General features: G+C 52.4%; 3 protein-coding genes and 1 long non-coding RNA gene across 8 annotated transcripts; 2 read left to right on the top strand and 2 right to left on the bottom strand.

Annotated features, from left to right (window-relative positions):
- The first annotated feature begins 25,218 nt into the window (after positions 1-25,218).
- LOC140203993 (nucleolar protein 9) lies at positions 25,219-43,975 on the top strand. The gene is made up of 11 exons (XM_072270211.1): positions 25,219-25,374; positions 27,520-27,915; positions 28,119-28,610; positions 30,167-30,286; positions 30,381-30,522; positions 36,325-36,514; positions 36,738-36,878; positions 37,374-37,493; positions 39,070-39,300; positions 41,683-41,788; positions 42,425-43,975. Exons 1-11 carry the CDS (start codon positions 25,227-25,229, stop codon positions 42,604-42,606), a joined length of 2,268 nt encoding a protein of 755 aa, XP_072126312.1. The 5' UTR covers positions 25,219-25,226; the 3' UTR covers positions 42,607-43,975.
- Positions 43,976-47,823: 3,848 nt separating this feature from the next.
- cideb (cell death inducing DFFA like effector b) lies at positions 47,824-64,961 on the bottom strand. Its single transcript, XM_072271207.1, has 5 exons — positions 64,736-64,961; positions 59,774-59,915; positions 58,673-58,819; positions 54,005-54,192; positions 47,824-48,150 (listed from the first exon to the last, which is right to left on the bottom strand). Exons 1-5 carry the CDS (start codon positions 64,849-64,851, stop codon positions 48,030-48,032), a joined length of 714 nt encoding a protein of 237 aa, XP_072127308.1. The 5' UTR covers positions 64,852-64,961; the 3' UTR covers positions 47,824-48,029.
- A 722-nt stretch (positions 64,962-65,683) lies between these two features.
- LOC140203992 (uncharacterized) lies at positions 65,684-102,957 on the bottom strand. Of its 5 annotated transcripts, XR_011887481.1 has the most exons (5): positions 97,506-97,999; positions 95,139-95,309; positions 85,505-86,950; positions 83,742-83,931; positions 65,684-65,917 (listed from the first exon to the last, which is right to left on the bottom strand). It is a non-coding gene; the product is annotated as an uncharacterized lncRNA (long non-coding RNA). The 5 variants fall into 5 exon arrangements; XR_011887484.1 differs by lacking the exons at positions 65,684-65,917; positions 97,506-97,999 and adding an exon at positions 102,907-102,957 and having other exon boundaries at positions 75,850-83,931; XR_011887480.1 differs by lacking the exon at positions 65,684-65,917 and having other exon boundaries at positions 75,850-83,931.
- On the top strand, positions 72,585-125,211 carry LOC140203991 (FH1/FH2 domain-containing protein 3). The gene is made up of 9 exons (XM_072270210.1): positions 72,585-73,148; positions 87,215-87,370; positions 87,569-87,751; positions 94,425-94,544; positions 97,835-97,996; positions 103,597-103,787; positions 108,517-108,691; positions 117,376-117,556; positions 124,431-125,211. The coding sequence occupies exons 1-9, from the start codon at positions 72,678-72,680 to the stop codon at positions 124,442-124,444; spliced, it is 1,653 nt and encodes a 550-aa protein (XP_072126311.1). The 5' UTR covers positions 72,585-72,677; the 3' UTR covers positions 124,445-125,211.
- The last annotated feature ends 16,442 nt before the right edge of the window (positions 125,212-141,653 follow it).

Here is a 141,653-nt window from a genome sequence, read left to right as displayed (position 1 = left end):
TATCTCCCATTACAATTTCTCCAGCATCATTTTCTATCCGTCCTGCATCTACTCTCACCTGTCTTTTACTCTTTATATACTTGAAAAAGCTTTTGGTATCCTCTTTGATATTATTTGCTAGCTTCCTTTCATAGTTAATCTTTTCCCTCTTAATGACCTTCTCGGTTTCCTTTTGTAAGGTTTTAAAAACTTCCCAATCCTCTGTCTTCCCACTAATTTTTTCTTCCTTGTATGCCCTCTCCTTTGCTTTAACTTTGGCTTTGACTTCTCTTGTCAACCACGGTTGCATCCTTTTTCCACTCGAAAATTTCTTCTTTTTTGGAGTATACCTGTCTTACACCTTCCTCATTTCTCGCATAAACTCCAGCCACTGCTGCTCTGCTGTCTTTCCCGCCAGTGTCCCTTTCCAGTCAACTTTGGCCAGTTCCTCTCTCATGCCACTGTAATTTCCTTTACTCCACTGAAATACCGACACATCAGATTTCGGCTTCTCTTTTTCAAATTTCACAGTGAACTCAATCATGTTATGATCACTGCCTCCTAAGGGTTCGTTCACCTCAATCTCTCCAATCACCTCCGGTTCATTACACAATACCCAATCCAGTACAGCCGATCCCCTAGTGGGCTCAACAACAAGCTGTTCTAGAAAGCCATCTCGCAGACATTCTACAAATTTTCTCTCTTGAGATCCAGTGCCAACCTGATTTTCCCAATCCACACGCATGTTAAAATCCCCCACAATTATCATAACACTGCCCTTCTGACAAGCTTTTTCTATTTCCTGTTGTAATTTGTAGTCCACATCACTGCAGCTGTTTGGAGGCCTATAAATAACTGCCATCAGGGTCCTTTTACCCCTGCTATTCCTTAGCTCAACCCATAAAGATTCTGCACCTTCCGATCCTATATCACCTCTTTCTAATGATTTAATATCATTTCTTACCAATAAAGCCATGCCTTCCCCTCTGCCTACCTTCCTATCCTTCCGATACACCGTGTATCCTTGGACATTCAGCTCCCAGAGACATGCATCCTTTAGCCAGGTCTCAGTGATGGCCACGATATCATACCTGCCAATCTGTAGCTGTACAACAAGATCATCCACCTTATTCCTTATGCTGCGTGCATTTAAGTACAACACCTTAAGACTAGTATTTGATACTTTTTGCTTTGATTTCACTGCAACTTTATTGCACTGCAACTCATCCCAATGGCTACAAATTTTCCCCATCACCTGCCTGTCTATCCTGACATCTTCACTGCTCACTATCTTAGATTTATTTCTGTTTTCCCCTTCCTCCGCTCTGTCATTCCGATTCCCATCCCCCTGCCAAATTAGTTTAAACCCTCCCTAACAGCTGTATTAAACCTTCCCACCAGGATATTGGTCCCCTTCGGGTTCAGGTGTAACCTGTCCTTTTTGAACAGGTCATACTTCCCCCAGAAGAGATCCCAATTATCCAAGAATCTGAAGCCCTGCCCCCTGCACCAGTCTCTCAGCCACGCATTCATCATTAAAAGACAGGTTATTCTCTGAGCACCAGCTCACTAAGTTCTGTACCCCCGCTCTGTACACTGATTCGTCTCTGCTGGAGATCAACCTGATCACGGTTGTGTCATTTGATGATGGTATTGCTGTTAAATGCAGGTACACAGTTGTAAGTGAGGAGGGAGTAGATACACAATACACAACCTTGTGGTGCACCAGTGTTCAGGATAGTAGTGGAGGACAGGTGAGGGCCCAGTCTCACTGTCTGCGAACGCTCTGACAAGAAATTCAGGACCCAGTTGCAGAGTGATGAGCTGAGGCCTAGCAGGTGGAGTTTGGAGATGAGCTTGCTGGGGATGACAGTACTAAAAGCAGAGCTATAATCAACAAACAACACCCTCATGTATGTGCCCTTTCCCTCCACGTGCGTCAGGACAGTGTGAAGAGCTAATGAGATGGTATCCTCCGCGGACCTGTTTGCTTTATAGGCAAACTGGTGTGAGTCCAGTGTAGCAGGGATAGTGACTTTAATGTGGGAGAGGACCCAAACAGGAGGAAATAATCTGAAGGCAATATAACACAACCACGGCTAACAAGAGAAGTCAAGCTGACACAAGAGCTAAAGTGAGGGCATATAATAGAGCAAAAATTAGCAGGAAGTTAGAGGATTGGGAAACTTTTAAAACAGCAGAAGGCAACTAAAAAATTTATGAAGCAAGTAAAGAAGGAATACAAAAGTAAGCTAGCCAGGAGTATTAAAGAGGATACCAAACATTTCTTCAGATACATAAAGTGTAAAAGAGAGGTGAGAGTGGGTATCAGACCACTGGAAAACGATGCTGGAGAGATAGTAATGGGGGACAAGGGAATGGCAGATGAACTGAATAAGTATTTTGCATCAGTCTTCACTGTGGAGGACACGAGCAGTATGGTAGAAGTTCCACATGACAGGGGGCATGAAGTGTGTGGAGTTACCATTACTAGGGTGAAGTAATCTTGGGAAACTGAAAGGTCTGAAGGTAGATAATTCACCTGGACCAGATGGTGTACACCCCAGGGTTCTGAAGGAGGTGGCTGAAGAGATTGTGGAGACATTGGTAATGATCTTTCAAGAATCACTAGATTCTGGACTGGTTCCAGGAGACTGGAAAATTCCAAATGTCACCCAATCTTCAAGAAGGGAGAGAGGCAGAAGAAAGGAAATTATAGACCAGTTAGTCTGTCTTCAGTGGTTGGAAAGAAGTTGGAGTTGATTATTAAAGATGAGGTGTCAGGGTACTTGGAGGCACATGATAAAATAGGCCATAGTCGGCATAGTTTCCTCAAGGGAAAATCGTGCCTGACAAATCTGTCTGAATTCTTTGAAGAAATAGCAAGCAGGATAGACAAAGTGAATGTTGTGCACTTGAATTTTCAGAAGGCCTTTGACAAGGTGCCACACATGAGGCTGCTTAACAAGCTATGAGCCCACGGTATAACAGGGAAGATTCTAGCATGGATAAAGTTGTGGCTGATTAGCAGGAGGCAAAGAGTGGGAAGAAACAGATCCTTTTCTGGTTGGCTACTTGTGTTCCACAGGGGTCTGTGCTGGGACCAATTCTTTTAATGTTATATATCAATGATCTGGATGATGGAATCGATGGCTTTGTTGCAAAGTTTGTAGACGATAAAAAGATAGGTGGAGAGGCAGGTAGTTTTGAGGAAGTAGAGAGTCTACAGATAGGAGAATGGGCAAAGAAGTGACATATGGAATACACTGTTGGGAAGTGTTTGGTTATGTACTTTGGTAGAAGAAATGAAAGGGTTGACTATTTTCTAAATGGAGACAATACAAAAAACTGAAGCACAAGGGGACTTGGGAGTTCTTGTGCAGGATTTCCTAGAGGTCACTTTGCAGGTTGAGACAATGGTGAGGAAGGCAAATGCAATGTTCGCATTCATTTCAAGAGGACTAAAATATGAAAGCAAAGTTGTAATATTGAGACTTTATAAAGCACTGGTGAGGCTTCCTTTAGAGTATTGTGAACAGGTTTGCGTCCCTTATCTTAGAAAGGATGTGTTGAAACTGGAGAAAGTTCAAAAGAGGTTCACAAAATAACTCCAGGATTGAATGGCTTGTCATATGAAGAACACTTGATGGCTGAGGGCTTATATTCACTGGAATTCAGAAGAATGAGGGGTGAGCTCATTGAAATCTATCAAATGGTGAAAGGCCTTGATAGAGTGGATGTGGAGAGGATGTTTCTTATGATGGAAGAGTCTGAGACTGAAGGACACAGCCTCAGAATAGAAGGGCGTCCTTTTAGAATGGAGATGAGGAGGAATTTTTTTAGCAAGAGAGTGTCATGGTCCGGTCCGTGGACTCAGGACTCCGGGTCTTCTGGCTGTCCCTTGTTTTGATTGAGTTAATCATAGGCACCAGATTCTCATCTTGGGGCTTGGAATTGTTATGTACCCCGTAACTGGGTTGCCAAACCAGCAGAAATGGATCACTCAGTTGGAGTCTGGATTACTAGAACTAAGAAAGTTTTATTAAAGAAACAAGCAACACAGTACTCTAATCAAAAGGATAATGAATGCAACAGTTCAGCAATGATAAACACACGTGCACAGAATTAAGATAACAGGATCAATCAAGCTCTATCGTTGTCTAGGGGCAAATGACCAGTTTCAAAGTGATGCAAAGTTCAGTTCAGTTCGCAGTAATCACTGCCGTGGGAGATGGTGTGGGGGAAGGAGAGAGAGAGCAAAAACGAATGAATATTCAAACGGCTTCCACACAGACCTTCGCAGTCAGCTGTCGGGCGAGTCCTTTGTGATGTCATCTGAGGTCACCGACCGTGACCCCCTCCGTTTCCAGATACGATCGTTTCCCTGCGCTGAGCCTGGCACCCAGGCAAGGGTGGACACACACCAGGTTCCCGCCGATCGTGCCTTTCCACCCTGTGTGTTTATGGCCCAGTACTTCCCACTGACTTGTGAGAGATGCACCGCTTCCAGGGTCTAGTTACCTCGGGTGTCGTGTGTGTGTCCTGCCTTAGCGAACCTGTCCCTTTCTATCCCCCTGCTGGGGTATCGCCTGTCCATCACTTCAAACAGTTCAGGGTTCAAAGGGGGAGCCGTTCTTGACAGCTCCCTCCTTCTGTTACTCTCTCTCCCGTCCCTTCATTACACATCTCCAAATGCTGCTCCATTGTTTTCCTTATCTCTCTCTCTCCTGAAGACAGGTGCAGACCAACTGCTGATCACACAGGACAGCTAACATCTTAATCTATGTGTATCCTTGTCACAGAATATAAGTAGCCTTGGGGTTGAGTGTGAGCTGCTGGTTTGTTTTGTCAAGATCCCCTGGGAGCAACCTGCCGGTGGAAGGCTAGAGCAGCCTTTTGTCATCTTTAGGCCATATTGGAGAACCATGCCCTCATGGAGCCTTGCTGTCGGTAGTTGGAGCTGTCTTTGCGGTATGGATTCGGCTGTTTCCCAGGCCAGCTGAGTGGCTGCCAGCCACTCCGAGCTAGGTAGGGATCTGGCTGTTTCTGTAGCCAGCTGAGGTTGCTGGCTGAACTGAGACTCGGAGCTACCCCGGAGCAGAGATGGAACTGTCTGTTGTTCTTTGATGTTTGTCTCTTCTTGTCCTCACCTCCGTGGGGTAAGCCAGGCCGTTTTTCCATTGCCCTGTGGGGGGATCGGTCTTGTCCTGTTTCCCCCCCTCCATGGGGTAAGTCAGGATGTTTTGCCTTTGCCCTGCAGGGGGTCCTGTCTTGTCTTGTCCTTGCCTCCATGGGGTAAGTCAGGCCATTTTGCCATTGCTTTGTGGGGGATCTGTCTTGTCTTGTCCTCGCCTCTGTTGGGTAAGTCCGGCCGTTCTGCCGTTACCCAACAGGTGGACCTGTCCCACCTTGATGTGGAGATAAAGTTGAGTCCCAGCTTGTCTATGGATGAGTCCCAGCTCTGTGTCTGTGTTCTGTCCTGTCTCATGTTGATGTCGTGTTAAAGATGAGTCCTGGCTTTTCTAAGGATAAGTCCCGGCTCTATGTTGATGTGCAGTTCCCAGTCTGTCTCCGAGCTCTAGCCTCCAAGTTATCAGCCTCCGCAGCCTCAAAACCCAAGACCCCAGCCTGTCTCCAAGTTCAAGAGCCAAGACTCCAGCCACGTCCTGTCCGGTAGCCATGTCATGTCCATGCCTGGTTCTGGGGACCGAGCCAGAGGCAAGACCCAGGTTCTGGGTCCTTGTCCAGTCTCTGGATCGGGATCCAAGCACAAGTCTGCGTTCTTGTCCCTGCTCCTTGCCTGAATCCTGTCACGTCCCTACTCTAGTCAAGTCTTGTTCCTTGTACTTCAGTGTCTGTGTCTTGCGTTTGGGTCCGTTCCCAGCACCCCATTGTGACAGAGAGTCATGAATCTGTGGCATTCTTTGCCACAGGCAGCTGTGGAGACCAAGTCTTTATGTATATTTAAGGCAGAGGTTGATAGATTCTTGATTCGTCAGGGCATGAAGGGATTCGGGGATGGGTGGGGGGAATTGGGAGATTGGAGCTGAGAGGAAAATTGGATCAGCCATGATGAAATGGCGGAGCAGACTCGATGGGCCAAATTCTTCTATATCTTATAGAAACATAGAAAATAGGTGCAGGAGTAGGCCATTCGGCCCTTTGAGCCTGCACCGCCATTTATTATGATCATGGCTGATCATCCAACTCAGAACCCCGCCCCAGCCTTCCATCCATACCCCCTGATCCCCGTAGCCACAAGGGCCATATCTAACTCCCTCTTAAATATAGCCAATGTACTGGCCTCAACTGCTTCCTGTGGCAGAGAATTCCACAGATTCACCTCTCTCTGAGTGAAGAAGTTTTTCCTAATCTCGGTCCCAAAAGGCTTCCCCTTTATCCTCAAACTGTGACCCCTCGTTCTGGACTTCCCCAACATCGGGAACAATCTTCCTGCATCTAGCCTGTCCAATCCCTTTAGGATTTTATATGTTTCAATCAGATCCCCCCTCAATCTTCTAAATTCCAACGAGTACAAGCCCAGTTCATCCAGTCTTTCTTCATATGAAAGTCCTGCCATCCCAGGAATTAATCTGGTGAACCTTCTTTGTACTCCCTCTATGGCAAGGATGTCTTTCCTCAGATTACGGGACCAAAACTGCACACAATACTCCAGGTGTGGTCTCACCAAGGCCTTGTACAACTGCAGTAGTACCTCCCTACTCCTGTACTCAAATCCTCTCGCTATAAATGCCAGCATATCATTCGCCTTTTTCACCGCCTGCTGTACCTGCATGCCCACTTTCAATGACTGGTGTATAATGACACCCAGGTCTCGTTGCACCTCCCCTTTTCCTAATCCTAATTCCATTCCTAATCCTAATCCTATTCCTAATCGGCCACCATTCAGATAATAATCTGTTTTCCTATTTTTGCTATCAAAGTGGATAACTTCACATTTATCCACATTAAATTGCATCTGCCATGAATTTGCCCACTCACCCAACCTATCCAAGTCACTCTGCATCCTCTTAGCAACCTCCTCACAGCTAACACTGCCACCCAGCTTCGTGTCATCCTTATGGTCTTATTGAATATAATGTATATAATTGTATTGTGGCGCTGATGCTTTGCAATAGTTCAACTAAGCTAAAGATATTTTGTTGATGACTTTCATTTATACTCAGTGTCTGAGGCTTATCGCTTAAGTGTCCAACAGTAATCAGTCAACATTGATGGATTCCAGTTGCCCTGATACCATTTCTCCATGACCACAATGGCCCAGCGAAACCTTTCACTGTGCTCGTCATTGACGGATTTACAGGGAGGAAGTCTAAATGGGAATGCTGAAAATGAATCTTTAGTGACATGGTGCACTTCATGGTTTTGTATGCTTGAAGCATATTGTCAACCTGGTGCTCTGCAGTTGCCAAGAAAATTTTCAACAACATCCTTGAATGCCTTCCATGCGATTTTCTCCAGTCCCACTAGAAGTTCTTTCAATTGCCTATCATTGATTTGTGGACCAACAAAAATACCTTGATCTTGGCATCGGTTATTCTGGCAACATCTGCCTCAAAAATGGTAGTAATGAGGAGGACATATCCTGATGAGAAGAGCTCCTGATGAAGGGTCTCGGCCCGAAATGTTGACTGTTCACTCTTTCCCATGGATGCTGCCTGTCCTGCTGAGTTCCTCCGGCATTCTGTGGGTGTTGCACAGGACATATCCTGAATGGTGAGTGTCCTTCGTGAGAGATGCCTTCTTCTTGATGCATCACCTTTTGAAGATATCCTCAATGGTGGGCAGGCTACTGCCCTGATGGAGCTCTAAAACAAAAATTATTTAAAAATTCATGAGCAAGAGAAAGTCTGCAGATGCTGGAAACCCGAGCAACAAACACAAAGTGCTGGAGGGGCTCTGCCGGCCGGGCAGCATCCATGGGAAAAAAGTAGACTTGGCGTTTCGGGCCGAGACCCTGCGGCAGGATTGGAGAAATCTGCGGATGCGCTCAGAAGCAAAGGAGACGGCACATGTGTCCAAGGCCACAAGAAAACACTTCATTACAACCAACACAAAAGGGAAAGCAAATCTCTACAGCAATGAGTACTACCAGCACAGATATCAAAAGAACACTGATCTGTGGGATGTGGACACACTTTCACACAGCCTCCCCTCTCTCTCCAAGTCTCACTCTCTCGACATACTCTGACTGTCTCAACACTAGCCACCAGCTGTGACCTAGCCTAGGACAAAACTCTCTCCCCCTTGCCCCAAGAAGGTGCCCCTTTTAAGGCAGTAGACCTGTACTCCCTTAACTTTCTGAAAGCATTGCAGTGAGCTGGTTCACTTGTGCTTTCTCCTAATAATCCCACTCCAAGCTAACACCTTTTTTGCCTTACGGACTTCCATTTTATTTGGTTGAGGGGTGATAACTGTTCCTGAACCGGGTGGTGTGAGTCCTGGGTCTCCCGTACCTTCTTCCTGATGGTTGAGGGGTGATAACTGTTCCTGAACCGGGTGGTGTGAGTCCTGGGTCTCCCGTACCTTCTTCCTGATGGTTGAAGGGTGATAACTGTTCCTGAACCGGGTGGTGTGAGTCCTGGATCTCCCGTACCTTCTTCCTGATGGTTGAGGGGTGATAACTGTTCCTGAACCGGGTGGTGTGAGTCCTGGATCTCCCGTACCTTCTTCCTGATGGTTGAGGGGTGATAACTGTTCCTGAACCGGGTGGTGTGAGTCCTGGATCTCCCGTACCTTCTTCCTGATGGTTGAGGGGTGATAACTGTTCCTGAACCGGGTGGTGTGAGTCCTGGGTCTCCCGTACCCTCTTCCTGATGGTTGAGGGGTGATAACTGTTCCTGAACCGGGTGGTGTGAGTCCTGGGTCTCCCGTACCTTCTTCCTGATGGTTGAAGGGTGATAACTGTTTCTGAACCGGGTGGTGTGAGTCCTGGGTCTCCCGTACCTTCTTCCTGATGGCATATACCAAGGAGGAATCACATTCAACTTTCTTCTTTCCGGGAGCTGGCTGAGACTACAATCCTCTGTAGCTTTTTCTGATCCCGTTCACGGAGCCTCCGCACCAGGCGGGGGTGAAACCAGTCGGAACGCTTTCCATATGTAGGAATATGCAACAGCCTTTGGAGACCTAACAAAAGTTTCGTCAAACTTCTAATGAAGTATAGCCACTGGTGATCCTTGTTCCTAAATGAATCAACGTGTTTGTCCCAGGAAGTGGCCTTCAGAGATGTTGACACCCAGGTAGTTGATGCTGCTGACCCTTTCTACTAGTGACCCCTCGATGAGAACTGTTGTGCATTCTCCCAATTTCCACTCTGAGTCCACGAAGAGAATTTGGATTTATTTATCAGATGTGCTTCCAAACATACAGTGAAAAGTGTGATTTTTGTCTTAGTCTGGGCTTTGCACATCTACACTCACATCATTCTATGGAGGCACAGCGGAGAGCATCCTAACAAGCTGCATCACTGCCCGGCACGGAAACTGTACCGCACTGTACAGGCTCCGCAATGGGTAGGCTCAACTGGCCAACGAATCAAACCTACCCACCCTGCTCATGGACTGTCTGTCCACACCCGCCAGGGAGGAGGCTACGTAGCACCCACGCCAGGACCACCGGACTCAAAAAAACAATTGGTTTCTCCAAGCTGATCAACAACTCCATCCCGCCCCCACCACCCCCAAGCCCCGAACCGCCACTACTTTCTCATCAGTACCGTAGTGACCAGCACGACGCCTTACAGTACAGGCAACAGGGGTTCAGTTCCTGATGCTGCCTGTAAGGAGTTTGTACGTTCTCCCCGTGACCACTTGGGTTTCCTCCGGGTGCTCCAGTTTCCTCCCACAGTCCAAAGACCTACCGGTTAGTAGGTCAATTGTCATTGTAAATTGTCCCACAATTAGGCTGGGGTTAAATGGGGGGTTGCTGGGCAGCGGGGCTTGAAGGGTCAGAAGGGTCTGTTCCATGCTGTATCTCAATAAAGAAATAGAGAAAGGAATAAATGAATGAACAAATTAATTGATTAATTATTTTCCTGACTTATGTACAGACACTCCTGTACCAAGTGTCACTTTATGGACATACAATTAATCTATGTATATGAGCTATCTTATATACTTACAAACAAGAGAAAATCTGCAGATGCTGGAAATCTGAGCAACACACACGAGATGCTGGAGGAACTCAGCAGGCCAGACAGCATCTATGGAAAAGAGTAAACAGGCGACGTTTGGTCCTGCTGAACGGCCAATTTATTAGATTAAATTAGATTATGAGGACACGGAGTCCTCTTTTATTGTCATTTAGTAATGCATGCATTAAGAAATGATACGATGTTTCTCCAGAATGATATCACAGAAACACATGACAAACCGACTGAAAGACTGACAAAAACCACATAATTATAACATATAGTTACAACAGTGCAAAGCAATACTGTAATTTGATGAAGAACAGACCATGGCATGGTAAAAGTCTCAAAGTCTCTCGAAAGTCCCATCATCTCACGCAGACGGTGAACCTCCAGCGCCGCAAACTTGCCGATGCAGCATCCCAGAAGCATCTGAACACAGTCCGACTACGAGTCCGTCCGAAAACTCCGAGCCTCCGACCAGCTCTCCGACACTGAGCACCGAGCACCATCTCTGCCGAGCGCTTCGATCCCAGCCCCGGAAACAGGCAATAGGCAAAGCCGAGGATTTGGGGCCTTCATGTCGGGAGATTCTCGATCGCACAGTAGCAGCGGCAGCGAAGCAGGCATTTCAGAAGTTTCTCCAGACATTCCTCTGTGCTTCTCACAGCTGTCTCCATCAAATCTGGATTGTGCATGGCCCCTAGTTAACACACATCGATATCATTCACAATGGCCGCGCGCGCTGCGTCGCGCCGCCATGTTCTATTGTTTCCTTTCTGATATTGTGTATTTTTTTGTGCTGCATTGAATCTGGGCTGACAATTATTTGTCCTCCTTTACACTTCTGTACTGGAAGTAACGTTGAACAATCTTAAATCTGACATTAATTAACCGACACAGGCAAGGGTGAGCTGGTGATAGCCCACAAGTGCCACCACACATTCCGGTGCCAACGTACCATGCCCACAAGGTTCAGCTGAACACCACAATCGGCTAAAACTGCAGATCAAGACAAAAACAGGAAAGCAAGCCTCTTTCCTACCCAGCGGACCATTCACATACACAGACAAGCTGCTTCCGGCCTCCAGTCCTTGGCTCTGGAATCTCAGATTTGCAGACGTCAGGCCTCCAACTTTGGACTCGCTGCTCACAGGTTTTACCTTTGGGCCTCGGGTCCCAGACTCGCACGGACCTTTGACACCTGGGCCATTGTGACCTTCAGCCTGTGACCTTTAGCCTCCTACCTCAGGGCTCTCTGTGCTCTGGACTTTGCCGAAATCTGGGCACTCGACCCCCAGGAGCACTCTGACCTGGACTTGAAATCCTTCCCATTCTCTTCATTTACTGCCCTCTCCCCCTTGTCCTGTCCCTAAAACATAACCTGTCCCATAGCTACCCGTGCTGTCCCCAAAACTTTCCCTGCAAACCTACAAATCAAAGGACACTGAGCCACAACATCGGCACCTTCTTGACCGTCCCTGGTCTTGCTGACGTTGTGGGTTGTTGTTGCTACACCACTCAACCAGCTGATCCATCTCACTCCTGTACGCCTCCTTGTCACCCCTCTCAGGTTCTGCCAACAACATGTTTGAGTTTATGACATGTTCATCTTGGAGAAAAAGATGATCTAACCTATTGACAGTACTGTGGCCAAGTCTTAGGCACACATAAGCAACTTATAGCCAGGGTATCTAAGACTATGGTACAGTACAGTATATAACCCTCTCACCGGGACTCATATACAAACTCAGCTCATTAGCTAACTCAATTATCAGCTACATGATTCAGCAGTGAGAAGGCCACCTTTCATAAACAATATACGTCTCGGGTCGGTATGATTTGGGGTTCAATCAAACAGGGACATCGTGATGTTCCAATTAAAGGAACCTCAATTTCAGTGAATGCTGTGTAAATACAGCCCAGACACAGTCATCGTTAGCCCAGAAATGACAGATGGTGTACCGCATAAAATCAGAAAGGAAGTATATTTGCCAAATTTTCAACTGTAACAAAAAGAGGAGAAAAGAAAAGAGCCCATTACTGTTAAACCAGTCCAACATGCACGTAAACGTTGGAGCTCATTTCTGGAGTAGATGGGAGTATCGATTTACTCCCACGCTGGACCCACTGCCACATTCCAAACTCCCCGCGAAGACCATCTCGAACAAACTGGCTCTCTCAGGAGTATTGGCCCTTCCTCAGTATCTCCCAGTTTCAGGAGATTGGTCAGTATGACGTTGTGGGCATCACTGAGCCGTGGCTGAAAGACGGCCATAGTTGGGAGTTTGATTTACTTTGTATCGAAAGGACAAGCAGGAAGGTATAGGTGATGATGTGGCTCTGTGGGTAGGAGATGGATTTAGATCTTTAGAAAGAGGTAACATAGGGTCAGAAAATGTTGAATCTTTGTGGGTGGAGTTAAGAATCTGCAAGGGTAAAAAAAACATTATGTGAATCATATATAGGCCTCCAAATAGTAGCCAAGATGTGGGGTTGAGATTGCAAAGGGAGCTGGAAAAGGCATGTAATAAGGGTAATGACACAACTGTCCTGGGGGGCATCAATATACAAGGGGATTGGGTAAATCAGGTTGGTGTTGGATCACAAGAGAGGGAATTTGCTGAATGCCTACAAGATGGCTTTTTAGAGCAGCTTGTGCTTGAGCCCACTCAGGGAAAGGATATCTCAGATTGGGTGTCGTATAATAACCCAGATCTTATTCAGGAGCTTAATGTAAAGAAACCCCTAGGAGGCAGTGATGATAATATGATTGAATTCATACTTCAGTTTGAGAGGGAGAAGCATAAGTCACTTGTATCAGTATTGCAATGGAATAAGGGGAATTATAGAGGCATGAGAGAGGAGCTCGCCCAGGTGGATTGGAAGAGGAACACACACAAGATTCTGGAGGAACTCAGCAGGCCAGGCAGCATCTATGGAAGAAGTACAGTTGATGTTTTGGGCTGAGACCTTTCAGGCAGAGCAAAGGTGGCTGAAGTTTCTGGGAAAAGTTCACAAGGTGCAGGATAGATATGTCCCACAGAAGAAGTTGTTCTCAAATGGCAGGGCTAGGCAACTGTAGCTGACAAGGGAAGTTAAGGACTGCATAAAAGCCAAGGAAAGGGCATATGAGCGAAAGCTGGATGATTGGGAAACTTTTAAAATCCAACAAAAGGCAACTAAAAAGCTATAAGAAGGGAAAAGATGAAATACGAAGGCAGACCAGCCAATAATACAAAGCAGGATACCAAAAGTTGTTTCAGTTATATAAAGAGTAAAAAGGAGGTGAGAGTTGATGTTGGACCACTGGAAAATGATGCTGGTGAGGTCATAATGGGGGAACAAATAAATGGCAGATGAATTTAATGGGTACTTTGCATCAGTTTTCACCATGGAAGTCACTAGCAGTGTGCCGGAGGTCTGTGAATGTCAGGGAGCAGGAGTGAGTGTCATTGCTATTACAAAGGAAAAGGTGCTAGGCAAACACAAAGATCTTAAGGTGGATACGTCACCTGGACCAGATGGACAACATCCTAGAGTCCTGAGGGAGGTTGCTGAAGGGATAACGGATGCATTGGTTGCGATCTTTCGAGAATCACTTGATTCTGGCATGGTTCTGGAGAATTGGAAGATCGTAAATGTCACTCCACTCTTTAAGAAGTGAGAAAGGCAAAATAAAGAAAATTATAGGTCAGTTACCCCTAACCTCAGTGGTTGGGAAAGTGTTGGAGTCTATTATTAAGGATGAAGTTTCAGGGTACTTGGAGACTAATGATAAATTAAGTAAAAGTCAGCATGGTTTCTGTCAAGGGAAATCTTGCTTGACAAATCTATTAGAGTTCTTTGAGGAAGTAACAAGCAGGGTGGACAAAGAAGAGGCAGTGGATGTCATTTACTTGGATTTTCAGAAGGCATTTGATAAGGTGCCACACAAGAGGCTGCTTAACAAGATAAAATCCTTTGGCATTACAGGAAAGATACTGGCATAGGTAGAGAAATGACAGGCAGCCAGGAGACCGTGAGTGGGAATAAAAGGAGCCTTTTCTGGTTGACTCCTGGTGTTCCTCAGGGGTCAGTATTGGGACTGCTACTTTTCACATTGTTTGTCAATGATTTGGATAATGGAAGTGACGGCTTTGTGGCAAAGTTGTGGATGATATGAAGATAGGCGGAGGGGCAGGTAGTGCTGAGGAAACAATGCAATTGCAGCGGGACTTGTACAAATTGGAAGAATGGGCAAAAACCTGGCAGATGGAATACAGTATTGGGAAATGTATGGTAATGCATTTTGGTAAAAGGAACAACAGTACAGATTATTATATAAATGGGGAGAAGGTTCAAACATCAGAGGTGCAGAGGGACTTAGGAGTCCTCGTGCAAGACTCCCAGAAGGTTAATTCACAAGCTGAGTCTGTGGTAAGAAAGCAAATGCAATGTTGGCATTCATTTCAAGGAAAATAGACTATAGAAGCAAGGAGATAATGTAGAGGCTTTATAAGACACTAGTCAGGCCGCACTTGGAGTATCGTCAACAGTTTTGGGCCCCTTATCTCAGAAAGGATGTGTTGTCATTGGAGAGAGTCCAGAGGAATTTAGGAGGATGATTCTGGGAATGAAGGAGTTAACATATGAAGAGCATTTGGCAGCTTTGGGCCTGTACTCACTGGAATTTAGAAGAATGTGTGGGGATGTCTTTGAAACCTCTGGAATGTTGAAAGGACTAGATAAGGTGGATGTGGAGAGGATGTTTCCTATGGTGGGGGTGTCCAGAACTAGAGGGCACAGCCTCAAAATTGAAGGGTGACCTTTTAGAACAAAGGTAAGGAGGAATTTTTAGCCAGCGAGTAGTGAATCTGTGGAGGCCAAGTCCATGGGTATACGTAAGGCAGAAGTTAATAGTCTCCTGGCCGGTCATAGCATCAAAGGATATGGTGAGAAGGCAGGTGTATGGGGTTGAGTGGGATCTGGGATCAGCCATGATACAATGGTGGGCAGACTCGATGGGCTGAATGGCCTAATCTCCTCTGTCTTATGGTCTTCCTCCCTGGAGACATTCATCTACACAAAGCACTTCTTCCAACTGCATTCTGCGGCATCTTCCCTTGTACCCCGCTTCACAGCTCCCGCCAAAAGACCCCAAACCAGACCACTGTCCCTCAGAAAAACTCTCCCCACAGCTTTCTGGAAACTTCTTTCACATCCCACCATCCTGACTGGCTGACACAACATTCCTAAGTTGAACAACATGGCTTCTTATCTTTAGCCGAAGCCAAAACACTCTTTCCAGCAGGACATGCTGTTTTTTTTAAACAGAAGACTGCTGATATAAACCATCTCACAGCATAGCAGTAGAATTCATAACCAGGGCATTACACTCTCCCCCCACCCCCACCAAAAATAGTCATGTCCTTATAACGGTGGAACTCATTAAACCATTATTAATGCTACAGTATTCAAATGAATTTGTGATTTCAGCACCCCCAGTAAATTTGTAAATGGCAGTATCATATCTCTCTATTGGGATGGATGAAACACCCTGTGTCCCCAGTGTTTGATTTGTCAGCCTACCTGGGGGCTTCCTGACTCTCTGAGACCCTTCTTCTCTCATCTTCAGCTTCTTCAGCCTCAGACTCTCTTGTAACCTTTCCTGTCTGCTAGAGGACGTCTCCCCGTGTCTGTCACTCGTACCTTCCGGTGGCTCAGGTCCCCCTGTCCCGTGACTGAACTTTGCTTCTTTCAGTTTGAGCAGGTGCTGCCGAACATCTTCAACCTGCGCAGGTGCTAACCGGGAAGACCTCTCTTGGAAAGGGGTGTCATCGGTCACTCTAATAGTGTGGCAAGAACTTTTGGAGCAACCAACGCCGGGCTCGTCAGTAGAAAAGACATCTTTGCATTCCAACATCTTCTCGGTTAACCTCCTTTTCCATTCCTCGGGCATCAGTGACTCACCAAAGCTGAATGACTTTGGTGGCAACTTCCTCAATCCAGGAGACTGTTTCTCTTCCATTTCTCCCAGAAAATTAGACACAATCGTCACAGGAAAAGGATGGGCAGTCGGCATTCCATGCCTGAGGGTAAGATCCCTTCCTGTCACACTGTTTGTGTAGACAGCCAAAGATTTCTGCAGATCAGATCTCACCGGCAATCCTGGAGATAAGTGTGAATCTCCCTCCTGATCATCAGGAGTGTCTGCCTGGATGGCTGAGGCGTTGGGCATTCCCGCAAATCTCTAGTACTCCTCCAGGACGTAACAAGACTGGGTTACCACTCAGTTCCTCGCTTCTGCTCGTCATCCTTAGGAGGAGCTTGAACTTGCACCTTCAAAAGCAGCTCTGAACACCAGGCGAGTGGGATAGGTTCTCTCCGTCCCTCTCCTTGCATGCTCCCACGAGCCTTCTCACAGCGGAGGGATTTGTTCCCACAGGAATGGGAGCTGCACCCTTTTGAATAGGATCCAGGCAGACCAACACGGGTCTGTCAATAGTCCAACATCCTTCTGAAAACCCCAGTTTCAACGACAAGTAACCATTGTACGAGTACTCATCAGTACTAAGCCCTGAATCTCGAGGGCATTGCCTGACCTCAATGGTAAATGCATCAAATATCGGTTGTTAAAGGATCTGCAAAGCAAAGTATGGCTCTAGCATAAACACCTTCAATCTGTATGGATACATCAGAGCTTGGTCCCACTAAACCTTCTGAGATAGAGTTTTGCATTTTAGTATTTCCCTTGATACACTGATCGGAACGTATCCTCTCCGAGACGCCAACTTGTTCCTTTACTAGGTCCCTCTTTTCTTCTCTGTTTGATTAACCGCTGACTTACTTTTAGAAGAATTTTCTGCCCCTCACAGTCTTGCTTGAAATGTCCACCTTCTCCACAATTGTAACCGTAAGTACCGGTCGCCTCTCTAGTCGAGAGACCCTTTTCAGCAGCATTCCTCTGTGTTTTAAGTCCTACAGCTGGGCCAGGTTTTCCTATGGACGTATCACGTTTAGCTGAAACATCCATTGAATCAGCTCAGCTCGAAGGTTTTCCACTTCACTCCTCAGAAGGTCCAACTCTGTGGCATCTGGGGTCACTTTAGCAGAGGCTACTACTGAAGACATGACCCGGCTTTCGGAAATGTCTCACTTCTCAATCATGTTTTCCTCCTCTCTACCTTCTCTGAGTAACTCGGTAAAAGATGGGGGAGGGCGCATCTTGCGGGTCATTCAGATATGTAGAGCAACCACGTCACGTGACCGTGTGCCCTTCACAACTTGCTCCACCCTCAAACGATTTCTCACAGACGGCTGAATTCCCCCCTTGTGGGACAAACAGTACAGCAGCTTCTCCAACCTGAAATTGTCGACAGACAACTTCTCTCCTTCCTCCTGGAATGTGTGCCCGAACTTCATCATCAGGTCGGCTGCACTTTCGGCATCTTCCAGAGCTTGCAAGTAATTAGCTGACGTGGCTAATGGGTTTTCTGCCTTTATCAGCTGCCAGTCCCTTTAAACTCTCTATCAGTTTCAGTATTTTCATATGACCTGAGCTCTGCCATTCATCCAGTGACTAAGCTGCTGAGCCTAAGCCTCACACTCTTCTTCCCCATCGGGTGTAGGCTTGACCCCAGAGAACACTCCCAGCCTACAATAACTTCGGCTCTCTGCAGGTACACTTTGGTATTTATCAACCAGTGATGTAATTACTGAAACCAGCTCAGAATTTAAATCAACCACCGAAGGACCCATTAGACCTTTCACATCCGACAACTCTTTTCCCCCACTTTGCAGAAACGAGAACAACTTGTCTTTAAAGTCTTTACCCTTAGCTGCATCCCCCCCCCCGCTTCTCTAGAGATATGAACTGCCCATGGCCCCGCCTCTCCAGGTGCTCCTATCCTATTGGGCAGCATGACTTCAGTCCTGTCACTGCCAGCCTGCACTAACAGCTGATTGGTCAAAACACAGTTCAATCAGCATAACGGTCCCCAAACCCTTCACAGAACTCAGCACTCTAAGTAGCAGTTCATTGGGAATTCAGACGTCCACCCCGATCAGAACACAAGCATTACTTATGGATACTCCTTTTGAATCGCACCAAACTTTAATCCCCGTGGTATCCACAATGAAGTACCTTAATTACAACGTACCTCACTTTCACAAGTACTAGTTGAAACACACAAATAAATTGCTTAATCAATTGTTAAAAAGAATTCACACAGCAACCTCAGATGAGCCCCCACAAATGTAACCCTCTCGCCAGGGCTTGCATACAGACCTGGCTTGTTGGAGAACTCTGCTAACAGCCACATGACTCAGCAGGAAGAAGGCAACCTTTCATAAACTCTATATGTCTAGGCTCGGTATGATTTGGGGTTTAACCAAAGAGGAACCTCAATTTAAGCGAATGCTGTGTAAATACTGCCCATACACAGTTATCGATAGCTCAGAAATGACAGATTGAACACCAGCATAAAATTATAAAGACCATATATTCACCAACTTTTCAACTTTAACAAACAGTTACAGAAAAAGAAAAGGGCCCATTTCTGTTGGACCAGTCCAATGAAGATCATACTGGAGTAGTCGGGGGTGTATCTCTTTACTCACGCGCTGGACCCACAGTTTCTGTGAAAGCACCCGGCACATTCCGAACCTCTCTCCCAGTCCATCTCAAACAAACTGGCTCTCTCTCAGGAGTATCGGTCCTTCCTCTTTGAGGCATTTATCTGCACAAAGCACTTCTTGCAAAGGGGCTCTCTTTCCAATGGCATCCTGAGGCATCTACCCTTGCGCCCTGCTCCACAGCTCCCTCCAAAAGACCCAAAACCCAGACCACTGTCCTTCAGAAAACTCTTCCCCACAGCCCTCTAGAACCTTCTCTCACATCGCACAATCCTGATTGGCTGACACACATTCCTAAGTTGGACAATGTGACTCCTTATCTTTAGTTGAAACCGAAACACTCTTACCAGCAGAACACACTGCTTTTACGGAAACACACATCAAAGTTGCTGGTGAACGCAGCAGGCCAGGCAGCATCCCCAGGAAGAGGCGCAGTCGACGTTTCAGGCCGAGACATTTCATCAGGGTCTCGGCCTGAAACATCGACTGCGCCTCTTCCTGGGGATGCTGCCTGGCCTGCTGCGTTCACCAGCAACTTCTATCTGTGTTGCTTGAATTTCCAGCATCTGCAGAATTCCTGTTGTTTGCTTTTACAGAAAACTGCTAATATAACCTACCTCACAGCATAGCAGTGCAAATGTTAACTGTGTAAATGTGTATTTGTCAACGTGAAGCGGAGAGCGAGTTTGTAAATGTGGTGGGAGCAAAGGATGTTGGGAATGGCTAGGGTGGGGCACCGTGGGAGGGGTGTGGGACAGGTGGCAGAAAAGTGCCAGGGGTGGGGGTAGCTCAGGCGCAGACAGACCCAGACCTGAGAGACCAGGCAAGGTCATTTGATTCCAAACAATTGGCTTATTGATCATTACAGAATGTCTCTCTGGTGCTTCCCGCTCTCTCCCCTCTCCCTTTCCCTTTTCCCAACCATGATTCCCCTCTCCCTGCCCCCTTCCCACTCCCAGTCCACATAAGAGACACATATCAGAATCAGGTTTATCATCACTCACGTCTCTATATTTCCTGAGGAGACTGAGGTCCCTTAACATCTGTCGGACGATGCTGAGATGTTCTATGAGTCTGTGGTGGTCAGTGCGATCATGTTTGCTGTCGTGTGCCGGGGCAGCAGGCTGAGAGTAGCAGACACCAACAGAATCAACAAACTCATTCGTAAGGCCAGTGATGTTGTGGGGATGGAACTGGACTCTCTGACGGTGGTGTCTGAAAAGAGGATGCTGTCCAAGTTGCGTGCCATCTTGGACAATGTCTCCCATCCACTGCATAATGTACTGGTTGGGCACAGGAGTACATTCAGCCAGAGACTCATTCCACCGAGATGCAGCACAGAGCGTCATAGGAAGTCATTCCTGCCTGTGGCCATCAAACTTTACAACTCCTCCCTTGGAGGGTCAGACACCCTGAGCCAATAGGCTGGTCCTGGACTTATTTCCTGGCATGATTTACATATTACTATTTAATTATTTATGGTTTTATTACTATTTATTATTTATGGTGCAACTGTAACGAAAACCAATTTCCCCTGGGATCAATAAAGTATGACTATGGCTATGACTATGACCATATCATAAAGTTTGTTATTTTTGCTGCAGCAATACAATGCAATATACAAAATTACTACAATACTGTGTAAAGGTGTTTGGCATCCTCCCTATATATGTTTGCCTAAGACTTTTGTACAATACTGTATGCCTGTTGTAGTGGTAGTTAATAGTGATATTCCTGTTAGCAACTGCCACATGGGAGGAGTTCACATTCTGTACAAGCAGAGTTATCAATAAACCGGTCGAGTTTCCTGCATGCTGGCGTCCTGGTGTGCTCTGCACTCTCCCTCAATAACTGATGCAACACCTGTGATCTTTTGATGCCCCAGAGAAGAAGATCCAAGTTTGTCTAAATTTTCTTCACAGCTAAACTCTCCAACCCAGGCAAAGTCCTGGTAAACCCCTTCCACACCCTCTCCAAAGTCCTGGTCAACATCATCCAAACCCTCTCCAAAGTCCTCGTAAACCTTTTCTACACCCTCTCCAAAGGCTCCAGAGCTCTTACATAATAACCACACTGAGTATAATCCTGATATTTTAAAATTAATTGCAAGCACATCAATAATAGATCTTTGTTTAACTTATTTTCCGGGGCTCTGGCCATAACAAATATTGAAAAGGTGTTGGTCTCTCGGCAGCTCGGTGCTGCAGGGGAAGACACTGAAATTTCAAAATTCAGAATAACTTTATTATTTAAGTACTTGTACGGCCCTGAGAATCATTTTCTTGTAGTATATTCAATAAACATTTAGAATAATAACCATAGCACAATCAATGAATCAGAGTGCAGAAGACAACAAACTCTGCAAATAGAGCAAGAATAAATCATTATAATAATAAAGAAATAAACAGTAAATATTGAGAACATGAGATGAAGAGTCCTTGAAAGTGAGTCCATCGGCTGTGGGAACAGTTCAGTGATGGGGGCGAGTGAAGTTATACCCTCTGGTTCAAAGGTCTGATGGTAATAACTGTTCCTGAACCTGGTGGTGAGAGTCCTGAGGCTCCTGTACCCTCTTCCTGATGGTTGAGGGGTAATAACTGTTCCTGCACCTGGTGGTGTGGGTCCTGAGGCTCCTGTACCTCCTTCCTGATGGTTGAGGGGTAATAACTGTTCCTGAACCTGGTGGTGAGAATCCTGAGGCTCCTGTACCCTCTTCCTGATGGTTGAGGGGTAATAACTGTTCCTGCACCTGGTGGTGTGGGTCCTGAGGCTCCTGTACCTCCTTCCTGATGGTTGAGGGGTAATAACTGTTCCTGAACCTGGTGGTGTGGGTCCTGAGGCTCCAGTACCTCCTTCCTGATGGTTGAGGGGTAATAACTGTTCCTGAACCTGGTGATGTGGGCACTGAAGCTCCTGTACCTCCTTCCTGATGGTTGAGGGGTAATAACTGTTCCTGAACCTGGTGGTGTGGGTCCTGAGGCTCCTGTACCTCCTTCCTGATGGTTGAGGGGTAATAACTGTTCCTGAACCTGGTGGTGTGGGTCCCGAGGCTCCTGTACCTCCTTCCTGATGGTTGAGGGGTAATAACTGTTCCTGAACCTGGTGATGTGGGTCCTGAGGCTCCTGTACCTCCTTCCTGATGGTTGAGGGGTAATAACTGTTCCTGAACCTGGTGGTGTGGGTCCTGAGGCTCCTGTACCTCCTTCCTGATGGTTGAGGGGTAATAACTGTTCCTGAACCTGGTGGGGTGGGCACTGAGGCTCCTGTACCTCCTTCCTGATGGTTGAGGGGTAATAACTGTTCCTGAACCTGGTGATGTGGGTCCTGAGGCTCCTGTACCTCCTTCCTGATGGTTGAGGGGTAATAACTGTTCCTGAACCTGGTGGCGTGGGTCCTGAGGCTCCTGTACCTCCTTCCTGATGGTTGAGGGGTAATAACTGTTCCTGAACCTGGTGGCGTGGGTCCTGAGGCTCCTGTACCTCCTTCCTGATGGTTGAGGGGTAATAACTGTTCCTGAACCTGGTGGGGTGGGCACTGAGGCTCCTGTACCTCCTTCCTGATGGTTGAGGGGTAATAACTGTTCCTGACCCTGGTGGTGTGGGTCCTGAGGCTCCTGTACCTCCTTCCTGATGGTTGAGGGGTAATAACTGTTCCTGAACCTGGTGATGTGGGTCCTGAGGCTCCTGTACCTCCTTCCTGATGGTTGTGGGGTAATAACTGTTCCTGAACCTGGTGGGGTGGGCACTGAGGCTCCTGTACCTCCTTCCTGATGGTTGAGGGGTAATAACTGTTCCTGAACCTGGTGATGTGGGTCCTGAGGCTCCTGTACCTCCTTCCTGATGGTTGAGGGGTAATAACTGTTCCTGAACCTGGTGGTGTGGGTCCTGAGGCTCCTGTACCTCCTTCCTGATGGTTGAGGGGTAATAACTGTTCCTGAACCTGGTGGGGTGGGCACTGAGGCTCCTGTACCTCCTTCCTGATGGTTGAGGGGTAATAACTGTTCCTGAACCTGGTGGTGAGAGTCCTGAGGCTTCTGTACCCTCTTCCTGATGGTTGAGGGGTAATAACTGTTCCTGAACCTGGTGGTGTGGGTCCTGAGGCTCCTGTACCTCCTTCCTGATGGTTGAGGGGTAATAACTGTTTCTGAACCTGGTGGTGTGGGTCCTGAAGCTCCTGTACCTCCTTCCTGATGGTTGAGGGGTAATAACTGTTCCTGAACCTGGTGGTGAGAGTCCTGAGGCTCCTGTACCCTCTTCCTGATGGTTGAGGGGTAATAACTGTTCCTGAACCTGGTGGTGTGGGTCCTGAGGCTCCTGTACCCTCTTCCTGATGGTTGAGGGGTAATAACTGTTCCTGCACCTGGTGGTGTGGGTCCTGAGGCTCCTGTACCTCCTTCCTGATGGTTGAGGGGTAATAACTGTTCCTGCACCTGGTGATGTGGGTCTTGAGGCTCCTGTACCTCCTTCCTGATGGTTGAGGGGTAATAACTGTTCCTGAACCTGGTGATGTGGGTCCTGAGGCTCCTGTACCTCCTTCCTGATGGTTGAGGGGTAATAACTGTTCCTGCACCTGGTGATGTGGGTCCTGAGGCTCCTGTACCTCCTTCCTGATGGTTGAGGGGTAATAACTGTTCCTGAACCTGGTGGTGTGGGTCCTGAGGCTCCTGTACCTCCTTCCTGATGGTTGAGGGGTAATAACTGTTCCTGAACCCGGTGGTGTGGGTCCTGAGGCTCCTGTACCTCCTTCCTGATGGTTGAGGGGTAATAACTGTTCCTGACCCTGGTGGTGTGGGTCTTGAGGCTCCTGTACCTCCTTCCTGATGGTTGAGGGGTAATAACTGTTCCTGCACCTGGTGGTGTGGGTCCTGAGGCACCTGTACCTCCTTCCTGATGGTTGAGGGGTAATAACTGTTCCTGAACCTGGTGGTGTGGGTCCTGAAGCTCCTGTACCTCCTTCCTGATGGTTGAGGGGTAATAACTGTTCCTGAACCTGGTGGTGAGAGTCCTGAGGCTCCTGTACCCTCTTCCTGATGGTTGAGGGGTAATAACTGTTCCTGAACCTGGTGGTGTGGGTCCTGAGGCTCCTGTACCCTCTTCCTGATGGTTGAGGGGTAATAACTGTTCCTGCACCTGGTGATGTGGGTCCTGAGGCTCCTGTACCTCCTTCCTGATGGTTGAGGGGTAATAACTGTTCCTGAACCTGGTGGTGTGGGTCCTGAGGCTCCTGTACCTCCTTCCTGATGGTTGAGGGGTAATAACTGTTTCTGAACCTGGTGGTGTGGGTCCTGAGGCTCCTGTACCTTCTTCCCGATGGCAGCAGTGAGAAGAGAGCATGGCAGCAGTGAGAGGAGAGCATGTCCTGGGTGGTGGGGGTCCCTGATGACAGACGCTGCTTTCCTGCAACAATGCTCCATGTAGATGTGCTCAATAGTTGGGAGGGCTTTACCCGTGATGGACTGAGCTGTATTCACCACTTTTTGTTAGATTTTCCACTCAGGACATTGTGTTTCCACACCAGGCGGTGATGTAGCATCTATAGAAGTCTGCCAGAGTTTTAGATGTCACACTGAATCTCTGCAAATTCCTAAGGAAGTAGAGACACTGCCAGGCTTTCTTTGTAATTCCACTTGTGCTGGGCTCAGGACAGGTCCTCCGAAGTAATAATATTGAGGAATTTAAAGTTGCTGATCCTCCGATGACCATTGACCTCTGGTTTCCTCCTCCCAAAGTCAATAATCAGCTCCTTGGTCTTGCTGACATCGAGTAAGAGGTTGTTGTTATGACACCACTCAGCTGGATTTTCAATCTCCCTCCTAAGTGCTGACTTGTCACCCCCTTTGACAGTGGTGTCATCAGCCAGCTTGAATATGGCACTGGAGCTGTGCTTGGCCACGCGGTCAGAAGTGTCAAGCAAGCAGAGCAGGGGCCCGAGCACAGCTTCATGGTGCACCTGTGCTGATGGGGATTGTGGAGGAGATGTCGTTGCCAATCCAAACTGATTGGGGTCTACACGTGAGGAAATGCAGGATCCAATTGCACAAGAAGACACTGAGACGAAGGTCTTGGAGCTTATTGATTAGTTTCAAATTAACTACAGCCTACCAATGCACTCCAAACCTCTTTTTCTTCCCATTCCAACTAGTTTGGCTCCACAGCGTTGCCCACGCTGCATTAGTAGTCCACTGTATGGTGGAGTTATTGTTATGTGCGAAGTCCTTCAAACCGAACCCAAACAATCCCAGTATCCTTTACCAAGATGGCCGCTTTCCCAGCCACCCAACCAATACCTTAGCAAGATGGCCGTTTCCAAGTTATTTACCGAGGTCGTACCTTTGCAAGATGGAAGGTAGTCAGATAAGGCGCATGCGCTTCTTGTATCCCTTTCCCAAGATGGCCGCCTTGGCGGGGACGAATTGAAGCCACACTTACCAAGATGGACGTCGCGCCCAGCCGTGGCAAAGGAGCAACCGGGTCGACGAATGACTGCTTCCGGCGCGTGGAATCAGCAACGGAGCAACATGGCGGAGCGGAGCGCGGCTTCCGGCCGCTCGGACCGCGACGACTTCGGCTACGGTCGGCAGCTGATGCCCAGGGTGATGTACGGCTTCCCGGACAAGGAGGAGAAGGGTGAGGAGAAGCCGGCCTCCGTGCCCCCGGGGGCAGAGGGGGAGGGAAGGAAGGAGGCGGGGAGAGGGAGCGAGTGAGGGGAGAGGGGAGCGCGACGGGGTAATGGGGGAGGGGAGGGGAGAAGGGCTGGGGGAGTGAGGGGTCGGGGTTTAGGGGAGTGGGCTGGGGGCATTGCCAGGGGAGGAGAGGCAAAGCGATTAGGCAATCATTCGGGAGAGGTCGATGAGTGAAGGGTTGTAGTTGAGGGTGGAGGGAGAGGAGTAACGAGGAGGAATGTTTGGGGAGGGAGTGTGAAGGGGAATTGAATTGACTTTATTATTTACATCCTTCATGTACACGAGGAGTAAAATCTTTACCTTACCTGTTCAAGTGTGCAGGTGCAACTGTAATAATTTATACTAAATATTACGTACTGCAGGATAGTCAATATAACATAGAAATACGGCTGTGCCTGATGAATTAAGCAGTCTGATGGCCTGGTGGACCAATTTCCCCCGGGATCAATAAAGTATGACTGTGACTATGGAAGAAGCCGTGGGAGAGAGTGAGCTGGTGTAGGTTGGGAAAGGAGTGGGGTTGGAGTGAGTGTAGGGAAGGAGAAGGGGAGGGAGGAGGGAGTGAGGAGAGGGAGCAAGGTGAGAGACGGGGGGCTGGAGGAGGGAGCGAGGGGAGGGACGGGAGGCTGGAGGAGGGAGCGAGGGGAGGGACGGGAGGCTGGAGGAGGGAGCGAGGGGAGGGACGGGGGGCTGGAGGAGGGAGCGAGGGGAGGGACAGGAGGCTGGAGGAGGGAGCGAGGGGAGGGACGGGAGGTTGGAGGAGGGAGCGAGGGGAGGGACGGGGAACTGGAGGAGGGAGAGGGGAGGAACGGGGAACTGGAGGAGGGAGCGAGGGGAGGGACGGGGAACTGGAGGAGGGAGAGAGGGGAGGAATGGGGAACTGGAGGAGGGAGTGAGGGGAGGGACGGAAGGCTGGAGGAGGGAGTGAGGGGAGGGACGGGAGGCTGGAGGAGGGAGCGAGGGGAGGGACGGGGAACTGGAGGAGGGAGAGAGGGAGGACGGGGAACTGGAGGAGGGAGCGAGGGGAGGGACGGGAGGCTGGAGGAGGGAGTGAGGGGAGGGACGGGGAACTGGAGGAGGGAGAGAGGGGAGGACGGGGAACTGGAGGAGGGAGAGAGGGGAGGACGGGGAACTGGAGGAGGGAACGAGGGGAGGGACGGGGAACTGGAGGAGGGAGTGAGGGGAGGGACGGGAGGCTGGAGGAGGGAGAGAGGGGAGGGACGGGAGGCTGGAGGAGGGAGCGAGGGGAGGGACGGGGAACTGGAGGAGGGAGAGAGGGGAGGAACGGGGAACTGGAGGAGGGAGCGAGGGGAGGGACAGGAGGCTGAAGGAGGGAGCGAGGGGAGGGACGGGAGGCTGGAGGAGGGAGCGAGGGGAGGGACGGGGAACTGGAGGAGGGAGAGAGGGGAGGAACGGGGAACTGGAGGAGGGAGTGAGGGGAGGGACGGGGAACTGGAGGAGGGAGTGAGGGGAGGGACGGGGAACTGGAGGAGGGAGCGGGGGAGGGACGGGGAACTGGAGGAGGGAGCGAGGGGAGGGATGGGGAACTGGAGGAGGGAGTGAGGGGAGGGACGGGGAACTGGAGGAGGGAGTGAGGGGAGGGATGGGGAACTGGAGGAGGGAGCGAGGGGAGGGACAGGAGGCTGAAGGAGGGAGCGAGGGGAGGGACGGGAGGCTGGAGGAGGGAGCGAGGGGAGGGACGGGGAACTGGAGGAGGGAGAGAGGGGAGGAACGGGGAACTGGAGGAGGGAGTGAGGGGAGGGACGGGGAACTGGAGGAGGGAGCGAGGGGAGGGACGGGGAACTGGAGGAGGGAGAGAGGGGAGGAACGGGGAACTGGAGGAGGGAGTGAGGGGAGGGACGGGGAACTGGAGGAGGGAGTGAGGGGAGGGACGGGGAACTGGAGGAGGGAGCGGGGGAGGAACGGGGAACTGGAGGAGGGAGCGAGGGGAGGGATGGGGAACTGGAGGAGGGAGTGAGGGAGGGATGAGCTGGAGGAGGGAACGAGGGGAGGGACAGGCAAAGCACTTTAAAAATCCTATCAATCCCAAACATCCTTTACCAAGATAGTGTCTTCTCCATTCACACAGGAGCTGCCTTCCCAAGGTGGGCATTTCCCACTCTGTCCACGCCGGTCTTACCTTCCCAAGATGGACGCTGGTCAGCCATGGCGCACGCGCTCCCTGTCTCCTCTTACCGCGATGGCCGCAGCAGGGAGGAACGCATTGCCGCTGCCCTTAACAAGATGGCCGCCGCAGGGGCGAAGCATCGCCGCCGCCCTTACCAATATGACCGCCGCACCCGACAGAGACAGCGGAGGAACCGACGTGGGAGTGGATCGATTTCCGGTGGCGGACCGATCGGGGAACGGGGCAGCGTGGTGGAGGAAAACGATAGTCCTCACCACTCAGTCCGTGGCGTCCTCGTCTACTGTCAGCAGCTGATGCCCACGTTAATGAACGGCTTTCCGGACAAGGAGGAAAAGAGTGAGGGACGGCGTCAGTGTCACCTGGGGGGGGAGGGGAGGAATCGGACAGAATGTGATGCCAGAGGGGGATTGAAGGCCGATAGTGGGAGGGATGGGAGGAGGGAGTGAGTGGTAGGCTGGGGAGGGGAGAGGAGGGAATGGGTGGTGGAACTGTGGCCTTGGACTTGCTAACCATCCTCTTCCTCCTCTCTCCCCGGCCAGGGCTGTTCCTCTCCAACGTGCTGACAGAGATCAAGGGCAGGGAGGTGCGGGTCTGCACCAACCCCGACGGCAGCATCTTCCTGGTGCGGCTGGTGGACCAGTGCGACGTTCCTGCCCTGCGACGCTTCCTCGCGGCCCTCCAGCCCCACCTGTGGCTCGTGGCCAGCCACCGGTGCGGGGCCCGCGTGATGCAGGCGGCCCTCCTGCAGGTGACCCAGCTCGCCAGCAACCTGCAGGAGCAGGGCGAGGAGGAGGAGGAGGAGGAGGAGGAGGAGGATGACGACGCAGAGGGCGAGGAGGAAGAAGGGGGCGAGGGCAGAACCCTGGAGGGGCAGGTCCGGCAGCTGAGCAGTTGTGTGCGCGGCGACCTCCTGAAATACGTGAGGGACGCGCAGGGCAATCTCTTCGTGCGGGATCTCCTGCAGGTGCTGGGGGGAGTGGTGCCCTGTGCCAGCAAACTGCGGAGGAGCACCCACAAGGACACACCCAAGGGTGAGTCTAGCACTTTCGCACCATCCGGTGGGACAACCACTCAAATGTTCTCCACATCACAACCTCTCTGGATTACAACCCACTTGAAAGAATATTGCATTTCAGTTATCAATCCCTGAGACTGTAGCTTGGATACCAGCCTGTAACTCACTCACAGGGATCTGTCATTCTCGACGTAAAAACGCTGAGCCCTTGGGTTAGATCCCAGCCTGTAACTCAGAACTGGGGATCTCATTCCAAACATTTCAGGTGACAACTTACTCATGGTTCCCAAAGCAAGAAATATTTACAATGCTTTTTCTGTTTTAAAAAAAAACCATTATGGTAAACTGTCACCGTGAGCGATGAAGAGGCATGCGAAGAGGAGGCTGAGTCAAGGGTTGAGGTAAATGGGTGTGAGATGGAGTGGGATGGGGGGGGACTGAGGCGTGCAGGAGACGGAGGAATTCCAGAGTGAGGTTTGGTCAATCTAAGCGCTGGGCCGGTTTGGAAAGCTCGGGTATAGGCCGGAACATGGAGGCGTTGTCCAGGCTCTGAGCGTATCAATGCTACGTGGCCTGGGTCCTGGTGTGAGGAACGACTGACGTATGGATGATATAAACGCTGGGCCGTGTGTCAGGACCGGTTCTGCTTGCTGTTCTGTTAGCTTTACTCTGCTCTGAGTCTGAGGCTGTGTTCCTGCTCCAGGCTTCGTGTCGGAGGACTCACTTTCACTCTGTAGGTCATTTACCGTCTAGTGTTTGTTTTCCCCCTCCCCTCCCCCTTGGGTGTTTGTCGGGGTTTTTAATTTATGGGTTCTTTAGGATTTCTTGTTTTGTGGCTGTCTGTAAGGAAGTGGATGTCAGGCTGTACTTTGTTAGTGAATGTTCTTTGAACCCTGAACCTCTGGATTGCATTTCACTCACTCTTGAGAGTCACTTATTCTATATGTAAACCTCCTGAATCCTTGAATTAGATTCTAGCCTGTAACTCACTTCTGGGAATCCAATATTCCAAATGAACGCTGTCTCCTGCACCCCCGCCCCCCCAAGCCAAGCCTCAGGATTGGATCCCAACCTGTAACCGGGTTTCCGGGAATCCAGTATTCCAAATCAACACCACCCCCCCAAACCTCAGGGTTAGATCCCAGCCTGTAACCCACTTCCGGGAATGCAATATTCCAGATGAATACCCGGACTTCAGGGTTTGATTCCAACCTGTGGCTGACTCCCAGGCATTATATAAACTGCTGGAATCCCTGGTTTAAATCCAGTGTTTCACTCATTCCTGATTGCGTATTTAGTACAGTCGACCTTCACTAATCCGACTACCTGTAATTCGGTTCCTTCGATAATCTGGCACTGATTATGCTTAATGTGATCCTTCTGTAATTCAGCATTTTCACTAATCGGGCACTCCTCGGGTCCCAATGGTGCCGGATTAGTGAAGGTCGACCTGTATAAAATCATCTGATCCCTGATAACGTTCCAGTCCAGTCCTCCCTCCTCCTCCCGCTCCCACGGTCCGTCCGTTCATACACGCCTACGGCCTGTGACCTGCTCACCCCTCTCCGACAGGCTTTGACCTCGACAGAGGGTTGGACCTCCGTGCCGGACAGGTGAAGGAGTTCAGCGTCCCGGAAGGGTTCCTGGACGAGCTGCGTGACTACGCCCAGCTGCTGGCAGACAACATGACAGGTGAGTCCCTCGCCACTGCGAGGTTCGAGGGGGCCAGTGAGGGAAGGGATGATCTGCAGAGGTTGCCTCTCTCACCCTCCTCATCTCTCCACAGAGTTCCTGACCAACCCCACGGCCAGCGCGGTGCTGCAGGTGGCGGCCCGCGTCCTGGGGCGGAGGCTGCCGGACGTGGCTCAGGAGCTATGTTCAGCCATTCTCAAGTCCCTCGGGGAGCCATGCCAGGATGGGCAGAACAGGTAACCCTCGTCTCCCGCCGTCTCCGCTTCCCCTGCCGTGGCCGTACTCTGTCTCACGGTTCCATGTGACTTGCACGCTCAGGCACGCGTGGCCTGTGGATGGCGGCTATGTCCTGCCATCTTCGGAGAGCACGACCACGCCGGTGACCACAGGCATGCACTGTGCCAACGTGTACACATTGTGCACGAGCACGTGCAGGCACATCTCCGTTTATAGCCACAGGCGTGCACCATGTCAACGTACAAGCACTGTACACAGAATTTCACAAGCATGTGCAGGGAGATGTCCATTTATGGCCACAGGCGTGCACGAGCACGTGCAGGCACATCTCCGTTTATAGCGTGAGGTGAGGTTACAGTTGACTTCAGTGCCCCCACCCACTCTGTGTGAGGGAAGCAGTGGTGTTGCTGTTGACCTCCGGCAGCTCATTCCACATACCCACTGTGGGGGAGAAGCTTGCCCCTCGGGTCCCCTCTCACCTTCAGTCTGCACCCCCTACCACAACTAGAGGATTGTGTTGGGGTCTGGTTGGCCCTTTACAGGAAGGGTGTGGAGAGGATACAGCAGCAAATCACCGGATGGGAGGACGGGAGCTGTAAGGAGAGGTTGGACAAACGTGAGTTGTTTTCCCTGGAACGTCAAAGGCTGAGGGGAGACCTGATAGACATTTATACGATTATTAGAGGTGTAGATAGAGTAGAGAGTTGGTATCTCCTTCCCCCCCCCACCCCATCCCGGGCTGAAATATCTAATATATGAGGGCATGCATTTGAAGTGAGAGGGGGACTATTCAAAAGAGATGGGCAGGGCAAGCGGTGTGAGCCTTGGGTGGTGGTGGAGGCAGATACGATAGAGGTATTTGTGTGGTTCTTTGACAGGGAATGGATGGATAGGAACATTGTGTGGGCAGAAGCACCTAGTTAACCCTTTAATGTAATTAGTTCACCATGACATGGTGTGCTGAAGATCCTGTTCTCCTGCTGTACCAGCCTGTGCCAGGAATTTGAGAGTGTTGGCGGCGGAAGTGAGTGTTTATTTAGGAGAAGGTGCTTGGGAAGCTGAAAGGCCTAAAGATAGACAAGTCTCCTAGATCGGACGGACTGCACCCCAGGGTTCCACCATCAGACAGGAGGCGCTGGGGCTGTTAGAATGAGAAACAGCTTCTTCCCCCAGGCTGGGAGATGATGGAACTCCCTGCCGCCACCAGGTCTCATCACGTATGAGGTGCCAGTGGAGTTTAACTTCTGACGTAAGTGCACCTTATTTGTTAATTTATTTGTGGCAGTATTACCTTGTGTGTGATTTATACGTACGGTGTTGTGCACTTGGTCCAGGGAACGTTATTGCGTTCAGCGGTTGAGTGACAATAAGCTCAAGCTTGAATTTGAAAGAGGTGGCTGAAGGGATTGTGGAGACATTAACTGATCTTTCAAGAATCACTAGATTTCATTTCCAGAGGACTGGACCGTTGCAAAGGTCACTCTTTAAAAAGGGAGGGAGGCAAAAGACGGGAAGTGATAGGCCAGTTAGCCTGACTTAAGGAATGGGCAAAGAAGTGGCAGATGGAATACAGTGTGGGGAGGTCATTCACCTTGGGAGAAGAAATAAAGGCATAGACTATCTTCTAATTGGAGAGCAAATTCAAAAATCAGAGGTGCAAAGGGACTTGGGAGTCGTAATGCAGGTAAACTTTTGTAAATTCAGTCGTTGGTAAGGAAGGCAAATGCAATGTTAGCATTCATTTTAAGAGGACTAGAATATAGAAGCAATGACCTAATGCTGAGGATTTATCGGGCACTGGTCAGAACGTATTTTGAGTATTGCGAGCAGTATTGGGCCCCTTATCTAAGAAAAGATGTCCTGGCATTGGAGATGGTCCAGAGGAGGTTCACAAGAATGATCCTGGGAATGGAAGGGTTAACATATGAGGAGTGTTTGTTGGCTCTGGGCCTGTACTCACTGGAGTTTAGAAGAATGAGGGGCAATCTCATTGAAACCTATCGGATATTGAAAGGCTTAGATAGAGTGCACTTTGAAAAGATATTTCCCATAGTGGGAGAGTCTAGGACAAGAGGGCACAGACTTAAAATACAAGGACGTCCCTTTGGAACAGAGAAGGGGAGAAATTTCTTTAACCTAGAGGGTGCATTCGGCTGTGGAGACCAAGTCATTGAGTACATTTAAAGCGGAGATTGATAAGTTCTTGATTAGTTAGGCTGTCAAAAGTGACAGAGAGAAGACAGGAGAATGGGGTTGAGAGGGATAATAAATCAGCCACGATTGAATGGTTGAGCAGACTCGTGTGGCTGAACGGCCTAATTCTGCTCCTTTGTCTTATGGTTCTTTGTGATGCCTCTGTTGGTTGGGGTGAACCATAGCTATGTTGTCTATGTGGTATGCAAGCCAGGGTAGCACGCTATGGAGAGCAAGCGGTTGCCCCTGCAGCAAGCTCCCCCTCTCCACGCAGCTGATGACCCCAGAGGAACAGCAGAGACCGGCACAGTTTAGCACCAGCAGTGTCACAGGAGTTGCCAGTCAGCATTGAACTCAATGTAGGACTGCCTCAGGGACTTTTCCTTGGGGGTTCACTCCTGAAGCCTTCCCCATGAGTTGGTATCACCACAAGGCAGCGGAGGTTTGAGATTAGAATTTTCCTCCTCCCAGATGAGCTGACAAGCCCCATTTGCCCAAAGCGACTGGTTTTAAGGTGCTGGAAAACTGCCTTTTGCTGCATCTCCTGTTAGTAGAAACGGTTCCGCCAAGCTTAGCGGCCAAGCCACATGTGAAGGCCAGGAGCTGGACTGGTTGTCAGAGGCTATTTAGGACGCGCACCGTTGGGAGCATTTAATAGGGAGTGGGAGCTTGTCCCCACTGCCACCCCCGGCTGTAAGAACCTGTTCTCTGTACAGTCATTGTCGGGGAGGCACACAAAGCTATTCAGCACTAGAGCATCCAAGGTGGCGGTTTGGCCCTTTCTGTTAATACCCACCTAATCTGCCCAGTCCCATCGACCTGCACCCTTCCCATCCCCCTCCAAACCCTTCCCATCCATGGACCTGTCCAAGCTGCTTTAAATGTTACAACTAAATCCACATCGATCACTCCCACTGGCAACCTGTTCCACACTTGGAGCACCCTCTGAGTGAACAGATTTCCTCTCCTTAAATATTTCACCTTTCATCCTAGAGCTATGAGCACAAGTTCCAGTTGCACCCAAGCTGAGGGGGAAAGGCTGTGCATTCACCCTTCCTATCCTGCTGGTCAGTTTGTATACCTCCATAAGATCCCCTTGTTCACCTGCGCGCCAAGGAATGAAGTCCAGCCTATCCAACCATCCCTATTACTCAGGCCCTCAGGTCCCGGCATCATCCTTATAAATTCCTTCAGGCTTATTGATATCTTTCCAGAACTGCACAAAATATTCTATATTCTGCCTCCAGTACAACTTCAAAATATAATCCGGATGCCTATATTCAGTGCCCTGATTTTTGAAGGTCAATGTGCCAAAAGCTTTCTTTACGACCGTCTACCTGTGACACCACTTTCAATGAATTATGGACCTGTATTCCCAGATCCCTTTGTTCTACAGCACTCCTCAATGCCCTGCCATTCACGGTGTAAGACGTTGTTAGTCCTGACGAAGGGTCTCGGCCTGAAACGTCGACTGTACCTCTTCCTAGAGGCGCTGCCTGGCCTGCTGCGTTCACCAGCAACTTTGATGTGTGTTGCTTGAATTTCCAGCATCTGCGGAATTCCTGTTGTCGATGGTGGAAGACTTGCTTGGTTTGTTCTCCCAAAGTGCAATAATTGGTCTGCTTTAAATTCCATCTGCCACATCGGGAAAAACTAAGCATGAAATGAAACTACCACTGTGATTAGAAGCACGAGATTCTGCCGATGCTGGAAATCTTGAGAAGAACGCACGCAGCAGGTCGGGTGGCACCTACGGAGAGGAAGAGACGGTCAACATTTCGGGCCAAAACCCTTCATTTGGAAGAGTAAAGGGGCAGAAAGCAGCGTAGGAAGATGGGAAGGAGTACAAGCTGGTTGGTGATAGGTGAGGGGGAAGGTTGTGGTGGGGTGGGGAGGTGGGATGAAGAAAGAAGTTTGGGGTGGGACAGGTGGAAGAGGTCAAGCACTAAAGGAGGAATTTGATAGGAGAGGACAGTGGATCGTGGGATAAAGGGAAAGAGGAAAGGAACCAGAGGGAGATGATAGCAGGAGCAGAGGAGGGGTGAGAGGTCACCAGAATGGGGAATAATAACTGGGGGGGGGGGGTTGGTGGAGAGAAGCTGGATAAATCGATGTTCATGCAATCAGCATGGAGGCTACCCAGACAGGTGTTCCTGCTCCATCCTGAGTTTGGTCTCATCATGGCCGTGACTGATATGTCAGAATGGGAAGTGGGATTGCACTGGTTAGTCACTGGGAGGTCCTGCCTTTTGCATGAGAAAGAGCAGAGTCCCCTGATCTGTGTTCTGGTCATCAAACTGCCCACGAGAATGAGAGTGAAAACAAGGTGCAAGCCTGCTGGAGGGACTCTGGGGGGCTCCAGAGCCCAGGAGCCCGCACCGAAAGGCACGGTGCCCAGAGGCAGGATGCTCGGGGGGGTGAGGGCTCGGAGTGGCACCGAGGAGGCCGCGGAGACGGGAGACTGAGGCAGGGCTGGAGCAGGTTGCAGACTCTGTGAAGAAGAAAGAACACAATGAAACCGGAGCAGGAATGGGCCATGGCTCCTCGTCTGCCCCGGTGTTCAATGTGAGTGACCTACACTGGTCTCGAGGCCTCTCCTGCTGACAGGAGACCCTGTCCGAGGTTTCCAACATAATGAGAAGCAGAATGAGGGTAGACAGTAACAGGAGAGATTCTGCAAGGGCTGGAGCACACACAAAATGCTGGAGGAACTTGGCATGTCGGGCAGCACTTGTGGAGGGAAATAAACAGTTGGCAGTTCAGCCCGATATGTCCTTTATTCCCCTCCATACATGCTACCTGACTTGTTGAGTTTCCCCAGCATTTTGTGTGTGTTGCTAAGTGTAGACAGTCTTTTTCCCACCACAGACACCAAATACGAGGGGACGTTGAGGGAAAGTTTATTGAGCATTGGGTCCCTGGAATGGCCTACCAGGGCAACTGGTGGAAACCGACCGATGGTGGTTTAAGAGGTATTTGGATAGGCTGAAGAGTGTATAGGGAGTGGAGGAATACAGACCGTGTGTGGGCAGATCGTAACGGGGTAGATTGTGAGGTCGTGAGTGTAACTTACTGTACTGGAGTTCAGTAGTCTTAGAATGGGGTGGGGGGTAGAAGCTCTCCTTGAGCCTGCTGGTACGTGCTTTCAGGCTTTTGTATATCAGGGAGAGGAGAGAATGTCTGGGGTGGGTAGGGCTCTGGAATCTGCCGGGTGCTTTACTGAGGCAGCAAGAAGTGTAGATGGAGCTGTGAAGAGGGAGGCTGGTTAACACGATGAGCTGAGCTGTGTCCATAACTCTCTGCAGTTTCTTGTCATGTGCAGACCTATTGCTGTGTCAAGCCGTGATCCATACGGAGAGGCCTTGATAAACATGGCGAGGGTTGAAGGGGACATGGGCAGTGGAGGGTGGGAGATGGAGGAAGGGTGAACGTCGCTAGGAAGGGCACAGTAGTTGGGTTGGGAATGGATGAGAGGGAGCTGGGCGTGGGGGTGGTGGTGGTTGCGTTGGACTGAGGCATGGGCCTGGTACCCAGTTCAGAGGGGACAGGGCTGAGGGTACACAGAAGCCTCCCTACTTCTCTCATGGCCTCCTGCCTTGCTCTCCCAGCTCGCTCCTGGAATTCATGAAGGACAGGACGGGCAGTCGGCTGCTGGAGGCAGTGGTGCTAGTGATGGACGCCAAGCTCTTCACCGAATTCTACACCTCGAACCTGAAGGGCAGACTGGAGGAGCTGGCCCTCCACCCCATGGCCAACTTTGCTGTGCAGCGAGCTCTGGCAGTGGCCCCCACCTCTCTGGTGAGTAGATCCAAATGTGGTGGGGTGGAGAACTCAACTCCCTACCCCTCGGCCCCCTCTTTCCCCAACCCCTTCTACCTCCTCACCCCCCCTTTCTCCGTTCTTTGGCCCACTCTGCATCCTCGCCTGCCCCTCCCGACCTGCCCTCGCGTGGCCTCCAACCCTCCGCTGTTTTCGGCCCACCCTTTCTTCTTCCAGTGGCTGACTGCCAACTCTTCCGCAGTTTTCGGAGATATGTGGGGAGCTGCTGCCCAGTGTGGAGGATATCCTGGCTGAGGGTCACCTGGGTGTGGTCGTGGAGATGGTGTCAGGCTGCGTCCGGCACAGCAGCGGCCAGGCAGAGATGATGAGCCACCTCCTGGAGGTGAGGGGTGGGCCCTTGCACTGGGAGGGAATGGGGGAGGAGGGCTTATGGTTTGAGAGGACACGAGAGGGAAGCAGGGAGGAAGGAATGGGGGAAGGAGGTGCCCGGGGGGTAAGGGAAGGGACAGTAGAAAGATGCAGCACCAGATGCTGGGGTGAAGGGGTGCGGCAGGAGTCCTGACTGAAGGCGAGACAAGAGAAGGGGGCCAAGACACAGCAGGAGGGGGTTTTTAGGCCTGAGGAGGTGTGGGAGAGATGAAGAGAGGGAATATACTTTGGGAAAGGGGGTAGAGCAGGTGGGAGAGGGGTCAGGTGTGTTAGGCTTGGTTTTGGGCGAGGGGACGCTCCTCATAGGGCCTAGGGTAACCGGATGGGGGTGGAGGGGGTGAGCATGGGCTGGGGTGGCGACCAGTTAATGTTGATCTTAAGGTCTACCCTTCTGTCTGCTCACAACCTCCCACCCCACCTTGCTTCCTTTCCCCCTCTCTGTCTCCAGGCGTTCCACTGTGACAAACCCGTCTCACGCAAGCGATCCTGCTTCCTGCTTCTGGTCTCCCTCCAGACCTACCAGGTGTTCTTCCAGCTGCCGGAGCAGGACTCCAAGTCCGAATACGAGGTCAGTGGCGAGGCAGGGGGAGAAACTGGTTTGTGGCACTGGACTGTGCCACCTTGTGGGTGGTAGGAAGGCATTGGGACCAAATAACAGCCCCACGCTGCCCTGAGGGTGGGATTGGACCTCTGCCATGGGCTATTAAGCCTCTGGACCTTGTCCTTGTCTCGTTTAGTATCTTACCCCTCGATCGGGATTACTGTCATCCCGTTTAATATTTTATGCCTCATCAGAGCCCCCTTGTCCCTTTTAATATTTACCCCTCGATTCAAGTCCATTGTCCCATTTAATATTTTATCCCTTGATCAGGATCCCTTTTCTCCGGTTTAATATTTTACCCCTTGATCGGATCCCCCTTGTCCCTTTAATATTTACCTCTTGATTGGAGTCCATTGTTCGGTTTAATATTGTACCCCTCAATCAGGATCCCTTTTACTAGTTTGATATTTACCCCTCGATCTGAGTCCATTGTCCAGTTTAATATTTTACCGCTCGATCAGGGTCTCTCTCGTCCTGTTTAATATTTTACCCCTCGATCAGGGTCTCTCTCGTCCTGTTTAATATTTTACCGCTCGATCGGGACCTCTCGTCCAGTTTAATATTTTACCGCTCGATCAGGGTCTCTTTCGTCCCGTTTAATATTTTACCGCTCGATCAGGGTCTCTCGTCCTGTTTAATATTTTACCCCTCGATCAGGGTCTCTCGTCCCGTTTAATATTTTACCCCTCGATCAGGGTCTCTCGTCCCGTTTAATATTTTACCCATAGTTTGGGGTCTCTCGTTCTGTTTAATATTTTACCCCTCGATCTGAGTCCATTGTCCAGTTTAATATTTTACCACTCGATCGGGACCTCTTGTCCAGTTTAATATTTTACCCCTCGATCAGGGTCTCTCTCGTCCTGTTTAATATTTTACCCATAGATTGGGATCTTTCGTCCCGTTTAATATTTTACCCCTCGATCAGGGTCTCTCTCGTCCTGTTTAATATTTTACCCCTCGATCAGGGTCTCTCTCGTCCTGTTTAATATTTTACCGCTCGATCGGGACCTCTCGTCCAGTTTAATATTTTACCGCTCGATCAGGGTCTCTCTCGTCCTGTTTAATATTTTACCCCTCGATCAGGGTCTCTTTCGTCCCGTTTAATATTTTACCGCTCGATCAGGGTCTCTCGTCCCGTTTAATATTTTACCCATAGTTTGGGGTCTCTCGTTCTGTTTAATATTTTACCCCTCGATCTGAGTCCATTGTCCAGTTTAATATTTTACCACTCGATCGGGACCTCTCGTCCAGTTTAATATTTTACCGCTCGATCAGGGTCTCTTTCGTCCTGTTTAATATTTTACCACTCGATCGGGACCTCTCGTCCTGTTTAATATTTTACCCCTCGATCAGGGTCTCTTTCGTTCTGTTTAATATTTTACCCCTTGATAGGGATCTCTTGTCCAGTTTAATATTTTGCCTGTAGATTGGGATCCATTTTGTATTCCACACCCTCAATGAGTCCCTGTGTGTCTCTGACCCAGGGCAATCATCTGCCTGTGATACCGTTGGGACTGACTCTCTCTCTCTCTCTCGCCCGCAGCCGTCTGGTGTTGCCCGACTCAAGCTGGTGAACTACCATGGCACCCTCCTGGCGCAGCACCTGCTGAATTTCGAGAAGCCCATCACCTTAGTGCGCAGCATGGCAGAAAGCCCGGTGGATGACCTCCTCGTCCTGGCCTGTAACCCCGCCGGCAGCCACGTCTTCGACTCCCTCATCGACAGCACCACCGTGTCCGAAAAGCAGAAGAAAACCGTGCTCCGCAAGTTTACGGTGAGCAAGGGAGCCAGTAGGGCGTGCGCGCGTGTGTACGTGTGTCTCTGTGAGAGAACGAACACGAACGAGAGAGGGAGCCAGCAGGGCGTGCGTGTGTGTACGTGTGTCTCTGTGAGAGAACGAACACGAACGAGAGAGGGAGCCAGCAGGGCGTGCGTGTGTGTACGTTTGTCTCTGTGAGAGAACGAACACGAACGAGAACGAACTGGGCGTGCGTGTGTGTGTCTCTGTGAGAGAACGAACACGAACGAGAAAGGGAGCCAACAGGGCGTGCGCGTGTGTGTGTCTCTATGAGAGAACAAACACGAACAAGAACGAGAACGAACTGGGCGTGCGTGTGTGTACGTGTGTGTGTCTCTGTGAGAGAACGAACGCGAAGAGAAAGGGAGCCAGCAGGGCATGCGCGTGTGTACGTGTGTGTGTCTCTGTGAGGGAACGAACACGAATGAGAAAGGGAGCCAGCAGGGCGTGCGTGTGTGTACGTGTGTCTCTGTGAGAGAACGAACACGAACGAGAAAGGGAGCCAGCAGGGCGTGCGCGTGTGTACGTGTGTGTGTCTCTGTGAGAGAACGAACACGAACGAGCAAGGGAGCCAGCAGGGCGTGTGTGTGTGTATGTGTATGTCTCTGAGAGAATGAACACGAACAAGAATGAGAACGAACTGGGCGTGTGTATGTGTGTGTCTCTGTGAGAGAACAAACACGAACAAGAACGAACTGGGCGTGCGTGTGTGTGTCTCTGTGAGAGAACGAACACGAACGAGAAAGGGAGCCAGCAGGGCGTGTGTGTGTGTATGTGTATGTCTCTGAGAGAATGAACACGAACAAGAATGAGAACGAACTGGGCGTGTGTATGTGTGTGTCTCTGTGAGAGAACAAACACGAACAAGAACGAACTGGGCGTGCGTGTGTGTGTCTCTGTGAGAGAACGAACACGAACGAGAAAGGGAGCCAGCAGGGCGTGCGCGTGTGTGTACGTCTGTCTCTGTGAGAGAACGAACACGAACGAGCAAGGGAGCCAACAGGGCGTGCGCGTGTGTGTGTCTCTGTGAGAGAACGAACACGAACAAGAACGAGAACGAACTGGGCGTGGAGAATCCGAGTATTAACCGGCAGGATGTTTATGGGGGTCCATCAAGAGCAGGGGTTCCCAACCAGGGTCCACAGAAGGGTCGATGGCATAGCAAAGGTTGGGAACCCCTTTATCAGGAGGATTACTATTAAATAGGACATACAGGGTTCAGTTGGATTCCATTAGGGAAGTGGTGGATATTAAACAGGACAGAGGGGAAGTGAGGTTTTGATCAAAGGGGTAGGTTGTTAAATGGGATGGGTTAACAAGAGTCTTGCTGTGGGGGTGGATTAATATTAAATAGGACGGATGGGATTAATGAAGGTCCAATCAAAGGACTGTTATTAAATGTATTATTGGTGGGGGTTAACTGGGGTCCTGATTCTGGGGGGTGCTTTACTAAATTGGACAGAATGTCCTGATTGGGGGAAGGAGGTTCATTTTCAATGTGAGAGGGGTTATCATCAGTCTTATTAAGGGGTGTTGGCAAGTGGTCAAGTGGTTAAGGCATTGGTCTAGTGATTTGAAGGTCGCTAGTTCGAGCCTTGGCTGAGGCAGCGTGTTGTGTCCTTGAGCAAGGCACACATTGCTTAAGGACACAATGCTTGTGTCCTTAACCACACAGTGCTCGGCGACGACACCGGTGCCAAGTTTTATCGGCCCTTGGACAACATTGGTGGCGTGGAGAGGGGAGACTTGCAGCATGGGCAGCTGACGGTCTTCCATACAACCTTGCCCAGGCCTGCACCCTGGAAACCTTCCAAGGCGCAAATCCATGGTCTCATGAGGCTAACGGATGCCTATATCAAAGGGTAGTGAGATATTAAATGGGACAGAGAGGGTTAACAAGGGTAAGATGAAGGAGAGTGTGTCGGGGGTGGGGGGTGTGTAACTGGCTGTGGGTTCGGACTCAGTACCTGGGTCAGAGTGGGCTGCAGCAGGCAGAGACTCTCCCCAGAGGATTCCAGGAGAGCCTGTGAACTGGAAAGGAGGCCAGGTCACTGTGAACTAGCAGGAAGCTGTGGACCGAATGGCTACCTCCTACAGTACAAGTCAGTGCTTCAAGGGGAAGGGGACTGTTGGCCTGGAGTCGAGGGTACTGGGTGTACCCGGGATGAGATGTTTGTGGGTGGGTGGTGGGGGCAAGTATGGGCACTGAATGTCATTGTTGTGCTCTTCACTCCCGTCCTGTTTGTAACCACATCGCTCTCCCTCTTCAACCAATCTGAAAATCCCCAAATCTTACCTTGGAATCTATATTTTCTTCCCCTCGCGATCCTTGCTCCCTCCCGCTTCCTTTCCCCACAGGGTCACTTCTTCCAACTGGCCTGCAGCAAGCATGGCAGCCGGGTCTTCGACCAGATATGGCTCTTTGCACCGCTCGAGATGCGACGGAGTATCGCCCAGGAGCTGTGTGAGTCTCCCCTTCTCCCCGGGCTGGGAGGGTCACCACGTCAGTGCATGTGTTTTGACAGAGGGGGGTGCTGTCGGTCCAGAGAAGGAGGAGGGGATCACGGGCAACCGGCTCCTGGCAGATTGTGGGCAAGGAGGTGTCCATGTATTGCAGGGGTGGGTGGGTTGGGAGCGGGGGAGAGGCAGAGAGGGTCGTGTTAAGATGGGGACCCTGAGATAGGAAGAGGTTAGGTGTCCCAGGGTCAGTAGTTGTGTAAGGCATTTGGAGGGGAGGGGTCGTTTAGGACGGTGGGACCCTTGGTGTGGACTCTAGTGGGCTGGGGGTGGTGCAGACTAGGCCCAGTGGCTGGGAGTGGGTGTAAGGGGATTCTGAGACCCTGGAAAGTGAGATGGGGCGGTGTAGGGGCCAAAGGGTTAGAAGTGGTGGGGTTGGAGGTTGAAAGTGTATCCCGGGTCATTGTGGGAGACTGAGCGAGGTAATGGCATTTCATGCTCTGGGGGAGGGAGGTGCCATGGGCAATAGGGCAACAGCTGGTAACCCTCACTAGGCTGACGTTCCTCCTCTTTGTCCCCCTTTTGCCTCCCTCCTGGCCCTACCTACACAAACTCCCCTCCCCCTCCCCCCCACTACCTCCAGCTGAAAAGAGGGAACTGTTGAAGGCCAGCCGCTATGGACACCGTGCTATCCGGAAAATGGACCTGGGGACCTTCCGCAGGAAGCTAGAGGACTGGGAGAGTTTGCAGGAGTCAGAAACCAGGAAGCGCAAGGCGGTCTCCGACATCCTGGAGACTGAAGCCGGAATGCCGGAAACGCCGTGAGGCTTCTTTCCCCCAAACCCCCACCCCCTGCTCCGGTCCGTCTCTCCTGGCGTTCCCTCTGGGTGTGACTTAATCCGGTCGGGGCAGAGGGGGAGGCACCTGCCAAGGGGAATCTAGTCCGGAATGGCCGTCGGAATCCTCTGCCGGCGGTTGGAATTCCCGGTATCTGCCATGACCGGGCCACTCAGACATTTGCAACTTCGGAGCAGGGTGGTGGGGCAGGCGGGGCAGACAGTCTGTCCCCCGTTTCTACCCTGGCCCCCCCATCACTGAGATCCCCTTCCCTCGATAACCAGAAATCTGTGAGTCTGTGAACAGACTAGACTCCGGCGTGGCGTTTGAGTTCGGGGACGGAATTCCGAAGTTGCACCGTCCTCCGGGTGGAGAACTTCCATCCTCCTGTACGGCTGAACGTGTACTCCCAGACTGTGCCCCCCTCCCCACCCCTTGTGGCCATCGGGGTAACAATCTAAGGTCAAATGCTGGAAGAACTTTGTCATTTTTGGTCTTCTCGAGCTCACCTGCATCGATTGTCCGTAAAGGTTTTAACCAAGAATGGTTTAAAAGTAAGTTTTTTTTTAAAAAAGGAGAACAATAAACACGCAGGTGCCAGTACTGAGAGTCACCCACTCTCAGCGCTCAGACCGCTTGGTTTGTTAAAGGGTGTGGCATCCGTGTACTGAAGGTTCTGACGATAATGGAAATCCAGAGCAGCCCGTGAAATGCTGGAGGAACTCAGCAAGACTGGCAGCATCTGTGGTGGGGAATAAACAGTCAATGTTTCGGGGCAAGACCACCAAGTCCTTTGTGTTAAAAACTTATTTCAGAAATTAGAACATTAGCCAACAATGTCAACAGAACCACGGCCACTTTTCTAAAACAGAATCGTGTGAGTAGGAGCGAAGCTCTAAAAGTGCAGCCCCTGAGGGAGAGAGACTGCAGATGCCGGGGAGTTGGGGTTAACGCTGTTGGCTTCCTCCGGCTCCCTTGTGTGTTGCTCTGGATAAAGGTTTTAGCTTTGTTGCCCCGTGCGAACTTGTCACGCAGTCGTTTGTCAGATGTTGCCCCCCCCCCACTGCCCCGCCACCCTGTCACCCCCCGTGAAGAAACAAACAGATTTGTTATTGTGACCGTCCTCGGTGAAACTGGAAGGGCCTGGAAATACTCGGCGGGTCAGTCCGTGCCTTTGTGATGTGGCACAAGCGTCGGTGATTCAGGACAAGGACCCCCACCCCTCCTACCCCCCCCCCCACCCGTCAGAACTGGGAGGGAGATGAAAGGTGGGAGGTGGTGGTGGTGTCTCTGATGGGTGAAAGCGGTAGGGAGTGAGATGTAAATAATGTTCTCTGGTCAATAAATGGGGAAAATATTCTGGCTCAGCTTCTCTGCGTTTCCCTCACCCCCTCTGGGAGTGGGGAACATGTCCAGGCTGACCTGCCTGGCACGTCTCCCTGCTCTGCTTTTCACAACATCTACCTTCCTTGGTCTCCGTTTTGCCTCTGACTGCTGCCATTCAGCTATTGACCAGGTCAACTTGTTTACAGCTTAACCCCCACGGACCCATCCCCTTCCCTCCTCTCCCACCTTCCCTGCAGGTCAGCGTGCTTTTTCCCTCTTCTTCCCGCTTCTCCCGCTGGAAACATCAACACTGCTCCTCTCAGATCTCGTATGTGATGTGTCTCTCATCATAGGAAGGATGTGTGTAGAGATTTACGACGATGCTGCCTGGGTTAGAGAGTCTCCACTGTTGTGGCCCTAGTCTTGGCCAGTGCTATTTCATCGCTAGTCGTCCTGCCCTGTAAACATTTCCAGACCTTAAATCTCATCTTGTCTGGTCTGAAACAACAGGGGTGTTTTAAATCCTTTGTGTTTCTCAACAATTATTTGTGGGACTACCGTCCTCGAGCATGAAGTACTGTTACAGCATTTAACCTTGCTCCTAAAAGCTGGAGCATACAGGCTGGTCCCTTGTGCTCACTCCCTCGCCCCTCTCTTCCCCCTTGTTAGACCATACTTGGAACATTGCATTCTGTTCTGGTCGCCTCATTAGAGGCAGGATGTGGAAGCTTTAGAGAGAGGGCAGAGGAGATCTACCAGGATGCTGCCTGGACCAGAGAGCCTGTCTTATCAAGATAGATTGAACGAGCTGGAGCTCTTCTCTAAAGCAGAGGATGGAAGGCATATACGATGATAAGAGGCACAGTCAGAGTGGACAGACAGTGACTTTTCCCCAGGCCACAAATGGCTAATACGGGACGGCGTAATGTTATTTTGTTATGATGATTGGGGGAAAGTACAGGGTGGGGTGGGGGAACATGTAAGAGATGTTTAGATAGGCACACAGGTGATAGAAAATGGATGGTTGTGTGGGAGGGAAGGGTTAGATTTTGGAAGAGGTATTTTCCCCCCTAACCCCTCCCCACCCACTGCCCCTGGTCCCAAGCATTCTCCCTGCCCCACAAGTAAATCCTCCCACTGGGCAGTCAGAGATGACTGGTGTTAAAGGAACAGGCCATGTGACCACGCGGCAGTGCCCTCGGACCCTGCGCTCCGGTCAGTCACAAAAGGGGCGGTGGTGGGTGAGGCATCTGGCCCGTATGTTGTTCTGTCTCAGTCGGTTTCCACTCTGCGTCCAGCCATCAACTGGGCTGCTGGCTGGTTGCCAATGGCTCGATGGTTTAATTGTACCACAGGCTGGGGAGTGAGGCACCCCTCATCTCCATAACTCCGTATCTACGTGTGCAGCTTGTCATGTCTGTGAGACTATCGCCCTCCCTACGTAGAACTGTTCAATCAGAACTGTACACCAGGGAAAAGGGCTCGTTCAGGCCCTGATGTCTCTTGTTAATTCCATTTGACCAGGTTTGGCCCGCATCCCTCCATGACCCTGTCCAAATGCCCTTTAAAAATACCTTTCTCAGCTGCTTCCTCTGGCAGCTATCTGCACATAACCACTGACTTGTATGATCTTTACATACACCCTCAGGAATCTGACCCTGACTCCTGTCTCTCCGTTCCCGCACACCTTCCTTGGGTGAGGTGTCCAAGAGGGAAACAGGAGCAGGTGAAGGCCACTCGGCCTTTCAGAACTGTCCTGTCAGCTGGTACAATGGTGACTAATCTGTGCTGACCCAGCCACCTCTTACTGTCCCAGATCGCCAGTGTCCTCACTTCCCTGATCTCTCCCTCCATGAGTATGTCAGAGCGTGAAAATGGGACCTTCGCCCCAACCAGTCGCTGCCGACCGAGATTCCTATCCGAGGCAGTCCCACTTGTCCGCGTTTGGCCCAAACCTTTCCTATCTGAGTACCTTTTTAAATGTTCATGTACCACTTCCTCCGGCTGTTCGATCCATATGCTGGGCACCCTTTGGATTCCCAAAGCCATGGAGAGAGCGCTGCACATTCTCCTTCCCTGCGCCCCTCATAATTTTAAGCATTTTTCAGAGGAACGGTACTCTGTGACTCAGTCTTGGCAGGGCCCTCCTCAATCGGCTCTGCATGTTGGACTTTGGCGGGTGAATTAGGATCCTGGAGAAGTGCGGCTTGTGTCTAACCGAATGCAGGCGAGTGTGAGGTGAACTTGCACGGTGGACGGTAGGGCTCTGAGGGGAGCGGTGGAACAGGAAAATGGGAATACAGATCCACAGTACCTTCAAAGTGAGGTAGCGGGTAAATAGAGTCATAAAGCCTTCATAAAGCAAAGTGTTGAGTACAGGAGTTAGGATGTTCTGTTGATGTGTAAGAAATCGGTGAGGCCAAATTTGGAGTATTGTGTGCTGTTCTGGTCAATTACCTACAGGAAAGATATCAATAAGGCTGAAAGAGTACTGAGAAAATTTACAAAGAGGTTTCCGGGACTTGAGGACCTGAATTTTAGGGAAAGATTAAACAGATTAAGACTTTATTCCCTGAAGTGTAGGGGAGGTTTGACAGTAGACAATAGGTGCAGGAGTGGGCCATTCGGCCCTTCGAGCCAGCACCACCGTTCACTGTGATCATGGCTGATCATCCACAATCAGTATCCAGTTCCTGCCTTATCCCCATAACCTTTGATTCAGCTATCTTTAAGAACTCTATCCATCTCTTTTTTGAAAGCATTCAGAGACTTGGCCTCCACAGCCTTCTGGGGCAGAGTATTCCATATATCCACCACTCTCTGGGTGAAAAAGTTTTTCCTCAACTCTGTTCCAAATGGCCTACCACTTATTCTTAAACTGTGGCCTCTGGTTCTGGACTCACCCATCAGCGGGAACATGCTTCCTGCCTCCAGCGTGTCCAATCCCTTAATAATCTTATATGTTTCAATAAGATCCCCTCTCAGCCTTCTAAATTCCAGAGTATACAAGCCCAGTCGCTCCAATCTTTTGACATGTGACAGTCCCGCCAACCCGGGAATTAACCTTGTGAACCTCCGCTGCACTCCCTCAATGGCAAGAATGTCCTTCCTCAAATTTGGAGACCAAAACTGTACACGATACTCCAGGTGTGGTCTCACCAGGGCCCTGTACAGCTGCAGAAGGACCTCTTTGCTCTTATACTCAATTCCCCTTGTTATGAAGGCCAGAGGTACAGAGGTATACAAAATTATGAGTGGATAGGGTAAATGCAAGCAGGCTTTTTCCATAGAGGTGCGGGTGAAAGTATTGTAGAACTGGAGGCCATGGGTTTAGAGCGTAAGATGGAAGACTTAAGGGCAACATAAAGTCAGACTAATACAATGCCGAAACAGGCCATTCGGCCCATCTAGTCTGTGCCAAACTGTTAATCTTGCCGAGCCACATTGATCCATACCTGGCGCAGATCCCACCAATCTCCTCACATTCCGTATCTGTCTAATATCAGTACGTCCAATTTCAAGGTATCTAATTAGCCGGCCTCCACGGGTTCCCCACAACGGGGTGGAGACGGGGCATCTCCCACGAATCTCTGTTGGAATTTGCACGTTCTCCCTCTGACGCCGGTGGGTTTACCGCGGGGTGTGTGGTTCCCTTCCACGTCCCAGAGATGTACGGTGGGTTAATCGGCCAGTGTGTGGGTGTTGGCATCTGACAGAGAGGGTCATTGGTAGAGCAACAGGGAAATGAGCGGATAGGTGGGACTGACGAGAAAGAGGATTGAAACTCCCTGTTTAATGATCCATCACTAGTGTGTGAATGCGGGACAGAACCTGAGGGGGCACACAGCCGTTGCAACAAACAGGAGTCAGACGATCAGCCGAACTAGACTCAAGATTTAATCATTGCAAATTACAAGCAGGGGACCGCGCGTCCCGCGTGGGTGGGTGTAGGTGTGTGCGTGCAGGTGTCAATATCGGTCTGTGTCTGTAAGCGTTGCCGGTCTGTCTGTGTCCTCTGAGCGATCCCGGGTTGTGGGTGCAGACACACGTGCTCCGGGGGTGGGGGTGGGGGAAGAGGAGGGCGATCAGTCGTAGTACTCCACCAGCGTGGCGCTCCCCTCCACGACCCGTCGAGTGAAGGAGGAGGCGGTGAGCAGGAGGTGACCAATCCCATACAGAAGCGTAGACATTGCTCGCAGCAGCTCTCTGGGAAAGTAAAACTGGCAGTGAGATACCAGGTAGGGGCTCCCTCCACAACATCCCAATACTCACTCTTAAGGACAGGGTGGGGCTCCCTCTGCACCGTCCCATTACATACTCTCAAGAACAGGGTGAGGCTCCCACCTCACCTTCCAACACACACTCCCAAATACAGGGTGAGGCTCCCTCCACACTATCCCATCACAGACTGAAGAGGAGAGGGTGAGGCTCCCTCCAGACTGTCCCGTCGCCCACTCTGAAGGACAGGCCGACGCTTCCTCCACGCTGTCCCGTAACACACTCCCAAGTGCGGACTGAGTCTCCTGCGGCATTGTCCAATCACACACAAGGGCATGGTGAGGCTCCCTCCACACCATCCCAACACACACTCCCAGGACAGGGTGAGTTCCCTCCACACTGTCCCATCATACAATCCCACGGACATGGTGAGGCTCCCTCCACACCATCCCAACACACACCCCAAGTGTAGAGTGAGTCTCCATCCACACTGACCCATCACACACCCCCTAGGACAGGATGAAGACCCTCCATGCTGTCCTGTCACACACACCCAAGAAGAGGGTGGGGCTCCCTCCACACCCTCATCACACAATCCTAAACACAGGGTAGGGCTTCCAACATGCCTTCCCATCATATAATCCCAGGGTCATGGTGAGACTCCCATCACAATTTCCCAAGGGCATAGTGAGGCTCCCTCCACACTATCCCATAACACACTCCCAAGGACAGGTTGGGTTCCCTCCACACTGTCCCGTCCTACAATCCCAAGGACATGGTGAGACTCCTTCCGCACTGACCCATAGCACACTCCCAAGGATAGGGTGGGGCACCATCCGGTCACACACGTGGAGGGATAGTGGAAGGCTCCCTCCACTCCATACCATCACACAATCCCAAGGGCAGAGTCAGGCTCCTTCCACACTGTCCCATCACACACTCAAACGGACAGGGCGAGGCTCTGTCACACCATCCCAACACACGCAGCCAAGGACAGTGTGAGGGTCCCTCCACACCTTCCCAAGTGCAGAATGAGGTTCCCTGCACACCATCCCATCACAGATTCAAAAGGACGGGCTGATGCTCCCTCTGCAGATCCCATCACACACTCAAACGGACAGGGAGAGGCTCTGTCCACACCAACACAACTCACACTCCCAAGGACAGGGTGAGGGTCCCATCCGCCACTCCCAAGGATGAGGTGAGGCTCTTTCCAGGCCAAACAATCACCCACTCCCAAGTGCAGAGTGAGGTTCCCTCCACGTTGTCCCATCGCAAGGAGAGGGTGGAGCTCCCTCCACACCCTCATCGCACAACTCTAAGCACAAGGTGGGGCTCCCTCCAAAACATCCCATCCTACAATCCCAAGGATATGGTGAGGCTCCCTCCACACCATTCAAACACACACTCCCAAGTGCAGAGTGAGTCTCCATCCGCACTGACCCATCACACACCCCCTAGGACAGGATGAAGACCCTCCATGCTGTGCTGTCACACACACCCAAGGAGAGGGTGGGGCTTCCTCCACACCCTCATCACACAATCCTAAACACAGGGTGGGGCTCCCAACATGACTTCCCATCCGAAGGATATGGTGAGGTTCTCGTTACAGTCTCCCAATGGTATGGTGAGGCTACCTCTGCACATCCCCATCACACTCTCCCTGTGGAAAGTGGGAGCCTCCCTCCAGGGCGACCCATTGCACACTGACAATGAGCGGGTGAGGCTCACTCCATCACACACTCCCAAGGACAGGCTGAAGCTCCCTCCACACCATCCCATCATAAACTCAAAAGGGCATGGTGAGGCTCCCTCCATATGATGCCAACACACACGCTCAAGGGCCCCCATCACACACCCCAAGTGCAGAGTCAGGCTCCCTCCGCATAGTCCAATTACACACGCCCAAGGATAGGGTTAGGCTCCCCCCATCACACCCTTTCAAGGGCAGATGAGGCTCCCTCCACACCATCCGAAAACCCCACTCCCAAAGACGGGGTGAAGCTACTCCCACACATCCCAAAAACCACTCCAAAGGACGTGAGGCTGCCTCCACACCATCCCATCACATACTCCCAAGAATAGGGTGAGGCTGCCTCCACACCATCCCGTAACACACTTGGAGGGATAGTGGCAGGCTCCCTCCACAATCCCAAGGACAGAGTGAGGCTCCCTCCACACTGTCCCATCACACACTCAAAAGGACTGGGCGAGGCTCCCTCCACACCTTCCTATCACCAAGAATGTGTGAGGCTCCTTCCAGACCGAACAATCAGACACTCCCAAGGACAGAGTGAGTCTCCCTCCATCACCCACTCCCAAGTACAGAGTGAGGTTCCCCCACGCTGTCCCATCACACACTTGCAAGGAGAGGGTGGGGCTCCCTCCACACCTTCTCATCACACAATCATAAGCACAGTGTAGGGCTCCCTCCAAACCGTCCCATCCTACAATCCCAAGGACATGGTGGGGCTCCCATCACATCAGCCAAGGACACGGTGAGGCTCCCTCCACACTGTCCCAACACACACTCCCAAGGACAGGGTGAGGCCCCTCCACGATGTCCCATCTCACGGTTCCGAGGGAGAGGGAAGGGCTCCCTCCACATCTTCTCATCAGACAATTCTAAGCACAAGGTGGGGCTCCCAACATGACTTCCCATCGTGCTCTCCCAACGACATGGTGAGGCTACCTCTGCACTATCCCATCACACTCTCCCTAGGAAAGTGTGAGGCTCCCCCTGGCCCACCTATCATGCACTCACAAGGAGCGGTTGAGGCTCACTTCATCACACACTTCCAAGTGCAGGGTGAGGCTCCCCCCATCACACACATCCAAAGGCAGGTGAGGCTCCCCCCACGCATCCCAAAACCAGGACAGGGTGAGGCTCTGTCTACACTGTGCCATTACACACTCCCAAGAATAGGGTGGGTCTCCCTCCACACCATTCCGTCACACACTTCGAGGGATGGTGTGAGGCTCCCTCAACACCGTCCCTTCACGCACTCCCTAGGACCTAGTGAGGCTCCCTCCATCACACACTCCCAAGGGCAGAATAAGGCTCACTCAAGGACAGGCTGACACTCCCTCCACACTATCCCAACACACACTTCCAAGGACAGGGTGCATCTCCCTTCACACAGTCCCATCACACTCCTAAGGACAGGGTGAGGCTCCCTCCATACAGCCCATCACACAGTCCCATCACACTCCTAAGGACAGAGTGAGGCTCCCTCCATACAGCCAATCACACAGTCCCAAGGAGAAGTGAAGCTCCATCCACACTGTCCCATCACCCACTCCCAAGTGCAGGGTGAGGCTCTCTCCAGGTTGCTCAATCACCCACTTCCAAGATCTCCTATGGGGATCCATCAGCACTGTCCCATCACACACTCCCAAGGACAGAGCTAGGCTCCTTCTACACTGTCCCATCACAGACACCCAATGACAGGGTGAAACTGTCCACACCATCTCACCTCACACTCCAAAGTAGAGGATGAGGGTCCGTCCATCACACTCTCCGAAGTGCAGATTGAGGGTCCTTGCATGCTGTCCCATCACACACTCCCAAGGACAGGGTAAGACTCCCTCCACACAATCCCATTATACATGCCTAAGGGCTAAGGACATGCTCGCTCCACATCGTCCCATCACAAACTCACAAAGGCAGAGTGAGGCTCCTATCACACACACCCAAGGACAGCATGAGGCTCCCTCCATCACATGCTCCCAAGTGCAGTGTGTGGTTCCTTCTGCAGTGTCCTGTAACACACTCCTAAAGAGAGCATGAGGCTCCCTCCGCGCCATCCCATCTCACATTCTGAAGGACAGGTTCAGACACAGGGCAAGGCTCCCTCCATACCGTCCCATCACACACTCCCAGGAATAGCATGAGGCTAGATGTAGAACATACATCTATATTTGTTCACCCAATTCCTCCTCCACTGTGGATGTGAAATAATCCCAGAATTTATTCCCAAATCTGAAGGAGCACGTTCTCCACATGGTAATGTGGTAGATAGAATATAGAATAGTACAGCACAGTACAGGCCCTTTGGCCCACAGTGTTGTGCCGACCCTCAGACCCTGCCTCCCATATAAGCCCCCACCTTAAATTCCTCCATATACCTGTCTAGTAATCTCTTAAACTTCACCAGTGTATCTGCCTCCACCACTGACTCAGGCAGTGCATTCCACGCACCAACCACTCTCTGAATCAAAAACCTTCCCCTAATATCCCCCTTGAACTTCCCACCCCTTACCTTAAAGCTATGTCCTCTTGAATTGAGCAGTGGTGCCCTGGGGAAGAGGTGCTGGCTATCCACTCTATCTATTCCTCTTATTATCTTTTACACCTCTATCATGTCTCCTCTCATTCTCCTTCTCTCCAAAGAGTAAAGCTCTAATCATAATGCATACTCTCTAAACCAGGCTGCATCCTGGTAAATCTCCTCTGTACCCTTTCCAATGCTTCCACATCCTTCCTATAGTGAGGCGACCAGAACTGGACACAGTACTCCAAGTGTGGCCTAACCAGAGTTTTACAGAACTGCATCATTACATTGCGACTCTTAAACTCTGTCCCTCGACTTATGAAAGCTAACACCCCATAAGCTTTCTTAACTACCCTATCTACCTGTGAGGCAACTTTCAGGGATCTGTGGACATGTACCCCCAGATCCCTCTGCTCCTCCACACTACCAAGTACCCCGCCATTTACTTTGTACTCTGCCTTGGAGTTTGTCCTTCCAAAGTGTACCACCTCGCACTTCTCCGGGTTGAACTCCATCTGCCACATCTCAGCCCACTTCTGCAAACTATCAATGTCTCTCTGCAATCTTCGACAATCCCCTACACTATCTTCAACACCACCAACCTTTGTGTCACCTGCAAACTTGCCAACCCCCCCCTTCTACCCCCACATCCAGGTCGTTAATAAATAATCGAGTATGGGACGGACACCCTGCCCTGCCCCCAGCTACACATACAGGATAATGCACACTTTGCTATTGATCCTTATTGTGGGGGTTTTGTTCTGCTCTGGGCACGCCACCCTGTGCATAGGGATGTTGTGTCTTCCCTTTCCTGCTGCCCCCCCCCCCCAATCACTCATCCAGTGAACTCATTTTCACCCCCACTTCAATCTCGGTCGTTTATGCAGAAAAGGAGACTTTCTTGGCCAGAAAAGTCGGTACCCAGGCAAAACAGTCAAGGTCAGTTGGTTAGTCATAGTCATACTGCAGAAGTCATTCCTGCATGTGGCCATCAAAATTTACAACTCCTTCCTTGGAGGGTCAGACACCCTGAGCCAATAGGCTGGTCCTGGACTTATTTCCTGGCATAATTTACATATTACTATTTAACTATTTATGGTTTTATTACTATTTAATTATTTATGGTGCAACTGTAACGAAAACCATTTTCCGCTGGGATGAATAAAGTCTGACTATGACTATCCAACGGACCTTGACCGTTTTGCCTGGATAACGACTTCTCTGGCCAAGGAAGTCTCCTTTTCTGCATAATGACCTCTCTGGGGAAAAAAACCACTGCTCTCCTATCAAACCCGTAACACCCCACTGCTCGATAAAACTTTCACTCTCTGCCCACCCCACCCTACCACTCTTCGGGCATGGATGGAGTGGCTGAACTTTCGGGACAGCGTCTGCCGAGAATGCAGCTCTCCAGACTTGGGAATACCCTGAGGCATCCATCCTCTACCCATTCCTGAGGTGTCACACCTTACTATTACTGTGGAGGCCATACGGATGTCTCCATTACCCTGTCCTCAGATGCACCCCACTCCCCCGCCCCCACCACCAAATCGGCTTCTCCGCATTACCTTATGACCTTCTTAGGCCCCAGACACTTGATGTCAAAGGTCATGGAGTAAAGTCCGTAGAACGTAGCCCTGATGTTGACAGAACCAAAGAGGTCCTTGGGGTTGAGCTTGTAGATGTCAAAGGTGATCCGGGCAATGTCTTTGCTGTTTTTTGGTTTCTGGGTCAGAGCATAGGATACCATTCCCCTCTGTAAAACATCGGCAAACTGATCAGACACAGGGTGAGACTCCCTCCAAACTGTCCCGTCACACACTCCCAGGACAGGGTCAGACACAGGGTGAGGCTCCCTCCACACCGTCCCATCACACACTCCCAGGGACAGGGTCAGACACAGGGTGAGGCTCCCTCCACACCGTCCCGTCACACACTCCCAGGGACAGGGTCAGACACAGGGTGAGGCTCCCCCCGCGCCGTCCTGTCACACACTCCCAGGGACAGGGTCAGACACAGGATGAGGCTCCCCCCAACACTGTCCCATCACACACTCCCAGGGACAGGGTCAGACACAGGGTGAGGCTCCCTCCAGACTGTCCCGTCACACACTCCCAGGACAGGATCAGATGCAGGGTGAGGCTCCGTCCACACCGTCCCGTCACACACCCCCAGGGACAGGGTCAGACACAGGGTGAGGCTCCGTCCACACCGTCCCGTCACACACTCCCAGTGACAGGGTCAGACACAGGGTGAGACTCCCTCCACACCGTCCCGTCACACACTCCCAGGGACAGGGTCAGACACAGGGTGAGGCTCCCTCCACACCATCTCTGCTCCCAATCCACATACACCTTTCCCTAGCCGAGAAACTGGGAGTTATCCCTGCTGCTGGAGCTGAGGTTGGATGTTTCTGTTTCTGGGCCAATGGCAGCACTGGTGCCTCCACTTTCAGAAACCCTCAGGTGCCTGTGACCCTCCAGCACAGAAATAGGTCTTTCAGCCCATCACATCCATGCTAGCTTCCCATTTCTACTTTAAGCCAGTATTTCATCTACATGGTACCTATTGAAGTCCCTGTCTAAATGCCTCTTAGTTGTTTCTGATGCCACCACCTTCTCTGTGTGTGTAAAAGATTTACCCCTCTAGTCTCCTCCCATTAATCCTATACTTCTTTTTGATGCCTCCACCTTGGAGAGAAAGTCTGGCTACCTCCCCAGTCTGTGCCCTCTTTGACTTCTATCTCTTCACCTCTCAACCTCCTTCGCCCCAGGGAAAACGAGCCCACTCTCTCATTGTCACAGATACTTAGAGATGTGCCTTCACCCCAGCTCGTCAATGCTGACCACGTTGTCTAGCGAGCTAGTCCCATCCACCTGCATTTGTTCCATAACCCTCTGAATCCCTCGAATCCACGGCCTGCATCGTACACAGTTTCTGGCAGCTCATTCCAAATACGCACCACCCTTTGCATGAATACGAGAGATTTGCAGATTCTGTGAACTCTGCAGGTGAGGCAATGGAAATGAATAAACAATCAACGTCTCGGGCCGAGACCCTTCATCAGGACAAGAAAGAAAGGGGGGAAAAGCCAGAACTAGTAGGTGGAGGGAGTCTCACTCTATGTCTACCCCTGTCACTGGGAGTGTGTGACGGGACGGTGTGGAGGGAGCCTCACCCTGTGTCTGACCCTGTCCCTGGGAGTGTGTGACGGGACGGTGTGGAGGGAGCCTCACCCTGTGTCTGACCCTGTCCCTGGGAGTGTGTGACGGGACGGTGTAGAGGGAGCCTCACCCTGTGTCTGACTCTGTCCCTGGGAGTGTGTGACGGGGCGGTGCGGAGGGAGCCTCACCCTGTGTCTGACCCTGTCCCTGGGAGTGTGTGACGGGACGGTGTAGAGGGAGCCTCACCCTGTGTCTGACTCTGTCCCTGGGAGTGTGTGACGGGGCGGTGCGGAGGGAGCCTCACCCTGTGTCTGACCCTGTCCCTGGGGGTGTGTGACGGGACGGTGCGGAGGGAACCTCACCCTGTGTCTGACCCTGTCCCTGGGAGTGTGTGACGGGACGGTGTGGAGGGAGCCTCACCCTGTGTCTGACCCTGTCCCTGGGGGTGTGTGACGGGACGGTGTGGAGGGAGCCTCACCCTGTGTCTGATCCTGTCCCCGGGGGTGTGTGACGGGACGGTGCGGAGAGAGCCTCACCCTGTGTCTGGGACAGGGTGAACTAGAATGCGATGGGTGAAGCCGGGTGGCGGGGGGGTGGTAAAGGGCTGGAGAAGAAGGGATCATCGGAGAGGAGGGGGAAGGATTAGAAACACCAGGAGGAGGTGATAGGTGGGTGAGGAGAAAAGAGGAGGTAAGGGGAGGGGTGTGAAGTGAGGAAGAAGTTTTACTGGAAATTGGAGAAATCGATGAAGTAGTTGCTCCAGGTCTCCCTTTTAAATCTCTGACCTCTGATCTTAAAGCTTTGCCTCCCTGTTTTAGCAGCCTCTCCCTGGAAAAAAACCCTGTACTTTCACCCTGCCTATGTCATCATGATCGTGTACACTTCTATCATCACTCCAATCCTCCCTCCCCCAATCTCCTACAGTCCAGGAAGACTACACACCCTCTCTGTGTAGATCAGACCAGGTCCAGGCAACACCCTGGTAAATCTTTTCAGCATCATTTCTAGTTTGATAACCACTATCCTACAAAAGGATGATAAAACTGTATATAATTCTCACCAGCAACTTATACAACTGCTCCAAAACTTCCCAACTCTGTGCCTGACTGACGAGGGCTGGTGAACCCAAATGCCTTCTTCACCACTGTGTCCACCCAAGACACTGCTTTCAGCAAAGTTTGCACTTGCACCTCTCGATCTCTCTGTTCCATTACACTCCCCATGGTCCTACTATTCACTGTGTGAATCCTACCCTGACCTGGTCTCCCAAAGTGCAATACCTTCCATTTATCTAGATTGAAAGCCTTTTACCGATCAATTCTCAGCCACATATCCAGCTGACCAAGATCTCCCCATAATTTTCATAATCTTCTTCACTGTCTACAACACCACCTTCTTTAAGCTTACCAAACTTCTCCAAACTTACCAACCATGCCTCGTATGTTTACATCCAAATCATTTACATAAATTACAAACATCAGAGGTCTCAGCACTGACCCCTGTGACATACTGTACCACCAGGCACAGGCCTCGAGTCTGTGCAACAACCCTCGAATGACCCTCTGCTTCAATGAGCAAACGGTGAACCAAATCCATTTTACATCCCAGATCCTGCACTAGACTAGCCTGTCACGAGGGACCTTGTCAAAGTCCTCTCCCTGTACCTAATCCAGGTGACACCGAGGGGAACTTCCTTGACAAAGTTAGAAAATGTCTACAGCTGTATGGCGGAGAGCATTCTGATTGGCTGTGTCACCGGCTGGTGTGGAGGCTCGAATGCACAAATAGCAGCTGAGGACTGTAGACTCCATCACAGCAACTAGCCACCTCCCCGCTGAGTACGTCTTCAAAAAGGCTTTATCCATCATTAAGAGCCCCACCACCGAGGGCATACCCTCTTATCGGGAAAGAGGTACTGGAGCCCAAGAATACACACTCAACCATTTAAGGACATCTTCATCCCCTCCACCATCTGATTCCTGACAGCCCATGAACATTACCTCACTATTGTAATCTCCTTTTGCACTATTTATATTTTATATCGATTTCACATTGTAACAGTAATTTAAAAAAAACGTTTTGATCTGCCCTGCTGCCACCAAACCACAAATTTCGCAATGTACAGTGCCTATAAAAAGTGCTCACCTCCCTTGGAAGTTTTCATCTTTTATTCTTTTGCAACATTAAATCACAAGGGATTTAATTTGGATTTTTGACACTGATCAACAGAAAAAGTCTCTTTCATGTCAAAGTGAAAACAGATCTCTACAAAGTGATCTAAATTAATTGCAAGTATAGAGCACAAAATAATTGATTGCATAATTATTCACACCATTCAAGTCAGTATTTAATAGATGCACCTTTGGTAGCAATTACACCTTGATTCTGCATGGATAGGTCTCTATCAGCTTTGCACATCTGGACACTGCAATTTTCCCCAATTCTTCCTTACAAAACTGCTCAAGCTCTGTCAGATTGCATGGGGATCGTGAGTGAACTACTTGTTTCAAGTCCAGCCTCAAATTCTCCGGGGTTGTGCTTTTCAATAACCCTTTCACCGAGTTGCTTGGAGTGTTCTTTTGTCCTCATGGTGTAGTTTTTGCCGGGACACTGACTCACTTTCCAGATACAGGTGTATTTTTACTACAATCAATGGGAACATTTTGAATGCACATAGTGATCTCCATTTAACTCTGTGACTTCTGAAATCAATTGGCTGTACCAGTGATGAGTTGGTGTGTCATATTAAAGGGGGTGAAAACTTATGCAATCAGTTATTTTGTGTTTTATATTTGTAATTTAGATCAATTTGTAGAGATCTGTTTTCACTTTGACACAAAAGAGTCTTTTTCTGGTGATCAGTGTGTAAAAAAAAGCCAAATTGAATCCACTGTGATTCAATGTTGTAAAACAATAAAACATGAAAACCTCCGGGGGCAGGGGGAGGACTACTTTTTATAGGCTCTGTGTGTCGGTGATAGTGAACACTGGTTCTCCAACCCAGACACATCCTTTGGAGAGCGCAGTTTCGTGAACGGCACCCTGACCCGCGCATCTGTCTGATGGACTGACCTGTGAGGTCCATCGCTGGCCCTTCTCCAGAACCATCACGACGGTGTCATCGTCCAGGTGATCGAAGAAGTCCTCTGTGTCCACCGCGGTGCCATCCTCCTCCAGAACCACGCTGACCACCCCGGTGATGAGCAGTGTGTCGAGGGCCTGCAGGGGGAGCAACGGGAAGACTGTCACCCGGTGCCATTCAAATGCAGAGAGGCTAGCGGTGCAGGAGGAGTTGCACTCCGCCCTCCCCAGGTTCGGAAAGGGGAGTGGGACATTAGGTGTTGTTGCAAGGGGTGTGGGGTGGATCTTGGTGTGGAACAGTGGGAATGCGGGAGTAGGGCTGAGGCTATTCCGATGGGAATTCCTGGTGTGTGTGAGTGAGAGAGAGAATGAGTGTGTGTGTGTGTGTGTGTGTGTGCGCGCGCGCCCAAGTGGTTAAGGCATTTGACTAGCAATCTGAAGGTTGTAAATTCGAGCCCCAGCTGAGGCAGCGTGTTGTGTCTTTGAGCAAGGCACTTAACCACACAGTGCTCTGTGACGACACTGGTGCCAAGCTGTATCAGCCCTTGCCCTTCCCTTGGACAACATGGGTGTCGTGATGAGGGGAGACTTGCAGCATGGGCAACTGCCGGTCTTCCACACAAACTTGCCCAGGCCTGTGCCCTGAATGCTTGTGTGTGAGACAGAATGTGTGTGTGTGTGTGTGTGAGAGAGAGAGAGATAAAGAGAGTGTGTGAATAGTGATTGGATGTTTGTGGATGACGTGCGTGGTGATTGTATGAGGGTTAGACAGTGGTGTGTGTGTGTGTGTGTGGATAGCATAAATGGTGACTGTATGTGGATCGAGTGTTTGGCGTGTATGTGTGAATTGACATACGTGTTGGTAGATTGTGTGTGACATTTGTGTGTACTCAGGGTGTTCGGATGGTGCAGGTATGGATGACATGCGTGTGCGTGTTTGGATGCATGTGTGGTAATCATATGTAGTGTGTGTGTGTGTGTGTGTAACATGATTTGATTAAACGCGCCCGCACCCCCCCCCACCACATGGTCTCTGTGCTGCAACGTCCCGTGGACTCCCACCTCCACCTCCCCTTGCCCCTCCGGACGCACCTTGTTGACAAGCTCCCTCAGGGTCCCGGCGGTGAGGCCTTTGCGGCGGGAGCGGTCGTGGTTGCAGACGCGGAAGGGCCGCTGGGGGGGCTCGGAGTTCCACCACCTCCTGGTCAGGTCGGCGCTGGCCGTCGTCACTGATCTGTGGGTGAGGGGTGGGGGAAGGTCAAACACCGGTCCCGCCTCACTCAGCCCCACCCCCGGAGACCGGAGGACCGACACCTGTGCGCAGATTAAAGGCAGGAGGACGCCTCTCGGCCATTGTCCCCCACTCTCCCACTCCGGCTGGGTATCCTGACCCCACACCCTACTGACCCCTAATCCCCAAACCCGCTCCACCCCCCCCCCCCCAACGCCACACATACTCATTTATGGGGAATCCCTCCCACCCCCAGCCTCATTCGCTTAGGAAGAGGATCCCAAAGCCCCGCCCCTCCTTTCGAGAGAGGGAGAAGTCCCTCCTGCCACCGCCCCCACCCCACCCCACCCCACCCCACCCACCACCAGCGTCTCCGTCGTAATCGGACTACGAGTTTTGCAGCTCGCTCGGCGTCTCTAAAATCCTGGTTACGCACGCACACCGCAACCGCCCCCCATCCCCGTCTCCCCTACCGATCGGCGGGTTAGGAGAAACTGCGTCCGCATCTACAGACCCCTCAGAATTGCCACGGAACCCGACAGGGGCGATACGAAGGCGTGCGGGGGTGGGGGTGGGGGGGTGTTTGCCCTCATTAGGCGGGGATTGAGTTCCAGAGCTGCGATGTAAAGTCACAGCTCTGACTAGACCACACTTGGGATATTGGTCACCTCGCCCTGGGGAGGATCTGGGAGCTTTAGAGGAGGCGCAGAGGAGATTTGCCAGGGTCCTGTCTGGTTAGAGAATCTGTTTTAGACGGAAAGGATGAGCGAGCTGGGGCTTTTATCCTTTGGAGCGAAGGAGGGTGAGACTTGATCGAGATGTTTCAAGATGAGAGGCACAAGTTAAGTGGACGGGCAGCGTCTCTTTTTCTCCACGGGATGGCAATGGTTCACACCAGAGGACATCCTTCTAAGGTGAGCGGAGGGGAGTTTAGGGGAGATGTCCGAGGTAAGTTTTTACACAGCGAGAGTGCCGGTAGAGGGACGTTTAAAAGGCTCTTGGACAGGCACAAGGATGAAAGAAAAACGGGAGATTCCGGGCTGTGTGGGAGGGAAGTGTTAAATTGACCGTGGAATAGGTGAAAAGGCTGGCACAACACGGTGGGGCGAAGGGCCTTACTGTGCTACACAGAGATTGGAATCATTGACGTACAGCAGAGGAACCGGCCCTTCGGCCCATTTCGTTCATGCTGACTAAATTGCCCAGCTACGCTGAGTGGGAGAGGGGTCTGCTTTTTGGCCCAACTCCCAATACACCTTTCCTGTCAAGTATCTGTCCAAGAATTTTTACCACTTCCCCTAGCAACTCGGTCCACACACCCACCACCCTCTGTGTGAAAAATTGCCCCTCTCAAGGTCCCCTTTCACCTTAATCCCGTGCCTTTATTTCTGGGAAAAAAACTATCCTATCTGAGGGCCTCTGTCGGATAGGGTTGGCCATGGATGTTGTGTCCTAGCTGTCGAGATACGCGAGCCTGGAGAGCAAGCCCCCCCTCTCCGCCCTGCTGGTGAACCCAACGGAACGGCAGAGACCCATACAGTTTGGTACTAGCACTCTCTCAGGAGTTCAGGAGTTGCCAGTCGGCATTGGACTCAATGTCGGACTGCCTCAGGGATTGCAGTTCCGGAATTTTACCTCGGGGTTTACTCCCGAAGCCTCCCCCGTGAGTGGGTATCGTCACAAGGCAGCGGAGACTTGAGATCAGAGTTTTCCTTCTCCCAGATGAGCTGCCAACCACGGGCTGACGAGCCCCGTCTGCCCGAAGCGACTGTTTGTAAGGCGCCAGTAACCCGCCTTTGCCCCGTCTCCGGTCAGTGGAAACGGTTCCGCCGGGCTTAGTAGCCAAGCCACACGTGAGTCCTGCCGAAGGGTCTCGGCCCGAAACGGCGACTGGACTTTTTTCGTCGATGCTGCCTGGCCTGCTGAGTTGCTGCAGCGTTTTCTGTGTGTTGCGGCAAGGCCAGGTGCCGGGCGGCTGTCGGGGGCTATTTGAGAGCATTTAACGGGTAGTGGGAGCTTATCCCTGTTACCACACCCACCTCTGGTTGTAACAACCCTAAGGAACCCTATTTACCCCCCCCCCCACTTGTAATTCCATCAGGTCACCCCTCAGCTTCCCACGTTCCAGTGAGAACAATCTCAGCCTGTGCAAGCTCCCCTTACAACCACGTTCCTCTGTTCCAGCAACACCCTCGGCGGGCTGTGCGAGACTCTTCCCATTGCTACCTTCAGGGAGGAGGTACAGGAGCCTGAAGACCCACACTCAGTGTTTCAGGGAGAGCTTCTTCCCCACGGCCATCAGAATTCCAAACCCATGAATATTAGCTCACTGTCTCTCTGTCGCTCTACCTCGCTAGTCATCCATTCATTCACTTATCATTGTAGCTTAATGCCTTGCGTTGTACTACAATTTCACCACACATACCAGCGATCAAATGACTCTGATTCTGTCTACGAAGCCTGCGGAAAGGGGGAGCTGTCCGAGTTTGTTTCGAACACTATCGTTAGGACTGCACCGAATAAACTAGCCGCTGTACCCGTCCACTTCAAGGTTCGACGTGTTGTGCTTTCAGAGATGCTCTCTGCACACCGCTGTTGCAAAACGTGTTTATTTGAGTCACTGTCGCCTTCGATTCTGACCTCTCTCATTAACAAGGCGTTTTCGCCCACAGAAAAAATGTTTCTTCGCTGAATGTTGTGCTCGCATCATTCCCTGTAAAACCTGGAGAGTATCGCGTGTGAAATTGTCCTGTCCACCGGGTGAGTGTTTAATTGGTCTGTCATGTGACATCACGGGATTGGTCGGTCCCGCGGGCTTGACCGTCTATCAATTAACGTCTAACCTACTCATTCCGACCTTGTGAACGTGTTCATAGTTTTTCAGGTGACAAGCAGCACTGGTCACGATAAATGCTCTTTAATTGCGGCAGTGGCGACGAGGGTTAAATCTGTGACACTCTCTCTCTTGGAACGCACGTTCCCATTTGAACAGTGAGCATGGATGGAAAAGTCGAGGAATACGGTGATCAGCAGTCTTCGAGATACTCAAACCACCCCATCCGGCACCAACAATCATTCCACAGTCAAAATCACTTATTTCTTCCCCATTCTGATGTTTGGTCTGAACAACAGCTGTACCTCTTGACCAAGTCCGCATGCTTTTATGCTTCGAGTTGCTGCCACATGATTGGCTGATTGGATATTTGCATTAACGAGCAGGTGTACAGGTGTGCCTGTAACATGGCCACTGGGGATATCTATTTATGTGTGTCGCTTACAGTAACAATGTCACGATATGAAATGGATGATAGAGAAGTGGAGGGTTAAGTGAGAAGGAAGTGTTAGATTGGTCTTGGAGCAGGTCAGCGCAACGCAGTGGTCCAAAGGGCAGGTTCTATTCAGTGATAATAAACCTGATTCGGAATATGGACCCTACCCAGGTAAATGGGATTAGCTGCCATCAGCTTCATCAGATCAGCAAGACCCGGTGGGCCAACCCAACTGATGCCATCTGCCTGCACGTGATCTACATTCTGTTCACCCGTCTGTCTAAAAGCATCGTGACGTCATATGCTCCCCCCCCCCCCGGTAGCCCGTCTCGGACATCGCCCACTCTCCGTGCAGAAAAAAAAACCCTGCCTTCCAAATCTCCTTTAAGCTATTCTCCATATCACCTGGTATTTGACATTTGCGCCCTGGGGAAGAAAGATTCTGACTGTCTGCCCTATCTGTGCCGCTCATAATTTTATAACCTTCAATCGGGTCTCCCCTCGGCCTGAGTCGCTCCAGAGAAAGCAACACAAGACATCCTGATCCAGTGATGGGTCCCAGCGAGACCACCCCAGGAACATTGTGCACAGCACTGGTCTCGTGACTCTAAGGATGCGAGGTGTGTGACATCGGGGTGGGGGGGGGGGGAGGTTCATCGCATACGTCCCTGGAACCGGTGTGGTGGGCGTGGATTTTCCTCTGAGGAGGGATTAAGCAGATGGGACCTCTGGGGTTTGGGAGAACGAGAGCAGACCTCATTGAAAACCCTCCCGGGCGTGACGGGGCACATTTTCCCCCTGACTGGGATGTCCCAGAGCTGGGGGGGGGGGTGGTGAGTCACCGTCCCAAAATAGGTCAGCTGTTCAGAGAAAGCTCTCTATCCCCTGCCCTCCCTTCCGCCCCCAGGAAAGTAAATCTCTGGAATTCTACCCCCCAGCACAGAGGGAGGGGGATCTGTGAGTTCTGGACGTGAAGGGAAGACAGGGTCAGTGCAGGGGGTGAGGCTGAGGCAGGGGGTCAGTCCTGGTTTGATAGGACGGGGGTGGGGGTTGGGTGACATCAGGAATGGTGGGGGGTCCCGTATTCATTGCAGAGCGATGCGGAGGGGGTCGCTGGGTCGTTTCAGGGGAAAGGGTTCCCTTACCGGGAAGGAACGGGCAGGTTGGGTTTTCTCGTTGGGACTCAGGGTAAGGAGAGGTGATCTTATTGAAAGGTGTGAGATGATGGGGGAGGGGGGATTTCGCGGGGGAGGGACACCACGGAGGAGATACTGAGAGGATGGTTCTCTTGGTGGGAGAATCCAGAACCAAGGGGGGAGGGGGAACAGTCTCCGTCCCGTTAAGACCGAGATGAGGAGGGATTCCTTGTGTGGGAGGAGCGCGGAATCTCCTCACCTCACCCCTCCCAGAGCGCTGGGGATGTCCGGATACCAGAAATATTCGGGGTTAGGGGTCGCCGGGGGCAGAGGGCGATTGGATCAGGGTGGGAAATTACACGGCGGTTTCACGGCGGGTGGGAGGTGGGGGGTTGCTCCGCCTCCCTCCCGGACTAACCTGATCAGCGAGGAGGCCGAGGATATGTAACCCCGGGACCCCAGGAAGCCGGCCTGATCCTCGCTGGCACGCCTGGATACCGAGCCTTCGTCGGGACGCGGCCCACAGAGAGACATGGTGCTCCTTCCAGCCGCCGAGTTTCGACAGGAGTTGCAGGTCAGGTCTCTGGAAGATCAAATCAGTGCAGGGCGTCCGCGAGCAGAGGGAGGATAGCGAGATCCTGGACTTTGATCCCGTCGTAAGCAGTCCAAAGTCCGGATAATTATTCATAGTGGTGCTGGTGTGAGATTAGAGGGAGCGAGAGGTCTCCTCCCCTCCCCCCCCAGCCCAAATACAGAGCCAGAGTGACATACAAAATAAACAGCGGAGACAGGTAGTGTTCATTGAACCTTCAGAAATCTGCTGGCAGAGGGGACGAAACTGTCCCTAAAACATTTAGTGTGGGTCTTCAGGCTCCTGCAGCCCCTCCCGGATGATAGGGATGAGAAGGGGGCACGTCCTGGGTGATGGGGGTCTTCAGGCTCCTGCAGCCCCTCCCGGATGATAGGGATGAGAAGGGGGCACGTCCTGGGTGATGGGGGTCTTCAGGCTCCTGCAGCCCCTCCCGGATGATAGGGATGAGAAGGGGGCACGTCCTGGGTGATTCAGTGACGGACGGCGCCTTCTCGAGGCAGCGCATTGGGAAGATGTCCTCGACAGAGTGGCGGCTGCTGCCCGTGTCGGAGCTGGCGGAGTCATCAGCCCTCGTGATCCCGGGCCTGGAGCTTTCATCCAGGGCGGCGGCGTAACCGGCCGGAATCCTCCCCACCGGGCGTCCGCAGAAGTCTGCAGGACGAACCGAATTCTGGATCGCCTTCTTCGCGAGTGCTGGGTGTTGGGCCCGGGACTGATCCCCGCCCCCCCCCACCACCCCCCACCACCCCCCACCCCGTGATGTTGACAGCCAGGAACTTGAAGCTGCAGGCCCTTTCCACCGCCGACCCCTCGGTAAGGGCGGGTGTGGGCTCCGCACGCAGCGGACGATGGACGGAGGTCACAGACTCAGAGTTGTGCACCCCGGAAAGAGAGCTCTCCCGAGCCGGTCCCACTTCAAACTTCAGTTCGTTCAGAAAAAAAAAACTTGAGAAGGTCTTAAGATGATGGAAATCCAAAGCAACATACCGGTGGACCCCCCAGCATTTTCTGTCCATTCAAGAAAAAAAACACCTTAGCAACATCACAGGCGCGAGGCATCAGATAAAGAGCATTCACAAGGACATAAGCATCAATAATACACACATCAAAGTTGCTGGTGAACGCAGCAGGCCAGGCAGCAACTCTAGGAAGAGGTGCAGTCGACGTTTCGGGCCGAGACCCTTCGTCAGGACTAACTGAAGGAAGAGTTAGTAAGGGATTTGAAAGTGGGAGGGGGAGGGGGAGATCCAAAATGATAGGAGAAGACAGGAGGGGGAGGGATGGAGCCAAGAGCTGGACAGTTGATTGGCAAAAGGGTTAAGAGAGGATCATGGGACAGGAGGCCCAGGGAGAAAGACAAGGGGGGGGGACCCAGAGGATGGACAAGGGGTATATTCAGAGGGACAGAGGGAGAAAAAGGAGAGTGAGAGAAAGAATGTGTGTATAAAGATAAGTAACAGATGGGGTACAAGGGGGAGGTGGGGCATTAGCGGAAGTTTGAGAAGTCAATGTTCATGCCATCAGGTTGGAGGCTACCCAGACGGAATATAAGGTGTTGTTCCTCCAACCTGAGTGTGGCTTCATCTTGACAGTAGAGGAGGCTGTGGATAGACATGTCAGAATGGGAATGGGATGTGGAATTAAAATGTGTGGCCACTGGGAGATCCTGCTTTCTCTGGCGGACAGAGCGTAGGTGTTCAGCAAAGCCGTCTCCCAGTCTGCGTCGAGTTCCGCCACCTCCAACAGGATCCCACCACTAAGCACATCTTTCCCTCCCCGCCTCTCTCTGCTTTCTGCAGGGATCGCTCCCTACGCGACTCCCTTGTCCATTCGTCCCCCCCATCCCTCCCCACTGATCTCCCTCCTGGCACTTATCCTTGTAAGCGGAACAAGTGCTACACATGCCCTTACACATCCTCCCTTACCACCATTCAGGGCCTCAAACAGTCCTTCCAGGTGAGGCAACACTTCACCTGTGAGTCGACTGGGGTGATATACTGCGTCCGGTGCTCCCGATGTGGCCTTCTATATATTGGTGAGACCTGACGCAGACTGGGAGATCGTATCGCTGAACATCTACGCTCAGTCCACCAGAGAAAGCAGGATCTCCCAGTGGCCACACATTTTAATTCCACGTCCCATTCCCATTCTGACATGTCTATCCACGGCCTCCTCTACTGTCAAGATGAAGCCACACCCAGGTTGGAGGAACAACACCTTATATTCCGTCTGGGTAACCTCCAACCTGATGGCATGAACATTGACTTCTCTAACTTCCGCTAATGCCCCACCTCCCCCTTGTACCCCATCCGTTATTTATTTATATACACACATTCTTTCTCTCTCTCTCCTTTTTCTTCCTCTGTCCCTCTGACTATACTCCTTGCCCATCCTCTGGGTCCCCCCCCCCTTTTCCTTCTCCCTGGGCCTCCTGTCCCATGATCCTCTCATATCCCCTTTGCCAATCAGCTGTCCAGCTCTTGGCTCCATCCCTCCCCCTCCTGTCTTCTCCTATCATTTTGGATCTCCCCCTCCCCCTCCCACTTTCAAATCTCTTACTAACTCTTCCTTCAGTTAGTCCTGACGAAGGGTCTCGGCCTGAAACGTCGACTGCACCTCTTCCTAGAGATGCTGCCTGGCCTGCTGCGTTCACCAGCAACTTTTATGTGTGTTGCTTGAATTTCCAGCATCTGCGTCAATAATACACTTTTTTTTAACAAAAGAAGTACACAATTAGAACAGAAAGCTGTCCATTTTAGTGCAAAGTGTGGCTGTGCTGAGGAAGTGATTCGGGTTGTGCTGGCTGGTTCAGGAACCGAATGGTTGCAGTGGTGGGGGGTGGGGGTAGCTGAACCTGGCGGATTGGGACTTCAGGCTTCTGTATCTCCTGCCCGATGGTGACAGTGAGAAGATGGCGCGGCCCGGGGGTGGGGATCTACAATGAGACCATGCCCCTTTGTAGATACCACCGATGGAGGGGGCGGGGGCGGGGCGGTATCTGCCCTCCACCGGCAGGAGATTCTGCCCATGACATACCGGGGCAAATCCAGCCGCTCTCTGCGCATACCAGGCCGTGATGTAATGAGCAGGGACACCTCCAACAGCGCCTTCTGAGTTTATTGTTGCTGCAGGCATCCACAATCAGGGTAAGAATGTCGAGAAGATTAGGTTTATGTGAACAGCAAATTAAGAGGACAAACATGGTAACGTAAATTTAGATTAATATCAATTATATGCAATTTGCCAACGAGCAAAATAAACAGTACCAGTTTATAAATAAATAAACAGCAAGATTGAGAGGGAGAGGGGGAAGAGAGAGAGAAAGGGAGCGGGGGAGAGAGAGGGGAATAGAGAGAGAAGGGGAGATAAAAAGAGAGGGAGAGAAGGAAAAGGCAGAGAGGAGAGGGAAAGAAAGGGAGAGAGGGAAAGAAAGGGAGGGAGGGAGGGAGGGAGGGAGGGAGGGGGAGAAAGAGAGGGAGGGAGGGAGGGAGAGGGGAAGAGAGAGAGGCAGAGAGGAGGAGAGGAGAAAGGGAGAGGGGAGAGGAAGAGAGGGGAAGGGGAGAAAAAGAGAGGAGAGTGAGGGAGAGGAGTGAGAGAGGGTGAGGGGAAGAGAAAGGGGGAAAGGGAGAAGGAGGATTGAGGATTTGGAGATTCCGGGATCTGATGGCGGTGGAGATCAAGTTGTACGAAAGTAGAGAGGCTGGGGCGCCTTGCTCAAGGTTGTATCCATGTACTGGACCCGGATAGACATTGTCACATGAACTTGAAGCTGCTCGCCACAGTCTCTCTGTGACCCTCGTGGGGTTTCCCCTAAGGGCTCCGGTCCCTCCCTAGGGGGATCTGGGGATGTGGGAGGATGGGGGGCGAGGAGAACGGGTTGGGGGGGGGGAGGAGATGAATCTCTTCACTGCAGCACTGATCCCGTGATTCTGAAATGCCCTGCATAACGCCGGGAAGAATGTAATCCGGATACATTAATCCCCCTGAGAACGGTGAGCCGGCGTCCGGCATAGTGAAAGAGAGCTTTTGCCAGTGGCGATGGTGGAGGTGGGGGGGGGGGCACTGGTGCTCCCCACCTTCACCCACACGCAACACACGCAGGGATATGATACCCTCAGACAGGGACACAGAGAGTCAACGTCCAGAGACAATGAGTGCCGGCGGGGATGGCCAGGAGCCGGGGTGGGAGAGAGGGAGATCGGGCCGCTACGGTGTGTAGGAGTGGGGGGACACGAATCTGCCAGCTCTCAGCTCCGGACCAGATTCACACCCCGAAAAAGTGAACTTCAACAGGGTCAGCTTCTTGAGGGTGACGAGGTCACAGTTTTAGGAAAAGATTCCCATTCAGGAAGGCCCCCACCCCCGACCCCCGTGATCTCCACAGCCACCGACCCGGGGGTCGGAGGAAGAAGGTGTTCAAGAGGAGGCAGGACAGGTACAAGGAGCATAGCAGAGGTTTAGCCAGGGAATTAGCAGGTCCTGCCGAGGTGGGGTGTCCCATTAACGTAGGAGAACTTGGGCTCCATTTTAAATCTGGGTTAGCATTTTCCAATAATAAAGCAAATGTTAGCAGGTTCTGCCCTGCAAGGGGACCACAAACTTGTCATAGGCTTTGAGGGCTCGCGTGTCTCAATAACCCGGAGAGCTATGTTGGCTGGAGTCAGGGCTTTGTGCTTTGGATCTTGGTAGGGTCACCTGTGGCAAACAGGTCAAAGGGCAGAGGCCAGAGTAAGAGTGGTTCCAGGTTCGGGGGTTCAGCTCCGGGCTAACAACCCCGACTGGTGAAACAAAACGGTTGTGGAAACAGCAGTGAAGAATGCTTCCCGAGTCTCCGCCCGGGACAGCAGTGAAAACCGCGAGGAAGCTACTGACAGGGTGAAGGAAGCCCAGAGATGGAGGATCTTCATTGCTGCCCCAATCGCCAGCGGTGAAACGGGCAGCAGGCGCGTAAGAGGGGGTTGCCCGTGTTTAGAACAGGCAGATAGTACTGATTTACTTCGTGATCAAACTCCAGCCGAGGACTGGACTCAGTCCACGGCCCTGTGTGTGGAGGAGGGAGTGGGGAAGGTAGAGGGAAAGGCAGGGTAGAGAGGTGCGGTGTGAGAGAGGGACAGGGAGGGTGAAGCAGAAAATGTGTGTGTGTGTGTGTGTGTGTGTGTGTGTGTGTGTGTGTGTGTGTGTGAGAGAGAGAGAGAGAGAGAGAGAGTGAGAGAGGGAGGGGGAGGTGGGGACTAACAATGAATGGGGGAGTGTGAGAGAGACAATGAGAGGGATACAGAGAGAGACGGACAAGGAGAGTATGACGGGGAGAGAGAGAGAGGGAGAATGAACGGGAGAGGGATAGAGTGAACGGGGGTGGGGTAGAGATGAAGAGACGGGGAGGGATACATGAAAAAAAGACAGGGAGCGAGGGAGGGAAAGGGAGATGAGAGAGGAACTCAGGGAGAGAGTTGGAGAGGACGATACAGACAGAGAGAGAGGAAGATGGAACGAGAGAGAGGGAGGGAAGGAGCGAGTCTGTTTTCGTGTCCCGGCCTCTCTCTGTCCCGTCCCCTGAGAGGGTGTGTTTACTGCCGTGAGAGTAATTTAGCCCATTATCTGTGATGGATGGTGTAATTATTGTTCCCTCCCGTTTACTCACTGCTTATCAGTGTTCTGTGCCAAAGTGTGACCTTCTCCCAGCTGCTGAAATCACCTCAACTTTAACCCTCTCACTCCCACCTTCCCTGCCCTCCTCATCCCTACGCCTCACTGGCTATCCCGGATGCCTCTCATTCTGTCCCGTCCCTTTCCATCTCCATTCCTCACTCTCCCCACTGCTCGTTCCTCCATTTCCCCTCCCCTCCTTTTCGCCCTTCTTCGTTCTCCTATCTCCCCTCCCCCTCACTCCCCCCCCCTCATTTTGCTGCTACTCCCCCCCCCCCCAACCCGGTCAGTCACTGTCTACCTTACTACCCAGCACCCCCACCCGACCTCCCTGGCTCTGGGACACGGGGTCTGCGGAGAGAGAAGGTGCTAGTGGGATGGAGGCAATGTTTCTGGAGGAACAGGCTGATGAGCAAAGGGAGAGAGAGAAGGAGAGGCGGCGGTGGGGAGTGTGAGAAACAGAGAGAGAGGAGGGGGACTGGAAGTGAGGGGAGAGAGCAGACAAAGGGAGGGAGGACAGATAAAGATAAAAGGAGGAGAGAAGGGACGCACGGGAAAGGTGGGAGGAAGGGGAGATGAGCGAGAGGGCGAGATAGAGTGAGGGGCGATGAGCGGAGGTAGCGTGAGGGGGAGAGGATGAGATATGGAGAGAGAGCGGGAGGTGGAGAAACAAAGAAGGGAAGGAGATAGAGAGAAGAGAAGAAAACTAGGTAGAAAAGTGGAAAGGTAGATGGAGAGAGGGGCAAATAGAGAGAGAGAAACGTGCAGAGAGTGACGAGAAAGGGGCAGGGACATAGAGCTGGATAGAGAAATGGTGAAGGAGAGAGAGGAAAACGAGAACACACAAGGATTAAGAAGGAGAGAGGCATAGAGAGAAAGACGCACGGGTAGAGGTAATGTGAGTGTGTGTGGGTATGTGTGTGTATGGGAGTGTGTGAGAGAGTGTGAGTGTGTGTGGGTATGTGTGTGTGAGAGTGTGAGTGTGTGTGGGTGTGTGTGTGTGTGAGTGTGTGTGGGTATGTGTGTGTGTGAGAGAGAGAGAGTGTGTGTGAGTCTGTGTGTGGGAGTGTAAGTGTGTGTGTGTGAGTGTGTGTGGGTATGTGTGAGTGTGTGTGGGTGTGTGTGTGTGTGAGTGTGAGTGTGTGTGGGTATGTGTGTGTATGGGAGTGTAAGTGTGTGTGAGTGTGTGTGGGTATGTGTGTGTATGGGAGTGTAAGTGTGAGTGTGTGTAGGTATGTGTGTGTATGGGAGTGTGTGAGTGAATGTGTGTGTGTGAGAGAGAGTGTGTGTGTGTGTGAGAGTGTGAGTGTGTGTGGGTATGTGTGTGTATGGGAGTGTAAGTGTGTGTGTGTGTGAGTGTGTGTGGGTATGTGTGTGTATGGGAGTGTAAGTGTGAGTGTGTGTAGGTATGTGTGTGTGAGAGTGTGAGTGTGTGTGGGTGTGTGTGTGTGTGAGTGTGTGTGGGTATGTGTGTGTATGGGAGTGTAAGTGTGAGTGTGTGTAGGTATGTGTGTGTATGGGAGTGTGTGAGTGAATGTGTGTGTGTGAGAGAGAGTGTGTGTGTGTGTGAGAGTGTGAGTGTGTGTGGGTATGTGTGTGTGAGTGTTTGTGGGTATGTGTGTGTGTGGGAGTGTGAGTGTGTGTGGGAGTGAGAGTGTGTGTGTGTCAGTGTGAGTGTGTAGGTATGTGTGTGTATAGGAGTGTAAGTGTGTGTGTGAGAGTGTGGGTGTGTGTGGGTATGTGTGTGTATGGGAGTGTGTGAGTGAGTGTGTGTGTGTGGGAGGGGGGTTGTGGGTGGTGAAGATGTGTGAGTGACCAGCCCTGTCCCCGGTCTCACACACGCTGGTGATGGAGACGGAGCGGGTGTGCCCCGGCAGACAGGAAACCTTAACCACCTCCGAGACCACCCGCGCTTCCCGAATCACAGGGAGGAGGGCTAGCAGTCTCTGGGAACCCCAGGGGAGAGGATGAAAACGCATCGGACTGATGTAAACCGGCGGCGAGAACCACCGCGCCTCCCCCCCCATCCCGCCACCATTTCCCCGCCCAATAGGCTCCTCGCCCTCCACCTTACTCCAGCCTCTGTCAACACCCCAGCACTCCATTCCCGATCCTGGCCAGGATGAAGACGGGGGCTGCCGAGTCCCAGGACGGAGATGGGGTGCCCGAGGCTAGGAGAGGCTTGGAACAGCTGTGGGACGTCCTGCTGGGGAGCGCCAGGGAGCTGCGGTTGAAGACCCTGGACTTTAGCGACCTGCGGGAGGAGGAAGAGGAGGGCGAAGGACACCCCCGGTCCGACGGCGCCACTCCGTGCCCGACGCAGGGAAACGGACCCCCGCCCCCTCCCCCTCTCCCTCCCCCCCCTCCCCCTCTCCCTCCCCCCCCTCCCCTCGCCGGCGCGACCCCCAGGACCGGCGGAGGCAGGGGCACCCGCAGGCTGCACTGGAAGGGCATCGCCGAGCTGCCCGCCCAGCCCAAGTTCAGCCGCTTCGGACCCGCCACCATCTGGGACGGGCTGCAACCCGTGGCCCTGGACACGGAGAGGCTGCGGGAACTCTTCCAACGCAGCGTCGGGGACCCCCAGCACCCCCAGGTAAGGTCGGGGCGCCACTCCCCCTACCCCCACCAGCATCTTCGCATCAACGCATCGAGGGAGAGAGGACGGCGCCCAATCTCCACGCCGTCTCTTACAGCAGGGTTGGCCGCACACCCTCCTCTCCCCCCACCCCCTTCTATCTCCCCACTCTAGCCCCCTCTCCCTCCCCCCCTTCTCTCTTTTCTGGCTCAAACATCCTCCCGTTTCTCACTTGCTTTTCGTCCGCCCCTTTCTATTTTGTTCGTTTAATTGATATTTCACCGTACCCGTGCTTACAGCCAGCGTGCAAACACCGCACCGACAGTCACACTCAGCATTAGACATACGATATGGCAGCACAATCAGGCCATTTGGGCCATCCAGTCTGTTCTGCCATTTCATCATGGCCGATCCATTTTCCCTCTCGGCCCCACTCTCCTGCCTTCTCCCACTACCCCTTCATGCCCTGACCGATCAAGAATCTATCAGCTTGGGCTTTCTTTACGTGTACCCAACGACTTGGCCTCCACAGCCACCTGTGGCAACGAATTCCACAGATTCACCACTCTCTGGCTGAAGAAATTCCTCTTCATCTCCGTTCTAAAAAGGACATCCCTCTATTCTTTGGTCATATACTCTCCCACTACAGGAATCATCCTCTCCACATTAACTCTGTCAAGGCCTTTCACCACTCCATAGGTTTCAATGAGGTCACCCCTCATTCTTCTGAATTCCTGTGAGTAGAAAAACCCTCATATGACAAGCCTTTCAATCCTGGAATCATTTTCACGAACCTCCTTTGAACCCTCTCCAGTTTCAGCACATCTTTTTTTTACATAAACTTCTTACAATACTCCAAGTGAGGCCTCGCCAGTGCTTTATACAGTCTCAACATTACATGCAAATAACAGGAATTCTGCAGATGCTGGAAATTCAAGCAACACACATCAAAGTTGCTGGTGAACACAGCAGGCCAGGCAGCATCTCTAGGAAGAGGTACAGTTGATGTTTCAGGCCGAGACCCTTCGTCAGGACTAACTGAAGGAAGAGACAGTAAGAGATTTGAAAGTGGGAGGGGGAGGGGGAGATCCGAAATGATAGGAGAAGACAGGAGGGGGAGGGATGGAGCCAAGAGCTGGACAGGTGATTGGCAAAAGGGGATACGAGAGGATCATGGGACAGGAGGTCCGGGGAGAACGACAAGGGGGGTGAGGACCCAGAGGATGGACAAGGGGTATATTCACCAGCAACTTTGATGTGTGTTGCTCAAAATTACACCCTTGCTTTTATATTCTAGTCCTTTTGAAATTAATGCCAAACATTGCATTTGCCTTTCTCATCACAGACTCAACCTGCAAAGTAACCTTCAGGAAATCCTGCACAAGGACTCCCAAGTCCGTTTGTACCTCAGATTTTTTAATGTTCTCTCCATTTAAAATACTCAACCCTTTCATTTCTTCTGCCAAAGTGCATGACCATACACTTCCCAACACTGTATTCCATCAGCCATTTCCTTGCCCTAATTCTCCTAATCTCCTGATTCTCCTAATCTGCCCTTCTGTGGCTGTTCTACTTCCTCAAGACTACCCGCCCCTGCTCTTATCTTTGCATTGTCTGCAAACTTGGCCACAAAGCCATCAATTGCCTCATGCAAGTCATTGACATATAATGCAAATGGAAGCAGTTCCAACACAAACCTCTGTGAAACACCACTAGTCATCAACAGCCAAGCAGAAAAGGCTTCCTTTAATCCCATCCTTTGCCTCCTGCAATCAGCCAATGTTTCATCCATGCTAGTATCCTTCCTGTAAAACCAAAGGTTCTTAACTTAAGCAGCCTCAGATGTGGCACCTTGTCAAAGGCCTTCTGAAAATCCAAGTACACAGCATCCTTTGTCTATCCTGTTTGTCCAACAGATTTGTCAGGCAAGATGTTCCCTTGAGGAAACCATGCTGACTACGACCTATTCTATCAGGTGCCTTCAATTACCCTGAAACCACATCCTTAACAATTGACTCCAACATCTTCCTAACCACTTAGGTCAGACTAGCTGGCCTATAATTTCCTTTCTTCTGCCTTTCTCCCTTCTTGAAGAGTGGAGTGATAGTCGCAATTTTCCGGTCTTCTGGAACCATTCCAGGATCTAGTGCTTCTTGAATGATCCTTACTAATGCCTCTTCAAACTCTTCAGCCACCTCCTTCAGAACATATAAGACCATAAGGTATGGGAGCAGAAGTAGGCTCCACCATTCAATCACAGGCTGATCTAATTCTTCCAGTCATCCCCACTCCCCTGCTTTCACCTCATACCCTTTGATGCCCTGGCTAATCAAAAATCTATCTATCTCTGCCTTAAATACACCCAATGACTTGGCCTCCACAGCCACTAGTGGCAACAAATTCCACAGATTTACCACCCTCTGACTAAAGTAATTTCTCCACATCTCAGTTCTAAAAGGATGTCCTTTACTCCTGAAGTCATACCCTCTTGTCCTAAAATCCCCTACCATGGAAAATAACTTTGCCATATCTAATCTGTTCAGGCCTTTTAACATTTGGAATCCCCCCTCATTCTCCTGAACTCCAGGGAGTACAGCCCAAGAGCTGCCAGATGTCCCTCATACAGTAACCCTTTCATTCTTGCATTCTCGTGAATCTTCTCTTTTTTTTAGTAATTCAAACTTTATTATTATTTATTCTTATTTTCCAAAGCAGCACAGCATATCATAGAGCAGATACAGTACAGCATACTTACACAGCCATCCCCTGACAGGAAAACAAATAAAACTTAGAAACGGAAAGAAGTTCTAATTTAAGTTTAAATTAACATACAACCAAAATTGATCCCATGTGTCTTGCACTTTCCCCTCACTGTTAATTCTTCCCAACATGCGTTCATATGATGAAATCTTAATCATTTCACCATATCTTCACAGTGGGACATATGGGTTTTTTCCAGTTTTGCAATATAATTCTTGCAACTGTGATGAGACCCACCGTTAAAATAGTGAACTTGTCATTGTTTACATTAGGTGTCATTGTCCTATCACCCAGGAGACAAAGCCGTGGGCACAAGGGCAGTGTGGAACCCGACCACTCCCCAATAAATCAAGAGCTTTACACCAAAGTGGACGAACTATGGAACACTCCCAAATCATGTGAAAATATATGCCCACCTCATTTTTTCATTTTCAGCATAAATTATTATCAACAATCCCCATTTTGTAGAGTTTAGTTGGTGTCCAATAATATCTGTGTACTATATTACACTGAATAAATTTCCCTCTTGCTTCCCTAATATGCCTACCCACATTTGATAAAATATTTAACCACTCATTATCTTCAATATCGCTTCCAAGATCCTTCTGCCACACTGCTTTGAGATTGTTACACGATTCACCCACAGAGTGCTTGGATATTTTATAAAACATTGATGCTGTATGAACTTCCTGTGCTTATATATTCAGTTAAAGGGTCACTTTGTGAGTCATCGTTCTTGAATATGCAACTAACGCAATGTCTTATTTGCAAATACTTCTAAAAATTCCCTTTATCTACAAAGTTATCTTTCCTCTGCAGATCCACATATGACATAAAAATCCCATTCTTATAGAGATCACTGACTGTATTTACACCTTTAAACTTCCATTCCTTCCAGTACACCGTTCTTTTCCCAATGCATATCTCAGGGTTATTCCAGAGTGAGGAGTATAACTGGTTTAAATGTGACATTCTACAAGCTTTATGAATTGTACTCCACACACTCCTTGAGTGAAATAGTATAGGATTTAGATTAGTTTTGTTTTCCACATGTTGTGAGAGGATGTTAAGGGGAGAATGTGGTGCAGCCGGGCTCCGTTCTATAATTACCCAATCTAAATCAGCATCAGCCCTGTCCCAATGTTTAGCTAATTTTGTCATTTCAAAGGATAGTTTATATGCCCTGATGTCTGGTAGACTGAGCCCACCCATGTCCCTGGACATACACATCTCACTCATTTTAATCCTGGGCTTCTTCTTATCTCATAGAAAATCACTGATAATTTTGTTGTATTGCTTGTAGATCAAATCTGATATACTTAAAGGAAGCTTCATAGAAAGATAGTTAAACTGAGGTGCTGTGACCATTTTAACTACATTGACTTTACCCCAGAGTGACAGTCTCAGTGCCCCCCACTTATCCAGATTATTTCTTATCCTACTCAATAATGGGTCATAATTTAAAGTGATTATTTCATCCAAATTCTGACTGAGTTTGACCCCCAGATACTTCATTCCAACTGGCACCCATCTGAAATTAAACTGAGATACTGAATTTGAATAACACAATTTTGACACTGGCATAGCCTCAGATTTATTGCAGTTGATTTTATAACCAGATACTTCAGAATATAATTGAATTGTTTTCATTTGTGGGGGTATCGTGAATCTTCTCTGAACCCTCTCCAATGTCAGTATATCCTTTCTAAAATAAGGAGCCCAAAAATTGCACACAATGCTTCAAGAGTGGTCTCATGAGTGCCTTATAGAGCCTCAACATCACATCCCTGCTCTTATATTCTATACCTCCAGAAATGAATGCCAACATTGCATTCACCTTCTTCACCACCGACTCAGCCTGGAGGTTAACCTTTAGGGTATCTTGCACAAGAACTCCCAAGTGCCTTTGCATCTCTGCATTTTGAATTCTCTCCCCATCTAAATAATAGTCTGCCCATTTATTTCTTCCACCAAAGTGCATGACCACACACTTTCCAACATTGTATTTCATTTGCCACTTCTTTGCCGATACCCCTAAACAATCTAAGTCTCTCTGCTGGCTCTCTGTTTCCTCAACACTACCTGCTCCTCCACTATCTTTGTACCATCGGCAGATATAGCCACATATCCATTAATACCATAATCCAAATTATTGACATACATCGTAAAAAGCAGCGGTCCCAACACCGACCCCTGTGGAACTCCACCTGTAACTGGCAGCCAGCCAGAATAGGATCCTTTTATTCCCACTCTCTGTTTTCTGCCAACCAGCCAATGCTTCAACCACGCTAGTAACTTCCCTGTAATTCCTTGGGCTCTTATCTTGCTAAGCAGCCTCATGTGTGGCACCTTGTCAAAGGCCTTCTGAAAATCCAAGTACACCACATCTACTGCATCTCCTTTGCCTACCCTGCTTGTAATTTCCTCAAAGAATTGGAGTAGGTTTGTCAGGCAGGACTTTCCTTTCAGGAAACCATGCTGGCTTTGGCCTATCTTGTCATTTGCCTCCAGGTACTCCATAATCTCATCCCTAACAAATGATTCCAACAACTTCCCAACCACTGATGTCAGGCTAACCGGTCTATAGTTTCCTTTCCACTGCCTCCCATCCTTCTTAAATAGTGGAGTAACAATTGCAGTTTTCCAGTCATCCGGTACAATGCCAGAATCTATTGATTCTTGAAAAATCATCGTTAATGCCTCCACAATCTCTCCAGCTACTTCCTTCAGAACCTGAGGGTGTATTCCATCAGGTCCAGGAGATTTATCCACCTCAGACCTTTAAGCTTCCATATGGCATATAGCATAAGACCATATAGCATATATAATTAATATAACAGAAAAACATCATCACAAAATGTATATTTAAAATAAAAATAATAGAGTCTAAGTCACTGAGTGTCATGGCCTGTAGGTTGATGGTGATGGGATGTTGCCCTGGAGCCATGTTTCTGCAAGAACAAGCCCGCAGCAGTTCCTCATCTCATGCAACTGCAGATGAATGCAATCCAGCTTGTCCCACTCTCCCTCTCTATCTCTATCTCTCCTTCATCTTCCCCTCTTCCCCTCTGTCTCTCTATCCCTCTCTCTCACACACTTTCTATTTTGTCCCACACTCTCTCACCAGTCTTTCTCTCTGTCCTTCATCACCCCATCTCTTCCCTCCACCCTCTCTGTCTCTCTATCCCTCTCACACATATTTTCTATTTGTCCCACACTCTCTCTCATCCATCTCTCTCTCTCTTCCTCCCTCTTATTTTGTCCCACTTTCTCTCTCTGTCACATCTGTCTTTCTCTTAGCATTCCTTCATCTCCTTCTCTCGCTCTCTGGCAATCTCTGTCACCTGCAGCACACGCAAATTGCTGGAGGAACTCAACGGGTCAGGCAGCATCTATGGAGGAGAATAAACTGAGGATGCTTCAGGCCGAGACCCTTCATCAGGATTGGAAGAAGTTGCAATAAAAAGGTGGAGGGAGGGGATGACAGAGGAGAACAAGCCAGCAGGTGATATGTGAGACCAGGTGAGGGGAAAGATGGGCATATCATAGATGCTGCCTGACCTGCTGAGTTCCTCCAGCATTTTGAGTGTGTTGCTCTGGATTTCCAGTATCTCAGTGTTTATGACTTGCTTTTTACCTGCTGTGTCTCTCCCTCTTTTGTACATTTCTCTCTTTATCTTCTTTGTCTCTCTCTGCCCATCTTTCCATTTCTCTCCCTCTCCTTCACCCTCCCTCCCTTTTCCACTATACCCCCTCCTCTCCACACCATCTTCTGGGAGACAGGTGGAAGGAAAGGTGTTGTGCTGCACGGACGACCCACGGGGGAGTGTGCAAACTCTACAGAGACAATGCAGGAAGCAGGGACTGAACCCGCGTCTCCGGCTGACCACTTCGCCGCCTATGGTCCAGGATGAGGAACTGCGGGTTGTTTCTCTGTGGGAGGGAGGAAATTTGGCGGAGGGATTTAAAGGGGAAGATAGAGGAACCATTCCCATTTCTGGTGGAAATCAGGAATTACATAGGGGTGTACAGCACAGAAACAGGCTCTTCGACCCATCACATCCATGCTGGCCATCATATTTAACCGTGCTGGTTCTACTGACCAAGACGCATCTTAACCTTGAGAGTCCCTGCCTCCACCAGCCCCTCATTCCGATCACCCTCTGGGTAATAAGAATTCTGCCCCAAGTCCCCTCCACACCCTCTAACCCTTCCCTTAAACCAGCGTTCTCTTGCAGGAAACTGCAGAGTTGTGGACACAGCTCAGTACACCACAGAAACTAACCTCTTCTCCACGGACTCTGTCAATGCTTCTCGCTGCCTCGGCTAAGCAGCCAGCTTAATCAAATCCCTCACTCAACCCTGGCATCCTCACTTCCCGCCTCTCCCGTCGGGCAGGAGATACAAAAGCCTGAAAGCACATACCACCAGACTCAAGGACAGCCTCTGCCCGCTGTTATAACACTATTAAATGGTTCCCTAGAACGACAAGTTAGATTCTTGGCCTCATAATCCACCTTGTTAGGACCTTGCACCCATTGTTTCCCTGCACTGCACTTTCTGTGTAACTGTCACACTTTAGCCCGCATTCTGTTAATGTTTAGTAATGTGTACAGTTCTGGATGCCTCAGGAAGGATGTTGAGGCTTTGGAGAGGATTACCAGGATGCTGCCTGGTTTAGAGGGCATACACTATCACAAGAGGCTGGTTAAACTTGGGTTGTTTTCTCTGGGGTGCTGGAGGCTGAGGGGAGACCTGACAGAGGTTTACAAGATTATGAGAGGCATAGATAGAGTGGACAGAGAGCATCCGATTCCCAGGGTTGAGATGTTTAATACCAGAGGGCATGGATTGAAGGTGAGAGGGGTTAGGTTCAAGGAGGATGGAGGGATAGGGACGTGGTTTATGTAGGCACACAGATGCAAGGAGGATGGAGGGATATGGGTGTCGTTATGTAGGCACACGGATGTGAGGAGGATGGAGGGATATGGATGTGGGTTAGGTAGGAGGGTTTGTGTTTGGGTTGATTTGCATTTTAGCTGGTTCTGCACTACATTGTGGGACGAATGGCCTGTTTCTGTGCTGAACTGTTCTGTGTTTTACCTTGTGTAATGATCTGATCTGCATGAACAGTTTTTTTTTACTGCCCATTTCACCGCTGCTGTTGAGGGTGACTATGAAGGTCCTCCATCTCTGGCAGTGTTCAGGGCTTCCTTCACCGTGTCAGTAGCTTCCTCTTGGTTTTCACTAGTCAGTCCCGGGTGGGGACTCAGGAATAATGTCACCCTCAGATGTGGAAGGGTTCTTCCTTACTGTTTCCATAATAATTTTGTTTGACTAGTCAGGATCGTTAGCTGAACCCCTAAACCTGGAGGAGCAGACCACTCTTAGTATGGCCTCTGCCCTTTGATCTGTTTGGCATGGGTGACTCTACCAAGAGCCAAAGCACAAAGGCCCTGACTCCAGCCAGCATGACACTCCAGGCCACTGAGGCACACAAGCCTCCAATCCCTTCGACAAGGTTGTGGTTCTCCTGGAGGATGGACATTACATGTGACAAGCTTTTCACTTTATCTCTGTACAGGTGACAACAATAAACCAATACCAATAGACACGTCCAACAAGAGAAAAGTAGGCTATCTGTCCTTCTCTTGACTCTGTACACTTCAGTCAGGCCACCTCTCAGCCCCCGTTTCTCTGGGGAAAAGGTCCCAGCCTGTTCGGTCTCTCCCTGTAACTAAAGTCCTGCAGTCCAGGTGACGTCCCGGGGAATCTCCTCTGCACGTAACATCCCAGCTCTTATATTCTTTGTCGTGGATTGATAGTTATAGATTCACATAGCATGGAAACAGACCATTCGGGCCATCTCATCCATGCCGACCTGAGCTAAATCCATTTGCCCTTCTTTGGCCCACATCCCTCTAAACCATACCTGCTCAGGTACTTTTTAATGGTTGTAACTGTACCTGTCTCTACACCTCCTTCCACAGCTCATGCACACACTCACCACCCCCTTAGACAAAGGCCTTCACAATCCACCACAACACTGGTTTTGCTATCATCCATGAACTTACTGATCAAATACCCACATTCAAAGGTTCATGTTTAATATCACAGAACTTGTGCCGTATACAACCTGAAATTCTTACCCTTCACAGACATCCATGAAGCAAGAATCCTGTAGAATGAATGATAGAAACATTGAAACTATCCCTCCCCACCAAACCAACTTTGTATCCACTTGGATAACTCACCCAGAATCCCACATGATCCCATCTTCCAGACCAAAACCCTTGCCAAAGTCCCTATGCATGGCATCTACCACTCCACCTTCATCGATCCTCTTGGTCACCACTTCAAGAATAAACCTCAGTCAAAGTTGTGAAACACGATGTCCCATGTACTGACTGTCCCTGAACAATCCCCGCCTTTACAAATACTGGTAGATCTGCCCCTCAGAATCCCCTCCAGTAAACTTTCCCACTATTGGCCGGTAGTTGCCTCGCTGGTCCTTCCAGACCTCCTTAAATAAAGGATGGCATAGTGGCTGCTCCCACCTCTTGTGGCACAAAGGTGCTGATGGGACTTCAAACCGAGGGACCTTCGCCCCAACCCTCGATGTTCCTCAGCATGCTTCTCAACATGATACATCCTCCCCGCCTCACTGAGTTAGTAATGTGTGAAGATGACATTGGTTCACTGCAAGGTGGGGGGGGGCGGGTAGGTGATATGGAAAGGTTAAATGAGTGGGCAGAGATTTGACAAATGGAATTGAAAGTGGAGAAATATGTAATTTCCCAACCTGGTGGGAAAAGTGAAAAAAAATCTATTTATATTAATGGTGAGTATTCAGAGAGGTCTGAGACCCAGCAGGATCTGGGTAAATGGGTACACAATTCACTACAATGTGATATGTAAGTAATCTGGCTGGATTCGGGATAGTACATGGGTACTTTAAGTAATTTTGATACAAGGTAGTATGTGGGCCCAGTAAGTAACTTTAGTACCAGTTAGTATGTGGGGTATAATAAGTAACCTGGGTACAGGTGGAATGTGGTAATGCTGTAATGAGCTCTTCAGGCCTGTGCAGGGCGCTGGAGAGTGTTGGGCTCCGAGGTTTCTGGAGCACCTGAATTGTTGTTTAATCAGAGTCGCTAATCGTTTCGTGTTCCTTGTGTTGTTCTCGAGTGACTTGCTCTTTGTAATGTGGTGTCCTTAGCCAGCCAGTGATGAATCTGTGGAATTCTTTGCCACAGGCAGCTGTGGAGGCTAAATCTTTATGTATATTTAAGGCAGAGGTTGATAGATTCTTGATTGGTCAGGGAATGAAGCGATGTGGGGAGAAGGCAGGAGATTGGGGCTGAGAGGAAAATTGGATCAGCCATGATGAAATGGTGGAGCAGACTCAATGGGCTGAATGGCCTAATTCTGCTCCTACGCCTTATGGTCTATGGCCTTATCAGTAAAATACGGTCACACAAAAAATACACAGTAGTCCAAGACCCTGAGTCGTTGAATGTTGCAGTGGGCCTCAGTCAAACACAATATGACTTGTCTTCTGAGTGAACACTGGGTCGGGGGGGGGGGCGGTGCACAACACTGACTCCAGCTTGTATGCCACACTGCACCATCCCCGGCACGCCAGTGCACCGCAACAACTCCAACTCCTCTCCTGCACTGCTGTAAACCGGCGGCACAGCGGCTTCAGGCCAAGTCCTCACTACGATCGAGGCCACGCAGCTCCCCCGCCAGCCGCCAATAAATCAGTGAGTCGGGCTTGCAGCGTTCTGCATTAACAATGCCCAGCAGGGTGTTACGATCACAAGAAGAGCGACTAAGATGATAACTCACTGTTAGACTTCCGGGTGTTCGAGCGGTGCCTAGGCACGGAGTCATTTCTTCTGAGGTGCCATTAAGAAGGGGACTCGCGTAAGCAGCTCCGATGGAAATCATAAAATATTCTCCCGCTGCAGTTTGCCTATCGCCTCAATAGGTCCACAGCGGATGCCATCTCATTGGCTCTTCACGCAGCCTGGATCACCTGGATAATGCAAATACCTAAATCAGGGTGCTGTTTAATGACTACAGCTCATCATTCCTACAGTTCTGATCGAAAAACTCTGGAACTGGGGCCTCTGTACCTCCCTCTGCAGCTGGATCCTCGACTTCCTAACCGGAAGATCACAGTCTATGCTGATCGGAAATAACATCTCCAACTCGCTGACAATCAACCACAGGGATGGGTGTTTAGCCCACTGCTCTACTCTCTCTACACCCGTGGGGCTAGGCACAGCTCAAATGCCATCTATAAATTTGCTGATGATACAGCCATTGTTGGCAGAGTCTCAGGTGGTGACGAGAGGGCGTACAGGAGCGAGATGTACCAGCTCGTTGAGTGGTGTCGCAGCAACAAGCTGGCACTCAACGTCAGCAAGACCAGAGAGCTGATTGTGGACTTTAGAAAGGGGAAGACGAGGGAATACACACCAATCCTCATAGAGGGATCAGAAGTTGAGAGAGTGAGCAACTTCAACTTCCTGGGTATCAGTATCCCTGAGGATCTAACCTGGTGCCAACATGCCAAAGCAGTTACGAAGGAGACTCAACAGTGGCTGTATTTCATTAGGAGCTTGAGGAGGTTTGGTCTGTCACCAAAGACACTTGGAAATTTCTACAAGTGTACCATGGAGAGCATTCTAACTGGCTGCAACACTGTCTGGTATGGAGGTGAATTGGAGGACATCTTCAAGGATCAATGCCTTGAAAAGTTGGCATTAGGGACCCCCATCACTCAGGGCATGTCCTGTTCTCATTGCTACCATTGGGGTGGAGGTAGAGCAGCCTGAAGACCCACACTCAATGAATCAGGGGCAGCCTCTTCCCCTCTGCCGTCCGATTTCTGAATGGACACCGAACCCATGAACTCTATATAGTGTTATGGGTTCATTCAGAATCAGGTTTAATGTCACCGGCGTACGTCGTGAAATTTGTTGTTATGTGACAGCAGTACATTGCTATATATACTAATAAAAACTGTGATATATATATAAAATCTGATTCTGACAGCAATGATCGATGAAGTAGATAAACAGAAGAGAAAACAAAGAACAGATGGAGTGAGGCCGATGGAGGGGAGAGTGAAGGGGGGGGGTCGGCTGTTGGAGGGAGAGATGGAGGAACACAGGGGACTGGACACTGATCAGTAAAGGGGATGAAGATGGGAACCATTGGGGAACGGGTGAACGATAGTTGGAACGAAGGTGGTGGGAACCCCCTGTCTGTGAAATTGAAGCCGGGAAGGGGAAGGGGCAGTCGGGCGGGAAGGGGAACATAAACAGGAGGAATATAAGGGGTTGTGCATGATCAGGAAGTTTGTGGAGAACACCAAGGTTGTTGGTGTAGTGGCCAGTGAAGAAGTTTGTCGGTACAGGATCTAGATGGAAGATCAACTGCACCGGGGAGTGGCAGATGGAATGAAAGTGTTGAGTTTGAGAAGTTAAAATGGGTAGGACTTACACAGTGAAGCCTGGGCTGTAGAACAGAGAGACCCAGGGGTAGAGGAAAGTGATGACACAGATAGACAGGCTGGTGAAGAAGGCATCTGGCACACTGACCTTCACTTCATCAGCCGGGGCACTGAGTACAGGAGTTGGACCATCGGGTAGTAGTTGTACAAGATGTCGGTGAGACCACACCTGGAGCGTTGTGTGCAGATCTGGTGGCCCAGCTTTAGGAAGGACGTGATTGAGCAGGAGAGGATGCAGAAGCGATTGCGAAAGATGTTGCCAGGACTGGAGGGCTTTAGTGATGGGGAGAGACTGGAGAGGCTGGGACTGTTTTCTCTTGAGGGAAAGAGGCTAGGTGACCTGATAGGGGTTTCTAAAATCATGTTGGGCAGAGAGAATGCCCTTTTCCCCAGGGTAGAGGAATCTGAAGGGCGCAGGTTTGGTTTAGAACTTAGAATTAGAATTTACTTAAATCTTACGTCCATCCCAGAACATGAGGGAGTAACAATCTTTGTGTTATGACTCCATTGCAGAGTACAAACATGAATTTACAAGTCTAATGGCTTGCAGAAAGAAACTGTCCCGTAGCCTATTGATCTTGGTTTTAATGCTGTGGTAGTGAAGCAGCAGAAACAGTTTATGGTTGGGTGGGGGGTGACTGGTGTCCCCGATGATCTTCCTTTCTGCACCTGCTGCTGTAAATGTCCTCAATGGAGGGAAGTTCACATCCACAGATGTGCTGGGCTGTCCGTACTACTCTCTGCAGTGACCAGCAATCAAGGTTGGTGCAGTTCCTGTACCAGGCGGTGATACAGCTAGTCAGGATGCTCTCAATGGTGCCCCTGCAGAAGGTCTTGAGGATTTGGGGACTCGTGCTGAACCTCTTCAGTTGCCTGAGGTGGAAGAGACGCTGTTGTGCTTTTTTTTGCCACATAGCCGGTGTGTACAATCCAGGTGAGATCTTTGGTGATGTGTATACCGAGGAACGTGAAACTACTCACCCTCTCAATCGCAGACCCATTGATGTTGGTGGGTCTGAGCCTGTCTCCATTCCCCCTGTAGTCCACGATCAGCTCTTTTGTTTTTTTTTTGGACATTGAGGGAGAGGTTGTTATCTTGCACCACTGTGTCAGGGTGTCAGCCTCTCCTCTGTAGGCTGTCTTGTCGCCGCCGGAAATAAGGCCGATCAAAGTCGTGTCATCTGCGAGTTTGATCAGCAGGTTGGAGCAGGGCGTGGTGGCACAGTCGTGGGTGTGAAGGGAGTAGAGAAGGGGACTCAGGACAGAACCCTGGGGGGCAGCTGTGTTGAAGGTCAGAGGGGCAGAGGTGAGGGAGCCCATCCTTACCACCTGTCGGCGCTCCGATAGGAAGTCCAGGATCCAGCTGCACAAGGTGGGGTGCAGGCCGAGGTCCCTGGTCAAGTCTGGAGGGAATTATGGTGTTGAATGCTGAACTGTAGTCCAGGAGCAGCGATCTAATATAGGCATCCCTCTTCTCCAGGTGAGCGAGGACGGTGTGTAGACCGGTTCCGTCGGTAGGCGAATTGCGGGTTAACTGTAGGAGGAGAACGATTTAAAGGGGGACTGAGGGGCGAGATTTTCCACACAGAGGGCGGGTGCGGGTGTGTGTGTGTGGAACAAGCTGCCAGAGGAGGTGGGAAAGCGGGGGCAATTACAACGTTTGAATGCATGGGAAAGGTGTAGGGGTGTGTGGGACACCCGTGTGGAGGTAGGGCTACCCCAGGTGGGTTTCCCGGTCGCTGTGAATGAGTCCGTGGTGAATCTGATAGCTGGGTCCTCTCTGTCTCCTGTGTTGTAGAAACAGGGCGCGGCGCGCGGGCAGGAACTGAACGTACTGCCCGTGAAGAGAAGCAACGGCATTAACATCGCGCTGACAGCCTTGCCCCCGCCGCACATCATCCAGGCGGCCCTCCTCTCCTTCGACCGCTGTGCCCTGGACAGGGAAGCCATCGAGGTGCGTCTGGGCTGGGGTGCGGAACCGGAGGTGTTTCTGTACTTGTGCGTCCGGACGTCGGCGAGTGTGCATCAGTGTGAGTAACTGAGTGTGTGAGAGGGTGCCTGTGTGCGCTGTGTGTGGGGTTGTACAAGATGTGAGAGAGGATGCCTGTATGTGAGAGGCAGTCAGTGACGACCAGACATCCCCTCTCCGCAGAGGCTACAGACCATGGTTCCCACAGAGGAGGAGGTGCAGCAAATCCAGGAGGCACAGCGATCCAAGCCGGTCCAGGCCCTGGGCAGCGCCGAACACTTCCTCCTCAGACTGGCCACCGTGCCCGAACTTACAGCTCGGCTCAGCCTCTGGGCCTTCATGCTGGACTACGACACCATGGAGAAGGTGGGGATTGTCAGCGTCACAGTGGGGGGTGAGGGGTGTGGGAAGTGTCAGCGTCACAGTGAGGGGTGTGGGGTGTGTCAGCGTCACAGTGAGGGGTGTGGGGTGCGTCAGTGTCACAGTGAGGGGTGTGGGGTGTGTCAGCGTCACAGTGAGGGGTGTGGGGTGCGTCAGTGTCACAGTGAGGGGTGTGGGGTGTGTCAGCGTCACAGTGTGGGGTGTGGGGAGTGTCAGCGTCACAGTGAGGGGTGTGGGGTGTGTCAGTGTCACAGTGAGGTGTGTGGGGTATGTCAGTGTCACAGTGAGGGGTGTGAGGGGTGTGGGTTGTGTCGATGTCACAGTGAGGGGTGTGGGGTGTGTCAGCGTCACAGTGAGGGGTGTGGGGTGCGTCAGTGTCACAGTGAGGGGTGTGGGGTGTGTCAGCGTCACAGTGAGGGGTGTGGGGTGCGTCAGTGTCACAGTGAGGGGTGTGGGGTGTGTCAGCGTCACAGTGAGGGGTGTGGGGTGCGTCAGTGTCACAGTGAGGGGTGTGGGGTGTGTCAGCGTCACAGTGAGGGGTGTGGGGAGTGTCAGCGTCACAGTGAGGGGTGTGGGGTGTGTCAGTGTCACAGTGAGGTGTGTGGGGTGTGGGGAGTGTCAGCGTCACAGTGAGGGGTGTGGGGTGTGTCAGTGTCACAGTGAGGGGTGAGGGGTGTGAGGTGTGTCAGTGTCACAGTGAGGGTGTGGGTTGTGTCGATGTCACAGTGAGGGGTGTTGGGTGTGTCAGTGTCACAGTGAGGGGTGTGTCAATGTTATAGTGAGGGGTGTGGGGTGTGTCAGAGTCACAGTGAGGTGTGTGGGGTGTGTCAGCGTCACAGTGAGGGGTGTGGGGTGTGTCAGTGTCACAGTGAGGGGTGTGGGGAGTGTCAGTGTCAGAATGAGGGGTGTGGGGTGTGTCAGTGTCACAGTGAGGGTTGTGGGGTGTGTCAGTGTCACAGTGAGGGGTGTGGGGTGTGTCAATGTCACAGTGAGGGTTGTGGGGGTGTGTCAGTGTCACAGTGAGGGGTGTGTCAGTGTCACAGTGAGGGTTGTGGGGGTGTGTCAGTGTCACAGTGAGGGGTGAGGGGTGTGGGGTGCGTCAGTGTCACAGTGAGTGGTGTGGGGTGCGTCAGTGTCACAGTGAGGGGTGTGGGGTGTGTCAGTGTCACAGTGAGGGTGTGGGGAGTGTCAGTGTCACAGTGAGGGGTGTGGGGTGTGTCAGTGTCACAGTGAGGGGTGTGGGGAGTGTCAGCGTCACAGTGAGTGGTGTGGGGTGTGTCAGCGTCACAGTGAGGGGTGTGGGGTGTGTCAGTGTCACAGTGAGGGTGTGGGGAGTGTCAGTGTCAGAGTGAGGGTTGTGGGGTGTGTCAGTGTCAGAGTGAGGGTTCTGGGGTGTGTCAGTGTCACAGTGAGGGGTGTGGGGTGTGGGGAGTGTCAGCGTCACAGTGAGGGGTGTGGGGTGTGTCAGTGTCACAGTGAGGAGTGTGGGGTGTGTCGGTGTCACAGTGAGGGGTGTGGGGTGTGTCAGTGTTACAGTGGGGAGTGAGGGGTTGTGTCGGTGTCACAGTAAGGGGTGTGTCAGTGTCACAGTGAGGAGTGTGGGGTGTGTCAGTGTCACAGTGAGGGGTGAGGGGTGTGGGGAGTGTCAGTGTCACAGTGAGGGTTGTGGGGTGTGTCAGTGTCACAGTGAGGGGTGTGGGGTGTGGGGAGTGTCAGCGTCACAGTGAGGGGTGTGGGGTGTGTCAGTGTCACAGTGAGGAGTGTGGGGTGTGTCGGTGTCACAGTGAGGGGTGTGGGGTGTGTCAGTGTTACAGTGGGGAGTGAGGGGTTGTGTCGGTGTCACAGTGAGGGGTGTGTCAGTGTCACAGTGAGGAGTGTGGGGTGTGTCAGTGTCACAGTGAGGGGTGTGGGGTGTGTCAGTGTCACAGTGAGGGGTGTGGGTTGTGTCGATGTCACAGTGAGGGGTGTGGGTTGTGTCGATGTCACAGTGAGGGGTGTGGGGTGTGTCAGTGTCACAGTGAGGGGTGTGGGTTGTGTCAATGTTACAGTGAGGGGTGTGGGGTGTGTCAGTGTCACAGTGAGGTGTGTGGGGTGTGTCAGCGTCACAGTGAGGGGTGAGGGTGTGGGGTGTGTCGGTGTTACAGTGAGGGGTGTGGGGTGTGTCAGTGTCACAGTGAGGGGTGTGGGGAGTGTCAGTGTCACAGTGAGGAGTGTGGGGTGTGTCAGTGTCACAGTGAGGGTGTGGGGTGTGTCAGTGTCACAGTGAGGGGTGTGGGGAGTGTCAGCGTCACAGTGAGGGGTGTGGGGTGTGTCAGTGTCACAGTGAGGTGTGTGGGGTGTGGGGAGTGTCAGCGTCACAGTGAGGGGTGTGGGGTGTGTCAGTGTCACAGTGAGGGGTGAGGGGTGTGAGGTGTGTCAGTGTCACAGTGAGGGGTGTGGGTTGTGTCGATGTCACAGTGAGGGGTGTTGGGTGTGTCAGTGTCACAGTGAGGGGTGTGTCAATGTTATAGTGAGGGGTGTGGGGTGTGTCAGTGTCACAGTGAGGGTTGTGGGGGGGTGTCAGTGTCACAGTGAGGGGTGTGGGGTGTGTCAGTGTTACAGTGGGGAGTGAGGGGTTGTGTCGGTGTCACAGTGAGGGGTGTGTCAGTGTCACAGTGAGGAGTGTGGGGTGTGTCAGTGTCACAGTGAGGGGTGAGGGGTGTGGGGTGTGTCAGTGTCACAGTGAGGGGTGAGGGGTGTGGGGTGTGTCAGTGTCACAGTGAGGGGTGTGGGTTGTGTCAATGTTACAGTGAGGGGTGTGGGGTGTGTCAGTGTCACAGTGAGGTGTGTGGGGTGTGTCAGCGTCACAGTGAGGGGTGAGGGTGTGGGGTTTGTCGGTGTTACAGTGAGGGGTGTGGGGTGTGTCAGTGTCACAGTGAGGGGTGTGGGGAGTGTCAGTGTCACAGTGAGGGGTGTGGGGTGTGTCAGTGTCACAGTGAGGGTGTGGGGTGTGTCAGTGTCACAGTGAGGGGTGTGGGGAGTGTCAGCGTCACAGTGAGGGGTGTGGGGTGTGTCAGTGTCACAGTGAGGTGTGTGGGGTGTGGGGAGTGTCAGCGTCACAGTGAGGGGTGTGGGGTGTGTCAGTGTCACAGTGAGGGGTGAGGGGTGTGAGGTGTGTCAGTGTCACAGTGAGGGGTGTGGGTTGTGTCGATGTCACAGTGAGGGGTGTTGGGTGTGTCAGTGTCACAGTGAGGGTTGTGGGGGTGTGTCAGTGTCACAGTGAGGGGTGTGTCAGTGTCACAGTGAGGGTTGTGGGGGTGTGTCAGTGTCACAGTGAGGGGTGAGGGGTGTGGGGTGCGTCAGTGTCACAGTGAGTGGTGTGGGGTGCGTCAGTGTCACAGTGAGGGGTGTGGGGTGTGTCAGTGTCACAGTGAGGGTGTGGGGAGTGTCAGTGTCACAGTGAGGGGTGTGGGGTGTGTCAGTGTCACAGTGAGGGGTGAGGGGTGTGGGGAGTGTCAGCGTCACAGTGAGTGGTGTGGGGTGTGTCAGTGTCACAGTGAGGGGTGTGGGGTGTGTCAGTGTCACAGTGAGGGTGTGGGGAGTGTCAGTGTCAGAGTGAGGGTTGTGGGGTGTGTCAGTGTCACAGTGAGGGGTGTGGGGAGTGTCAGCGTCACAGTGAGGGGTGTGGGGTGTGTCAGTGTCACAGTGAGGAGTGTGGGGTGTGTCGGTGTCACAGTGAGGGGTGTGGGGTGTGTCAGTGTCACAGTGAGGGGTGAGGGGTGTGGGGTGTGTCAGTGTCACAGTGAGGGGTGTGGGGTGTGTCAGTGTCACAGTGAGGAGTGTGGGGTGTGTCAGTGTCACAGTGAGGGGTGTGGGGTGTGTCAGTGTTACAGTGGGGAGTGAGGGGTTGTGTCGGTGTCACAGTGAGGGGTGTGGGTGTGTCAGTGTCACAGTGAGGAGTGTGGGGTGTGTCAGTGTCACAGTGAGGGGTGAGGGGTGTGGGGTGTGTCAGTGTCACAGTGAGGGGTGTGGGTTGTGTCGATGTCACAGTGAGGGGTGTGGGTTGTGTCGATGTCACAGTGAGGGGTGTGGGGTGTGTCAGTGTCACAGTGAGGGGTGTGGGTTGTGTCAATATTACAGTGAGGGGTGTGGGGTGTGTCAGTGTCACAGTGAGGTGTGTGGGGTGTGTCAGTGTCACAGTGAGGGGTGTGGGGAGTGTCAGTGTCACAGTGAGGGGTGTGGGGTGTGTCAGTGTCACAGTGAGGGTGTGGGGAGTGTCAGTGTCACAGTGAGGGTGTGGGGAGTGTCAGTGTCAGAGTGAGGGTTGTGGGGTGTGTCAGTGTCACAGTGAGGGGTGTGGGGTGTGGGGAGTGTCAGCGTCACAGTGAGGGGTGTGGGGTGTGTCAGTGTCACAGTGAGGAGTGTGGGGTGTGTCGGTGTCACAGTGAGGGGTGTGGGGTGTGTCAGTGTCACAGTGAGGGGTGTGGGTGTGTCAGTGTCACAGTGAGGAGTGTGGGGTGTGTCAGTGTCACAGTGAGGGGTGAGGGGTGTGGGGTGTGTCAGTGTCACAGTGAGGGGTGTGGGTTGTGTCGATGTCACAGTGAGGGGTGTGGGGTGTGTCAGTGTCACAGTGAGGGGTGTGGGTTGTGTCAATGTTACAGTGAGGGGTGTGGGGTGTGTCAGTGTCACAGTGAGGGGTGTGGGGTGTGTCAGTGTCACAGTGAGGGTTGTGGGGGTGTGTCAGTGTCACAGTGAGGGGTGTGTCAGTGTCACAGTGAGGGTTGTGGGGGTGTGTCAGTGTCACAGTGAGGGGTGAGGGGTGTGGGGTGCGTCAGTGTCACAGTGAGTGGTGTGGGGTGTGTCAGTGTCACAGTGAGGGTGTGGGGAGTGTCAGTGTCACAGTGAGGGGTGTGGGGTGTGTCAGTGTCACAGTGAGGGGTGAGGGGTGTGGGGAGTGTCAGCGTCACAGTGAGTGGTGTGGGGTGTGTCAGTGTCACAGTGAGGGGTGTGGGGTGTGTCAGTGTCACAGTGAGGGTGTGGGGAGTGTCAGTGTCAGAGTGAGGGTTGTGGGGTGTGTCAGTGTCACAGTGAGGGGTGTGGGGAGTGTCAGCGTCACAGTGAGGGGTGTGGGGTGTGTCAGTGTCACAGTGAGGAGTGTGGGGTGTGTCGGTGTCACAGTGAGGGGTGTGGGGTGTGTCAGTGTCACAGTGAGGGGTGAGGGGTGTGGGGTGTGTCAGTGTCACAGTGAGGAGTGTGGGGTGTGTCAGTGTCACAGTGAGGGGTGTGGGGTGTGTCAGTGTTACAGTGGGGAGTGAGGGGTTGTGTCGGTGTCACAGTGAGGGGTGTGGGTGTGTCAGTGTCACAGTGAGGAGTGTGGGGTGTGTCAGTGTCACAGTGAGGGGTGAGGGGTGTGGGGTGTGTCAGTGTCACAGTGAGGGGTGTGGGTTGTGTCGATGTCACAGTGAGGGGTGTGGGTTGTGTCGATGTCACAGTGAGGGGTGTGGGGTGTGTCAGTGTCACAGTGAGGGGTGTGGGTTGTGTCAATATTACAGTGAGGGGTGTGGGGTGTGTCAGTGTCACAGTGAGGTGTGTGGGGTGTGTCAGTGTCACAGTGAGGGGTGTGGGGAGTGTCAGTGTCACAGTGAGGGGTGTGGGGTGTGTCAGTGTCACAGTGAGGGTGTGGGGAGTGTCAGTGTCAGAGTGAGGGTTGTGGGGTGTGTCAGTGTCACAGTGAGGGGTGTGGGGTGTGGGGAGTGTCAGCGTCACAGTGAGGGGTGTGGGGTGTGTCAGTGTCACAGTGAGGAGTGTGGGGTGTGTCGGTGTCACAGTGAGGGGTGTGGGGTGTGTCAGTGTCACAGTGAGGAGTGTGGGGTGTGTCAGTGTCACAGTGAGGGGTGAGGGGTGTGGGGTGTGTCAGTGTCACAGTGAGGGCTGTGGGTTGTGTCGATGTCACAGTGAGGGGTGTGGGTTGTGTCGATGTCACAGTGAGGGGTGTGGGGTGTGTCAGTGTCACAGTGAGGGGTGTGGGTTGTGTCAATGTTACAGTGAGGGGTGTGGGGTGTGTCAGTGTCACTGAGGTGTGTGGGGTGTGTCAGCGTCACAGTGAGGGGTGAGGGTGTGGGGTGTGTCGGTGTTACAGTGAGGGGTGTGGGGTGTGTCGGTGTCACAGTGAGGGTTGTGGGGTGTGTCAGTGTCACAGTGAGGGGTGTGGGGAGTGTCAGTGTCACAGTGAGGGGTGTGGGGTGCGTCAGTATCACAGTGAGGGGTGTGGGGTGTGTCAGTTGTTACAGTGAGGGGTGAGGGATGTGTCAGTGTCACAGTGAGGGGTGTGGGTTGTGTCAGTGTTAGAGCGAGTGGTGTGGGGTGTGTCAGTGTCACAGTGAGGGGTGTGGGGTGTGTCAGTGTCAGAGTGAGTGGTGTGGGTGTGTCAGAGTCACAGTGAGGGGTGTGGGGTGTGTCAGTGTCAGAGTGAGTGGTGTGGGTGTGTCAGAGTCACAGTGAGGGGTGTGGGTGTGTCGAGTCACAGTGAGGGATGAGCGGTGTGGGTGTGTCAGTGTCAGAGTGAGGGGTGTGGGGTGTGTCAGTGTCTCAGTGAGGTGTGTGGGGAGTGTCAGTGTCACAGTGAGGGGTGAGGGCTATTTGTGAGGGACACTATCTGATATATATTTTTCCGACATAGGAGGTCGCTGAACCTCTTTTTGACCTGAAGTTGGGAATGGAACAATTGGCCGGGAACAAGACCTTTCACTGTATCCTAGCAACCCTGCTGGCCATTGGCAACTTCCTCAACGGTGTGAACGTAAGCATTGTGTCTCATAACCTCCCCACGAGGCAGGATGAGGCTCCCTCTGCACCGTCCCGTCACACAACCTCTGTGACAGCGTCAGACACAGGGTGAGGCTCCCTCCACACCGTCCTGTCACACATTCCCAGGGACAGGGTCAGACACAGGGTGAGGCTCCCTCCACACCGTCCCGTCACACACCCCCAGGGACAAGGTTAGACACAGGGTGAGCCTGCCTCTGCACCGTCCCGTCACACACTCCCAGGGACAGGGTGAGGCTCCCTCCGCACCGTCCCGTCACACACTCCCAGGGACAGGGTGAGGCTCCCTCCACACCGTCCCATCACACACTTCCAGGGACAGGGTTAGACACAGGGTGAGGCTGCCTCTGCACTATCCCGTCACACATTCCCAGGGACAGGATGTCCGCATCCAGTTTTGATGTCGGATTACACCGGGGGCGGGGCGGGGGGGGGGGGGGGTTGACAAAGAGGCGGGGTTCTGAGATTGAGCGGTTTGAGAGAGCGTTGCTTGACCTAGAGTCCCGTCTTGGTCCGACCGCTGGAGACCAACAGCTATGACAGGAATACCAGGAGAAGAAGGACTCACCAAGGTATCTGCAGCTCCAGCAGTCCCAAGGTGCGTACGTGAGGTCACGGATCCAAATGCTGCAGGATTTGGACAGTAGCTCACCCTTCTTCTACTCTTTGGAGAGATGGCGGGGTGTTCAAAAGCAGTTAGCGGAGTTGCTGGCTGCTGATGGCTCCTCCATCACGGACCCTGGTGAAGTCAATAAAGAAGTCCGCTCATTCTGTCGGTCCTTATTCTCACCAGACCCGTGCAATGAGATCTGGAAAAAATTGCCTAAGGTCAGCCCAGAGGACGCAGTGCGTTTGGACGCTCCCCTGACTCGGGAGGAGCTGTCTACTGCCTTCAGCAACTCCGGAGGGGCAAGTCCCCTGGCTTAGAGTTTTATCAGGCTTTTTGGGATGTCCTGGGGGATGATTACAGCCTTGTTCTAGGGGAGAGCCTGGCCACCGGGGAAATGCCCCTCTCATGGCAGAGAACTGTTGTGGTCCTACTGCCCAAGAAGGGAGACCTCCGCCTGCTAAAGAACTGGCGGCCGGTCTCCCTCTTGTGCGCGAACTACAAGATCTTCGCCCAGGCAATGGCCAACTGTCTTTGCTCGGTATTGAGATAGGTTCTGACCAATCTTGCACCGTCCTGGGCCACTCCATTCAGGACAATGTCCACTTAGTGCGGGACCTGATCCATCTGCTCCAGGAGACTGGGTCCAGGCAGTGTTTCTTTCTCTTGACCAGGAGAAGGCGTTTGACCGGGTACACCAGTTTCCTGGTGGGCACTCTGCAGGCTTTTGGGCTCGGAACGCACTTTGTGGCCCGAGTTCGGCTCCTATACTCTGCCGCAGAGTGCCGTATTAAGGTTAACAGATCACTGACAGCACCCATTCCCTTCAGAAGAGGAGTACGTCCGAGGTGTCCGATGTCTGGCCAACGCCCCAGTCGGGCCATGAAGGAAGTTAGTGGACTTCTTCTGGGGTAACAGGAAACACTGGGTCTCCACAGCGGTGGTGAGTCTCCCAGTGGGAGAGGGCGGACAGTCGCTGGTGTGTGTACGTACGCGACTGGTGGCTCTCCGCCTCAGGACTCTGCCGAGATTCCTGTACGCCGAGCACCCTCCCAGGTGGCATGTGTTAGCGACTTTCTTCCTCCGGAGGGGCTGCTGCCTTCACGAAGATATGCAGCTACCACCGGCGGGCGTCAGCCGTGCTGCTTTGCAGAGGCTGCCTGGCTTCTATCAGGACTTATTGAGAGTCTGGAACAGGGTTGCCTCAGGCCGGGAATCCCCTCCTCTGGCAGAGGGCGGGCTCCTGGCCGACCGTTGCCCTACCTCGACTGATGTCGGTACGGCTCAGGTGTGTGGACCGACTCGGGCTGAGCTGCTCGTCGGGTCCAGGCCCCGCAGCTTTATCCGAGGGCCGAATCCACACAACTTGAGCCGTCTTTCATCGACACCCACAATCCCATTCAAGGATGCAGGCAGGAGGTACCTTTATCGGCTGCTGATCCACACCCTCCACTTCCTTGCCCTTGTCCACCGTCCCAACACACCATGGCGGTCGGTCTTTCCACCTGGAGGTGAGGGGGGTCCCCAGTGGAAGTCCCTTTACAAGGGGGTTCTTCCCATGCACCTGGGGGATCTGGGGTGGAGGGTGCTGCACAGAGCGGTGCCCTGCAATAAGTTCTTTAGTTTGTACATGGATCTCCCAGCCGCGTGTCACTTCTGCGGGCTGGAGGAGACCGTGTACCATATGTACGTGGAGTGTGTGAGGCTGCAGCCCCTTTTCGCGTATTTGCGTGGGCTGCTTCTCGCCTTCTGGTTGCATTTCAGTCCCACCCTATTCATATATGGTCATCCAGTAAGGAGGGGGGCACAGAGGGATGAGGATGTCCTTGTCAACTTGCTCCTGGGGCTGGTGAAAACTGCCATCCGTGGGAACTGGAAATGGGTGTCGGAGGGATCTGCCCGGGCAGACTGCCTGGCCATGTTTAGGGGGTATGTTCGTGCTCGGGTAAATATTGAGAGGGAACACGCGCAGTCCACGGCGACCATACAGGCGTTCCGGGACCGTTCGGCTCCGCGGGGGGTTAGCGGCGTCATTGACAGAGATGGAAGCATTTTAGTTTAACGTCGTTTGTCTAGTAATTGTGTTAGTCACAGGTTTGTATATTTTGTAGGACTGAATTTGTAATAAAGATATTTTGTTAAAAAGGGGGACAGGATGGGGGTCACTCCCTTTGGTGGGCTCCTTGTGAGCTGTGGTGGGGTCGCGAGTTCTGCCTCTTGTGCTCGTGGACAGCGTGCGGTTGTGTTTTGTGAACGTGTTTGACCCCAGACTCAGCTGGATGTGGGGGAAATGGGTTAGACAATGCCCCAAACCTCCGAGCGACTGACCAAAGACCCAATTACTGTCCCGGCCCTCGGCGTGTCCATCCCGACCCTCGGCGTGTCCATCCCGGCCCTCGGCGTGTCCATCCCGGCCCTCGGCGTGACAGCCCGGCCCTCGCGTGACCATCCCAACCCTTGGGTGTCCATCCTGACCCTCGGCGTGTCCACCCCGGCCCTCGGCTTGACCATCCCAATCCTCTGGTTGCTGGCCACGTCGCACTCACTGGGTCGGTGGTGCTGGTGGGTGGGTGGCCGTGGGGGTGGAGGGTGTTGTCCGGCGGTTCGGCCACTTCAGGCAGCCCCAAAGGCGCGCTGACGTTCGCTGTGCTCCACAGGCAAAGGGCTTCGAGCTGTGGTACCTGGAGCGGGTGCCGGGCGTGAAGGACACGGTGTGCAAGAAGCCTTTGCTGCACCACGCCTGCTCGATCATCGTGCAGAACTTCCCCGACACCACCGACCTCTACTCCGAGATCACCGCGCTTACCCGCTCAACCAAGGTAGCCCGCCAGGGCGGTCGCGACTGATCCCCACCTCGGCCGCATCGGCCAAGATCACATCTCCTCACTCCCCCCCACCCCCGTAACCGTCGGTTCTCCCCCCCCCCCCACCTCGGCCGCATCGGCCAAGATCACATCTCCTCACCGCCCCCCCCCCCCGTAACCGTCGGTTCTTCCCCCCCCCACCTCGGCCGCATCGGCCAAGATCACATCTCCTCACCGCCCCCCCCCCCGTAACCGTCGGTTCTCCCCCCCCCACCTCGGCCGCATCGGCCAAGATCACATCTCCTCACCGCCCCCCCCCGTAACCGTCGGTTCTCCCCCCCCCACCTCGGCCGCATCGGCCAAGATCACATCTCCTCACCGCCCCCCCCCCGTAACCGTCGGTTCTCCCCCCCCCACCTCGGCCGCATCGGCCAAGATCACATCTCCTCACCGCCCCCCCCCGTAACCGTCGGTTCTTCCCCCCCCCCACCTCGGCCGCATCGGCCAAGATCACATCTCCTCACCGCCCCCCCCCCCCGTAACCGTCGGTTCTTCCCCCCCCCCCCACCTCGGCCGCATCGGCCAAGATCACATCTCCTCACCGCCCCCCCCCCCGTAACCGTCGGTTCTTCCCCCCCCCCCACCTCGGCCGCATCGGCCAAGATCACATCTCCTCACCGCCCCCCCGTAACCGTCGGTTCTCCCCCCCCCACCTCGGCCGCATCGGCCAAGATCACATCTCCTCACCGCCCCCCCGTAACCGTCGGTTCTCCCCCCCCCCACCTCGGCCGCATCGGCCAAGATCACATCTCCTCACCGCCCCCCCCCCCCGTAACCGTCGGTTCTCCCCCCCCCCACCTCGGCCGCATCGGCCAAGATCACATCTCCTCACTCCCCCCCCCCCCCGTAACCGTCGGTTCTCCCCCCCCCCCACCTCGGCCGCATCGGCCAAGATCACATCTCCTCACCGCCCCCCCGTAACCGTCGGTTCTCCCCCCCCCACCTCGGCCGCATCGGCCAAGATCACATCTCCTCACTCCCCCCCCCCGTAACCGTCGGTTCTTCCCCCCCCCCACCTCGGCCGCATCGGCCAAGATCACATCTCCTCACCGCCCCCCCCCCCGTAACCGTCGGTTCTTCCCCCCCCCACCTCGGCCGCATCGGCCAAGATCACATCTCCTCACCGCCCCCCCCCCCCGTAACCGTCGGTTCTTCCCCCCCCCCACCTCGGCCGCATCGGCCAAGATCACATCTCCTCACCGCCCCCCCCCCCCGTAACCGTCGGTTCTCCCCCCCCCCACCTCGGCCGCATCGGCCAAGATCACATCTCCTCACCGCCCCCCCCCCGTAACCGTCGGTTCTCCCCCCCCCCCCACCTCGGCCGCATCGGCCAAGATCACATCTCCTCACCGCCCCCCCCCCCGTAACCGTCGGTTCTTCCCCCCCCCCCCACCTCGGCCGCATCGGCCAAGATCACATCTCCTCACTCCCCCCCCCCCCGTAACCGTCGGTTCTCCCCCCCCCCACCTCGGCCGCATCGGCCAAGATCACATCTCCTCACCGCCCCCCCCCCGTAACCGTCGGTTCTTCCCCCCCCCCACCTCGGCCGCATCGGCCAAGATCACATCTCCTCACCGCCCCCCCCCCGTAACCGTCGGTTCTTCCCCCCCCCCACCTCGGCCGCATCGGCCAAGATCACATCTCCTCACCGCCCCCCCCCCGTAACCGTCGGTTCTCCCCCCCCCACCTCGGCCGCATCGGCCAAGATCACATCTCCTCACTCCCCCCCGTAACCGTCGGTTCTTCTCCCCCCCCCACCTCGGCCGCATCGGCCAAGATCACATCTCCTCACCGCCCCCCCCCCGTAACCGTCGGTTCTTCCCCCCCCCACCTCGGCCGCATCGGCCAAGATCACATCTCCTCACCGCCCCCCCCCCCGTAACCGTCGGTTCTTCCCCCCCCCCCACCTCGGCCGCATCGGCCAAGATCACATCTCCTCACCGCCCCCCCCCCGTAACCGTCGGTTCTCCCCCCCCCCACCTCGGCCGCATCGGCCAAGATCACATCTCCTCACCGCCCCCCCCCGTAACCGTCGGTTCTCCCCCCCCCACCTCGGCCGCATCGGCCAAGATCACATCTCCTCACCGCCCCCCCCCCCCCGTAACCGTCGGTTCTCCCCCCCCCCACCTCGGCCGCATCGGCCAAGATCACATCTCCTCACTCCCCCCCCCCCCCCCGTAACCGTCGGTTCTTCCCCCCCCCCCACCTCGGCCGCATCGGCCAAGATCACATCTCCTCACCGCCCCCCCCCCCGTAACCGTCGGTTCTCCCCCCCCCACCTCGGCCGCATCGGCCAAGATCACATCTCCTCACCGCCCCCCCGTAACCGTCGGTTCTCCCCCCCCCACCTCGGCCGCATCGGCCAAGATCACATCTCCTCACCGCCCCCCCCCCCGTAACCGTCGGTTCTCCCCCCCCCCCACCTCGGCCGCATCGGCCAAGATCACATCTCCTCACCGCCCCCCCCCGTAACCGTCGGTTCTTCCCCCCCCCCCACCTCGGCCGCATCGGCCAAGATCACATCTCCTCACCGCCCCCCCCCGTAACCGTCGGTTCTCCCCCCCCCCCACCTCGGCCGCATCGGCCAAGATCACATCTCCTCACCGCCCCCCCCCCGTAACCGTCGGTTCTCCCCCCCCACCTCGGCCGCATCGGCCAAGATCACATCTCCTCACCGCCCCCCCGTAACCGTCGGTTCTTCCCCCCCCCCCACCTCGGCCGCATCGGCCAAGATCACATCTCCTCACCGCCCCCCCCCCGTAACCGTCGGTTCTTCCCCCCCCCCCCACCTCGGCCGCATCGGCCAAGATCACATCTCCTCACCGCCCCCCCCCCGTAACCGTCGGTTCTTCCCCCCCCCGTAACCGTCGGTTCTTCCCCCCCCCCCACCTCGGCCGCATCGGCCAAGATCACATCTCCTCACTCCCCCCCCCCCCCGTAACCGTCGGTTCTTCTCCCCCCCCCACCTCGGCCGCATCGGCCAAGATCACATCTCCTCACTCCCCCCCCCCCCGTAACCGTCGGTTCTCCCCCCCCCCACCTCGGCCGCATCGGCCAAGATCACATCTCCTCACCGCCCCCCCCCCCGTAACCGTCGGTTCTTCCCCCCCCCCACCTCGGCCGCATCGGCCAAGATCACATCTCCTCACCGCCCCCCCCGTAACCGTCGGTTCTTCCCCCCCCCCCACCTCGGCCGCATCGGCCAAGATCACATCTCCTCACTCCCCCCCCCCCGTAACCGTCGGTTCTCCCCCCCCCCCACCTCGGCCGCATCGGCCAAGATCACATCTCCTCACTCCCCCCCCCCGTAACCGTCGGTTCTCCCCCCCCCCCACCTCGGCCGCATCGGCCAAGATCACATCTCCTCACCGCCCCCCCCCCCGTAACCGTCGGTTCTCCCCCCCCCCACCTCGGCCGCATCGGCCAAGATCACATCTCCTCACTCCCCCCCCCCCCGTAACCGTCGGTTCTCCCCCCCCCCCCACCTCGGCCGCATCGGCCAAGATCACATCTCCTCACCGCCCCCCCCCCCGTAACCGTCGGTTCTTCCCCCCCCCACCTCGGCCGCATCGGCCAAGATCACATCTCCTCACCGCCCCCCCCCCGTAACCGTCGGTTCTCCCCCCCCCACCTCGGCCGCATCGGCCAAGATCACATCTCCTCACCGCCCCCCCCCCGTAACCGTCGGTTCTTCCCCCCCCCCCACCTCGGCCGCATCGGCCAAGATCACATCTCCTCACCGCCCCCCCCCCGTAACCGTCGGTTCTCCCCCCCCCCCCACCTCGGCCGCATCGGCCAAGATCACATCTCCTCACCGCCCCCCCCGTAACCGTCGGTTCTTCCCCCCCCCCCTCGGCCGCATCGGCCAAGATCACATCTCCTCACCGCCCCCCCCCCGTAACCGTCGGTTCTCCCCCCCCCCACCTCGGCCGCATCGGCCAAGATCACATCTCCTCACCGCCCCCCCGTAACCGTCGGTTCTTCCCCCCCCCCCACCTCGGCCGCATCGGCCAAGATCACATCTCCTCACCGCCCCCCCCCGTAACCGTCGGTTCTCCCCCCCCCCACCTCGGCCGCATCGGCCAAGATCACATCTCCTCACCGCCCCCCCCCCGTAACCGTCGGTTCTTCCCCCCCCCCCACCTCGGCCGCATCGGCCAAGATCACATCTCCTCACCGCCCCCCCCCCGTAACCGTCGGTTCTCCCCCCCCCCACCTCGGCCGCATCGGCCAAGATCACATCTCCTCACTCCCCCCCCCCGTAACCGTCGGTTCTTCCCCCCCCCCCCACCTCGGCCGCATCGGCCAAGATCACATCTCCTCACCGCCCCCCCGTAACCGTCGGTTCTCCCCCCCCCACCTCGGCCGCATCGGCCAAGATCACATCTCCTCACCGCCCCCCCCCGTAACCGTCGGTTCTCCCCCCCCCCCACCTCGGCCGCATCGGCCAAGATCACATCTCCTCACTCCCCCCCCCCGCGTAACCGTCGGTTCTCCCCCCCCCCCCCCACCTCGGCCGCATCGGCCAAGATCACATCTCCTCACTCCCCCCCCCCCCCGTAACCGTCGGTTCTTCCCCCCCCCGTAACCGTCGGTTCTTCCCCCCCCCCACCTCGGCCGCATCGGCCAAGATCACATCTCCTCACTCCCCCCCCCCCCGTAACCGTCGGTTCTTCCCCCCCCCCCACCTCGGCCGCATCGGCCAAGATCACATCTCCTCACCGCCCCCCCCCCCGTAACCGTCGGTTCTCCCCCCCCCCACCTCGGCCGCATCGGCCAAGATCACATCTCCTCACCGCCCCCCCCCCGTAACCGTCGGTTCTTCCCCCCCCCCCCCCTCAACTGCCAAAAAGGACTTGCTGTACCGTCCCCCGTCCCCCGTCCCTTGCAACGCTGGTATCTCCGCCTCCTCATCGCGGCCCGATGCATTTGCCACTCCCTCTGCATCCACCACCTCAGCTGCTCCCCGCCCCCGTCTTTTCTCGTTAATCATTACTTTCCGTTTCCTTACTCCATCTCTCCGTTTCCCTCTCCATCTTTTTCTTCTCCTCATCTTTCTTTCTCCATCTCAGTCCTTGTCACGTTCTCTCCACCTACCTTTGTGTCTATTTTAATCCCTGTGTCTGTCCCTCCCTCTCCTCCTCTGTCTATCTCCTTCTATCCGCCTCTCTCGGTCTCCCTGTTCTCCCTCTCTCTCTCCATCCTTCCCGTCCCGCTCCCTCCGTTTTGTTCTCGCCCTATTGATCATTCTGACACCGTCTATTTGTCTGTTTAATTCCCCCCATTCTCCCGTCCCACCCTTTCCCTCCCTCCTTGCTTTCTTCACCATCTCTCTTTCTGTCCCTTTCTCCATCTCTTCATTTGCCCTCTCTCTCTCTCTCTCTCTGCCGCCCCCTCTCACACTCTGTATCTTCGTTCCCCGTCTCCCCTGCTGCCGTGTTCCTCGCTCCCCGCTGCGGCTCTGCCCCGTCCAGTGTGAATAGTCCCCCCCCCCCCCACATTAGCGAGGGCGAATCTCACCCCACCCACCCCTCCCTCCCTCCCTCTGCCGCCAGGTTGACTTCGTGCAGCTGCAGACCGACCTGGCCCAGCTCGAGTACAACTGCAAGGCGTCCTGGGATCACCTGAAGTCGATCAGCAGGCGGGACAGGAACGCTGCCTTCCGCAGCAGCACGGCCGCCTTCCTGCGGGAGACCGCTCAGCGCACCATCATCCTGAAGGCCGTCTACCGGCGAGTGAGGAACAGGTGGGTGACCGTGCGAGTTCCACTCTCCCCCTCTGCCCACCCCGTCTCCTTCTCGGCATTACACCCTCTCCCTCTCCACCCCCTCTATCTCCTTCTGTCCCTTTCTCCCCTCATCTCTCCCCACCTCCATCTCTTCCTCTCTATCTACCCCATCCCTTTCTCCATCTCTCTCCCTCCCTCTCCAACTCTACCCTACCATCTACCCCATCCCTTTCTCCCCTCATCTCTACCCCTCTGCCCACCCCGTCTCCTTCTCGGCATTACACCCTCTCCTCTCCAAACCCTCTATCTCCTTCTGTCCGTTCCTCTGTCCCTTTCTCCATCTCTCCCTGCCTGCATCTCTTCCTCTCCATCTACCCCATCCCTTTCTCCCCTCATCCCTCTCCCCTCTCCCTCTCCATCTCATCCTCTCTATCTACCCCATCCCTTTCTCCTCTCATTTCTCCCCACCTCTATCTCTTCCTGACCATCTACCCCATCCCTTTCTCCTCCATCTCTCCCTCTCTTCCTGACCATCTACCCCATCCCTTTCTCCATCTCCCCCTCTCTCCCTCTCTTCCTGACCATCTACCCATCCCTTTCTCCCCTTATCCCTCTTCCCCTCTCTACCCCATTCCTTTCTCCCCTCATCGCTCCTTCACTATTTACCCCATCTCTCTCCCCTCTTCCTCATTATCTACCCATCCCTTTCTCCCCTCATCTCCCTCCCTATCTTTCTTCCTCTATGTCCTTCCCTTTCTCCTTCCCTCAATCCCACTCTCTCCTCTCCCCTTCTATCCTTCTTACCCTCTATCAATCTCCCTCTCCTCTCTCCCTCTTAATGTCACCTCTATCCACCTCTATTCCTTCCTTTATTCCTCTTCTGAATGATCTCTCTCTTTCCCTCTCTGCCCTCAATCCCCTGTATCCCTCTCTCTCCTTGTCTTTATTCCATTCTACCTCACTCTATATTTTCCTCCCAGCCTCCTACTTCTCTCTAATTACATTTCTCTCTCTCTCTCTCTCTCTCTCTCTCTCTCTCTCTCACTCCATATCTCTTTTATCCATAAGACACAGGAGCAGAATTAGGCCATTTGGCCCATCAAGTCTGCTGCACCATTCCATCATGGCTGATTCATTATCCCTCTCAACCCCATTCTCTTGCCCTCTCCCCGACTAATCAATAACCTATCAATCTTCGATTTAAATACATTGAGTGATTTGGCCTCCGCAGTCATCCATGGCAATGAATTCACCACCGTCTGGCTAAAGAAATTCCTCCTCATCTCTGATCCAAATGGACGTCCTTCTAGTCTGAGGCTGTGCCCTCTGACCCTGGACTCTCCCACCACAGGACACATTCTCTCTACATCCACTCCAACAAGCTCTTTCACCAGTCAATAGGTTTCAATGAGGTCACCCCTCATTCTTCTAAATTCCAGCAAGTTCAGGCCCAGAGCCATTAAACTCTCCTTCTATATTAACCCTTTCAGTCCAGGGATAATTCTTGTAAAGTTCTTCTGGACCCTCTCCAATGCTAGCACATCTTTTCGTAGATACGCGGCCCAAAACTGCTCACAATACTGCAGGTTTGGTCTCAGCATTACACTCTTGCTTTTATATTCTAGTCCTCTTGAAATGAATGCTAACATTACATTTGCCTTCCTCACCCCCCGACTCAACCTGCAAATTAATCTTTAGGGAATCCTGCAGAAGGACTCCCACCTGTCTTTGTATCATCTGAAAACTTGGCCACAAAGCCATCAATTCCGCTATCTACAATGTGAAAAGAAGCAATCTCAATACTGATCCCTGCGGAACACCATTAGTCACCGGCAGCTAACCAGAAAAGGCTCCTTTTATCTCCACTCCTTGCCTCCTGCCAATCAGCCAATCTTCTATCCATGCTAACACGAGGAATTCTGCAGATGCTGGAATTTCAGGCAACACACATAAAAGTTGCTGGTGAACGCAGCAGGCCAGGCAGCGTCTATAGGAAGAGGTACGGTCAACGTTTCTGGCCGAGACCCTTTGTCAGGACTAATGTGAAAGAAGAGCTGGTAAGAGATTTGAAAGATACTATCCATGCTAGTATCTTTCCTGTCATTCCATGGGCTCTTATCTTTCTAAGCAGCCTCATGTGTGACACCTTGTCAAAAGCCTTCTGAAAATCCAAGTAAACAACATCCATGTGTTTATCCTGCCTGTTATTTCCTCAAAGAATTCCAACAGATTTATCAGGCAAGATTTTCCCTTAAGGAAACCATGCTGACTTGGGCCAACTTTGTTGTGTGCCACCAAGTACCTCGAAATTTCAACTTTAATAGTAATTAATTTGGATTGGCATTATAGTTTGCACAGACACGATGGGCCAAAGAGTCTGTTCCTGTGCTATCCTGTTCTCTGTTTGTTCCATGGTGGGAAGGTCAGGCAATCTCTAGCTGGTATGAACCTGCGATTAGAACGACTCTTGTTGACCTCTTGGCACCGGTGGACCACAACTCCCAGAATGCACAGGAGCAGAAAGAATTCTACCTGGTGACATGCACCCCCACCCCGACCTTTGACACTAGAAGCTGATGATTGCAACCCCTTCCTGTACAGAGGGTCTGCCGATGAAAGACATGTTACAGAGGCCACCAGACCAGGGGATTTATTTTGAGGTCAAATCTATGGGATTCCCTCCCTTGAAAGGTGAAATCTGGGACTAATTGTACATCCAAGGGAGATCAACTAAGTGACGGGGTGGGAGTGGGTGGTCAGTGGAGGAGGGAAGGGAGGAATTGTGGGATTGGTGTCACAGCAGGATGGATCATTGTAGAAGGGAGGAACAGGTGTAGAGGGCCAGAGTGGCCTCCTTCTACTTCTATTTGTTATGTTTGTAAGTTCTGGGTGGCACTCTTATATAAAGAGATTCCACAAAGTTCTGATAGCTCAGAGTGAAACTTCATCAAACCTGGATCTAAGCAGGAATTCAAAGATGTTGCCAAACAATTGATACTAGAGCGTACAATCATCACAGCGATATTTGATTCTTTCGAAGATGTCCGCGATGAGGGAGAGGGTTGTGCCTGCGATGGACTTGGCCGAGCCTACAACTCTTCTGAAGCTTCTTGTCCTCCTGTGGAGAACAGTGATGCAGTCAGAATGCTCCCCACGGTCCATCTATAGAAATCTGTCAGACATTCCACATCTATAGACATTCCACATCTCTTCCAACTCCTAATGAGGTCTAGCTGCTGGGGTGCCTTCGTCATGAGTCGGGCCAGTGATAGACCCGCCGAGATGCTGACACCCAGGAACCTGAAGCCACTCACTGCTGAGTCCTCAATGAGGACTGGTGTGCGTTCTTCCAACCTGGCCTCCTTGAAGACCACAATCAATTCTTTGACCCTGTCGATGTTGTGACAGCACTCTCTCTCTCAGTTCATTGTCTTGCTCCTGTACGCCTCCTTATTGTTGACAACAGTGATGTCATTGGCGACATTCCCGGACGGCGCTACAGCGTTATATGGCACAGAAACAGGCCCTTTGGCCCAACTGATGCAGGCCCTCCACGTTTGTCTGTGGCCCATGTCCCTCTCTAAGCGTTCCTGTCCAAATGTCTTTGAAATGAGATGGGTATAAATGACGTTGTTCTACCATTTCCTCTGCAGCTCATTCCACACCCCACACCAACTGTGTGAAAGCATTGCCCCTCAGTCCCCCTCTCACCTTAAAACTCTTCCCTTTAGTTCTAAACTCTCTTACCCTGCCCACCCAATCACGATTTTATAAACCTCTGTCAGGTCACCCCTCAACCTCCTGGAATCCAGGGGAAACGTACCCAGTCTGCCCAGTCTGTCTCCTTATCATTCAAGTCCACCAATCTTCTTTGCATCTTCTCCAGCTTCATCACACCCTACAGACGGGGCGCCAGAACGGTGCACAGTCCTCCAGCTGCGGTCTCACTCACAATTTCTACAGCTGCAGCTTGACGTCTTTTATTCAATGCCTGAGCTGCACTCCACGCGCTGAACACCTCCTTCACCACCCTGTCTGTCTGTGTCTCCAGGGACCGTGAACCTGCACCCTCTGTTCCACAACAATGCCCAGGGACCTGCCAGTTACTGCACAAGCCCTGCCTATGTTTGCCTTACCAAAATGCAACACCTCTCATTTATTGGCGAAGTGGTTAAGGCGTCAGTCTAGTGATCTGAAGGTCGCGAGTTCGAGCCCCAGCCGAGGCAGCGTGTTGTGTCCTTGAGCAAGGCACTTAATCACACATTGCTCTGTGACGACACTAATGCCAAGCTGTATGGGTCCTAATGCCCTTCCCTTGGACAACATCGGTGGCGTGGAGAGGGGAGACTTGCGGCATGGGCAACTGCCGGTCTTCCATACAACCTTGCCCAGGCCTGCGCCCTGGAAAGCTTCCAAGGTGTAAATCCATGGTCTCACGGGACTAACGGGTGCCTATAAATATTTATCTGAATGAATTTCCACCTGCCCTTGTTGCATCTAGGTCCTGTAATCTTAAACAGAAACATTCAGGTTGGTGGGCTAACGAGAGTCACGGGGCAGTTAGAATTCAAACCAGAGAGGGGGTAATACATAAAGCTGCCAGGAAAGTGATGAGAGCTGGGTCAGAGGTTAGGGGTCGGATTCGGCCTCTGGCTGCTCACTACACCCCTGCCCCCACCGCCACCTTATCCCCTTCTCCCACGGCTCCCGACCATCATCCAGGCCAACGTGATCTTTCCATGTGCAGGTTCCACTCCTTTCTCCTCTACCTGGGCTACCCCAGCTCCTACGTCCGCAAGGCCACTGTCAGTCGGTTCTGCAAGATGATCAGCGACTTTGCCCTGGAGTACCACATGGCCCGGCTCCAGATCCTGCAACAACGGCAACGCCAGGACAGGGAGAAGGAACGTCAACAGGCAGAGGTCAGTTGCCTGTCTCCGGGTCAGGGGCTGCAGGGATGGAGGGAGAGCAGGACAGAGGGACAAGACAGTGTGGAGGGAGCCTCACCCTGTGTCTGACCCTGTCCCTGGGAGTGTGTGACGGGACAGTGTGGAGGGAGTCTCACCCTATCCCTGGGAGTGTGTGACAGGATGGTGTGGGGGGAGTCTCACCCTGTGTCTGACCCTGTCCCTGGGAGTGTGTGACGGGACGGTGTGGAGGGAGCCTCACCCTGTGTCTGACCCTGTCCCTGGGAGTGTGTGACGGGACGGCGCGGGGGGAGCCTCACCCTGTGTCTGACCCTGTCCCTGGGAGTGTGATGGGACGGTCTGGTGGGAGCCTCACCCTGTGTCTGACCCTGTCCCTGGGAGTGTGTGACAGGACAGTGTGGAGGGAGTCTCACCCTATCCCTGGGAGTGTGTGACGGGATGGTGTGGAGGGAGTCTCACCCTGTGTCTGACCCTGTCCCTGGGGGTGTGTGACGGGATGGTGTGGAGGAAGCCTCACCCTATGTCTGACCCTGTCCCTGGGGGTGTGTGACGGGACGGTGTGGAGGGACCCTCGCCCTGTGTCTGACACTGTCCCTGGGAGTGTGTGACAGGACGGTGTGGAGCGAGCCTCACCCTACGTCTGACCCTGTCCCTGGGAGTGTGTGACGGGACGGTGTGGAGGGACCCTCGCCCTGTGTCTGACCCTGTCCCCGGAGGTGTGTGACGGGACGGTGTGGAGCGAGCCTCACCCTACGTCTGACCCTGTCCCTGGGAGTGTGTGACGGGACGGTGTGGAGGGACCCTCGCACTGTGTCTGACCCTGTCCCTGGGAGTGTGTGACGGGACGGTGTGGAGGGACCCTCGCCCTGTGTCTGACCCTGTCCCCGGAGGTGTGTGACGGGACGGTGTGGAGGGAGCCTCACCCTGTGTCTGACCCTGTCCCTGGGAGTGTGTGACGGGACGGTGTGGAGGGAGTCTCACCCTATCCCTGGGAGTGTGTGATGGGATGGTGTGGGGGGAGTCTCACCCTGTGTCTGACCCTGTCCCTGGGAGTGTGTGACGGGATGGTGTGGGGGGAGTCTCACCCTGTGTCTGACCCTGTCCCTGGGAATGTGTGACGGGACGGTGTGGAGGGAGCCTCACCCTGTGTCTGACCCTGTCCCTGGGAGTGTGTGACGGGACGGTGTGGAGGGAGTCTCACCCTGTGTCTCACCCTGTCCCTGGGAGTGTGTGGCAGACGGTGTGGAGGGAGTCTCACCCTGTGTCTGACCCTGTCCCTGGGGGTGTGTGACGGGACGGTGTGGAGGGAGCCTCACCCTGTGTCTGACCCTGTCCCCGGGGGTGTGTGACGGTACGGTGTGGAGGGAGCCTCACCCTGTGCCTGACCCTGTCCCTGGGGGTGTGTGACGGGACGGTGTGGAGGGAGCCTCACCCTGTGTCTGACACTGTCCCTGGGAGTGTGTGACGGGACGGTGTGGAGGGAGCCTCACCCTGTGTCTGACCCTGTCCCTGGGGGTGTGTGACGGGACAGTGTGGAGGGAGTCTCACCCTACGTCTGACCCTATCCCTGGGAGTGTGTGACGGGACGGTGTGGAGGGAGCCTCACCCTGTGTCTCACCCTATCCCTGGGAGTGTGTGACGGGACGGTGTGGAGGGAGCCTCACCCTGTGTCTCACCCTATCCCTGGGAGTGTGTGACGGGACGGTGCGGAGGGAGCCTCACCCTGTGTCTGACCCTGTCCCCGGGGGTGTGTGATGGGACGGTGCAGAGGGAGCCTCACCCTGTATCTGACCCTGTCCCTGGGAGTGTGTGACGGGACGGTGCGGAGGGAGCCTCACCCTGTGTCTGACCCTGTCCCTGGGGGTGTGTGACGGGACGGTGTGGAGGGAGCCTCACCCTGTGTCTGACCCTGTCCCTGTGAGTGTCTGACGGGACGGTGTGGAGGGAGTCTCACCCTGTGTCTCACCCTGTCCCTGGGAGTGTGTGGCAGACGGTGTGGAGGGAGTCTCACCCTGTGTCTGACCCTGTCCCTGGGGGTGTGTGACGGGACGGTGTGGAGGGAGCCTCACCCTGTGTCTGACCCTGTCCCCGGGGGTGTGTGACGGTACGGTGTGGAGGGAGCCTCACCCTGTGCCTGACCCTGTCCCTGGGGGTGTGTGACGGGACGGTGTGGAGGGAGCCTCACCCTGTGTCTGACACTGTCCCTGGGAGTGTGTGACGGGACGGTGTGGAGGGAGCCTCACCCTGTGTCTGACCCTGTCCCTGGGGGTGTGTGACGGGACAGTGTGGAGGGAGTCTCACCCTACGTCTGACCCTATCCCTGGGAGTGTGTGACGGGACGGTGTGGAGGGAGCCTCACCCTGTGTCTCACCCTATCCCTGGGAGTGTGTGACGGGACGGTGTGGAGGGAGCCTCACCCTGTGTCTCACCCTATCCCTGGGAGTGTGTGACGGGACGGTGCGGAGGGAGCCTCACCCTGTGTCTGACCCTGTCCCCGGGGGTGTGTGATGGGACGGTGCAGAGGGAGCCTCACCCTGTATCTGACCCTGTCCCTGGGAGTGTGTGACGGGACGGTGCGGAGGGAGCCTCACCCTGTGTCTGACCCTGTCCCTGGGGGTGTGTGACGGGACGGTGTGGAGGGAGCCTCACCCTGTGTCTGACCCTGTCCCTGTGAGTGTCTGACGGGACAGTGTGGAGGGAGTCTCACCCTACGTCTGACCCTGTCCTGGGAGTGTGTGACGGGACGGTGTGGAGGGAGCCTCACCCTGTGTCTCAACCTGTCCCTGGGAGTGTGTGACGGGACAGTGTGGAGGGAGCCTCACCCTGTATCTGACCCTGTCCCAGGGAGTGTGTGACAGGACGGTCTGGAGGGAGCCTCACCCTGTCCCTGGGAGTGTGTGACGGGACGGTGTGGAGGGAGCCTCATCCTGTGTCTGACCCTGTCCCTGGGGGTGTGTGATGGGACGGTCTGGAGGGAGCCTCACCCTGTGTCTGTCCCTGTCCCTGGGAGTGTGTGACGGGATGGTGTGGAGGGAGCCTCACCCTACGTCTGACCCTGTCCCTGGGGATGTGTGATGGGACAGTGTGGAGGGAGCCTCACCCTGGGTCTGTCCCTGGGAGTGTGTGACGGGATGGTGTGGAGGGAGCCTCACCCTGTGTCTGACCCTGTCCCTGGGGGTGTGTGATGGGACGGTGTGGAGGGAGCCTCACCCTGTGTCTGACCCTGTCCCTGGGAGTGTGTGACAGGACGGTGTGCAGGGAGCCTCGCCCTGTGTCTGACCCTGTCCCTGGGGGTGTGTGACGGGATGGTGTGGAGGAAGCCTCACCCTACGTCTGACCCTGTCCGTGGGGGTGTGTGACAGGACGGTGTGGAGGCTCACCCTGTGTCTGACCCTGTCCCTGGGAGTGTGTGACGGGATGGTGTGGAGGGACCCTCGCCCTGTGTCTGACCCTGTCCCCGGGAGTGTGTGACGGGACGGTGTGGAGGGAGCCTCACCCTGTCCCTGGGAGTGTCTGACGGGATGGTGTGGAGGGAGCCTCACCCTGTCCCTGGGAGTGTGTCATGGCACGGTGTGGAGGGAGCCTCACCCTACGTCTGACCTGTCCCTGGGAGTGTGTGACGGGACGGTATGGAGGGAGCCTCACCCTGTGTCTGACTCTGTCCCTGGGGGTGTGTGACGGGACGGTGTGGAGGGAGTCTCACCCTGTTTGACCCTGTCCCTGGGAGTGTGTGACGGGACGGTGTGGAGTGATCCTAGCCCTGTGTCTGACCCTGTCCCTGGGAGTGTGTGACGGGATGGTGTGGAGGGAGCCTCACCCTGTGTCTGACCCTGTCCCTGGGAGTGTGTGACGGGACAGTGTGGAGGGAGTCTCACCTTGTGTCTGACCCTGTCCCTGGGAGTGTGTGACGGGACGGTGTGGAGGGAGCCTCGCCCTGTGTCTGACCCTGTCCCTGGGAGTGTGTGACGGGACAGTGTGGAGGGAGCCTCACCCTGTGTCTGACCCTGTCCCTGGGAGTGTGTGACGGGACAGTGTGGAGGGAGCCTCACCCTGTGTCTGACCCTGTCCCTGGGAGTGTGTGATGGGACGGTGTGGAGGGAGCCTCACCCTGTATCTGACCCTGTCCCTGGGAGTGTGTGACGGGACGGTGTGGAGGGAGCCTCACCCTATGTCTGACCCTGTCCCTATTTTTTTTTTTATTTTTTTTATTTAAACAAAATTCTTTATTACAAATGTCGGTGTTATACAATATTTACAAACCCAGTGAATAACACATTTACTACACTACAAACAGACAATACATGTTAAACCAATATATTGCCATCCTCATCAATGATGGCATTTACACCCCGCGGAGCCCAACGGTCCCGGAACATCTCGACGGTCGCCGTGGACTGTGCGTATTCCTTTTCAATGTTCACCCGGGCTCGAACATACCCCCTAAACATAGCCAGGCAGTCCGCCCGGGGAGAACCTCCTGCCACCCTTTTCCAGGAGCCACGGATGGCAATTTTCGCCAGCCCCAGGAGCAAGTTGACAAGGACATCCTCATCCCTCTGTGCCCCCCTCCTTACTGGATGACCATATATGAATAGGGTGGGACTGAAATGCAACCAGAAGGCGAGAAGCAGCCCACGCAAATACGCGAAAAGGGGCTGCAGCCTCACACACTCCACGTACATATGGTACACGGTCTCCTCCAGCCCGCAGAAGTGACACGCGGCTGGGAGATCCGTGTACAAACTAAAGAACTTATTGCAGGGCTCCGCTTTATGCAGCACCCTCCAGCCGAGATCCCCAAGGTGCATGGGAAGGACTCCCTTGTAGAGGGACTTCCATTGGGGACCCCCCTCACCTCCAGGTGGAAAGACCGACCGCCATGGCGTGTGGGGACGGTGGACAAATGCTAGGAAGTGGAGGGTGTGGAGCAGCAGCCCATAAAGGTACCTCCTGCCTGCATCTCTGAATGGGATTGTGGGTGTTGATGAAAGACGGCTCAAGTTGTGTGGATTCGTCTCTCGGGTAAGGCTGCGGGGCCTGGGCCCGACGAGCAGCTCAGCCCGAGTCGTTCCACACACCTGAGCCGCACTGACATCCGTTGAGACAGGGCAAGGGTCGGCCAGGACCCCGCCCTCTGCCAGAGGAGGGGATTCCCGGCCTGAGGCAACCATGTTCCAGACTCTCAGTAGGTCCTGATAGAAGCCGGGCAGCCTCTGCAAAGCAGCACGGCTAACGCCCGCTGGTGGTAGCTGCATATCTTCGGCAAGACAGCAGCCCCTCCGGAGGAAGAAAGTCGCCAACACGTGCCACCTGGGAGGGTGCTCGGCGTCCAGGAATCTCTGCAGCGTCCTGAGGCGGAGAGCCGCCAGTCGTGTGCGTACACACACCAGCGACTGTCCGCCCTCTCCTTCTGGGAGACTCAGAACCGCTGCAGAGACCCAGTGCTTCCTGTTTCCCCAGAAGAAGTCCACTAGCTTCCTCAGCATTCTTGCGACAAAAGGGGCAGGGGGGGGGCCAAGGTGACCATCCGGTACCACAACATGGAGGCCACCAGCTGGTTTATGACCACCACCCTGCCTCGATAGGAAAGCACCCTGAGAAGGCCTGACCAGCGCCCTAGCCGGGCCATGACCTTTGTCTCCAGGTCCTGCCAGTTCGCCAGCCAGGTCTCCCCAGAAGGACTCAGGTAGACTCCCAGATAGAGAAGACGTCTGGTGCTCCACTCAAAAGCTCCCATCTCCTCCGGCAGGGAGTCCACCTGCCACTGGCCTACTAAGAGTCCGGAACATTTCGCCCAGTTGATCCTGGCGGAGGATGCCGCCGAGAAAACATCTTGGCACTCGCGCATCCTCCGCAGGTCACAGGGGTCTGTCATCATGAGGAGTACATCATCGGCGTAGGCCGAGAGGACGACCCCCATGTCCGGTTCGCGCAGAACCAGACCTGTCAGCATTCGCCGAAGAAGGCTGAGGAATGGCTCGACACAGATCGCATACAGTTGCCCGGACATGGGCCACCCTTGACGCACTCCTCTTCGGAAGTGGATAGGTCCTGTCAATGATCCATTAATCTTAACTAGGCACTCTGCGGCAGAGTACAGGAGCCGAACTCGGGCCACAAAGTGTGGTCCGAGCCCAAAAGCCTGCAGGGTGCCCACCAGGAAACTGTGGTCCACCCGGTCAAAAGCCTTCTCCTGGTCAAGAGAAAGAAACGCTGCCGGGGTCCCAGTCTCCTGGAGTAGGTGGATCAGGTCCCGTACTAGGTGGACATTGTCCTGGATGGAGCGGCCGGGGACTGTATAAGATTGGTCAGGATGGACCACCTGTCCAATTACCGAACCCAGACGGTTGGCCATTGCCCGGGCGAAGATCTTGTAGTCCACGCACAAGAGGGAGACCGGCCGCCAGTTCATTAGCAGGCGGAGGTCTCCCTTCATGGGCAGTAGGACCACAACAGCTCTCCGCCATGAGAGGGGCATTTCTCCGGTGGCTAGGCTCTCCCCTAGGACAAGGCTGTAATCATCCCCCAGGACATCCCAAAAAGCCTGATAGAACTCAACACTCAGTCCATCCAAACCAGGGGACTTGCCCCTCCGGAGTTGCCGAAAGGCAGTGGACAGCTCCTCCCGAGTCAGGGGGGCATCCAGACGCACTGCGTCCTCTGGGCTGACCTTCGGCAAATCCTCCCAGACCTCATTACACGCCTCCGCATTTGACGGATCAGGCGAGAATAAGGACCGATAGAATGAACGGACGTCGTTGCTAATTCCATCAGGGTCCGTGATGGAGGAGCCATCGGCAGCCAGCAGCTCCACTAGCTGCTTTTGAACTCCCCGCCACCTTTTCAACGAGTAGAAGAAGGGTGAGCCACGGTCCAAATCCTGCAGCATTTGGATCCGTGACCTCACGTACGCACCTCGGGACTGCTGGAGGCTGCAGGTTCCTTAGTGCGTCCTTGTTCTCCTGATATTCCTGCCACAGCTGTTGGTCTCCAGCGGTCGGACCGAGGCGGGACTCCAGGTCAAGCAAGCCGCTCAACCTCAGAGCTCCGCCTCTTTGTCGACCCCCTAGTGTACTCCCGACATAAAACCCACCATAGCCGTAGGGAGCAGAAATCTCTTCGCCTCTCCTTCCAGGAGACCCAGAAAGCTCAGAACGAATCCCGGAATCGGCTGTCCTCCAGCAGCCGGTTGTTAAAATGCCAATACCCGGATCCCACCCGAGGGTGTAGTGGAATAAATTCCATCCACACAAGGTGATGATCCGAGCACGACACCGGCCGCATGGAGGACGCCGACACGCGGGAGACGTAGGCCCGAGAGATGTAAATGCGGTCTATCCTGGAACCTCCTTCTCTAGACCTTCTCGAGAAGGCGCTAGAGTTGGGGTGAAGATTCCGCCAGCTGTCCACCAAGTCAAAGGAGCCGACTAGCTCCTTTAACTTTTTTGCCGATGCTGGGTCGCGTTGGAGGTCCGAACGGTCCTCCGCCTCGAGGGTACAATTGAAATCTCCCCCGAGGATGACGCAATCCTCAGGATCGATGGAGCTCAGCAGGGTGGACAGCTGGCAGAATAGGCGCGTCTGCATCACACCGCGCCTGGGAGCATACACATTGATAAAATGCAATGGTACGCCATCCAGACCCTTTGTCTGACCCTGTCCCCGGGGGGGTGTGACGGGACGGTGTGGAGGGAGCCTCACCCTGTGCCTGACCCTGTCCCCAACGGTGTTTGACAGGACGGTGTGGAGGGAGCCTCAACCTGTGTCTGACCCTGTCCCTGGGGGTGTGTGACGGGATGGTGTGGAGGGAGCCTCACCCTGTGTCTGACCCTGTCCCTGGGAGTGTGTGACGGGACGGTGTGGAGGGAGCCTCACCCTGTGTCTGACCCTGTCCCTGGGAGTGTGTGATGGGACAGTGTGGAGGGAGTCTCACCCTATCCCTGGGGGTGTGTGACAGGATGGTATGGGGGGAGTCTCACCCTCTGTCTGACCCTGTCCCTGGGGGTGTGTGACGGTACGGTGTGGAGGGAGCCTCACCCTGTGTCTGACCCTGTCCCCGGGGGTGTGTGATGGGACGGTGTGGAGGGAGCCTTGCCCTGTGTCTGACCCTGTCTCTGGGAGTGTGTGACGGGATGGTGTGGAGGGAGTCTCACCCTGTCCCTGGGAGTGTGTGACGGGACGGTGTGGGAGACTCACCTTCTGTCTGACCCTGTCCCCGTGGGTGTTTGATGGGATGGTGTGGGGGAGCCTCACCCTGTGCCTGGCCCTGTCCCTGGGAGTGTGTGACGGGATGGTGTGGAGGGAGCCTCACCCTGTGTCTGACCATGTCCCTGGGAGTGTGTGATGGGACGGTATGGGGGAGCCTCACCCTGTGTCTGACCCTGTCCCTGGGAGTGTGTGATGGAACGGTGTGGAGGGAGCCTCACCCTGTGTCTGACCCTGTCCCTGGGAGTGTGTGATGGGACGGTATGGGGGAGCCTCACCCTGTGTCTGACCCTGTCCCTGGGAGTGTGTGATGGAACGGTGTGGAGGGAGCCTCACCCTGTGTCTGACCTGTCCCTGGGGGTGTGTGACGGGACGGTGTGGAGGGAACCTCACCCTGGGATCGTGTGACTGGACCGTGCAGGGGGGGTCCCAACCAATGTGTATCTGGGGGTCTTTGCCGCCCGTGTTCCCAGGACGTGCCACCGGCCGGAGAGACGGATTCCCCGCAGAGCGTTGCCGTGGTGATCCGCAGCCTGTTCCCGGACTGCAGCCAGCAGCATGAGGACATGAAGGAAATCCTGAGAACCCCGGAGCGGAGCCGAAAGTTCGACAACAGCCTGCCGCGCTTGCGCAGGAAGAAGTCCCAGGGCAAGGGTGAGTCCGGGGGAGGGGATGGGGCAGTGATTGTAAAATGTCCTCACTGTAGATTGCGATGGGTATTTGCGGAAAGCCTCTGACGAGGTGGAGAACAAGAGTCCGCGGTGGTGGAGACGGGTATCGGCATTGTCAGAAGGCAGGCTGACTAGCAGGAGGCAGAGTATTGGGGAGGGGGGGGCCGGGGAATAGGGTCCTTTTCACGAGGGCTGCCCATGACCAGAGGAGTCAATGTTGCACTACGGTTAGTGTGACACTATCACAGCTCGGGGTGTCAGGGTCCAGAATTCAGAGTTCAATTCCGTCGTCCTCCGTAAGAAGTTTGTCTATACTTCCCGTGAACATAAAAGTTTCCTCCGGGTGCTCTGGTTTCCTCCCACAATGCAAAGACATACCGATTAGTCGGTTACTTGGCCATTGGCTTGGGTTAAATATGGGCTGTTGGGCAGAGTGGCTCTTTTGGCTGGACTAGCCTATCCTTTGTTGTCTCTCTAAATCATACTGCAGGGTCAGTATTGGGGCCACATCTTTTCACTTTGCACATTTCCGATCCAGAGGGAGGACCTGGTGACACTTAGGCCGAGTTTGCAGATGACCCCCGAGCCAGGAGGTGGAGGGTGTGGGGGGGGGGGGTTGTCTACTGAGAGACGTGGATGGGTTGGGAGAGTGGGCAGAGGATTTACAGGGGGATCACGGCGCGGGGAAAGTGTGGGGCCAAGCACTTCAGTGGGAAGAATGAAGGCATGGGCTATTTTACAAATGGACAAATTCAGAAGTTGCAGGGGCAAAGGGACTTGGAGAACTAGTGCAGGGCTCCGAAGGTAAGGTGTGTACTAATGACAGCGAGACACTTTGACAATGAGGGATTTCTGCAGCCAGACGGTAGTGAATGTGGAATGCATTGCCACAGGATGCTGGAAGACAAATCAATGGGTATATTTAAAATGGAGATTGATGGGTTCTTGATTGGTGAGGGGGTTTAGGGTTACTGGGAAAAGACGGGAGAATGAAGTTGAGAAAGAAAGCAGCCATGATTGGAAGGTGGGACAGAATCAATGGTCCAAATGGCCTAATTCTGTTCCTATAATCTTAGAGTGTAAAGTGTCCAAGGTTAAAGACAGAGTTGTAGAAAAGTAAAACACAGAAATAGGTTCTTCAGCCCATCTAGTCCATGCCAAACCATTTAAACTGCCTACTCCTACCTACCGAAACCAGGACCATGGCCCTCCATATCCCTACCATCCATGTACCCGTCCAAACCTCTCTTAAATGTTGAAATCGATCTCACAGCTCATTCCTCACTCTCACGATCCTCTCAGTAAAGAAGTTTCCCCTCCTGTTCCTCTTAAACTTTTCACCTTTCACCCTTAACCCATGACCTCTGGTTGTAGTCCCACCCAACCTCAGTGGGAAAAGTCTGCTATGTGTACCCCTCATAATTTTGTATACCTGGTCAAATCTCCTCTCAATCTTCTGCATTCCAAGGAATAAAGTCCTAACCTGTTCAATCCTTCCTCATAACTCGGGTCCTCCAGACCCAAAACATCCTGGTCAATTTTCTCTGCACTCTTCCAACCTTATTTACATCTTTCCTGTAGGTAGGTGACCGAAACTGCACACAATACTCCAAATGTCACCAATGTCTTGTACAACTTCAGCATAACATCCCATCTCCTTGTGCTCAGTATGCTGATTTATGAAGTCCAATTGTGCCAAAAGCTTTCTTTACAACTCCATCTACTTTCGATAACTTATGGATTTTATATTTTATATAAATAGCTAAGGTATAGACATTTAGATAGGGCATAAGATATGATGGCATGAATAGCGATTTCATTTGACATAAAAATTGGGTCTTTTTTAACAGTAGCAGTAAAGGGCAATACATAAAATTACTGCAGTACTATCTTAGGCACCCTAGCTAAGTACCTAAGACTTCTGCACAGCGCTGTATATTCTATAAAATACTGTCAGAGAAACCATGAGAAAGTTAAATTGCAAGAAGGATAATAATTTTATGGAATAATTTAACATTGTTTAGCTAAGAAAAGACCCTGATATAAATATTAGAAGGCAGGAGTGGTTTTAGGTTGTTTACAGAGATAGAGGAGGTTATATGGAATGAGGCTTTGGTGTATGTTAACTCCTGTTCCATCAATGCCAGACTACATTACTACATAGACTACATTACTCAAAAGTAAGGATTCATAAAATATTCCCAGAGGTGTCCCCAATGTGTGAGAAATGCAAGTCCTCGCAGGCAAATTTGTTAAACAGTTATGCTTTATGTCCCAGGATACAAGAGTACTGGAAGCAAATATTTGAGGTCCTATCAAAGGTTCTAAAGGTTCAGATAATACCAGACCCCATTTTAATAATTTCTGGATCTTCTGTGAGGTCAAATAAATTCCAGGCTACCCAGCAACAACTCCTGACCTATGGCATACTTAATGGAAAGAAACTCATACTGATGTTCTGGAAAAAGGAGGAAACTCCATCACTCAGACAATGGCTGGTTGCATTAATGGATACTCTGCATCTAGAGAGGATAAGATACGTTATCAAGGACAGACTCAAGGAATTTGAAAAAACCTGGCAACCATTACTGTTGTATTTAGAAGAGACGGACAGCTGAACTAAGTGTGGGGGGGCGGTAGGACATAAAGAGCACATACGGGAGGGGTGAGGGGAGGGAAGGGCTGGGAAGGGTTGGTAGGGTTTCCTTTGCTTTTTGCTTGTTTACTACACATACATTCATTTGACTTTCATTATGTTGTTATAACCATATAACCATATAACATCTACAGCGCGGAAACAGGCCATCTCGGCCCTTCTAGTCCGTGCCGAACGCTTACTCTCACCTAGTCCCACCGAACTGCACTCAGCCCATAACCCTCCATTCCTTTCCTGTCCATATAGCTGTCCAATTTAACTTTAAATGACAACATCGAACCTGCTTCAACCACTTCTGCTGGCTCATTCCACACATCTACCACGCTCTGAGTAAAGAAGTTCCCCCTCATGTTACCCCTAAACTTTTGTCCTCTAATTCTCAACCCATGTCCTCTTGTTTGAATCTTCCCCACTCTCAATGGAAAAAACCTATCCACGTCAACTCTATCAATCCCCCTCATAATTTTAAATACCTCTATCAAGTCCCCCCTCAACCTTCTACACTCCAAAGAATAAAGACCCAACTTGTTCAACCTTTCTCTGTAACTTAGGTGATGAAACCCAGGCAACATTTTAGTAAACCTCCTCTGTACTCTCTCAATTTTATTGACATCTTTCCTATAATTCAGTGACCAGAACTGTACACAATATTCCAAATTTGGCCTTACCAATGCCTATCAATTTCAACATTACATCCCAACTCCTATACTCAATGCTCTGATTAATAGAGGCCAGCAAACCAAAAGCTTTCTTCACCACCCTATCCACATGAGATTCCACCTTCAGGGAACTATGCACCATTATTCCTAGATCCCTCTGTTCTACAGCATTCTTTAATGCCCTACCATTTACCATGTATGTCCTATTTTGATCAGTCCTACCAAAATGTAGCACCTCACATTTTTCAGCATTAAACACCATCTGCCATCTCTCAGTCCACTCTTCTAACTGGCCTAAATCTCTCTGCAAGCTTTGAAAACCTACTTCATTGTTCACAACGCCACCTATCTGAGTATGAGAAAGAAAAGAAAAAAGAAGCATTGTACTTTAGGACATTGTCGGTTGTGGTTAAGCTGATGTTGCTTCACAATAAAAACATTTGAAAGCAGAAGGGGTTTTAGGAGTTATAGTGGTGACGACGTAGAAACCACTCCTGAGTCCAAGAAGAATTCCAGGTTCTGTGAACTGGAACTCTGTGGCACAGTTCCCTAACTTGCAAGAATTGTGCTTGTGTATTGTGGAAGTATAATCTGTCTCAGAATTTGCCCCTCAAAATAAAATATGTTTAGAATAAATATCTCTGTTTAATCTGCTCTGTGAACTGGAAGTACTGCTTCCTTTTGTGATAGTCGGGTCCGGTATCTGTTGCTCAGTTGTGATTATTGTCAGTGTGACCCCTTGAGAAAAAAGGCTAAACTGGTTAAGAAAATTAGTCTTTGAAATAAAGGTTGATACAATATAATCTCCCCGAGATGAAGGTACTTGCAGACATTTGTAGCTGGTAGACTTGTGCTGTTAAGTTTAGGATTCATGTGAAAAGAAGCATTATTTAAGTACATTTACTGTACATTATCATACTCTACCTTGAGATTTGTTTCCTTGTGGAATTTACAGGAAAATAAAGAAATTCACTAGAATGTAACGGAACTATATGTACACAAAGACTGACGAACAGCCGATGTGCAAAAGAAGACAAACTATGCAAATGTATTGAGAATGTGAGTTGTAGAGTCCTTGGAAGTGAGTCTGTAGGTTGTGGAGTCAGTTTAGAGCTGAGTTGAGTGAAGTTATTCACAGCAGTTCGAGAGCCTGATGGTTGAGGGGTAATAACTGTTCCTGAACCTGGTGGTGTGGGTCCTGGGGCTCCTGTACCTTCTTCCTGATGGTTGAGGGGTAATAACTGTTCCTGAACCTGGTGGTGTGGGTCCTGGGGCTCCTGTACCTTCTTCCTGATGGTTGAGGGGTAATAACTGTTCCTGAAGCTGATGGTGTGGGTCCTGAGGCTCCTGTACCCTCTTCCTGATGGTTGGGGGGTAATAACTGTTCCTGAAGCTGGTGGTGTGGGTCCTGAGGCTCCTGTACCCTCTTCCTGATGGTTGAGGGGTAATAACTGTTCCTGAACCTGGTGGTGTGAGTCCTGAGCCTCCTGTCTTTTTCTGGATGACTGAGGGGTAATAACAGCTCCTGAACCTGGTGGTGTGGGACCTAAAGCTCCTGCACCTCCTGCCCGATGGTAGTAGGGTGAGCAGGAACATCACCACCAGCCTGTCCTGATCTAACCACACAGAGATGGCACGGCCAGGAAAGCCCACCAGTGCTTCTGCTTCCTCAGGGAGCTTTGTTAGGCATGTAGCCGTGGATCCTCAGCTATATTTACCGAAAGCACCCTGACCAAATACACGGGAGCACAAGAGCCTGCAGACACTGGAACCTGGGGCAGCACGCAGCCTGCTGGAGGACCTCAGCAGGTCGAGTGAGGGGAAAGCAGCTGTCGACATTTCAGGCCAAAACCCAGCCCCAGGGCTTCCGGCTGAGTTCCTCTGGCAGATTGTATGCTGCGTCGCGGCCTCGTACGGCGACTGCTCTGCCCGAAACTGAGAGGAAAAGGGACGGAGCTAGTGGACAACCAAGAGGAAGTCTGCAGAGGCTGGGAACCTGAGCAGCACCCACAAAATTGCTGGAGGAACTCAGCAGGCCAGGCAGCATCTGTGGAGAAAGAAAAGTAGAGTCGACGTTTCGGGCCCTGAAACCCTTCGGCAGGAATAGAGACAGGAGCTTGTGGACGCAGCTCAGAGCATCACAGAACCTAGCCTCCCCTCAGAATCCGAATCGGGTTTAATATCACTGGCATACGTCATAAAATTTGTTGTCTTTGCGGCAGCAGTACAATGCAATTATATGATAATAGAAAAACTGTGAATTACATTATATTAGATAGTAAAATTAAATTAGTTGTGCAAAGATAGAATTAGAACATAGAATACAGGCCCTTCGGCCCACAACGTTGTGCTGACCCTCAAACCCTGCCTCCCATATAACCCCACCACCTTAATTTCCTCCATATACCTGTCTAGTAGTCTCTTAAACTTCACTAGTGTATCTGCCTCCACCACTGACTCAGGCAGTGCATTCCACGCACCAACCACTCTCTGAGTAAAAAACCTTCCTTTAATATCCCCCTTGAACTGCCCACCCCTTACCTTAAAGTCATATCCTCTTGTATTGAGCAGTGGTGCCCTGGGGAAGAGGCGCTGGTTATCCACTCTATCTATTCCTCTTATTATCTTGTACACCTCTATCATGTCTCCTCTCATCCTCCTTCTCTCCAAAGAGTAAAGCCCTAGCTCCCTTAATCTCTGATCATAATGCATACTCTCTAAACCAGGCAGCATCCTGGTAAATCTCCCCTGTACCCTTTCCAGTGCTTCCATATCCTTCCTATAGTGAGGCGACCAGAACTGGACACAGTACTCCAAGTGTGGCCTAACCAGAGTTTTATAGGGCTGCACACATCAAAGTTGCTGGTGAACGCAGCAGGCCAGGCAGCTCTTAAACTCTATCCCTCGACTTATGAAAGCTAACACCCCATAAGCTTTCTTAACTACCCTATCCACCTGTGGAAGAAGTAGTGAGATAGTGTTCGTGGGATCAATGTCCATTCAGGAATACAATGGCAGAGGGGGAAGAAGCTGTTCCTGAGGCTCCTGTTCCTCATCTTGATGAGAGCAATGAGACTCAGTCTCCATGCTTGCTGCCAGCAGAATTAAAGCCCCCACCCACCCCGGACGTTCTCTCTTCTCTCCCCCCACTCGCAGGGGGAAGATGCTGAAGTCTGAAGGCACGCACCACCAGGCTGACCCCGCTGTTATAAGGTCGTTGAACAGTCTCTTTGTGCGATGAGACGGACTCTGGAGCTCTCAGTTGACCCCGTCATGACCTTGTCTGCCTGCACTCGCTTGCCCTGTAACTGCAACAGCTTATTCTGTTCCGTTAATGCTCGTCCCTTGTACGATATCAATGTACTGGTGTGGCGGAGACCTGTACGAATGGCATGCAGAAGCAGGTGGCAATGGTAGACCAATTCATTCTCTAATCGTCTCAGGATGAGCAGCCGATTCCCTGTTGCCGGTCTGATAGACGGAGAGTAGTCACTGTCTAGTCTCCTCTTTAATCTCGTTCTCACCTCTGTTCCTTTCCAAAGAAATCCTCGACTAGAAGCTTTCCTGGTAATGCGGTGAAGGCCTGTGGGAATGAGGCCTCAGCGTCGAACTGGATGGAGGCCATGCCCTTACGAAGCTGAAAGAGGCCTCAGCGTCAAATAGGACTGCGGCCCTGCCCTTACGAAGCTGAATGAGGCCTCAGCATCAAATAAGACTGCGGCCCTGCCCTTACGAAGCTGAATGAGGCCTCAGGGTCAAACAGGACTGCGGCCCTGCCCTTACGAAGCTGAATGAGGCCTCAGGGTCAAATAGGACTGCGGCCCTGCCCTTACGAAGCTGAATGAGGCCTCAGGGTCAAACAGGACTGCGGCCCTGCCCTTACGAAGCTGAATGAGGCCTCAGGGTCAAATAGGACTGCGGCCCTGCCCTTACGAAGCTGAATGAGGCCTCAGGGTCAAACAGGATTGCGGCCCTGCCCTTACGAAGCTGAATGAGGCCTCAGGGTCAAATAGAATGGTGGCCCTGCCCTTATGAAGCTGAAAGAGGCCTCAGCATTGAACAGGATGGCAGCCCTACCCTTATGAGGACCGTTTCTTTCTCAATCCATCTGCTTTGGACTCTGTGAAGCTGGACTGTCACAACGTGGCCGGAGTGAGAGAATTCCAGAATCCAGGAACGTAGTGGTTATGTGTGTGATAGGCCCGAGGGGGCAGTGGTGAATTCAAATGACCAGCTGACTAAAGTTCTGAGGCAGATCTCTTTCTATATATACATATAGTGCTTTGTATGTTGTATTAAACAGAATTAAATAAACACTGACTCTTGGCTTATTCACCACAGCATGATGTACAATTTTCACTGTTCTGTTGGTCTGCTTTGTCAGTTACTGGGTTACAACGTAGAACATAGAAACCTACAGCACATTTCAGACCCTTTGGCCCACAATGTTCTGCCAACCACGTAACCTACTCTAGAAACTGTCCAGAATTTCCCTACTGAATAGCCCTCTATTTTTCTAAGCTTCATGTACCTATCCAAAAGGCTCTTAAAAGACCTTATTATATCTGCCTCCACCACCTCTGCCGGCAGTACATTCCACGCACCTAGCACTCCCTGTGTGGAAAATGTAACTCTGACATTCCCGCTGTACCTACTTCCAAGCACCTTAAAACTACGCCCCCATATGTTAGCCATTTCAGCTCTGGGAAAAAGCCTCTGACTATCCACATGATCAATGCCCCTCATTATCTTATACACCTCTATCAGGTCACCTCTCATCCTCCGTCACTCCAAGGAGAAAAGGCCGAGTTCACTCAACCTATTCTCATAAGGTATCCTCCCCAATCCAGGCAACGTCCTTGTAAATCTCCCCTGCACTCTCTCTCTAGTACCCACATCTTTCCTGTAGTGAGGCGACCACAAATGAACGCGGTACTCCAAGCTGCAACATTACCTCACGGCTTTTGAACTCAATCCCATGGTTCACACCATACAGCACGGTCAACCTGGGCAGCAGCTCTGAGTGCCCTATGGACACGGACCCCAAGATCCCTCTGATCCCCCACACTGCCAAGAGTCTTACCATTAATATTATATTCTGTCTCCAAATTGGACCTACCAAAATGAACCACCTCACACTTATCTGGGTTGAACTCCAACTGCCACTTCTCAGCCCAGTTCTGCATCCTATCAATGTCCCGCTGTAACCTCTGACAGCCCTCCACACTATCCACAACACCCCCAACCTTTGTGTCATCAGCAAACTTACTAACCCACCCCTCCACTTCCTCATCCAGGTCATTTGTAAAAAATCACAAAGAGTAGGGGTCCCAGAACAGATCCCTGAGGCACACCGCTGGTCACCGGCCTTCATCCAGGATATGAACCATTGTGGTGAGGATTTGTCTATTTGCTTTCAAATCCTCCTGACTGGAAACTAGAACTTCTGTTTTGCCCCTTTTTCCCCAATGCTGTTTGGAGTTACTGAGTCTCATAGCACAGAAACAGGCCATTTGGCCCCTCGGTCCATGCTGACCGAGATTCCCAGCTGCTCACGTTTGGCTCAGACCTTTCCTATCTGTTGTCCCGTTCGAGTACCTTTTAAGTGTTAAAACACTGGTCTCAACCACTTCCTCTGGAAGCACGTTCCATATACGGACCACCCTCTAGTTTAAAAAGTTGCCCCTGAGCTTCCAGTTAAATCTCTCCCCTCTCACCTTCATAGTTCCAAGTAAATTCATTATCAAAGTGTGTATGTGTCACCCTCCACAACCCTGAGATTCAATTTCTTGTGGGCATACTCCATCAGTCCAACAACCGTCATAGAATCAGTGAAAGACCGCACGACCAGCCGGTGTGTGAAAGGCAACAAACTGTTTAGAAAGAAATAATAGTCATAAATAAATGTTGAGAGCTTGAGATGAGGAGTCATTGAAAGTGACTCCATAGGTTGTGGGAACAGATCAGTGATGGGGTGAGTGGAATTATCCCCTCTGGTTCAAGAGCCTGATGGTTGAGGGGTAATAACTGCTCCTGAACCTGGTAGTGTGAGTCCTGAGGCTCCTGATGGCAGAAGGGACCTTAAACTTCTTGTCCTTGGTTCCCCAACCCAAGAAAAAGACTGGGCTTATAGATGCCCCGTCGCTCTCTTCTTTCCCTGAGGATCACTCTCTATGTGAACCCCCCCTTATCCACTCATCCCTCCCCGCTGATCTCCCCCCCCCCCCCCGGCACTTATCCCATAAGAGCTCTGCCTACCCCTACACCTCCTCCCTCCCTCACCACCCTTCAGGGCTGCAAACACTCCTTCCGGTGAGGTGACATGTGAGTCTGCTGGGATGGGCTGCTGTATCCAGTGCAGCCTCCTCTACAGCAGTGAGACCTGATGCACCATAGATTGGGGAACCACTTCATCGGGCACCCTCATTCCATCCGCCACAACGGCCGGGATTTCCCCTCGGCTACTCGTGCATTTCAATTCTGCCTCCCGTTCCCATTCTGGCAGGCTGGTCCATGTCCACGATGAGGCCACACTCAGGTTGGAGGAGCAACACCTCATATTCCGTCTGGGTAGCCTCCAACCTGATGGCACGAACATTGACTTCTCTAACTTCTGGTAAATTTTCCCCGGCCCTTCCCTCCTTATCCACTTCCAGTTCTGGTTCCCCTCTCACCCCTTCTCACTGGCCCATCACCTCCCTCTCGTGCCTCTCCTCCTCCCTCTTCTTCCTCGGCCCACTGCCCTCTCCAATCAGATTCCTCCTTCTTCAACCCTTTACCTCTTCCACCTACCCTGTCTCAGCTTCTTACTTTACCCCTTCACCCCTTACCCAGTCTCACCTATCATCTGCCAGCCTGTTCTCCTCTCCTTTCCCTCCCACCACCCCACCCCAGCTTCTTATTCTGGCTTCTGTTCCCTTCATTCCCAGTCCTGGTGCAGGGTCTGGGCCTGAAACATCGACCGTTTATTCCCTCCCCAACGGATGCTGCCTGACCTGCTGAGTTCCTCCAGCATTCTGTGTGTGTTGTTCAGGATCTCCTGTGTGTACATTAATGTCCCTCTTGATTTTGAACACGCCTATAAGATCACCCGTCACTGTTCCCTCCATAACCCAGTACCTCAGCTCCCGGCAACATCCTTGTAAATCTCCTCGGCACTCTTTCCAGGATAATGGCATCTTTCCTACAGCGAGACGATCAAAACTGAGCACAATATTCCATTTTCGGCCTCACCAGCACCTTGTACACCTCCACGATTTCTGTGCCCTGACCGGAGGAGGCCAGCGTGCTACAAGTTCCTTGAAGAAACCTTGCTGAGTTGGGCAGGAGTGGCCCTGTGGCCCAGTGGTTCATCTGCTGCCTCATGGCGCTGGAGTCCGGAGTTCGATCCTGACCTCCGGCTCTGTGTGTGGAGCTTTGCACGTTGTCGCTGAGACGGTGTGGGATTCCCCAAGTACAGGCCAGCGAGGGGGCGGGTCAGAGGGGGTCCATAGATGGACGGGAGTGAGGGAGATGGAGGGGGATAGAGGGAGCTCCCCAGATAAATGGGGGTGAGGGAGTTGGGGGTGGGGGTCAGAGGGAGCTCCCCAGATAAATGGGGGTCAGGGAGTTGGGGGTGGGGGTCAGAGGGAGCTCCCCAGATAAATGGGGGTGAGGTTGTTGGGGGTGGGGGTCAGAGGGAGCCCCCCACATAGATGGGAGTGAGGGAGATGGGAGTGAGGGAGATGGGAGTGGTTAGAGGGAGCTTCCCAGATACATGGGAGTGAGGGAGATGGTTCACAGGAGCTCCCCAAACATGGAGGGGGAGGGAGTGGGTTAGAGGGAGCACCCCAAAAACAGGAAAGAAGGGGTTACGGGACTTCCCTACATACAATGGAAAGAGGGGGTTTAGATGGAGTTCCTGTGTACAGGGAATGAAAAGTGATTAGAGGGAGTTCCCTCCATACAGGAGAGTGAGGGGGTTTAGAGGGAGTTCCCTCCATACAGGGGATGAAGGGGTTTAGAGGGAGATCCCTCCATACAGGAGAGTGAGGGGGTTTAGAGGGAGTTCCCTCCATACAGGGGAGTGAGGGGGTTTAGAGGGAATTCCCTCCATACAGGAGGGTGAAGGGTTTAGAGGGAGTTCCCTCCATACAGGGGAGTGAGGGGGTTTAGAGGGAGTTCCCTCCGTACAGGGGAGTGAGGGTGTTTAGAGGGAATTCCCTCCGTACAGGGGAGTAAGGGGTATTTAGAGGGAGTTCCCTCCATACAGGGGAGTGAGGGGGTTTAGAGGGAGTTCCCTCCATACAGGGGAGTGAGGGGTTTAGAGGGAGTTCCCTCCATGCAGGAGGGTGAGGGAGTTTAGAAGGAGTTCCCTATACATAGGGAAGTGAAGGATGGGGTTAACTCCCCAGGTACAGGACAGTGAGGGAGAGTTTTACAGGGAGTTCCCTACATACAGGGGAATAAGGAGGTTTAGAGGGAGATTCCTCCATACAGGAGAGTGAGGGAAGGTGTAAGAGGGAGCTTCCCACACACAGGGGAGTGAGAGTGGGAATTCGAAAGGCCTACTCAAAATTAAAAAAAATAATTTGCCTCATATTTCTTCCAAGCGATTGACAACCCACTCTCCAAACTTGACACAAGAGTTTGTGCGGACGCTGGGAATTGTGAGCAGCACAGACAAAACGCTGGAGAACTCATCGGGTCAGGCAGCATCTGTGGAGGGACGTGAACTGTCGATGTTTCGGGCCGAGACCCTTCACCAGGACTGGAACGGAATACAAAGGGTGGGGGGGGGCACGAGCTGGCGGGTGATAGGTGTGTCCAGGTGAGGGGGGATGTGGAAGGTCGATGGGTGGGGGGAGAGAGGATGAAAGTGAATGAAGTGAGAAGCTGGCAGGTGATGCTTGGAAGAGGCAAAGGGCTAAAGGCCGAAGAAGTGGTGGGAGGACCACTGGAACGAGGGAATACAAAATTGGCGGGGTGGGCAGAGAGCAATGAAACCAGAGGGGAGTGGTTACTGGAAGTTAGAGAAATCGATATTGATACTGTGAGGTTGGACACCAGCTGGACAAAATATGAAGTGTTTCCCCTTTAACCTGTGCTTGGCCTCATTGACAGTAGTAGTGGAGGCTGTGGACAGACATGTTAGTGTAGCCCCCGGAAGGCTTGGTCCAGGTTATTGGAATGTTTCAAACCTCCCTCTAAACTTCCGGCAGAACACTTAATACTGCCGATACCTTTCGGAATGACTGCCTCCTTTTGCATTTGACCCTTTCATTTCCCTAGTCTTTCAGACCTCAACCTGACCCGTCCCAAAGTTTCCAAACACACTTACAAACCTTTCCCTAAACCTTGTGAAACTTTCCTAATCGTTCTAAACTTGTTCTAAAAATGGTCCAAGTCTCCTTAAAACCTTTTTTCGGGTATGCTCAGAACTTTTCCGACCTATGCAAACTCATTCCAAACTTTTCTAGACTTGGTAAATGCAGGAAAAACTGTAAACGCTGTGAACTCGCCTCTGAATGTACCAAAAGCTGCAATTCACTGCAATCTTTCTGGATCCATGGCAAACTTTCAAAATCATTGTGAACTGTCTCCAGGTTCAAAAGCTTCCTTTCAACCTTTAACTTTCACCAGGTTTTAAACATTCCCTCCAAAGCTTTTGCAAACTATGTCATAATTGCTCTGTAAACACGAGGAATTCTGCAGATGCTGGAAATTCAAGCAACACACATCAAAGTTGCTGGTGAACACAGCAGGCCAGGCAGCATCTCTAGGAAGAGGTACAATTGACGTTTCGGGCCGAGACCCTTCGTCAGGACTAACTGAAAGAAGAGTTAGTAAGAGATTTGAAAGTGGGAGGGGAGGAGATCCAAAATGATAGGAGAAGACAGGAGAGGGAGGGATGGAGCCAAGAGCTGGACAGGTGATTGGCAAAGGGGATATGAGAGGATCATGGGACAGGAGGCCCAGGGAGAAGGAAAGGGGGGAGGGGGGGAAATACACAGAGGATGGGCAAGGGGTATAGTCAGAGGGACAGAGGGAGAAAAAGGAGAGAGAGAGAAAGAATGTGTGTATATAAATAAATAACGGATGGGGTATGAGGGGGAGGTGGGGCATTAGCGGAAGTTAGAGAAGTCAATGTTCATGCCATCAGGTTGGAGGCTACCCAAACGGAATATAAGGTGTTGTTCCTCCAACCTGAGTGTGGCTTCATCTTTACAGTAGAGGAGGCCGTGGATAGACATGTCAGAATGGGAATGGGACGTGGAATTAAAATGTGTGGCCACTGGGAGATCCTGCTTTCTCTGGTGGACAGAGCGTAGGTGTTCAGTGAAACGATCTCCCAGTCTGCGTCAGGTCTCACCAATATATAGAAGGCCACATCGGGAGCACCGGACGCAGTATATCGCCCCAGACTCACAGGTGAAGTGTTGCCTCACCTGGAAGGACTGTCTGGGGCCCTGAATGGTGGTAAGGGAGGAAGTGTAAGGGCATGTGTAGCACTTGTTCTGCTTACAAGGATAAGTGCCAGGAGGAAGATCAGTGGGGAGGGATGGGGGGGACGAATGGACAAGGGAGTCGTGTAGTGAGCGATCCCTGCAGAAAGCAGAGAGAGGAGTGGAAGGAAAGATGTGCTTAGTGGTGGGATCCTGTTGGAGGTGGTGGAAGTTACGGAGAATAATATGTTGGACCCGGAGGCTGGTGGGGTGGTAGGTCAGGACGAGGGGAACCCTATTCCTAGTGTGGTGACGGAAGGATGGAGTGAGAGCAGATGTACGTGAAATGGGGGAGATGCGTTTAAGAGCAGAGTTGATAGTGGAGGAAGGGAAGCCCCTTTCTTTAAAAAAGGAGGACATCTCCTCCGACCTGGAATGAAAAGCCTCATCCTGAGAGCAGATGCAGTGAAGGCGGAGGAATTGCGAGAAGGGGATGGCATTTTTGCAAGAGACAGGGTGAGAAGAGGAATAGTCCAGATAGCTGTGAGAGTCAGTAGGCTTATAGTAGACATCAGTAGGTAAGCTGTCTCCAGAGATAGAGGCAGAAAGATCTAGAAAGGGGAGGGAGGTGTCGGAAATGGACCAGGTAAATTTGAGGGCAGGGTGAAAGTTGGAGGCAAAGTTAATGAAGTCAACGAGCTCTGCATGCATGCAGGAAGCAGCGCCAATGCAGTCGTCGATGTAGCGAAGGAAAAGTGGGGGACGGATACCGGAATAGGTATGGAACATAGATTGTTCCACAAAGCCAACAAAAAGGCAGGCATAGCTAGGACCCATACGGGTGCCCATAGCTACACCTTTAGTTTGGAGGAAGTGGGAGGAGCCAAAGGAGAAATTATTGAGAGTAAGGAGTAATTCCGCTAGACGGAGCAGAGAGGTGGTAGAGGGGAACTGGTTAGGTCTGGAATCCAAAAAGAAGTGGAGAGCTTTGAGACCTTCCTGATGGAGGATGGAAGTATATAAGGACTGGACATCCATGGTGAAAATAAAGCGGTGGGGTCAAGGGAACTTAAAATCATCAAAAAGTTTAATAGCGTGAGAAGTGTCATGAACATAGGTAGGAAGGGATTGAACAAGGGGTGATAAAACAGTGTCGAGGTATGCAGAAATGAGTTCGGTGGGGCAGGAGCAAGCTGAGACAATAGGTCGGCCAGGACAGGCAGGTTTGTGGATCTTGGGTAGGAGGTAGAAACGGGAAGTGCGGGGTGTGGGAACTATAAGGTTGGGAGCAGTGGATGGGAGATCCCCTGAGCGGATAAAGTCGGTGATAGTGTGGGAGACAATGGCCTGGTGCTCCTTAGTGGGGTCATGATCGAGGGGTAAATAAGAGGAGGTATTTGCGAGTTGTCGCTGTGCCTCGGCAAAGTAGAGGTCAGTACGCCAGACTACAACAGCACCCCCCTTATCGGCGGGTTTAATAGTAAGGTTAGAATTAGTGCGGAGGGAGTGGAGAGCAGAGTGTTCGGAAGGAGTAAGGTTGGAATGGAAACAAGGTGCGGTGAATTGCTCCGTCTTTTTCCAGACTTTTTAAACAAGCTCCGTCGCTACCTTAAGTTGTCTAACACTTTACAATTTTACCAACCTTCTACTCAAAGTACAGAAATTGTCAGCAAACATTGTAAATGGACTCCAAAGTATTTCTAAACTTTGTTAAAATCTTTTTCAAAAGTTCATAAACTTGCTCCAAAATTTGTGAGACTACACCTGCAGGGCATGTGTCTGGCTGCAGCTCCTGACTGACAATTGGACTTGCCATTTGCCATATGGTAATTTGGAGGAAGTCGTCGGTCCTTCCCCCCGCTCACCTGCAGGTCACCCTTGGGCAAGGTGTAGCACCTGCTTGGTACAGGAACAGGCCCCTCAGCACACAATGTTGTGCCAAGCTAATTAAATCAGTCATCAAATGATTAGTAAACTCACCCTTTTGCTTTCTCAGTATCTGTATGCTTCCGTGTGCCTTATTTGAGAGTCTCCTGATTGTATCTGTATCCAGCGCTACCACAGGTAGCTTGCTTCACTCTTTGTGTTTATCCCTGTACATCCCTTTTGAATTTATTAGATCAGATTAGATTCAACTTCATTGTCATTGTGCCGAGTACAGATACAAAGCCAGTGAAATGCAGTTAACATCTGACCAGGAATGCAAAGAATAGTGTTATTTACAAAATAACTGTGAATAAAAAGTAAATGCTACAGCACACAAATATAAAAGTACTGAGACAGTACAACATGGGTGCAATACTATACGGCTATGGCACACATCAACCACAGCCTACTGGTCAATCTTGACGCTTTGCAATTTGCCTACCGGAGCAACAGGTCAACGGCAGATGCCATCTCTCTGCCCTACATTCCTCCTTAGAACACCTGGAGAATAAAGATGCATATGTAAGGCTCCTTTTCATTGGCTACAGCTCTGCCTTTAATACCATCATTCCCCAAATAAACTGATCCCTAAGCTCCGGAACCTGGGCCTTAGCACTCAGATCTGCAGCTGGATCTTCAACTTCCTCACAGACAGGACCCAGGCTGTAAAAATAGGGGACAAGCTCTCCTCTACAATCACTCTGAGCACTAGTGCCCCACAAAGCTGTGTACTCAGCCCCCTGCTGTACTCACTGTACACCCATGATTGTGTAGCCAAGTTTCCATCAAACTCAATATATAAGTTTGCTGATGACACCACAATTGTAGGCTGTATCTCAGGTAATGATGAGTTTGAGTACAGAGTGGAAATTAAGAACCTGGTGGCATGGTGCGAAGACAATAACCTATCCCTCAACGTCAGCAAGACGAAGGAATTGGTTGTTGACTTCAGAAGGAGCAGCGGACCGCACAACCCAATTTACATCGGTTGTGCGCAAGTGGAAAAGGTCAAAAGCTTTAAGTTCCTTGGGGTCAATATCACAAATGACCTGACTTGATCCAACCAAGCAGAGTTCACTGCCAAGAAGGCCCACCAGCGCCTTTACTTCCTGAGAAAGCTAAAGAAATTTGGCCTGTCTCCTAAAACTCTCACTAACTTTTATAGATGCACTGTAGAAAGCATTCTTCTAGGGTGCATCACAACCTGGTATGGAAGTTGTCCTGTCCAAGACCGAAAGAAGCTGCAGAAGATCGTGAACACGGTGCAGCACATCACACAAACCAATCTTCCGTCCGTGGACTCACTTTACACCGCACGCTGTCGGAGCTGTACTGCCAGGATAATCAAGGACACGACCCACCCAGCCAACAGACTTTTCGTCCCTCTTCCCTCCAGGAGAAGGCTCAGGAGCTTGAAGACTCATACGGCCAGATTTGGGAACAGCTTCTTTCCAACTGTGATAAGACTGCTGAACGGATCCTGACCCAGATCTGGGCCGTACCCTCCAAATATCCAGACCTGCCTCTCGGTTTTTTTGCACAACCTTACTTTCCATTTTTCTATTTTCTATTTATGATTTATAATTTAAATGTTTAATATTTACCATCAATTTGTACTCCAGGGAGCACGAAGCGCAGAATCAAATATCACTGTGATGATCGTATGCTCTAGTATCAATTGTTTGGCGACAATAAAGTACAAAGTATAAAGTATACTGCTAAGTGCTGTGATTCAGCAGGGTCAAAGCCTCAGGGAAGAAGCTCTTCCTGTGCCTGCTGGTGCGGGAGCGGAGGCTCCTGTAGTGCCTACTGGATGGGAGGAGAGTAAAAAGTCCATGGTTGGGGTGAGATGCATCCCTGATAACGGTTTTCGCTCTGCCCAGGCGGCGTTTATGGTAGATGTTCTCAATGGTGGGCAATTGGGTGCCGATAATCCGCTGGGTACCCTCTCACCTTAAACTCAAGCTGTTTAGAATTAGCTATTTCAACCTGGGGAGAAAAGTGCTAATCTACTCTGTGTGATCCTTTCATGATCTTTGTCAGGTCTCCCCCTTAACCTCCGCTACTCCACAGAAAACAACTCAGGCACAGTATACCCAACCCCACTTTATAGCATCTGTGCCCAATTCAAACAGCATCCCGGTAAACCTCGTATGTGCCCTCTCCAAAGCCGTTCCATCCTTCTTACAATGGGGTGACCAGAATTTAACGCTATACTCCAGATTTGGCCTGACCAGTGTTGTATAATAGGGTGGTGGTGTGCAGCTAGGAGGGGTAAGGCCCTCCTTCCCTCCGTTAGCCTGCAGGGCACCCTTGGGCAAGGTGTAGCACCTGCTTATCCCCACAATCAGGGTCACATGAGCCCACGGGAGCAGCTGGCGGATGGTCGTATGAGCAGCCAGTGCATGTCACAAGTCCCGGTTACGCGACCACAAACAGAAGGCGGACAATCTCCGAAGAGTCACAGACAAGAGAAAATCTGGAGATGCTGGAAATCCGAGCAACACACTCGAAATGCTGAAGGAACTCAGCAGGCCTGGCAGCATATACAGTAAAAAAGTACAGTTAACACTGAAGCGTCGACTGTACTTTTTTTCCATTGATGCTATCTGGCCTGCTGAGTTCCTCCACCATTTTGAGTGTGAGTCTCTGAAGAGTATTGATAGTGGCTGGGGCAAAGACACTGCCCAGGAGAAGGCAACGGCAAACCACTTCTGTTGAAAAATTTGCCAAGAACAATCACGGCCAAAGACCGTGATCGCCCACATCATATGACACGGCACGTAATAATGATGTCATCCGACAGGGCACATAGGGGATGAATGAGTAGCTGGTGACAGAGTTGGTCTTCAGCTCCCAGAAGACCAAATGGATGGTAAATAGACCAAATGAAGTACAGAAATGCAAACTGAAAGCAGGCAATGAAACAATTACAACAAACATTGAAGTTCAATTACTTCGGGAGCACGATAACATCTGACAGTTGGGCTGATGTTGTAATTGGGAGGATTGGGGTGGCTGAATGCATGGTTCGAGCAAGAGAATAAAGAATGATGTAATGTCTATGGGTACGGAACCCAGCGGTGATACGTTCGTCCCAGACGAGCACGTGGACAATATCAAAGGAAAGTGAGGGCAGGCTCGAAGCTGAGGAGGTGTGGTTTTTGAGAAGAATGGTGAAAATATCGTGGAAGGACAGAGTAAGAAACGAGGAAGTGTTGTGAAAGGCCGGAATAAGGAGAGAGCTGATATCATCAATCAGGAAACGGCAGCTGGAATTTCTGGGGCATGGAATGAGGAAAGGGGAACTCAGAAATCTTTGACAGTGACGGGCCAAGCTGATGGATGGAAAAGTTGCGGTCGGCAGCACATGATGTTCAAGAGTTAAGCCAAGGGATGGACTGGCAAAAGGATTGGAGAGTTTTTTAGAGCTTCTCAGATTAAAGGCAGGTGGAAGACCATGATCGTCCATGGTACACAATAATGATGATAAGTTGATGGCAGGTTTGGTGAGCTGCTCCACTCTGCGGACTCGGAGGGAAAGAGGACAAGGGTGACCACCAGGAAGAGCAGACCAGAGTCCCCGGCAGTCGCCTCACTTGTTAGATCACAAACAAGAGAAAATCTGCGGAGGCTGGAAATCCGAGCAACGCACTCAAAACGCTGGAGGGACTCAGCGGGTCAGGTGGCATCCGTGGGAAAAGGCCGAGAGCCGTGTGTGGTATTGTCAGGGCAGTGACCTCCACAGCGAACAGCAACAGCAGCACAGTTCAGCTAATGTACAGGACAGCCCTAGAGATATAGAACAGCAAATGGCCCTTCGGCCCGACTTATTCATGCTGACCAACATTCGTACCTGAGCAGCCCGAATCCCGATAAAGGTTCCTAACTTTTTTACAATGCCGTGGACCTCTACCATTAACCGAGGAGAACCCCTGCTCTAAGCCGTTTAGAGGTTATAATTGTACCACTTCCTCTGGCAGGTTGATCCACCTACCCAGTACCTTCAGAGTGGAAAAACTTTCCCCCTGGGTCCCCTTTGAATCTTTCCCCTCTCACTTTAAACCCGTGCCCTCGAGTTCTAGACTCCCCAGCCACAGGGAGAGAGACGGGGACTGCCCACCTTATCTCTGCCCCTCTTGATTTTATAAACCTTTATCTGCCCACCTCTCAGCCTCCTTCACCCGAGGGAAAACAGCCCCAGCCTGTGCAGACCCTCTTTGTAGTTTGAGCCCTCCAGTCCTGGTAACACCTCATGAATCTTCTCTGCACCCTCTTTCCTAATCACACCCTTCCTGTAGCTGGTCACCCAGAATCACACACGGCACCCCAGGGTGGTGTCAGCAGCTGTAACGCGACATCCCAACAACATCCTGACCAATACAGGTGACAAACACCCCCCTCCCCACACTCTCCAACTCAGGGGCAGCGTTCCTGGTGGGGAGTGGGCGACGGGGCAGGAGGGAGCTCCCCGGGTACAGGAGGGTGAGGCAGGGTTAGAGGGAGCTCCCCGGGTACAGGAGGGTGAGGCGGGGTTAGAAGGAGCTCCTCGGGTACAAGGGGGTGAGGGATCTCCCCACGTACAGGAGGGTGAGGGATCTCCCCGGATACAGGAGGGTGAGGCGGGGCTGGAGGGAGCTCCCCAGGTACAGGAGGGCAAAAGTGGGGTGGGTGTTAGAGGGTACACCCGAGCTGTAGGAGAGTGAGGGGGTTTAGGGGAAGCTCCCCAGGTACAGAAGGGTTAGAGGGATCTCCCCAGGTACAAGAGGGTGAGGGATCTCCTCAGGTAGAGGAGGGTGAGGGATTCCCCCAGATACAGGAGGTTGAGGGGGATCTCCCCAGGCACTGGAGAGTGAGGGGGATCTCCCCAGATACAGGAAGGTGAGGAAGATCTCCCCAGGTACAGGAGGGTGAGGGATCTCCCCAGATACAGGAGGGTGAGAGGGATCTCCCCAAATACAGGAGGGTGAGGGATCTCCCCAGATACTGGAGGGTGAGGGATCTTCCCAGGTACAGGAGGGTGAGGGGGATCTCCCCAGGTACAGGAGGGTAGAGGGATCTCCCCAGATACAGGAAGCTGAGGGAGATCTCTCCAGGTACAGGAGGGTGAGGGGGATCTCTTCAGATACAGGAGGGTGAGAGGGATCTTCCCAAGTAGAGGAAGGTACTTTATACTTTATACAATCATCACAGTGATATTTGATTCTGTGCTTTCCACTCCCTAGATTACAAATATTAAATATTAAAAGTATTAAAAATAGTAAAAATTAGTATTAAAAATTTAAACTATAAATCATAAATAGAAAATAGAAAAATGCTAAGTAAGGTTGTGCAAAAAAACCGAGAGGCAGGTCCGGATATTTGGAGGGTACGGCCCAGATCCGGGTCAGGATCCGTTCAGCAGTCTTATCACAGTTGGAAAGAAGCTGTTCCCAAATCTGGCCGTACGAGTCTTCAAGCTCCTGAACCTTCTCCCGGAGGGAAGAGGGACAGAAAGTCTGTTGGCTGGGTGGGTCGTGTCCTTGATTATCCTGGCAGCACTGCTCCGACAGCGTGCAGTGTAAAGTGAGTCCACGGACGGAAGATTGGTTTGTGTGATGTGCTGCACCGTGTTCACGATCTTCTGCAGCTTCTTTCGGTCTTGGACAGGACAACTTCCATACCAGGTTGTGATGCACCCTAGAAGAATGCTTTCTACGGTGCATCTATAAAAATTAGTGAGGGTTCTAGGAGACAGGCCAAATTTCTTTAGCTTTCTCAGGAAGTAAAGGTGCTGGTGGGCCTTCTTGGCAGTGAACTCTGCTTGGTTGGACCAAGTCAGGTCATTTGTGATATTGACCCCGAGGAACTTAAAGCTTTTGACCTGTTCCACTTGCGCACCACCGATGTAAATTGGGTCGTGCGGTTCGCTACTCCTTCTGAAATCAACAACCAATTCCATCGTCTTGCTGACGTTGAGGGATAGGTTATTGTCTTCGCACCATGCCACCAGGTTCTTAATTTCCTCTCTGTACTGAAACTCATCATTACCTGAGATACGGCCTACAATTGTTGTGTCATCAGCAAACTTATATATTGAGTTTGATGGAAACTTGGCTACACAATCATGGGTGTACAGTGAGTACAGCAGGGGGCTGAGTACACAGCCTTGTGGGGCACCGGTGCTCAGAGTGATTGTAGAGGAGAGCTTGTCCACTATTTTTACAGCCTGGGTCCTGTCTGTGAGGAAGTTGAAGATCCAGCTGCAGATCTGAGTGCTAAGGCCTAAGTTCCGGAGCTTAGGAATCAGTTTATTTGGAATGATGGTATTAAAGGCAGAGCTGTAGTCAATGAAAAGGAGCCTTACGTATGTGTCTTTATTCTCCAGGTGTTCTAAGGAGGAATGTAGGGCAGAGAGATGGCATCTGCCGTTGACCTGTTGCTCCGGTAGGTGAATTGCAAAGTGTCGAGGTTGACCGGTAGGCTGTGGTTGATGTGTGCCAAAACCAATCTCTCGAAGCACTTCATAGCAATTGCTGTCAGAACCACAGGTTGATAGTCATTCAGGCATGCCACCTTCCTCTTCTTCGGCACTGGGATTATCATTGCCTTCTTAAAACATGAGGGGATCTTAGACTGAAGCAAGGAGCAGTTGAAGATGTCAGCAAACACTCCAGCTAGCTCCCTTGCACAGGCCCAGAGAACCTGTCCTGGGATGCCATCTGGGCTCGTCGCCTTCCTTGGATTTATCTTCAGGAAGGCCCTTCTAACGTCCTCCTCGGTGACGATGAATCTCGATGCCACCAAGTCTGGTTCATCCGGAGGGAGCGGGACGATTCTCTTCTGTTCGAATATTGCGTAGAATACGTTAAGTTCGTCAGGAAGAGAAGCGCCACAGTTATTGATATTCCCAGCCTTTTCTTTGCGCCCAGTGATCTCATTTAGACCCTGCCATAGTCTACCCGCATCCCTTTGGTTAGCCTGGGCTTCCAACTTGGCTCGCTATTGCCTCTTGGCGCCCTTAATGGCTTTCCGGAGTTCACGCCTGGATTCTGTGTAGCGACTGGTATCCCCAGACCTAAAATCCGCAGCTCTAGCCTTTAAAAGGGACTTGACCCTCATAATTCATCCAGAGGGATCTCCCCAGGTACAGGAGGGTGAGGGGGATCTCCCCAAGTACAGGAGAGTGAGAGAGATCTCTCCAGGTATGGGAGGGTAAGAGGGATCTTCCCAGGTACAGGAGGGTGAGGGGGATCTGCCCAGGTACAGGAGGGTGAGGGATCTCCCCAGATACGGGAGGGTGAGGGGGATCTGCCCAGGTACAGGAGGGTGAGGGATCTCCCCAGATACGGGAAGGTGAGGGGGATCTGCCCAGGTACAGGAGGGTGAGGGGGAAGCTCCCCAAATACAGGAGGGTGAGGGGGAAGCTCCCCAAATACAGGAGGGTGAGGGGAATCTCCCCAGGTACAGGACGGTGAGGGGTATCTCCACAGATACAGGATGTTAGAGGGATCTCCCCAGATACGGGGGGGGGGGGGTGATGGATGTCCTCAGGTACAGGAGGGTGAGGGATCTCCCCAGGTGCTATAGGGTGAGGGATCTTCCCAGATATAGAAAGATAGACAGATCTCCCCAGATACAAGAGGGTAGAGGGATCTCCCCAGGTACGGGAGGGTGAGGGGGATCCCCACAGATACAGGATGTTAGAGGGATCTCCCCAGGTACAGGAGGGTGAGGGATCTCCCCAGATACAGGAGGGTGAGGGGGATCTCCCCAGATACAGGGGGTGATGGATCTCCCCAGGTACAGAAGGGTGAGGGATCTCCCCAGGTACTATAGGCTGAGAGATCTCCCCAGATACAGGAGGATAGACAAATCTCCCCAGATACAGGAGGGTGAGGAGGATCTCCCCAGGTCTGCGATATCTCGGATGGAGTTCTCAGTATTCTCAAGAGGGAGGGTGAGCAGCCAGACGCCGTGGTCCATGTAGGGACCAATGACGTGGGTAGGAAGAGTGAAGAGGTCCTGAAAGGTGAGTTTAGGGAGTTAGAAGCCAAGTTAAAGGACAGAACCTCCAGGATAGCAATCTCAGGGTTGCTACCAGTGCCACGTGCAGGTGGGTTTAGAAATAGTAAGATAGTGCAGATCAACACGTGGCTGAAGACATGGTGCAGGAGGGAGGGCTTCAGATTTATAGATAATTGGGCAGTTTTCCAGGGAAGATGGGACCTGTTCCGGAAGGACGACTTACATCTGAACTGGAGGGGGACAAATATTCTTGCGGGTAGGTTTGCTATAGAGGCTCCATTGGATTTAAACTAGATACAAGGGGGAAGGGGAACCAGAGTGTAGGAACAGATGTAGGGAAGAAGGAAGAAAAAGAAAATAGTAAAATTGTTTGCACTGTCAGTGATAAACAGAGAGCAAGAGGTGGAA

Source organism: Mobula birostris, chromosome 10, assembly GCF_030028105.1.
Source record: "Mobula birostris isolate sMobBir1 chromosome 10, sMobBir1.hap1, whole genome shotgun sequence".
NCBI classification, from domain to species: Eukaryota; Metazoa; Chordata; class Chondrichthyes; order Myliobatiformes; family Myliobatidae; genus Mobula; species Mobula birostris.
This window is presented reverse-complemented; position numbering and strand designations above follow the sequence as displayed.

What these genes read in the sequence shown, in the direction of transcription:
- LOC140203993 (XM_072270211.1), top strand. Translation starts at nt 25,227, where the DNA reads ATGACTGCTTCCGGCGCGTGGAATCAGCAACGGAGCAACATGGCGGAG. An exon ending in TGATGAGCCACCTCCTGGAG is followed by an intron (nt 36,879 to 37,373) that starts GTGAGGGGTGGG and finishes CTCTGTCTCCAG; the next exon opens with GCGTTCCACTGTGACAAACC. An exon ending in ACTCCAAGTCCGAATACGAG is followed by an intron (nt 37,494 to 39,069) that starts GTCAGTGGCGAG and finishes TCTCGCCCGCAG; the next exon opens with CCGTCTGGTGTTGCCCGACT.
- cideb (XM_072271207.1), bottom strand. Translation starts at nt 64,851, where the DNA reads ATGTCTCTCTGTGGGCCGCGTCCCGACGAAGGCTCGGTATCCAGGCGT. An exon ending in TCGGCCTCCTCGCTGATCAG is followed by an intron (nt 59,916 to 64,735) that starts GTTAGTCCGGGA and finishes CCTCACCCACAG; the next exon opens with ATCAGTGACGACGGCCAGCG. An exon ending in GCCAGCGATGGACCTCACAG is followed by an intron (nt 54,193 to 58,672) that starts GTCAGTCCATCA and finishes GATGTTTTACAG; the next exon opens with AGGGGAATGGTATCCTATGC.
- LOC140203991 (XM_072270210.1), top strand. Translation starts at nt 72,678, where the DNA reads ATGAAGACGGGGGCTGCCGAGTCCCAGGACGGAGATGGGGTGCCCGAG. An exon ending in ACTACGACACCATGGAGAAG is followed by an intron (nt 87,752 to 94,424) that starts GTGGGGATTGTC and finishes TTTCCGACATAG; the next exon opens with GAGGTCGCTGAACCTCTTTT. An exon ending in ACTTCCTCAACGGTGTGAAC is followed by an intron (nt 94,545 to 97,834) that starts GTAAGCATTGTG and finishes TGTGCTCCACAG; the next exon opens with GCAAAGGGCTTCGAGCTGTG.